This window comes from Scatophagus argus, chromosome 1 (assembly GCF_020382885.2).
Source record: "Scatophagus argus isolate fScaArg1 chromosome 1, fScaArg1.pri, whole genome shotgun sequence".
In the NCBI taxonomy this organism is placed as follows: domain Eukaryota; kingdom Metazoa; phylum Chordata; class Actinopteri; family Scatophagidae; genus Scatophagus; species Scatophagus argus.
The window spans coordinates 4,505,381-4,649,221 of NC_058493.1; the positions used below are offsets into that span (position 1 = coordinate 4,505,381).

The window sequence follows — 143,841 nt, forward strand, 5'->3', positions numbered from 1 at the left end:
ATTGTGAAGCACAGATGTCTGCGTCTTGGCCCAGATACATCATACTGTCTGAATACAGCATAGCAACAAGGCGACTGATCAAAGAGTATAGAAAAGAGGAATGGAAAAAAGAGAAAGAGATCAAGGACTGTAGAGACACAGACAGAGGAAAAAAGTAGAAAACAATAAAAGAAGGGGAATCACAGAGGGGGGATAGGAAAGAGATAAATAGACATAGCAGAGTGTCGTAAACCAACAACAGAAAAAGAGAAAGACGAAGGTCAGTTGATGATGCAGGATGAAAAAAAGTACGACTTCCTTTTACTTAATTCAGCTAAAGAATTTGGCGATATCCTCTTAACATTAGTGTAAGGACATTACATTATACATTACATTAACATGTACTCTACAGTCTGTTAAAGCATTACAATAACGCTCACTCCTGGTCTTCCAGTTTTTTATAAAAAAAAAAAAAAAAATTCCAGCCATCTCACTGTATGTACTTTCCTGACTGTAAATATTGTAATTCCCTTTCTAATTCTATACTTGTATTTTGTGTTCGTACCTTCTGCCAACACAATTTCCTTGAATGTGTAAACATACGTAGCAATAAAACTAATTCTGATTCCGAATCTGAATCTGATTCTTAAATACACTTCAAACCTTTTTGATACTGTCCAGTGAGTCACAGTTTTTACCCAGCAGGGTTGGGGTCTTTAAGAGTGTGTTTGGTGCCGACTACATGAAGGGGATAATATGATGGGGGAATTTCTAACTTGGCACCAAAAAAACACAAGTAATGAGATAGGAATTCATCCGCACTTCCAATATTAGGGCAAGTAAAGAAGACAACATGTCCCTAATCAACTGTTCAAATTTCAGCACAGTCCAAAGGTGAATATTAATAAACAGTATTTTCTCTCCTTCTCTGTATCATTTTTTCTTACATATTGAAGTGATACTGAGATTTGGGCCAACAGTTTTAGATAGTGTTCAGTTCTGTTAAGAAAGTCATTTAACTGTTTAATGATGGTAAACAACAGTTAACAGAATGCATTTTTTTCCCCCAAATACTGAGTATTCCTGTAAAATAACATGATTTCTTCATGCAAATATTTTTTTTTTCCTTTGAAGAAATAACATTTAAGAGTCAACCATTTCCTTTTGCTTGTGGTTTGGCCCAAGAATCCATCATTTGAAAATCCAGCCCAACTTGTTCCCACTGGTGTTTCATGGTTTATAGATCGGCTGAAGAGAGATCAGTTTCAAAAGATCCAGAAAGGTCGCACAAAGGGGCATATCTACAGCTCGGTCCTGCCATCAACTTCTATTCATAGCATCACAACAGTCAGGCCCTGCAGGTTGCAAAAGATCTTAACATACTGATATTTCCTGTAGGTGGAGGCTGCCAGAAAATGCTCTGTTTCATATTTCAGCATATTTTAGCAGCTTTGACAATTCAGCTGGGAGAACCAACTTCCTGCATAAGCTTTCCCAGGAGAATAAACCGAGTTCAGAGATTACTGTAATCATACATGAAGAGCAAGTTCTATGCTCTGTTTAAATTATCACAACATTTCAGAATGAAAAATAGACATAAAATGCACTTCTGCCATGCAGATGATGGTGGTGGTGGACTTGTCCAATATTTGATCAGTTTTTCCCACTCGACCCATACAACAACTGTAACTTATTTCATTTTAAACAAGTGATTGTTTATATCATATCCAAGTACTACCCTCTAGTGGTTAATTTATGTACATGTACTGGAAACTCCAAAATACCTTCCTAACATAGCCCTCACCTTTGACAACTATACACAATATGTCATGGAAAATAAAATATAACTTTCATTTCATTCAGACTACACAGTAGACAGTTCTTCAAGCAACAGTTTGCTTGCAGTAGCAAAGGTAAACTGTCACATCTTGTGCTAGAAATGTCTGCTTTGGTTCAAGGTACTTCACTCTTTTGAATAATTTGATATTGTATGTTGATTAGTATGTATACCGTAGATTAAGATGGTCTGATTTCCTCTAAACATTTCTGTACTAAATTGAAACACTTAGAATTATTTATATACACAAAAGTTTGGGATGGGGCTGTTTGCAGGGGTTGAGCTCAGCCTCTTTCTTCCAGTGAAGGGAAATCTTAATGCTTCAGCATACCAAGACATTTTGGACAATGCTATGCTTCAACTTTTCTATTCCAGAAAGCAACTTCCATAAAGACATGGTTGGATGAGTTTGGTGTGGAAGAACCTGACTGGCCCACACAGAGTCCTGACCTCAGCCCCATCATACACCATTAGGATGAACTGAATCGAATTTCCCCATAGGGATGAATAAAGTATGTATCTATCTAACTGGAACAGAAGGCTTTTCATTCAACATGTCTGACTTCACAAATGTTCTACTGCATGAATGGACAAAAATTCCCACAGAAACACAAAGTCTTGTGGAAAGCCTTCCAAAAAGAGTGGAAGCTGCTATAGCTGCAAAGCTGTCTGTGTATTTAGAATGCGATACCAGTAAAGTCCATGTTGGTGTAATGGTCACATGTCCAAATACTTTTGTCTGTTTTTGTATGACTTTGTAGATAAGATTTACCAAATTTTACCTGCTCTCCTAATGGCAAATCAGCTTTGTTAGTGCTTACAATACTCACTCATTACACAAAGTGCTACATGTCTCAAGAACTTCTGTTCAACATTCTGTGCAAAATTAAATTGTTCTTTTTATTGACCGGCTACCCAGAATTGAAGGGCAAAAAAGATGGAACAATATTGCCTTTTTCAGACATTCATTTCTGTAGGTTACAGACAAGACACAACCATCGGCTGATTTCAAGCGAGTGACTTTAAATTAAATTTTTGTTGTCTGTAAAATGCAGGAAACAACAGTGAAACAATACTGACGTCTGTAACTGTCTTTATGCATTTATGAATTATAATACCGTAACGTAGACATCTCCTACAAAAACTCTGGATGCACAGGCCAGTGTTTGGACATACAAATGAGATCATACCGACAGCTCTTTCGTAATGTTTCCAGTTTACTTTTTGCTCTGACTTAACCATTCAACCACAGCAGAACTCGTCAGATGCTGGTGGCTCCAGTTAGTATTGTCCAATCAAAGACGAGTTCATTTTCCCCGACCCGCCCCTGCCTGAATACCATTGGTTTAATTTTAATACGTAGTGGCGTTATGGGCGGAGCCTCAGACAGTAGGGTGACTTTTCTCCAGCTGTTACATGATTAGCGGCACCTGAAGCAGGAGGTAAAGCGACAGTTGCTGGCTGTGTCTCTGTCTGCCTGGCAGTGCAGTTACATACGGGTGAGTGAGCTTCAGTAGATTAGTGCATCTGTAGCACGATTATTATCCGGTATAAACCGTGTTTTACATTCACGGATGTCCAACGTGTCGACATGCTATTTAAGAGGCATCGCTCAGGATGCAAAGAATATTTACTCACGGTTGATGTTATTGAAGGTAATTCACGGTAATTTAGCATCAGTGTAAATCACGTGCTAGAGACATCACGTTGTGTAATTGAGTTTACTGAACATGCACTCAGAAAAGACTGAAATGTGTCGATTTTGTTATGCAACGGTGGGTTGGTCCCCTCCCTCCAGCTTAGTCCCTCCATCCGTGGGACTGAGCTGCTGAAGAAAACATGCTAAACATGCACAGAACATGAACATGCAAATTAGCACTTAGTAGCTCGTTAGTTCTGTTGTTCCCGTAGCTTTAGTGTGCTCACTTGTGTATGTGTGTCTTACAGAAAACTAAATTGTATACCACAGCTGAATAAATCCGGTTGCATCATGGGCCTGCTCCACTTGTTAGCTTTATCAAGCCGACCTCCGCTCTCGGCCCTGTTTGTTATCTCCAAGGACGCGCACTTTAAATCCCTCAATTAATCCATTATCTGTTCATAAAAGTTTCTCTTGTGGAGCTAAACTACAGCTAAGCTTTGACCTGTGGTAACACTTAAACTTTTTAGAATTTGTTAAAAGAGGGCACTCATAGAGACACACAATCTATGAGAAAATGTGCTATTCTTTATTCTTCTTTTTAATTATTATTATTCTGCATCTGTTACTTAGACATTTGGTGAATACCACTGTATGTTGCACTATCTGAAAAGAAATGTTGTAGTGTACAAAGTACAATGGGCCGCCACACCACTGATCTTGATAACCTGACCTTTCTCCAGAAATGAAAGGTGCAGTGGCCATGGAGGCCACCAGAAGACGAACCCAGCACAGTGCCAATGGGAAATCATCTGAACAGACGGCACAGCCGGCTCAGTGGGGAAGAGCATGGTGAGTTCATATTACCAGTGCAGTGTCCATTCAAAATGTGCTGTGCTCTGATATTGATAGTTGCAGCTTTCTCAGAAACCACTCATCAAAGCTAGTTCACGCTCACGGTTACTGTGTCAGGGTATCAAAACATTTAAAATTCAAATTAACTGGTGCCTTTTAGGGTGGGTTAACCCCAGCCCTATGTGGCTCTGGCTGTAACTAGGGCTTAACCAAATCAAAATGAGAACATATTGCATTGATGTCGTCTCTACTGAAGGTGCTTTCAGCATGTATGGCAGAAATCAGGAAAGATCATTTTATCGTGCTATCATTACATTATGTTTATCCCATTTCTCACTAGTTGCTTCTGTGTTGCAGTATTGCGCGTAAAATTATCTTTCACTTGAAGTTTGTATTTAGTCTTACACACAAGAGATTTAGTGTATACAGTATGTTCTTAGTAGGGGTCAACTTGTATCTAAATGTACAGAAGGTTAAAGTCCCAGGTTATGAAGGGAACATGTGAACTTGACAAGCACAGATGAACGTAATAAGCTTCATTAAAGGACTCTCATATTGAGCAAGCTGATTCACTGAGACAGCTGAAAGCGCTACGCCTGTGCTGAAATGTTCACTGTAACACTGTGTCTACATAGGAGGCTTAGCGAGTGTGAGCAAGTGTGTTAGCAGAGCGGCAGCAGCCTCTCCGCTTCATTTGTATCTAGGCATGATGCCCTCTGGCACAGTGCTGAGTGGAGGCCACCGGTGTTTTGACAACCCTCCACACCCTAACAAACGATCTCTGTTGTGACATGGAAGAGTGTGTGTAGATAAGCTGCATACACACTGTAAGGAAGTCCTCTACTGTGCAGCATGTAGTGACTAGTCTTAGCTATATGCAGGATGGAATCACTTTTGTATGAAATGCATGAATTAAAAAGGCTGAAAGACTGCAGGTCCCGGGAAGAAATCTGTTACACTGAGTTAATTTTCAATTAACAGTATGACCTCACACCGTATACATTTAGAGAAATACAAGGTGTGAGTTCAAGTGGATCATTTGTTCTCAACCACAGCTTGATTATCTGACTCATCCTCAGGGAGGTGGACTGGTTTTCCCTGATTTCCGTGCTTGGCCTCCTTTGCTTTGCCCCTTTCATTGTCTTCTACTTTGTGATGGCCTGTGACCAGTACCAGTGCTCCCTGAGCCAGCCTGTGTTTGAGCTGTTCAGTGGCAAGACCACGCTGCTCACCATCTGGAACCGGACAGCAACCTTCACCTGGTCAGCTGCCAAGATATATGCCATCTGGGTGACCTTCCAGGTAAAAATACTAAGTATAAAATACCTAATAATATCTTCAGCTCTTGGAAAATGTCAGCAAGTTACAAGCTGTGCTGTCCCTTAGGTGTTCCTGTATATGTGTGTTCCTGATGTCGTTCATAAGTTTATTCCTGGCTATCTCGGTGGAGTTCAGGGCGGAGCACGAACTCCTGCTGGTAATTAACACAAGCACACACATCAATCCACAACATTTGTTCAACTGAAGTATGACAACAGTCTGACTCGATGCTTTTGGAGAGATTGACAACAAAACGTTTGATTCCTGTTTAATTTTTTTAACATTCATCATCAAACCAGCATGTAGATGTTATCTCTTCAAATCCTGTGTTGTTTCCACATTCATTCTGTAGGCCTGATCAACAAGTATGAGATCAATGGGCTGCAGTGTTGGCTCATCACTCATGCTCTGTGGTTTGCCAATGCCTATTATTTCCACTGGTTTTCTCCCACCATCATCTTCGACAACTGGATCCCCCTGATGTGGTGTGCTAACATCCTGGGCTATGCTGTGTCCACCTTTGCTTTCATAAAGGCCTACCTATTCCCCACAAACTCTGAAGACTGGTGAGTGGTGATAAAATATGCGACGGGGTGACAAGTCAAGATTTCTACAACAGAAACATTTTCTGTGTCTACACAGTGCCACAGTGCACGTACACAGTGCGCTTTCAGGCCGACTAGTTATGTACTAGATATAAGTCCACAAACATCAACGTGTCTCCCTTGATCCGACAGCAAGTTCACTGGGAACGTCTTCTATGACTACATGATGGGCATTGAGTTCAACCCACGCATCGGCAAGTGGTTTGACTTCAAGCTTTTCTTCAATGGCCGACCCGGCATTATAGCCTGGACTCTCATCAATCTGTCTTACATGGCCAAGCAGCAGGAACTGTACGGCCATGTCACCAACTCCATGATCCTTGTAAACGTATTGCAGGTATGGTCTAATAAGGATGGATTTTAATGGATGGATGGATATCTGTTGATTGGTGTGTGCTGATTGTGTGGAAGCAGTAGTGCTGCAAAATGGAAACATACCAAGAGATATTAGAAATTGTCAGTTATGTGAAACTCAGTTGCCTCATTTTGGCATTGATTCTTCAACCTTCATCATGTATAACCTCATAATTCTCATCTGTAGGCTGTATGTTGCATGCTGTTTAGCATTTTTCACCTAAATAAGTTTTCTTATAATCCCAAGATCAATATTTGCGCCTTTTCTCAGTCAACAGGTTCATCTGTGTTAAATATTATTTGTGTGCAGCACATAGTTACTGTAAAGTGGTTCAGTCGGGGCTGCACGATGTGTAAAATGGGTGTGTGGATTGGACTTTGTTCAGTCTGTCCCTGCCAGCTAATGCTAGCTAGCCAGTTGTCTGCAGTTACTGGGCTGCTGACCTTTCAACACAAATAGTGGAGATTAATTAGTAAGCAGACTTTCGGTTTCTGTCATGTCTGTGTTCAAAATAATCACTGAAGTGGATCTGCTCCATGGGATGGCACAGTTTTGTTTTATTTTTTTTAAATATTTATAAGTGGTGAAGCTTTTTTAATATTATTGGAGATCAGTGCTGATATCCAACCTTATTAAAGATTACTGTTTATGTTCAGTCTTTGACTTTATTAAATGTTTTCTGAAGCTTCTGAAGTCTTTTTTTAAACAGTGCTCCATGAGTCCATGATAATAACTGTAACATTGTGTTTTATTGTAGGCCATTTATGTGTTGGATTTCTTCTGGAATGAGGCGTGGTACCTGAAGACCATTGATATCTGCCATGACCACTTTGGATGGTATCTGGGCTGGGGTGACTGTGTGTGGCTGCCCTACCTCTACACACTGCAGGTTGTACATATACGAGAATCATAATTTTATTATTCCATGCACATTATAATTGAATATACATGGTTATCTTTGCAAGTAACACATTATTAGAATTAGTGAAACAGCAAAAATACACTGGATTATGCTGTAGATTTCAGAACATTGGTATGTAAGGAGGATTGGGTACAAATGTCAGAAGCGTCATTATTCAACTCCGTTATTCTACACGTTACAACATATAATATTTAACGCCAGCCAGTAACGGCCTTAACGCAGGTTTGCTGTCGTTTGGGATGGCAAAGATGTGTCAATATTTAGAAAAGACAATTGTGAATAGAAATTTAAGCAAAGAATAAATGGGAGTTACAGTGCAGGGCTCACAACTAACTTTTTTCACCACCTTCCCGAAACTCATAAAGGTGAGCGCGTGTGATGTGTGTGATGCTAATTGTCTCAAAATGCTACAAAACTACACTTTTTCATCAGTCTTCAACAGTCTGTCAACACACACACACACACACACACACACACACACAGTATTAACTATACTGTTGATATGAAATGGTCTCACAAGTGGTCTCTGTTATCAGAACAAAGCATAGAGGAATGTCACAATGCAAAACTGTCTATTGAAGTCAAATCTTGTGTACACATTTTCTTTCTAGTTAAGCTTTAAAACTGAAGCACCTTAATGAAGCTAAATTTAAAAAAAAAAAAAAAAAAAATAGGAAGTGTGAGTGTATGCTACAGTCCAGCATGGACATGTAAATAATAGATTCATTTAACCAACACTAAGTGTAAATGTGCTTTGGCTCTTCAGGGTCTGTACCTGGTGTACCATCCAGTCCAGCTCTTGAACTCCCATGCCCTGGCTGTCCTGTTGCTTGGCCTTGTTGGGTATTACATCTTTCGCTCCACCAACCACCAGAAGGACTTGTTCCGAAGCACTGAGGGCTCCTGCTCCATCTGGGGCCGGAAGCCAACGTACATCGAGTGCTCGTACCGCTCCACTGATGGCGGCGTCCACCGCAGCAAGCTCCTGACATCAGGTTTCTGGGGTGTGGCGCGGCACTTCAACTACACCGGTGACCTGATGGGGTCCCTGGCCTACTGTGCTGCCTGTGGCTTCGGCCACATGCTCCCATACTTCTACATCGTTTACATGACCATTCTGCTGGTCCATCGCTGTGTGCGCGATGAGCACCGCTGCAGCAGCAAGTATGGCAAGGACTGGAAACGCTACACAGATGCTGTGCCTTACCGCCTAATTCCTTGGGTGTTTTAGAGAGGAGGATAGATACAGGAATTATGAAATTGGGATAAGGTAGCAAGATAAATATGAGGTAGGTGTAGGGGTATGTGTGTGTGTGCGTGCATGTGTTTTATACATCTCAAGAATACAACACACCAATTTGTATGTGTTTCTAGAGCACGTATAGACTGCTGCGCACGTGTATATGCAGGCAGCTTTCAGTTTATTGCTTTAAGTCTGTGCTGCGGTGAAGGCAGTTTGATGCACAAGTCTGCTGCTTTCCCTATGCTGGAACCTTTTAACATAGCCGACACATTTTTAAGCACAGTACATTATGTCTTTGACTAAACAACTTGGAACACCTCAGTTCTATAGTGGAGTGCCGTCTATGACTGCACAATGCAATGACATTCCCATAATGCAGCAGTGAATGGGTTATCTGGTAACTTAATTAATTTAGCAGCTTGATAGTCATTTATCAAGAAAAATACTACTTGGTTTCTCAATTATGAGAATATGACATTTTTCTGTTTCATTGTAAATTTGACACATTGGGGTGTTTTGTCTATTACTCTGAAAAATAAGCAATTTAATGGCACTTAACCATTTTGTGGTAGGGTCTATTCATTATCTTTGGCATATTTGGCATTAAATCAGAATTACAGAGTAAATGTGAATGGAAAAACTGATACATGTATTAATCGATATTGACTTTCATCTGTTGTTGCTGCTGTATTGGCTTATTGGACCAAATGTAATTATTTGCTCCAGTGAGGAGACCCACTTCCCTAAAAAGTTTTGTCCTCGTTTTATAAAGGTTGTCCGAGAGCTCAGATTTATTCAGTGTCATTTTCAAGTTTTGAAGGACTTGAGGTTGTCTAATTTGTAATAGCAAGGAACAGCGCTTTCTGATGTTCATTTAGTTTGTACAACATTTTTAAACTTAACCAGTACATGTTAGCATCATTGTATTTGCTTTGTGTTAAAGCAACTTGTTGCCTCAGAGTTTAGCCATGTGTAAACTCTGTGCTGATAGAATTATTTTTCTATGTATAACCATCACATTTTTTGTTTGTTTTTATTTCCTTATACCAGGACTGCCTTTCATAAATTAGCAAAATAAACATACAATTTTGCTCTGACTTTTTTTTTTTATTTTGATCTGCCTACAGCACTTCTTCTGAATTTAACACAAGTTGCATTTTCTGTTCTTGTGATAGTCTCTCATTTTAATGATAAGCCAGGATAATAATAATAACAACTGTTATTATGCGTATCATATTGCTAAGTAAGTAAGCTACAGCACCATTCAAAAACAAAGTAGCAGATCCAGAACTTTATCTGTCTGAGATCCCCAGGCAGGAGATTCCACAGCTATATTGCCCAAAGAGCAAAACTAGAAGGATCCTAAGTGAATCAGTGATTTTTGAAAATCCAAATATGTTTGTGAAAGTGACGGTAAAAGTTATTAACACAAGAGTATCAATAGGATATAACATATTTTCAGCTCACACCACTGTGCCCTTGCTGTCATTTTTTACGTTCAACACTTGGGGGCAGCAGAAGACAGCCAATCCCAATGGTCAGATAAAGAGCTGTGTTTGTATTGTAGTGGGTTTATCTGAAAGCATGGATTCTGTATAATTATTCAGGCAGGAGTGAGTGTGTAGAATCTAGGCACACCAAACAAAAGTAATATTATTTACATTAGTTGCAACTACAGGTAACCTTCTTAGGCAAAGCAAATGACTACCTCTCACTCAGCAGTAGTTTATATAACAAAGGAAAATAAAACCATTCAGATGAGTAAGTGGTGACTGAAGAAAAGTTTCAACACCTAAAAAAGATGCACTGAACAACATCACAGTGAAAATATACATTTCAGCCAATGAACATCATGCAGTATGATCAAAAGCTGCATAGCTTCTAAATTGACCGTGTGGTGAGATTTTTTTTCTCAGTTTCTGTTTCTAAGGCCAAAAATGTTTGATTCTCAAAAATTTCAATCTCAGTTTTTAAGCTAACATGGATGAGAAGTTCTTGAAGTGATCAGGAATAAAAAGGAAATGACTGACTTTACTGATGAAGATCAAGTGATATGATTGAAAGCTATAGCACAATTGTTATGGACTTACGTAGTAAGACTGTCAGGGATTAATGGATGATTTTTTTTTTTTTTTTTTTTTTTTCAAATTAACAATGTTGCCATCTTGTTATCACATCCCAAATACATTTTAAGGTTGATCATAGACAAGACATTGCCATTGCCATATGCCATGTAAGCACCGGCCTACTCCCTGAACCTAACCATCAATAGGTCTCCTGTCAGTGTAATGATACAAGTTACAGATGTAAATCAGTTATGATAATGGAAGACTTATTGATTCCCCTTGCCTTTGTTCAAAGCTAATGCAATATGCACCAGATTCATTGCATTGCATTACATCGAACCAAATTACCGTTCATTCTTTTTTTAAGGTTAATTGATTCTCAAATTATCCCTGAATTCAAGGACATGTTGCGGGAGACTGAAGGGGCTCCACTGTATGCTTCACTCATAACCCACTTCACAAATAGCTCTCTGTGAAAGAGATGGAAATCTGAAGAAAGGGATGATCTTTTGTGACGACACTAAAAGCTAGACTATTGAATTTGTGAGCAGGGATCATGCAACCATCCATATAAATATTCAATGTGCACAATAAAGATATTGTGGAAGCCCTCTTTCGCAGCCACACATTCATCTGCAATGAGGGGCAGGTGGGGGTCACAGAGAAATTCATAGCCGTAGGAGAGTGGGGAGTTTGAATGAGTGGCAGAGAAAATGAGAGGCAAAGACAGAGGGAGTAATAGAAAGTAATGTATAGAAAGCACAATGGGATTTTTGGAGTGTCATTCTTAAGCCAAAGTTGGCTTGATTTCCCTGTGGGCCAAATTATTTTTTATTGGAACTTTGGGGGGTAAGAGCCTTGTGGGTGAGAGCCGCAAGCCAGGAGGAAAGGGGCACCTCTGAGGGAGGAAAGCACATGATTTGTCAGCAAATTGCGGGCACCGACAATTCACATGTACCATAAAGTACAGCAGACCTCTAAAGAGCATTCCAGGCTGCGGTGGACTTAATAATCACGTTGTGGTGGGTGAGGTTAGGTAGACAGGCTGCTTGTGATTGGTGGCAGAGGAGCTATTCCAGCCATTATAATGTTGACTTCTTGTGTTTGGGTTTGGCGGTTACATTTATTGCAGGTGTCTTTGTCTCATTTTTTCATTTCAACACCCTAGCAGCAAAATAAAGTTACTCAAGCCTTTTTTTTCCTTAGTCACACAAGGCTCTAGGGATGGCAATGTCTATCTGTCAGTTGGTCCACTACTTTGTTTGATACTGAAATATCTTAACAACTGTTAGGTGGATGGCCTTGAAGTTTTCACCATCTTCATATATCCTATTTAATTTGGCAATCTTTGTCTTTTCATTGAGCTTAACCTTGGAGTTGACTTCTGATGTTTCTGATGTTTCCACAAATTAAGAATGGATTGGGCTGAAAGTTGGGAACCTTAACCTTTGCAATGACGAAATACCTGCAGAACTGATGACATTACCATCAGCTTTAGCTTTACTTTGTGTTGAATGATAACTGGGAAATGTTAGCATGCTAAACATGAGCATGTTAACACTGTCATTGTGAGCATGTTAGCATGCTGACATCTTTTTGTTTTAATTTACTTCAGCAGTCTATATTTCTCTCATGGCACATCTGTCTGACAACAAAAGGACATTACTCATGTCTTCAATTTGCTTTTTTTGTTCTCCCATGTTCCTTCCTTCCTTCCTTTTCACTCCACTGACCTTTGACCTCAAGCCTGATCTATCGCATTAGCTAATGGACTGATGAGACAGCCAGACTGATCATCAGATAAAAAAAAAAAAAAAAGAACCTTACTTGTTTGAAGATAAAAGTCAGGTCATGTGTTTAACACTTAATGACTTTAATAGTTCAAAGTCAGCTCCAACGATACTGTGACTGCTGAAATAGTTTTGCAAGTCAGCACTTTGGACAGATATCTGTTCCCTGTCAACTTAGAAGTAACGTATACTTTATTGCTCCAGACCAAAAAGCATCTGTCTTTAGCCTGAAGCCAGACAACACGTCCCACCTGAACTCTAAAAACGTTGTCTATTGTGTTGTTCCAGACATATTGAAACAGGCTTTAAATTGAGAGAAGGGGTCTACTAAAATAAGCTGACAGAATCCTGTGCCCACATTTTTGATTTGACTCCATGTAAGTCACACAGAGAGTTGAATTAAAAAAGGATTAGGAGCAGAGAAAGAATTAAAAAGGATTAAAAAGGATTCCCAGGCCATGCCACAAATCCATAGCTGATGTGGTAAAAATGATTAGTTGTAGATGCTACATCTCATATAAGCAAGACTTGTGAGACGTGGAGGCATTTCTCTTTACACATCAGCAGCCACAGCACGAGCTCAGGCACCAAACTGCCCAGTCAAGGCTCTGACTTCCTTCCACTACTCTTGTGTTGATAGTCAGACTCCACTTGAGAACATCTTGAATCACACCACTAACACTGAGTCAAATTGAGCTTGACAAAGCTGCAGGGGAGTCGCTGTGTCTCTGGTTATACTTACTCTGTTTACTGGATTATAAATGATGCTAAGGGATCAGTGACATTGAAGTTTACTCCTGGAAGCACAACTGGAGGATGAGTAATTTACTTCCACTGAGCTCACAGATATACAAACCATGAACTGCATAAGTACAAGCATGATACTTGTGAATATGATCTTGAGCAATTTATAGGCTACATATAGCACATACACAAGAAACAGGTGGGTAGTTTCCAGAGGGAGGGGATTTGTTTGATGTGTTTGGTTGTGTTGGAGACAGGCAGCCATGCACTTGCGTGTGAGGGTGTTTGTGGCAGAATTGCCCCGGTGACAGCCAGTTGTCCACAGGGTAGGAAGTAGGGTAGAGGATATTAGTTGGCACTGAAGTCCAGAGACAAAGGTGCCAAACTGGGCAGAGTTTCTCCTCCAAAGGACTCTCTCTGACTGGATTTCCCCAGCCTCACCAGGCCTATCCCTACTGCAGAATTTGGGATATTAGCTTACATGGCATTCAATGACAATGACACCTGTCAACAGAGGAAGTGCTACCGTCCCTACCACTGTCTACACACCCTTTGCATTTAGACAAGCACTTCTTTTATAATATCAGTGCAACAAGGAGTTAAGCAGTACCTACATAGAGGCTACAGTTACATGGATTTGTTGTTAACATCTCTGCATTATAGAAATGAAAACACAAAAGGGCATATAACTTAAGATGTAAAAATATGAAAAAAGAAAGAAAGAAAGAAAAAGAGATAATCCGTTTGACCAACTTGATATACTTTCATAGACCTTTAGCCTCTCTGGTAGGTGCTCCATCCTTCTCATGTTCATCCATTCCTGAATCCCTGTGCCAACAATCTAAAAAACAACTAAAAACACAGGAAATTTATAGAAAAACAAATGTGGCCGACAGTAACTTGAGGTACAAGCTGATGCAGGTCCAAATTATTAAAGACTCTGAAATGTTTTCATTATTTTAAGCATGATCAGAGAAATAGATCAATTGTTGAATCTTGTGAATGTTGCAAAACAAAATAAAATGAGTGCTTTGTCTTTTTCACACAACATCTATGCAGTTTTATAAATAAAACTGCATATAAATAAAAACTGCATAGATGTTGTGTGAATAAAAATGGTGGTATGGTAATTTTTTGGGTAGGTCCATTTCAGACAGAGGTAAACAAACGCAGCTTCTCATTTCTACTGACGACCATCGATTTAAGAGTAACTAGCAGATGTTATCATATGTGGCTAGTTAGCTAATTAAACTAACATGCGCTGACCTACTAATGTCAGACAGCGCAGAATGACTGACAGTAGCCTATGACCAAAAAACATCCTGCTTTGTGATGATGCAGTGGTATTACAAGTGTTTTGTAGCAGAAACATAATTCCAGCTTAACTCAGAAAGGCTTCACATCAGCAAAGAGGGAACTCTAACATCTCGATTATTTATGTGATGCTTTTTTTGTAGTCTTCATGTACTTCAGTCTCTTAACTTGCTCATCAGTTAAGAGTGTGGCGTATCAAGTGGATTAACGGAGAAGTCCCACCAAAACTAACAAAACTTTTCTATGGAAATCAAGGTCAAAATGACAAGAATTTCTTAGGCAACTTGAGACACACTTCCCTTCTGAGAAATCCTTACAAGCACTAAGGTTTCACTTCAGCTGTCCCCGCACCTCTCATCTGAACTGTTTTCCAATGTGAGTAAATAAGATGAGTAAAAATGTCCGAATGCTATGGCATCCTTCTGGCTCTTGACTTCTCTCAGCAGATTCACAGTTACTCTGTGTGAAACCTTAAAGAGATACTGAATGAGCCATGCACTTTTCCCTTACCAATTAGCTGACTGGTCTGAATTGGACCTAATGATTATTGAAGTGGCAGCAGTGCCTCACAAAGCCCCTAATAGCTTTCTCTTTAATAAATCACAAGGGGTAATCACTCTTCCATTACCTTCAATCATACTCACCACAATCACACACCATTAAAATGCTGCACTGTATAGCTTATACATGATGACAGCGATCCAATCCTTCAGCTTTACTGTTATCTGAAGTAGAACCAGAGGTTGGATATTACACAGCGTCTTGTGTGAAGTCAGCATTTTAGTCACACATGTGCCTCATAAGCGTTCAATCCCGCCTGTTGTTGGCAGTCAAGCTGTGTTTTCTTGCTTTGTTTCACACGTTAACCACGCCGCTCTCCATACTCGGTCTCTTCAACTAGCCATCTTATTGCTGAGCCCAGCTCCTCCTCACCACATTATTAGTTTTGACCTTTGCGTGTCGGTTCCAGTGCTGATACCGAGCCAGAGAAACTGAGCCAGAAATAAAGGGCTAACACATGTTGCGTTTTATGAACAGTATAGCCATGGAGCATAGAGTATAGAGTGATGGACACAGCTCTGTAGTGACTGTGAATCCATAGGTTTCCACACACAAAGGGTCTATTCCCATACACGCCCTTCAGTTCGCCCAAACTCTGTAGGTCTATAAACCACCTTATCCCTGCACAGCTCATTCTCATTCATTCGCATCTTCACTTTGATTTTAGCGTGACAGTATTAATACATGCAGCCCACCACACCCTTAATTTGACCTTGATCTCCCACCCAGCCACCATCGTACTGCAACTGTTGTATTCTCATGCTCCATGATTCCTCCTGCGTTACTGTATCATCCTCCTCTGATGCTGTCACCCCCACTCATTTGTGACCAGGTCATCTACCTCCCCTTCCTCTCAATGATAGCCTGCAGTCTAAGGAGTGGTGTCCTTTTCAGCCAGTCAGCTCATATCTGCCTTCTCAGCAGCCTGTAATATCATTACCAGTCAGTGGTTGTTAATACTCCTCATATTAGTGGATTTGTCTGTTGTGGTACTGCCAGACTCACAGACACAAGACTCATTCTGAAACCCACAAAACAAATAAAAAATAATGAATAAATACTGGACTTTACTTTTCTTTACTTGACCCTTGAACATGTCTTATATGCCTGACTGCATGTCTTCTCCACATGTTTTAGTGTCAAGATGCATTATATTGACAAAAGTATGTGGTATGGGACTGTTTTTCATGGGTCAGGCTCAGTCCCTCACTTCCACTGAAGGGAAATTTTAAGGTTTCAGTATACCAAGACATTTTGGACAATTCAATGCTTCCAACCCAACTGCCAGGGGAAGGCTGAATCCAGTGAAGAAGAACCCAACTGATTCACACAGAGCCCCAACCTCAACCCCATTGAACAACAGTGAGCCAGGCCTTTTCATCCAGCATCAGTATCCGACCCCACAAACCCTTCACTGCATGTACGGGGGGGACCCACAGAAACACTCCAAACTCCTGCGGAAAGCCTTCCAAGAGAAGCTACCACAGTCATTAAGGGGAGGATCAACTCTACACCAGTGTCCATGCACTTAGAATGCAATGTCGCCAAAGTCCCTGTTAGCATAATGGTCAGGTGTCCCAATGCACCTATATAGTGTTAATCATGTGTCCACATATCCACATATGATGTATACATAGATATTAAACAACACTTTCTGTGCAGGCTTCTGTTGAAGGCTAATTCCCCAAGAGCTATGTTTTACTAGCAATGCTAAGGGCCAACATTTAAAAACTTTTTCACTCTGCACCCTTGGGAATTTGAGCCAATGGAGTTAATTACTTTGCAATTTACCTTTGAGATTATGAAATTTGTTTGACAGTGCAATTTATGGCCTGATAGTGGCACAAGAGGAGTGCTCAGGGTAACACATTTGACTTTATCCTCTGGGAACCCTGAATACTGATAGCTAAAGTGATGAACAACCCCAATAAAGTCATTCCTCTTCTTCAATCTCATAGTCATCAAAAATAACGGATACAATCAAAACCTGTCTCACTGTACTATGAACATCCTCTACAGTGTTTTAGTATCTAACCTTCAGACTCAGGGACATTTTACTCATAATAACCTTGAAAAATGGTTTAGATTCTCAAACAAAAAAATAAATAAATAAAAAAAATGGTAATTTGGCTGTGGGTGACAACATACTGTAACTCTACCAACAGAGCCTCCATCCACAATAATCCTTTTCCCACTGATCACTATCTAAGATGTCTGATGTCTGACAAATGTACTTCTTCTTCTGATGTTGTTAGACACTTTGTTTAACGTGGCCAAATCCTACTTCCAGAAGCTGTGCAGGTGATCAAGTATTCAGGCATTTCGAACCGAATTTAAGATATTTTTAACCTCTGTCTAATTAAAATATGCTGCTGCTGCTGTCTGCATATTAATAATGATGGAAGGAGACGCTGTGTATAAATCATTTCCTCAGACTGGACTGGAATAAGTTGAATGTGGTTGAAGGCAGACACTACACTGAAAATCAGACTACTTTGTGAATGGTTTATTCCTTGGAGTATTATACTAGTGATCTTTACATGTCATAACATTAGTTTCAAAATCTTTCAAAGCACTAGCTGTGAATGAATTAATTTCCTCTTAGTGTGACCTAACTGTGCTGTGCATAGCTGTAGGATGTAGAAGCTACTGTCATCAGCCACTCTGTGCTTCCTTTCTCCACTTCCTACTTCCTTTCTGGCCAGTGGCACTGCAATGCTATTGTATTCCTCTGTCAAATCCTGAGAATAAAAACTGTGCATGTGTGTTTATTTAATTTTGATCTCTATAAAAAAAAAAAACTCCCACTGACTCCCTTCCCCTCTTCTTCTTTGTTTCAATCTGACCCACTTTGCTGCATGTGCTTATTTGTATATGCAGTTGTGCTTGAGTGTATTTGTGGTGTTGTTGTAAATAGATTAATATTTGTTGATATAATACATGAATATATGTGTGAGAACAGGTATGTCTGTATGTGCAGAGGATGATCACAGATGGAGAGGCAGAAAGAAGGGAAGACAGTTAGTTTTCATGCTTTTTTGTTATGCAACATTTAAGAAAAATTTCACCCTCTCAAAGTATATCGTAGATGTGACTTACACACGTGCCTCTATCAGTTCTGCTGCAATTTCCTGCCATTCTTTTTTGCAAAATTGTTAAGCCTTCATTAAGCTGCACGCCTATCATGAACAGCGTTTTTCAAATCCAACCAAAATTTATTGTTTGGATATTCACGCAGGCAAATCCAGGACATTATTATGTTGTTGACACCATTCCTAGGTAGCTTAGGCTAGTTTCTTGCAGAAAAAGTTCAATTTTAGTCTAATAAAATCAGAAAGACATTTTCAAGCTGACTTCTGCCAAAGCTGAGATGACGTGAGGGTTTTTTTTTTTTTGTTAGTTTGTTTTGTTTGTTTTTTTGGGAGCTGTCAAAGCATCCAGCTAGCTGCTGCACAGTGTCATGTCCTGTATGTACAGTCTCTTCAGTTATTCTTTTTCAAAGTTGTCATAAGTTTCTTGCTGTCCTCGTTCACCTTATTCCATACTCGCCTAGTTTTTGGGGACAATCAGCTCGAGTCTGATTTACAACTACTTGTTACAACTACTAAGTGTATTAGTAGACCACTGCAGTCCACTGACATGCCCTGAGACACAAATATTTGGAATTTTATATATGTTAATTAATTTATATCACTTTGGAGATCTAGTTTTCACTTTGCCACAAGAGGGTCTTTTTCTATTGGTCAGTGTCAAAACATTGAATCTACTTTGATTCAGTGCTGTAAAATAATGAACATGAAAACTGCCAAGGGGGAAATATGTGTATATATGTTTGTATATGCTGCCCAGTCATGCTAGACTGGCCTCAATGCTGTTTCCATTCAGCGGCTGCCTCGGTGATCTGGTGGCTGGGCTTTGTGGGCAAGCTGTTTTTAGATGGAGGGAATGTCACTGGATTTATGTGCCTAATGTCAAAACAGCTGCTGCCATGAATAGGCCCCATTATTAATATCCACATCCAAACAGGGTCATTCAGGAAATGTTGTAGATGAAAGTAAAGACAATGGAAAGTAAACTTATAGTATAGACTGTGTCTACACTCTCGACACTCTTAAACCTCTCTCTCTCTCGCTCTCAGTCTTTATATCTTATTCACACACATATACTGTACACACTTAAAACACACACACACCAGTTTCCTCTGTCAGCCAGCTGGCACAGTGCCCATCTGTGTCCATTCTGAGTCTTGTCTGCCCAGCTCATCCACAGACCTTCCTGTGTGTGTGTGTGTGTGTGTGTATATTCCTGTTGTTGTGGGGACAAAAATTTCTTCGGGGGGGTTAGGGTTACAGTCACATTGTGAGGACTCACCTTATTTATGGGGACAAAATGCAAGTCTCCACAACATAAATCATTAAATATTAGGGTGAAGACTTGCTTTAAGGTTAGGCTGAGGTTAGGGTTTGGTTAAGATCAGGGTTAGGATTAGGCAAGTAATGTTTATTGTTATGGTTAGGTGGTGGTTAAGACTCCAGGAAGTGAATGCAACGCTATGTAATGTCCCCAGAAGTGATGGAATCATAGATACATGACTGTCTGTGTGTGTGTGTGTGTGTGTGTGTGTGTGTGTGTGTGTGTGTGTGTGTGCATGTTCCGGTGGTCAAGTCTCTTGGCACACACAATCACATTTCCACACCCAGTTCTTTTACAGCTTCATCCACACACCTCATTCACACTATCACAGTACATCACACACGTACACACTGACAGGTTAGTCGGTTACTGAGAATGCTGTTACTGGAAGTGAGCTGTGGGTGGAGTCTGTGTGTGTGAGATCAGTGGGAGGGTGTGTAAGTGCATGTACTTGCATTGGTGAGTGTGTGACAGAGGACAATTAAAGAAGATTAATGAAGTCAAGAAATTAAGCTCACTGCTCGCATGCAATTGAATAGTTTTAATGCTGTGGGTTAGGGAATGGCCTTGTCATGCTTAAAACACACCAACATGAATTGTTAGTGGGAAACAGGAAGCACACAGCAGTCACAAACAAACCCCCCACGATATGTAAAACTGCTTTCAGTCCAGCTTGCTTTTTCCTGGGTTACATGTAGTTCAGGGTTGGCTCTACTCCAGAGGGCAGTGGTGATCCACCTGTAGCTGCTAGGTAAAACACCTGCAGAATAACTTGTAAACCTGAGCAGCTTAGCTACTGTTATCTGCCTAAACAAAGTATTATTTAAGTGACACAAACATACACTTGGATGAACTGTGTTTGTGAGTGTATGAGTGTCAATTGTAACTATGGATGAGATAAAATTCCATCTTTATGCGCTCTTTCTCACTCATACACATCATTCAGTGGTTGAACTGATTAAGGATCAGATTAACACAACAAACAGCTCAGAGTGTCTTCTGTATGACTGTATGCACTGAGATTTTTAATGACAATGATGATTTCTAATATTAGTGAAACTACTGAAACAAGAGGAACTGGTCCTTTGGTGAGGGACCATTTAAAGCTGTGGATTAATAAACATTTGAAGCTTTAGTGAGTATATACAGCAGCAGGACAGGGTAAGTGGGACTGACTCAAAATTACAGTGCCCATGTTCATAACATGAACATGTCATACAGTAGTGAGGCTTACTGATGTGTTTTTCAGTAGCTTTTGGATTATAGTGAATCTCCTAGATCTGCAACAGATAAGATACATCTGTCACAGTCTTCTTCTCTTTCCATCGGCTAGTCACTTCTTCCTGACCATCATCTGTCCTTCAGTTCCTCAGACCTGCCATCCTTTAGATGTCACCTCTATGTCCCCGGACTTTCCCGGCTTTACCTGACCCTCCCACCCAGGTAGACACCGGTGTTATGTTTCATTAGTAGCTCCGCTTCTGCACATTCAGTTTCCCTAAGCCCTGGGTATCAACAACAGCAAAATCTGCACAATTGACATGCTCTTCAGATGGTCCCATTTGTTGAGTTAGGATGTCATAGGATTTTAAGTCTTGATGAGGGACCAACATGGAAGCCACAAAGGAGATATGATGAAATGTATCGCTCAGACTCTTTAATAGCTGTTTGAAAGCTTTTGATAGCTGTTTAAAGTTTGAAACTTTATATTATGAAGTGATTTCACAAAGTTGTTGCACGAGTTCCTTAAAACAACTAAAGTATTGCTTTGCCTGTCTTCATGATAAGAATTAACACTGATATATATATTTTCTATCTAATCTCGATCAAGCTATGTGGACTGCAACGAAGAGCTGCAACCAAATACTATGTTACAAATTACATCTGATCAAAAATTGATATTTGATATGTGAATCAATCAACATTGTCCACCATCTTTCGACATATATGATGTGACACTGTGACAGCACTGAGCAGCTCCTTTGGTGTCAGACTGCTTCACCCCAAGTGTGTGACAGAACGTTTTTGTACCAAAAACACCACAGAAATGCAGGAGGAGGCCAATTGGAGAGCAGAGGGAAAGTAGGCGTTGCAGATTCACAATAACCTTCAGTGCTTTTCAATGAGGCACTCCATCTCTTCTTCTGACCCTTAAAGTCCATAATAACATAAACAACCACTATTGCGCGAGCTACTAACATTACTTAAATGGTGTCCAAAACAGGATAATTAAGTAACATGGATAGCTCTAAATACAAATCATGGTGCACAGTCATGAGTGTATTTTATTGCATGACAAATATTAAATTTCAGTATGATTACTCTGATTACCTGGATATTATTACATACACAGATTTTTTCCTCAGACATTTCTTCTGTTTGTTTCAATCACAAGCATCTGTTTTTAAGGTTTCAAATTTTGATTACAAAAATCCTTGAAGTAACATAAAACATCTGTTGATATACTGGAAATCAGCAGCTCCTGACCAGAAACTACAACAAACTGCAAACCAGGATGTTGACCTGCAGTACTGAGTGACCACTGTTGATGACCCTCTGCCTCAGACCTCAAAGAGTTGATGTCATGCAGCCCACTTGAGTTTTCCAGAGAAATGGAATAATGCTTTTCATGGCAACAGGAAGTAAACTAGGGCAATGGACTTAACCAACAAACTACCTTTGCTCCTTGTTAGATTGATAAGTCATGTTCAAGATTCAAGATTCAAGAGTCTTTATTGTCATTATGCAAGCATAACGAAATTTTGTGCAGATTGTCGGCTTAAGAGCACACTTATTATTATTATTAATTATTTGCTCTCTAGCTTCTCTGTCCTGCTCTTCTGCAGCACATCAGACCTGTTTCCTGCCTCTTTTGGATCTCGACTCTTCAGTGGACTTTTGATTCTTACCTGTTCCTTGTCAGATTTGTTTGCTTGTTAGGACTGCTTATGGTTTTAAACTTTGTGTACCTTCTTGTGCGAATCATATTACTGAACTGCATTAGCTCTGCCTTAGGGGTCTGCACTTGGGTCCTATCCCTTGTGTTCCTGTTAGCCTGTTAGCACCAGTCATGACAATATCAGTCACTGGATACACTGACAACAACTATTGTTAGTAGGACACATTCACCGTTAGCCATTATCATGAGACGAGACACAAACCCTCACAGACTTATGGGAGAGCAGCCTTAGCATTTCTAAGCAAGCAAGGAAAGTTTTGTTTACGACATTAACAATATTTCTTACTTGCCTTCTGCTGTCCAATGCTGTACACCCACTGATGCTGAAATGCTGCATATTATTCTGTGTCAGAAATGTGAGATCTAGTAGCAGAGAGACAAGGGAAATCTGTTGAGAATAAGAGCAGTAAAATTTGATCCCCAAGTCTCAGTGACATATTAGTGTTACTATGAGTGGTCGTCAGTGGGAGTTGGTGTGTGTGGGTGTGTGTGTATGTTTGTGAAACCCTTTATTTTATACATCTTGACTGTTGAGACAGAAGATTCCATCGCCAAGATTATAATGCATATTGCATCTTGTAATCAGTTAGACACATAATACAGACTTTTTACAGTGCACTATGCAGTAAACTCATTACAAACAATGTTAACAGCAATAAATCTGGTAATCAAAGCTTATCTCTCCTTCCTATGAGCGCGGCAGCTACGTCATCAGACCAAAAACGACAGTGGCTGAGAGAAAAAGAGATGAGGAGGGAGACAGCAGACACAGTCCTTCCTTGCTTACTTTAGCTTAATTGCATTACTCAGCAGGAGAGAGGATATCTGAGTCTACATTATCTACCCACATGATGTACTGTACCTGCCTTGTATTTTTGTCTGTACATCTTATGCCATTCCTTTCTAATTATTTGTATTAGTTCTGCTTTGGCACTATACACTGCATGTTTTCATACTTTGTTTTCGTCCCAGCACTTGTTTAAGCACAGGCTCTACTGTTTAAAGCACACCAATACTAAAGGCATATCACAGTTTCATCAAAATCACAATCATGTTTGAATATTTGACCTTTTAAGGCCAATCAAGTGCTGAACTACAGATAGAAAATAAAAATTTGATCAAATTTTGACCTTTAATTATCATCTTATTTAGCTTAATGAGTGATTTTTAAAATGCCAGATAGCTGGTCTGTCAGGGCCGATTATTGCCAGAATTATCTGTCAAGCTAATAATGATATATGAGTTTAAGTGACATTTTAGACCTTTATTTTTTTTATTATATCAAGAAATCAAGTTTTCTTACTCTAGTTTTAACATAAACTAAAATTTTTGTCACTTTTTAAATGTTGCTTTGTCACATTTGTAACTTTAACATCTTCTAATCATCTTAGATATGTACTTATATTGTTGTACAAGTGTTGCCCTCTTTTATTGCAAGGTTAGAGGCAACATTAATGTTGTGTTAATATATAGTTCACACACACAGTGCTTTAGCCACTCTGTGCTGAGTGAATCGATTTAAACTGTCTCACACTAATTCCAGCCAATCAGCATGAAGGACAGCTGACTGTTACCAAAGCACAACATAGATGCTCTGCTGAACTTCTTGCTTTTCATGTAACATCTCTATTGACTCAAGACTTCCAATAGTTCTTGGGCAAGACATTTTTTAAAAAAAAAAAACAATGACGACATGGATTTCCAACAGATCCATCTTTTTGGAGCTTGCACCAGTTTTAGACTGATATTAAGCAAAATGTGCTGTCTTATTTACTTCTATTGGTTTTTTTTCAGTTTTGACTGTGAGAAAGCAAAAATAAAGATGAAAACTATTTGTTTGAGTAAACTGATTCCATTTTATTTTCTGCTTAGGCTGATTTCCTTTATATAAATGGTATGTAGAAAGCTAAGAAAGCTACACTAAGATGTGATAACAGAGAAGCATGTGCAGAACAAAATAGATTTGTAAAAGAGGGACAATGAGAAAGAAAGAGGAGAGCAAGAGCAGTACAGCTCAAGGACACGTCCTCTTTGTACTTTTTGTCACTTGTCCAAATTTCCGCACTTTGAGGAGGTAAGTGGAAATAAATCTGGCTGACAAGGCTGTACGTGAATGAGAATCAGTAGTGTTTGTGTGTATGAGATAGAAGAAGTGCACTCTCATTTATTTCCGTTGTGCCAGACAGACGGTGAGTGAAAAACCATCCGTCACCACACCCCCCTGCCCAGAACTGACTCCACCTCTTCAGTCTTCATTCACATTGTCTCAGCCTAAACCAGCACAGCCATAATTGGTGAACTGTCTACACTGGGTGACCATCACATCAGTTGTCTGTCCACCCTGCTTTGTGCTTCATTACATCTAATCTGGGGGCTGTTTTGTTTTTCTTTGAACAAACATTTAAAGTATAATTTTATTTTATTTTATTTCCTCCACCAGTCCATCTATCACAGTCATTGGTTTATCCTCCTCTTTCAACCTCCCATGTCCCCTCTCTCTGCGTATTCATTTAACTCTGTGGCACAACGTATTGTGATGAATGCTAATAGGTTCCCACGCTCACAAGGTACAATATACTGAAGAGCGTGTGTGTGTGTGTGTGTGTGTTGGAGGCTGGGTGGTCAGTTCATGGTTCCATTAGCCTGATGGAGTTTCTATTAAATTAGAAACTCTCTCTCTCTCTCCCTCTCTTACTCTGTCTCTCTCTCTCTTTCTCCCAATCACATTAGTGCTCTTATCTCATTTGTGGAAACTCTGCAGGCAGTGAAGGGTGGGGGAAGTGGAGGGGTGGAGTTATGATCTGGAAGCGGACAGGAAAAAGGACAAGCCCTCGTAAATAGAGAGAAGCAGGCCGTGCAGTAGATGTATATCTATAGTATGTGTGTGCATGGAACGACAGTCCGTGTGTGCGTTTCGTACATATGGAATCACGTGTGTGGTGATGTAATTTTTCACTTGTCAGGGATGTTTAAAATGAAACTGGTCCATTGACAGCTCTGACACACATGACAACCCTTAAACCTGCCTGATGACAAAATGCAGCACAGATTACTCACATGACTGCTGTGTGTGTGTGTGTGTGTGTGTGATCTTCATTCTCTAAAGAACAGTAGTGAAATAGCAAAATACACCAAGTGGACAATGTTTTGTTATTCGCTTCTGCAGTGGGATACTACAGGATTAGATTAAACTGGGTTTGACTAAGGGAGGACAATGCATGCTGAAGCTGTTCTGTGCACTGTCTGCTGGTAGTCTGGCGACCTCAGAGTGATGACAAGATCCAGGCAAGTTACTGTGCCAAATGATTTTGACTTGTGCGCAATTCAAACAAAGAGTATGTTACATGTTGATTATTGAGCTTTAGAGGTGCTAGTAGTGGATTTTTTTTTCTTTTACCTCAGAGTCAAGATAGCAAAATCAAAGCGCAATTTCAGTGTATGTTTGTGTGTGTTCACCAGTCATCCAGGCGGAGTCCAGGCCAGATGATATAACTCACAATGTTATGGAAACTTAACAAGAGATGTGGTGAGATGAGAGAGGGAAGATGGACACATGGAGACAGACTGGTATGGACACACTAGTGATACACTGGAATGTATAATTATCTGTGTGTGTGTGTGTGTGTGTGTGTGCGTGTGTGCATATACCGGTGTGTGTAGGCGACAGTGAGCCATTAGCCAGGTTTAAATGAAGGTCTGCATCAACAGCAACTATTCTAATAATGACTGCCTTGGTCACAGACAAACTAATGTACTGGTGGCGTCTGCTATGTCCTGTTGTATTTGTGTGTGTGTGTGTGTGTGTGTGTGTGTGTGTGTGTGTGTGAGTAAGGAGACATACCTCTTAAATTGTCCAGGGTGACACTTGGTCTCTATGTGCAGACATCCCTTACAATGCACTTCTGGCGGCGATAGGTTTTCTCTCTTCTGCTGAGCACTATGTTACACACACATAAAGCATCGGTCACAACATATTTGACTTAATATAGCCTACGTTAGACTTTTTACTGTGTAATTTTGTTGCATGTAATTATATGTTATACTGTTAGACTTTCAAAGAAGAATTTTTATATTTCTGACAAAAGGTTCCTCATTAAGGTAATGCCTTCTTACAAACATGTGACTCATATAAGCATGCACACACACACACACACACACACAGCTTCAGGGAACAGTCTTTCACCTGTAAATCACTCAACCACAGATTAAATCCCAAACTGAAATGGTTTCAGGTAGTGACCTCACTGCTTATCTTATTTATGTAATCTCTGTGATTGGTTAATGGCTAATGTGTGCCATTTTGTGCCATCTGTCGTAATAATTAACCTGCTCTTTGTTCTCCCCCTTTTCAAAGTCCTTTCTTTGATCTTTTTAAACTGTTTTTTTTCTTGTCAGCTGTTTTTCATTGTTTTCCTTGTTATTATATTCCAAGTGCCTTTCCCCATACAGCAGATAACCTGTCAAACCATTCAGCAGGATAATGTACTTCAGTAGCAAATTGAATTAAACACGGTAGGCTTTTAGTAGTTCTAGTTTTAAATTCCAGGCCTCACCAGCATTTACAACTGTGAAATATCACAGCAATGTCAATTCATTCCATTTGTGTTGCCACAACCAGTGAACAAGCAGTAAGCTTTCTTGACAGTTCTGAGCTTTAAGTAAAAAGTGAATATAAAATGCAAGAAGTTGTCTTTGCATTTGGGTTATCTGGACACCATGGTGATGCGGTGGTTAACACTGTCACCTCACAGCAAGAGGATTCTGGGTTCACATCCCGGTCTGGGCCCTTCTATGCAGAGTTTGCATGTTCTCCCTGTGTCTGCGTGGGTTTTCATGCATAAGTACAATAGGTTAACTGTTTCTCTACATTGCCCCTAAGTACGAGTGTGTGAGCACATGCGCCTTTGTGTCGGCCCTGTGATTGATTGATGACCAGTCCAGGGTGTACCCTGTCTAGTATTGGTACACCTGACCAGTACACCAACAGAGACTTTAAGGACATCACATTCTAAACACACAAACAGCTTTGCAGCTCTAACAGCTTCCACTCTTCTGGGCTTTCCACATTTTGGAGTGTATCTGTGGGAATTTTTGCCCATTCATACAGTAGAGCATTTGTGAGGTCAGACACTGATGTTGGACCAAAAGGCCTGACTCACAATCTCTGTTCCAGCTCATCCCAAAGGTGTTTGATGGGGTTGAGGTCAGGACTCTGTGTGGGCCAGTCAAGTTCTTCCACACCAAACTCTTCCAGCCATGTCTTTATGGACCTTCCTTTGTGCACTGGGGCACAGTCATGCTGGAATAGAAAAGGTCCTTTCCCAAACTGTTGCCACAAAGTTGAAGCATAGCATTGTCCAAAATGTCTTGGTATGCTGAAGCATTAAGATTTCCCTTCACTGGAAGTAAGGGGCTGAGCCCAGCCCCTGAAAAATAGTTCCATACAGGTGTATCTGGATACTTTTGTCTATATAATATATATTTTCCATTTTTTATTTAATCCACCCATCTGCCAAACTGTAAACTACTCCTGAAAAGAGGAATGTCTTGTAATGGGGACACAGAATTTAATGACACAAATTTGCCTTTTGAACAAACTGCAACTTCAGTTTCAACCCACAAAGCATTTTTCCTCTCAGTTACTGTATTGGACTGGTCAGGATTTAATATCAGTTAAGGTTCTGTGTTCTTCTACACATTCAAAAGGTCACACACACAGCCCAGGTTCATACAGTGAAAATCTTGGGAATAAGCAGCTATCCTTCTGGTAAATCCTGAAAATGTTTTCTTGCCTTATAGTGGACAAAAGTTATTTAGTCATTTATATGGTACAACAATGAAAAAACAAAGTCCTCCTGAATATCTTGTCACATTTCTGCCACACTCATCTAACTTTCAGATGAGGATTATTAATAACTAATCTTATCTAATCTACATTGTTTGTTGTGTGCATGATCAAGCAATTTGTGAAATTTATGCAGAGGGAAAAACAATAGGGTTCAGCTTTAGAAATATCTGCTTAACAGAGTAACATGAACAGAACAAATGTGTTCATTAAGATAAAACAATAGTTATCTCTCACAAGACCTTCACACTCTGTTTTCATTTGCACATATATACCGATTTTAAATTTGAAACTGCCTCAAAAATTTGTTTTTAATATATACTTTAGCTTTTCTTTCATTATGCTGATGGCCAAAGGGGGAACAAGCTGTTCCTCAAATGTTACTAAATAATCCATTGTACAGTTCCAGGAAGCACAAGGACTTTATTATCATTACTACTGTGCTGATCGATTGGCTCACTCTGTCATGGCCTCGAGACACCCATCCATCCAGGCTGTGGGGTGTGTGTGTGTGTGTGTGTGTGTGTGTGTGTGTGTGTGTGTGTTGTTTCTCCCAGGATCTCCTGTCTCTAGGTCCTGGGAATCAAACAGTCAGTAAACACAGCTGGGGTCATGTGGGAGGAGGGATATATAGATTTTATGTGGTGATGGTCAGTGTTGGAACAGAAAAAAAGTTGCACAGGGTGTTTCACTCACAGTCATCATCACTGGGGACTGTTGTTTGAAACAGGCAAAGCTATATTTGTGTGTCTTATGTGTGTTACCTGTGAAATGTTTTGGGTTTTTTTTAAATTACATATCAGATATTCCTCAGTTTCGTGCCTACCAGTGCACCTAACATTTAAATTAAAACATTAGGAAACATCTTAAGCTAGCAACACAACTGAAGCTTTTTTTTCCCACTCTAATATTTGTCCATTAAATGTAAGGTGATAAATAACAAACTGTCATTTTTTACACTGATTAAACAAACAAATTAGGGTGCTGGTAGGTGGCTTTTGTTAACATTTGGTTAGCCGTTTTCTGCCTTTGTACTATGCTGAACTAGCTGGCTGCTGGCTGTAGCATACAGACAGAGACATAGCACTGGTCCCTGGTTGTTAGAATGGATCTTATCATGCAGTGGTCCCACACATAGAAACAGGCTCAGGGTCAACAGGGTCATGTCTACATCCTAAAGTAATGGGGTTTGAGTGCTCTGCTGTTTGTTATGTGTTCTTCAAAGACGCATATTGTCTTCTGAGAGATTTGTATCAGTCTTATAAACACATGAGAATTGTGTCTGTATTTCGTACTCGAGTCTGTTTCCCGTTTGTTTGCTTTGAAGAGCAACTGTTAGGTAGCTTTGTTCACAAACTCAGATAAACAGCCTCATATTGAACTGCTATACCAACACATGAGTTTTTCCCGTAATGCTTTGAGAGGATGTTATCAGCAACTGAATCCTGAAGACTGATGTTTTTTTAGTTCTAACGTGACAATGATGTCTGTCTGCAACTCTGTCAACAGACTGTGCAAAGTGTCACCATCTACTCTCTGTTGGGTTAAAGGGCAAGGAGCTGAATATGATGAGTTTATCTCCACAGGGTCTCTGATGCTGATATGTTTGATGGAGCAAAAATGCCTCTTCATTACACTCTCCAGCACCGGTCATTGATATCTGCTTACATAAAGGTAGCTGCTCGCTTTCTGGCTTTCTTCATGTCTCAAAACACGTATCAAAACATGAACTGTCACTATACCACTATCTATCTATCTGGATCAGCTGAGGAGGGGAAAAAGCATCAGGATAACCATGTTAAGTGTCACTTTTCTGAAAGAAAGTTTATCTGGCTCACAAACGGCCAAAAGTAAATGCACACTTGGGGGACAGGCTGTTCACAGCTAAATAGTTATGATTCACTGTTTTTTGCTGTGTTAGGAGAGTGGCCTAATTGGTCACAGGCCATTCGGTTAATATTCTCAGTAAACTTGGTTTCATGGGAGCAGATATTTATTGGACAACATGGTAATGTTTCGTTATTTTCCAGTATTTGACATCATTAAGTGTGAGAAATGACGGGGCAGGGTGGTGACTCAGTATTGTTACATATTGTTCTGTCTCACCACTGCCCATCCTCAAGACAGACACACGCCAGCACTACTTCCCCCAGTAGCAGTACATAGTCAAACGTGGTTGTAACAGGAAGGAGGTGATGTCACCTGAATCTCTTCCTTCCTTTGCTCGCTCGCTCGCCCACCCCCCGCGTAAAGGAAAATAACTTATAAATACCTCTCCACCCAGAACTTCACTTAACAGTAATAAACCGGGTAAGACAAAAACTTCTCTTTGGAATATTTATGTCTTGCCAAAGGAAAAGGAAGGAAGGGAGGAAGGAAAGAACTAAGTCTCTGTAGACTCTGTTGAATGAGCAAATAAATAAGAAAAGAAGTTAAAAGTTAGTGTGATAACATGAAAAAAAGCTATGCAGCAAATATCTCAATGTGAACTCATGGGTCAGACATTATCATGTTAGAATTTCCTATTCAATGCCCTTACTGAGCGAGTAAGCTTGACATTAAAGAGCTGCCACTTTGTGCGTGTGCACATGCGTGTGTGTTTTGCATGTGTGTGTGTTGCCTCATCATTTACTCCACTCCACATGGCTATGATGAATTGGTATGACCCATGACCCTTCCCATCAGAGTAGCTGATGGTGAGTTATGCCCGTGGGTATCTCTGCCAGCTAAATCGTTTAGCTGGAGTGACTGCTGGGGGGATAAAAAAAAAAACGCGTTTATTACAGTGTCGTAAAAGAAATAAAATGACTTTTTGAGGATTTGACTTAGCATACAGTTGTGTGCTTTTAAAAACTACAACCACTTTTGTTGTGACAGAAATGTGTACAGAAATGTGTGTATCAGTACAGAAACGGGTTCGCTATCACTTGGTAAAATTTGACAAGAAAGCACACTATGCAAATATACAAATCTGTTCAGTCTCAGTGTGACCAGTAGTTCATGATATAACGTTAGCAAATAGAAGATATTTAAGTGACATTACCGAGTCAGACAGACATCTATTTCTGAACCTGTACCTCAAATATTTTCATGTCATAGACTTATTTAGAAACACATCCAGTTCAGTCCGGTCCAGATTTGACTGAAATGGGCACTACATACAGACAGACTGTGGTTATTTGCACTGAAAAACAGGTAAGGTGATGAAAATGAAGGCCAACACAGAATCAAGACTGGCTGGGATAAATGTCATCGTCAGACCATGCTGGGATCATTATGGTGAACTGGAACCATGATTCACTTAGCTCGAGGACCTCCACTTTGAGAGCTACTGGTCTGGAACTGTGGTGGTCCCATAATAAGTCACTGTTTTCTCTCTCTCTCTCTCTCTCTCTCTCACACACACACACACACACACACACACACACACACACACACACACACACACACACACACACACACACACCCTTTTTTTCTTGTGTGTCCCCTCTTTCCTCTCCTCTCTTTAACCTCCCTTTCTCCTTGAGGCTCTTCCCCTCTTTCTCACTCTACAATCTATCATGGTTTCTCCTCTTACACTTCTGGCTGTCAGAGGGAAAAGAATGGCCGTACTGATGAGTGGGGACTGTGTTTCTGTATTTCTTACTAAATTATCCATGAAAAACTATGCAAATATGTCAATTACAATATCCACTGACAATCACAGAAATAAATACACAGCAGAGGAAATAGTCAGACGAGGCTGGTTAGTATATCTACAGAAGCGTCAAGGGTGATGAGCATCTTAAGCAATCAATAAGTAGATCAATGAGGCTAGTGATTCATACATTCTGAGATCCCTGGGGTTCAATATGCAATGCACTTCCTGTATGATACTTGAATGCAACTGTTCTCCTGTAGGAGTGTTCATGGACACTGCCACAGCTTTGTATTTGAACAGATGAGTAATAAAGAAAAGCCAGATGACAAACTCATATTCTCATCTAGCATAAATGCTGCTGAGCATTTATTTTTCTCTCGATTTGAAAGAGAAAATTGTCTTCCTTTTTGCTGCTACCCCTGGACAGAGATCTAGACTTAAGTGTCACAAACATAACATAAGTGACTCTCAAGACACATTCTGAAATGCTTATGCTAAAAAAATGACATTGGCTGATTTATTAATTGTTCTGATGCTTTTTATAAACTGGTAACTCGGTGCATATAAACGGTTGTCACAGACAGAGTATGTAGATAGACAATTATTTGATTAACATGTCACATTACTTTAAAATGTGAAAATAGAAGAACAGAGCTTTTGGTAAAACAGCCTCGGTAAGGGTCCTTATAATGGTCGGTGACTAGAAGTCTCACTGTAGCTGATGACCACTATGAAAAGCTGCAGCTGATAAGCGATGGCAGATTTTCTTTGCAGGTTTATTATAAGTCTCCAGTATGCCCCCCTCATATGAATCTCCCTACCATCTGTACTTGCCTACAGTCCACTTTATGAGTAACAAATAGTCATAGGATCATGAGATCGATTCCTTCAGAGGAAATATTCATTTTAACTCTTTTCTCGACCTTTGGGTATTAATCAATCCCCTTTAATGTGTCTTTCTGTGGCCTATTATGAAGCTCAACTTTTCATGGCCGCACACCTACACAGAGTGCATTAACAGACATAGACATAAGCAGAGCGGACAGCAGGACCATATGAAACAAGATACGGCTGTTGATATTTGTTGACCTTTGAATGAACTGCATTCGGTCTACCACCCATGGCGCAGTGTCCCCATGTGTAGGCCAAATAGCTAGACGTAATTATCCGACTCATATGGAAATCCTCTGAAACACAAGAGAGCCGCCACAGTCAGGGTTAGACAGGGTAGGCAGACTCAATCTGATGAGGGCCCGTAATTTACATAAACGGAGATGGGAGACATGGAAAAAAAAAAACTTGCTTATTGTCCGACTTGTGCGTACAAACGAGAGAGAGAGAGGAAAAAAGAGAAGAGAAAAAGAGAGTAGGAGGCAGTAATTACAGGAACGTCAACCCATACTGCAGATAGAGACTGAGATGGATGGATGAATGAATGAGGGATCAAACAAAGAGGGAATGGTCTATGAACTAAGAGGAGCAGGTCACATTTCACACTTTATATGATCACGATGACTCCCTGACATCCTGTTTAAGTTGCTGGTGTTACTTTCAGGAGATATCAGAAAGAGCCAAATATCACAAATACTGAAGTTGTTCAGGAGGCTCGTGGAGGCCCGACGTAATGCAACACAAAACTCTCTGTGATGATTCTTCCTTCACTCATTTATAAGAACCTCATTCTGTATTCTGGTTGCTTTCCGATCACTTTTCTAGGCTGTAAGGTATAGAAGCAGTCATTCCAGGTTTACACTAATTTAATCAAATTTATTGCCAAATTCAGTCACAGATAATATAAAGAATTCAACTTTCTCTGAAGTTTTCACACTTATCTTCATTGTTCTCATTTGTGTGTGTGTGTGCCCGCGCGGATGTGCATGCACACATGTCAGAGTAGTCCTCTGTGACTGTGCATTTAGTGACCCTTGCAGCTGGTCTCCTTGGTAACGCTGACTCATTTCCTGATTAGTTTGATTGGATGATGTGGGCCCTCCAATGTTCCCTTTGAGATCTTTGTAATGAACTCTCTCTTGCACTCTCTGTCACAGTGGGACTAAACTGAACGAGAAAATGGAAGATATTAAATAAATAAACAAGGAAACATTGTGAAATAAATAATTCATTCACACAGAATAAAGCAAATTGACACAAATATTAGCCAATAAATTCTGTCATTATTTAGTAATGTTTTAAAACTCACTGACTATGTAGATGTTCTGTTATTGACTTGTCTTGCCCTGCAAACATTCTGACCTTTTTCACGTTTGTTAATTTTTAAAATGGTGCTTTCCAAGTTATTGTGACCAAAAGAAAATAATTTTTTTGTCATTCTGTGGTGACAATAAAACACAGCAGGTGTAGAATCACAGCTACTCCACTTCAACCCTGTATGGATCAGTTCAAGTAAAAAACAAAAAAAAAAACATTTGCTCCAGGCTATGTGGTTTGACTAAGTGGTCTCTAAATATTTCAGGATTTTCATTCCAAAATGACATATCCACACTTTGTACAGAAGTGACTTCTACTTCCTCAAAAAGATTAACAGCACCTTCTAAAACAAATTACGGCCCTTGACTGACAACATTACAAACTGGATTAGAGACAAAAAAAATTGACGAAAACAAATCAGTACATTGACTGGGGAAATGAAAAGAGACAAGATCAAGTTGCTTGATTCTCCCAAAATTATGTCCCACACTTAATTTTGTTGGTTTTTATTAAAAAGAGTGCAGCAAGGCTCAAGGCACAAAAATCTGTGCCATTGGGGATGATATTCTGGCTCCCCTCCCACAGCGCTCTGTGCCAGGGGAGAGGGACAGTGGATTGGCTGACCTCGTGACTTGGCTAACTTTCTCTCACACACAAATGTGAACAGGAAAATTCAGACAGTGGTGGTGCTGTAGTGATGCCAAATAACTTTTAGCCTTATAATGGAAAGGGCACTCTAATAGTCAGTCGTCCATAAAGCATTTTGAGCGAAACATGAAGACACATTTTCATATTTTGGATATAGGACTTATTCATAAACTGACAGGTCATTGATCTTTAGAATCTTTAGGAACTTCTTATAAACACCAACTGAGTGAATCAGAGTGGTGCATAGAGTACTCAAAAGCCAAAGTGAAAGTACTATTACTTTACAAAAACAACTATGCAAGGAGTAGTAAAAGTAAAAAGTTATAATAGTAATAGTAATAAAAGTTTGAACTGAGAAAAGTACCTGAGTAGTGACAAAATGAAGAACCCGATCTTCACCTTCTTTATTTGGGATGAAATGACAAATCATCTCCTGGTTAGATAACCAGCCATATACAGTACACACACACACACACACACACACACACACACACACACACACACACAGTCTTCCCAGTCTGCATTTCTCAAATGTAGTTCCAAAATATTACATTAAAATTGTACTCTTAAATACACCCATAAGTAAAAATTCTTCACTGTCGTCATGTCCAGACCGTCACAACTGTCACATCAGCGTTACTTAGTTACAGGGGTCACTGGACTCCAGGCTTCAGGTTTCAATTTTTATTGCAGCAAAAGAGCAGCTAAACCGGTTTGATTCCAGCCTGTAGCCCTTCTTCGCATGTCATCATCCTCTCTCCCCTTTAAATTTCCATCAACCTATCCGAATAAAATATATATACATATATGTTTAAAAAAAATAAATAAAAATAAGACCAAATCTGTTGCATAAGACGTGCGAGTGAACATGTTGCAGTTTAGACATGGGGTTAGTGTCAGCACAGCTCTCCTTTATACTGACTTCACAACTACAGCCAGCTACTGTGTGTACTGTCAGTCTGTCTGCAAATATTTGCCGCTAGCACTGTTTGAAAGTCATCTTCCTCTACCTTCAGCCACTGTGCTGCCTCGAACAGAGTCATGTCGAGGCACGGCTATGATACAATAACAATGTGCAAGAGTCACGAGTTAATATAACCTGCATGTCTTCAGACTGTGGGAGGAAGCTGAAGTACCTGAAGGGAACCTACGCCAAGCACGAACCAACACTATTTCATCACTTGGAAAAATTAGTATCAATGTTGACGTTAGCAAACTGTCTATACATCCAGGAGATGTGAAGCAACATTAGTATTTATTTGAGGTTGTTCTTCAGACAATATAACAATTTTAGTTCATCCAATTTCCATTCTTCTTTTAGTGGTTGCTGTGGCTACAGACAGGGATGACTGAACAGAAACACTGTCCCAAATGAAGATGATAAGCTGGAAGACAAAAAATAAAACAAAATATTTGTATGGCTGAGTGCAGAGCTGTGGGTCTGCTATCACAAGCAACTCCTGACAAATTACACAGAGACAACAGCTCTTAATATAAAATCATCTGTATGAAGAATTATATAGTCAATTTCCTTAGCTTATCCTCCAATAGACAACATTTGCATGACATCAGTCCTCAAACATGATTTGTAGTCTTAGAAAGTGCTCTATTACAATTTTAAGCAGCCAAAAGCATAAAACGTTACTCTTTTCCATTACACCATGTGTGTACTGACTGCAGTTAGCTTGGATGGTCTGTCATGGCCACGTGGGCCAGTTTGTGACAAGCCAATCTGGCCATCCTCAGCCTGTACACCCTGATCAGACAGAAACAAACAAACAAACAAAAAAAAACATATGGAGCACTCTCACTGGATCAAGGCAAGAGATGCAAATCAATATCAGCACATCACAATGGGAAAGATAAACTCTCTCCAAGCAAAAATATCCACAGCTTACCACATCTTAACCCCAGCCTAGCAGTCTGCAATGCTCTTAAGACAGAGCAGGCAAAGATAAGAGCACTCAATTGCCACTTGATTGTCAACATCCAGATTGCATTCTTCCATGCCTTTTCAACATTTGTTTCTCTTTTTCATGAGACGACCACAATAAAGGAGTTCCTTTTGCTGCTCAAAGGTTAAATCCTCTGATGGAACTTGAAGTGGCTGTGCTAATAATAACTGACTGTGCCCCTCCTGCTTAGCAACCAGCACCCCTCTCAACCAACTGCAGTCTAACCACAGCCTTTTCCTTATGCTGTCTATCACCAAGCCCACTCAGACTGTATAATCTCTGGCAATTTTCTGTGGTGCAACAATCCCAAAAGTTCTCACCTTGGGCAGCAACAAAAATCTTCTACCATGTTGTAACAGACCAAGCCTAAAGGCCACGCAGACTGAAAAAGAAAATGAATTGTGGCCAGTATTGCCCAAGTGAACTAGTGCACCAAAAGAAACCATAATGGTGTCCCCCTAATAGTGTGGAAGTCTCCCTTGACCTACAATGCCTGCCCAAATCTCTTAATGAACTCTGGTCTTGCTATGCTGCCACTCACCCTCTGACCTGCCCACTTCCAGCACCTGCAAAGTCAGTAGACACACAACACAAGTGATGAGCAGACAGAGCGCTTGATTCGTAATAATTCATCCTGCCTCAAAATAAATGTGTTACTACTGCTATCAGCATGTTTAGGCCTCAAAATTTCCTCATATAATATCACTGAAAAGGGGCAAAAATCCCCCAAAATGTTTCAGATATTTATCAAAACATTTAACAGTTGATTTTGCAGCTTTACATATGGGTGAAAAAACGAATTGCTTTAACACAGGTTGGATAAATAAAACGATCATCTGGGGTAGACGGAAAGCTGGGTAACAGAATTGTGTGTGTGTGTGTGTGGTCATGAGGTCTTCACAGAGGCAGTGTAATGGAGTTACAAGGTTTTTAAAAGGTGGCCAGATGGGTTTGAACCACAGAACAAACTGTCCAGCAGCTGGTTGTCTGCAACCACAGGACGTGTTCAGATCAAATGGTCCTCCCTGCTTATGTGGCTTCCCTTCCTGATGCAGCTTGTCGAGCATCTGGTTAAAGCAGCAGTGTAGACTAACCCATAAGCATCTGTCTAATTCTGAAAGCTTCAATTCAATTCAATTCAATTCAGTTTATTTATATAGCGCCAATTCACAACAAAAGTTATCTCATGACACTTTCCAATTTGAGCAGGTCTAGACCAAACTCTTTAATTAATTCATCCAGGGAAATCTGGACTCCTGGCCTTAGTATTGTTAAATCTTAAAACTAACAGAGAAAAACATTAGATTTTTGGTTTTAATATTAACAATGGATCAAATTGCTACGTATACCATGAAAGTTTTCCTTCTTAGAAATTAACTAGCAAAGAATTATTACCCGTTTAACTTCTTTTAGCTGACTGTTTTGGTTTTCTGGCCTGCAAACTATGCACTATGGAGAAGTTGTGACTGTGGAGGCTGAGTGAGTTGTCCACTGATTACAGGACTGGTGGTTTGATCCTAACCTTGTCCTGTCATCATGCTTCGCTCCTGATAGTCAGGCCAGGTCAAGGTGAATGAGTAAAATGCTTTGGATAAAAGTACTCTATAAATGTTGCCATTTTCTCTCATCAGCCTTCTTTGGTTTGCAGCTGTTTTCTCCAAGAAAACAAAGCTCAGATAAACCCTGTGCAGCACCAAACAGCCAACAGACCAAATTAGTAACTAGCTAGTGAACAAACTTTAGTATTCAACAACTAAAGAGCAAAATGCATGGGTGCAGACTTAAACAGACCTTAAAAGACAGTGAAAGTTTGACAGAATGTGATGCCAAATGAATGCTAATGTAGCTATGTGCCAGATAAGTAAATAGGCACCTTTTTCCTCGCACAATAACCTTAAGAGCTTCATAAGGTTCTAATATGTCAGTATATTTAGGTTTTCAGCTTTTTCCTTGGCCCCCTAAGTGACCAAAGTGATTTCAATGAAAGTACTGGAGAGATAAATCCACAGTCCTCACTCTGTGAGGTGAAGTTGTCAGCTTTTAGCAGCCTGGGTTAGCTAAACAACCTGGGTATCTTCCTAATTTGTCTTTTTAGTACAAATTCTTTTGCTGAGCCAAAGGGGTTAGATTGGTCCAGGTAGTCTTGTGTAAGTTTGTTTGTGGAAAAATAATGTTACACCAAATATGGCTAACCAAGGCTGCTGAAGTCTCATATTAAATTAAATTTTGGATTTATTTTCTCACAGAATAAGGACATGCTTCTTTTATAGAGATCTGAAATAGAGATGTATCACTCCACAAATAGTATGCAGAAGAGAAATAATGTAAATGTGCAATGTATTACAATGGAATCTTTGCAAAATCCAATGCATTTCTTTATTCATAGAGTTGTTCTTCCTAGACTGTTCCAACAAGCTTTATTAATTCAGCGCTGTACCTTGTTGATGGTTGTTTATTCAGATAATTCTGAGAAGTAGTGCTGGCAAAGAGCCTCTGCTCAGGGAACAAAAATCATTAGTGCCAAAATCCCTGAATGTCTCTTAAAAAAGAAAAAATACACTCTTTGTCAGTGTGTCTTCAAATCAGCCTTATTTTTCTTAACAGTGCCTGAACTGTGACAAATGAACAAATGAAGCTGAACAAGTATAACGAACATCAGAGGGGTCTCTGCGTCTTGAAAGAGTGAAAAGCTACAGAAGTTTATTTCTTTGTCTTGTATTTGTCAGTGCAAGTTACCTTACACTGAGACACAGGAAAAAAAAAAAAATCAGACAGAATTATTCATACAGGGGATTCTTCAAACGGGCAAGATTGAGACATCAGTCCCTTGTTTCACAGTGAAGTCAGAGACATGCTGTTGAACCACTACTTTCTGGTGCATGCGGTGCAGCTGTCATCGTCAGACTGCAACTTGTAGGGAAAACATCTCATGAGCTCAAGGTATTATAAACACAGACACTCGCATAAACCAGAGAGTCCTATGAACATAAGCCATTGTGTACAATGCACAATATCTCATGTCCTAAGGGACATAAGCTTTATTGCAATTCCCCTGATGAGGCAGGCGGCCTATAACTTAGCCTCACCGCTCTCGTCTTGTCTGCCTGTGGTTCAAGTTCATTACATCCTAAGGCTCATTTTCAACATTCTTAACTGGCTTTCCCATTTAATATCTAATGTTGTGTTGATGTTATTTATAATCACCAACCTCGCATGCTGGTTGTGCCTGTCACAGGGTTGGGGGCGTGGGGGGGATTTGTGAGAATGTAGCTCTGAAACTACATGATATTTTCTGGCATCCCTTTTGTTACTCCTATTGCAAATTGCTATACCTGCAGCACAAGCCTCAGTGCTTCAAAACACTATTTTTAGCTGATCATTGCTTCACTGCACTGCAGATTGTACACAGAGGGAGAAAACAAAGTGGGAGAAGATGACGCATACCAAAGGTCACAATGCAGACAGTGTGATATGCCTCTTATTGCCCTCTATGCCTCCAGGGAAGCCAAGAAAGACAATTTTCCGTGAATTGTCTCTGGTTGCTTCAGCGTGTGCTGTGGTTGCACCATGCAGAACACGACATTTGGTTTCTAATACCTCTGACCAGGTCTAGCCATGTCACATTTAAATAGCATCTAGCCTCATTAAATGAGATGTACTTGTGGTGCTCATCAAGAGGTTTAATCCACACCTACACAGCTGCATGACAAGAATAGATGAGGAGTAGACAGACGGCCTATTGGCACGATAAATAGCCCTATAAATCTTCAGAGCTTCCTACTGTCTGTGTGTATGTTTGTTTGTGCATGCGCATCACCCCAGGGATGTAAGTTAGTGGTCAAAACAAAGGTGGTTGCTGACTTACTATCTGTCTGCATTCCTGAGAGAGATGAAATAACAAGACAACACAATACAAATACCAACGCAAACACATTCCATGCAACAGAGAATAACTGGGGTGGCAGTAATGTTCTTATAGTGGCGTCTCGTTTAATTCGCACCAGCTTGTATTCATATGTCTCTACTTGTCTCTCTGCGACCCAAATCTATTTTGCAACTTTGAAATGGAATACAGTGATATCCATTGTTTTCTTTGTTATTCTGCCATTTAATATTTTAATTTATAAGCTTCAACATTTTTAAAAACCCTTTTTTAAACTTTAATTCTTAAGTAGCACATTGAATACTGCAGTATTTGGCAAGCTTAATTTGTTCACTTCTACACCAAATGTTTCTAATCAGCCCTACATCAGTCTTACACCTCTCTGTTGACTTAAGTGTCTTCAACTGTTAGTTTGGCTAATTACTAAAGTTCTAATTAGCCTTCATAATCAAATGTAGGCTTACATGAGGTGACAATTTGCACCACAACTGATATGAGTTAAACGGTTTGGTGGGTGTTGCTACAGATATCTATTAGTATATTCAAATTCGAATTGAAAGGAAATGCAGTTTGAAAGATGGCAAATACGAGTTTACAATAAAGAAACAAGAAAAACAATTTGGTAGAGTGAATTCAGAGCACACAATCCTTAGGAAAATATCTTCTAAGTGTCCTTGGACAAACCATAAAACCCCCAACTGGTAGATGCCTTTGAAATGAGTTTGTGTTTGAATGGGTGAACGGAAGGTTAAATATCTTGTACTTTGGATAGAAGCGGTATATAAATGTAGCCATTAATTTGCTTTCTCCCTGGAATGATAAAATATTTGCTTGGGGTTAAACCAGTTTAAGCTACATAATCGTTTGCATAATAAAATAACAAAACCAAAGAAGATGGTGCAGAGTCTGGACTTCATCCATAACTACAGTGATACTTGTTCATGTTTATGTACACAGCTGAACTTCCTCGGGCATTTAATATACTTACAATGTAGAATGGTATTTCTCTACAGCTGTTCTTCAGCTCTGCTGGCAACATGGCCTGACCATCTCAAGGATGGAAATTGGATAGGTCATAGTGTGAGGACAATGCTGCCATTCAGCCAGCCAGCGGGTCAAACAGCCAGACAGACAGCATGTCAGCAAGGGCCTCATACAGATTGTACCATGTCATGTATTCCCCTCTGAAATGTGAAATGTGCAAATCTGAGTGATTTAAAGAGTTTACATTTCACTGTGTTCTTGATTTTACATTCATTTATTCAGTTACTGCAGCACAGAAGAAAACGTCATCATTGAATGACTGTGCAAACTCAGTATTCTAACCACGTGTGCTAATATAAAAACATTTTTGCAATAAGATCAGCTACTGAAGTATATGAATATTGAGTCTTAAGGTACATTCTATAGCCTGAAATATGGTCCAGTTATTGTTTGTTATGTCAAACCTTTCTGCCAACAAAAGATGGAAGATCTCTCCATATTACAGCTATTAAAAAAGAGCATATCCTTACTACAGCATTGCTTTTTGGTGGTAATCTACTTGCTTAAAGCTGAGATATTTGAATACAACGAATACACTGGTATTTTCACTCACAAAGTCAATGTTATACTAATTTCACTTTCATTGTTTTCAGCAGTTCAAAAAAAATGTAGCTATAAACAACATTACACCCATATTTTAGGCATTACAATGTCCCATGTCCCAATGACCCTTAAAATCTTGCTGAAACAGTGGATGTAGACACTGGCCACCTATTTCAGGCAGCAATCTCCTCCATTGCTGTATCTGCGGGTCTGACTTTTTAAAATCCCCTTCTCTATGGGAAACAACAACAACCTCCAAGCAAGCAACATCCTGAGTTAGTTACCACCCTAACCATTACCTTAAGGCTAACAGTTCAAAGCTACCAGCTGTTACCTGGGTTGGATTGGAGTGGATCCATGTAAAATCTGAGAGACTGTAAAATTAAAATGAGTCTAGTGTCAGACACTCAAGCAAGCATATACCTGAACTCCATACAACACCCACACTTAGCTGGTTATCAACCCCTGTCATGCAGGCAGACTGAAGACAGACAAGCACCCACCTACTCAGCCAGTCAGGAGGGCATCGAGACTAAAGCCATTGCTCTGGGCTGAGATGAGGCGGAGGCTGGAATGCATGTAGAGGCGCGAGTCAGGCCAGGCTGCTCTTTCTCTACACAAGAATCCTTTATTCTGAGACAGACGTGAGAGAAGGCAAAGCAGTTATTAGGCCTATGGAACGAGGGGGTGAAAAGAGATTGATAACAGCACAAATAAAAAAAAAAGAGGCAAGTTGCAAACATCAAAACCAGGGACCTTTCTAAAACTCACTGCGTATTTCACTGGGGAATAAAAAAAAAAAAAAAAAAAAAATCGGGATGTGGATACTTTTCTCCCCATTCCAATCTATAAATGCATTTGTAAAAAGAGAGGAGTTTTCCATTATGTTGTAATTGCAGTTTTAAATTTAACAATTTAAAATTAAGCAAATCAATCTGAACTGCCAACAGGGACCCGACAGTTCAAGTCTCCCCGTCAGATGCTCACTCTCCCTCGCTGATATACAGCCTTTCCTTCTGTCCCTTTCATGAGTGCCAGTGTGCAGGCATATCTTAACTTTGAGGATGCTATCACAGGGATCCCTCTGGCCCCAGGCAGGATCTGACAGAGAAGCTGAAACTTCAGAACAGAACAGACTCGTCTCGACAGCGTGATGAATGAGCAGGAGTGATAGAGGGGAGATGAAGTGAGTCGAAAAGTGATTCTGCCACAAAAAAAAGATGAAAATGGGGGAGAACAGGAGCTGAACTAAGCCCAAACTGAAAAGTATTCTTTTCTATGTCAGCATGATGGTGAGCACCACCTAACTATTGCAAGTAGACAGTCAGTGATACTTCATTTGCTACATGTGGCACGCAACTTTGCAAATTCATTTGGATATCTTGGTTTAACCATAACAAATGAAAGTGTTTGATCTAATGTTTCTCAAAATAGAAGCATATTCTTTCAAAACCATTACTCCTTATAAACAGGAAGCCTGCCCTGCTCAGGAAGAACAACAGTGTTCACAGGCTCTACTTATGTTGAACGTGCAGTGCATCTTCCTGTTTCGTGCAATCAAGCAGTCTTGCCCGGTACGATGGAGATATATATATATATATATATATATATATATATATATATATATAAAATCCTCAGTGCTAAATGACTAGAATAGAATTAGATGACACTCCTCAAGGCTCCGTGTGTGTGTTATATTTCCATGTCTCTGTATTAATGGTGCATTGATGTCACACACCGTCGTCATGCTCATGATGCCACAGGCTCCACCACAGTTATTCTGCTACGCTTACTCCCCTTCAGCTCTGGTAAAACAACATCGCTACCATTGCACAGGTGCAAGAGAAGTACCACAGAATCCAAATTTAACACCACCACTGAACTGTGAAATAGAGAAAGATTTATCTGACTGAGTGAACGGAGCCAAAGAGGTATCACCCACTGGGTTTGTGGACTATGTTTTTGAAACCTTCAGTTTGGCATTACAGCTGTACAGCTTCCCGACATCTTGTTTTTTGTTTTTAATGTCAGATGTGGCCATGCTTGGACAAGGCAATGGAGCTGGGGAGGATACACACCATTATACCCGTCCTGAGGGCATGACATGATAGCAAATTGTCAATCACAAGGTAGCCACGTGATAAAGCATATACTAGTTTAATGTGTGTTTTCCTCCAAATGGGGCCAGATTTACAAAATGAACATTACATTGTATTTTTAAGACTTCAGACTATTTACTGAAAACATCAACTCATTATGAAACAGTTTACTGAGGTAGTAAATGAACTAAAAAGTGGGATCATTTTCTCATAAGCTTACATACAAAGACTTAAAGACCAGGGGAGTTACTGGCAATTAGAGAGAATACAGGTATAAGGCATTTCTGCATTAGCTTCACTTTTCAGACCTGGAAGATCTGTTCATTTATTATAGTGCCTATGGTTAACAGTGATAAGCTTCATCAACAGTGTGAACTCATTTAGAAAAGGTTTGAGTATAACAAAGTTCATTTAAATGTAAAAGGTGTAAAGTCACAATGGAAGGTAAGTTAGTGTCTTTAGCTTCTGTAATTTTGAAACAGCTTTGGTTATGAAAGGGATTTGCAATTAAATCATTAAATTTGACTGAATCATTGAAAGTGGGTATAACTTACTGAAGCCATTGCAATATGGAAATAGAATTTCGGAGTTGTGAATAAATACTGATGGCATCCATTCATACTGCTTTTGCACTTTTAGATCATTGTAGATAATGAGGGAGGAATCAATACATTTAAAGCATAGACCCATTTGGAAATGCAGTTTTTGCCAACTGACTGTTCACCTATTCCTCCAGCACAAGGAGTAGGTGAACCAAGAAACTTAAATAAAACAAAACTTACTCAAACAGATGCAAACAAAAGGCAGCTGGCAGTCCAAGTGACAACAGTCCAAAACAAGGAAAGTATCCATGACAGCAAACACAAGGAACACAGAGGGCTCAGAAGGGATTAAAGCAAACACTGGTGACACAAACAGACCACAAGTGGAGACAGCATGCATATATGGATAATGGGGACTAGACACAGGTATAAACAATCAGGGTGGGGCAAACAATCAAAAAAGGAGGGAAAAGAGACAAAGACAGGAAATGAACAGCTAGTCAGGACACAAGAGGAGAAAATCCACAAAATAAAACAGGAAACAATCTAAAGAAAATCCAAATCCTGACATTGACATCCAAACTACTGCTGGCTATCACAACCAACATTTTATTGAATTTAATGATTAGGTATCCATTTTCCAGACACCCTTTATACAAGCATGTGTTTCACGAAGTCTGTCTTGAACGACTGAGCCTTTCCAGGATGTCCCACCCAGTCAGTGAAGCTGTTTATCTGTGAATTCTTCCAAACAGGTGTTTTCTGAGCAGTACACAACTTTCTCAGTCTTTTGTTGCCATTCTACCAACTTTTATATAAAGTATATATTTACAAAAATCAGTGAAGTTGATCAGGTAAAGCATTAATTGTACTGTCATTTTACTGTTTAATTGAGTATATGTCAAAAGGAGTTAGCAAATGAACACATTCTGTTTTATTTATGCATTACAAAGCATCCCAACCTTGTTGGAATCAGGGTTGTGTGATAATGTTTTGAGAGGGATTTTTCTATAAAGATGTTCAAAATTCATCCATCCATCCATTTTCTATACCGCTTATCCGTCAGGGTCGCGGGGGAGCTGGAGCCTATCCCAGCTGACTACGGGCGAGAGGCGGGGTTCACCCCGGACTGGTCGCCAGTCAATCGCAACACACAAAGACAAACAACCACACACTCTCACACTCACACCTAGGGTCAATTTAGAGTAGCCCATTAACCTGTGCATGTTTTTGGTTGTTCAAAATTCATGATTGTTTTTACTTATTTTTGGCATATAAGTACAGGTAACTGAACAATCAACACATAATTAGTCCTTGAAAAATGTATTTCTTATTTCACTGTCTTTAAAGGGAAGGCACAGGCCTACTACTAAGTGTTATGTGAAACAACATCCAGATCCAGCTGTCCTGGTGTCCACAAATTATTGTTTGTGTACAGATGAAGAAAACTACATACAAGTATGATATATACTAGTTTACAGGTGCTACGAGGAGCATTTGACATTTTCCAAACTTTCTGATTTTTGGACACAGCTGGATTGGATGCTTCTGGTCCTTGTGTTAATGTTAACTCCCTCTTGGCTGAATATTTATACTTCCTTGTATGGATCTTTTAATCTAACAGCATAAATGTTTTATATCGATTATATCCAGTACTGGACAATATCCTGTTTTGTCTTTTTTTTTCTTTTTTTTTTTTTTTTGGTGTGTGTGTATGTGTGTGTTTTGTTTAATTTTGTTTTTTCCACTGTAAAATAGAATTAGGGCAGTGGAACTTGCAAATCCACCTGGTGCATAAAAGTCTCTCATTTCCTCACACACAGACACACACATGTGCTTGCGCTGTGTCTTTCATTCCATTCTGCATTTGGCATCTGTTTGTTTTCTGCTAGTTAGGTAGTTGCCCACCTCACCATTCCTGCTCCAGCTGCCTGGAAAACATGACGGCATCTCCAGAGCCTCTCCATGACCAGGGGCTCCCCTCCTGCTGTGTGGCCCACTAATGCTGCCTCTCTCTGGACTCCGTCAGCTCCAGATGTCGCAGGCCTGATGGAGTCTCTCCACCTGAAGGTATTTGTGTGTGTGTGTTTCTGTGAAACCATGATAGCTGTTAGACTGCCAGAATTCATGGGTAGACAGTGTTTGACTAATCTACTAATCTTATGTCCAGATGCTGAGTCTATCTATGTGTGTATGTAAATAAAGGAAAATAACTTTAGAAGAGGTCAGAACCAAACAGATCAAGACATGTGGGTCAGATCATTTTGTGCAGGTTTTCTAAATTGCAAAATGTTGTTCATATTTGTTGCATACCACACTTCATTTTCATACTGTATAAATGTCCATTTCACTCTCACTGGCATTGCTAAGTTACTTGGTAAATGTTATCAGTAACTCAACCCTTTTTATTTTAAGGAGCAATTGCATTCCCTTTAAAAAGCAAATTAATTTATGATGTGCTGCATGTGGTTTGTTCTTCTCAAAAGAGTGTTTAATAAATCTACCACACACTAACTGACTCAAACAACTTGGCCATGTAGTCCGTTGTGCGAATTGTGCTTAATGGGAACTGGAGGCGACAGGATACATAACACTGAGGGCAGCACATGGGCTGGGTGTTAATAGTCGCCAGTACTATGTTTTTAACTCAGGGAAACTTGCCAAGATGACCTGGCCTTGTGTCCCTTGTGACCACAGAACAGCAGCCCTGAGTCGCTGTCCTCACTCAACCTCCAACTGCAAGGGTAAATAACAGCCCATGGGTATATAAGAAAACTGTTGAACATGCTTCAACTACCATCTTCTAATAATAATAATAATAACTTTATATATATATATATATATATATATATATATATATATATAATAGATAAAAAGGAGATATATATAATATATATAATTTCAAACCAATAGGCGAAAAGGGAGAGTAACAGTAAAATGACAACATCACATAACAGCCAGCCTGTAAAAGTGTGTTTTTAGAAGTGATTTAAAAGAAGTCACTGACCTTGTAAGCCTTATCTCATCAGGAAGGTCATTACAGAACCTTTATGCATACGCTTTGCATAATGTATCTGAAGAGCTGCTGTGTATATAGGGTCTGGTCATTTGAATATGTTGTCAACAGGATGTAATCTATGTTATTCCTGCATATCAAGGACGTATTATTTAGAAATGCATACCAGAACCAAAATGGCTCCTATTCAGTCGACTGAAAACTGCTTCCCTTGATTATACGGCAAAAGAGTTTACTGCTTCCATGTTTACCTTCTGGGTACGCAGCCCTCTGAGTTCCTATCTGGCCCATAGGAATACAGTGATGATATCACAGATTTATAAAATCGCTTTTCTTGGCTCTAAGAAGATTTTACCAATATTAAACCTCCATGGACCAAAAATTCATAATACTAAGAGTCCCAATTCTTTTGTTTGCAGTTGAAGGTGTCCTATCAACAGTTTCACAGAGGTCTCTCTCCAAGACAGTAAACAATCCAAGCTACCAAAGTGTTGAATTAACAAAGCACTAAAGGGCTCAGTAACTCTTCACACTGTACACCAAGTGAACACTATCCTCTGACACAAAGGTATCCCATCCTCACAGCATTCTCTCACTGCAGTCTCTCTCACACTCACACACACACAGCTACAGATGCAAGCACCACATGTCCCTTGTGATGTTTTGCTCATTAACTTTAATACATCCCATAGTTTTATGAGCTTTCTCGCCGGTTGTTATGATAATAGGTTTAACATCAGACTCTGTGCAGGTTCTGCATAAACATACGAACGCGTGCACATAAGACTGTGAGCACTTACTCGCACAGATACAGGTTTTATCGTACAGATGGGGGAGCTACATATCATAATAAAACACACAGACACAGCAGGTTGATATTAAAGCTCACAGCATCATCTGGGTTCTCATTTGAGTGCACATAGTGCTACACATCAAGCACTGCATAGAGTTGATTCAGAGTGTAATAAAATTTTAAACAGAGTTATATAAAGACAAAAGAACACGATGGTTAGGTAAAACCTCCGATAACCGTTACACTATTTCTCTGTGGTCTTTGAAGTGTGAGCTGACTGTAGAGTGTGACAGCTAGTCTGTCCAGGCTGGAAAGGATCCCCTCCAAGTGAGGGATTTTCTGAATATTTTCATTCATTGAGGATACATTGATGTAAGGGTATAATAACAACAAAGACAGGCATCTGGTTCATCGTACACATACCCATGGGTTTTAGAGAGGGTGGAGGGTAGTCCTCAATATTTAAAACAGGCATTTGTTCTTCTCAAGAAAAACACAAAGATGAAAAAAGAGAGGACCTTTATTTTGACAAGCTGTTTGCCTGAGAACCTTTCTGTATTACATTATATTAAATTTTGAATTGTCACCTGTAGGATTGGATAGCAAGCTCAGTACTTTCAGGAGTACCTACTAAATTATGTCACCACAACCATACTGATATTAAATCAAAAGTTGCCAAGTTTCAGAACCTGAGAGCTCAATTTTGTTGTTGGAAAAAGCTGGCCAAGGAAATGCATTTAACCTGAGGAAACACCTGGTCAAACACCAGATTTGACCAGTCATTCACATAAATCTATGCTGACACACAAACACATTTTTTTATTATTTATAAATGTTTATGTTTTTTTCTCTTTTTTTTGCAGATGTTTTCATGCATTTTATGTCTCCACATGTCCACTGACTTTTTTGGGGATTTTTTTGTTTGTTTGTTTGCTGCTGCCAGATGACACTGACCACCATAACTGCACTTTTAATAATCAAAAATAAATACACAAACAGATGGTCCAGCAATTTGAGCTGCAATTTCTACTGTGTGGTCAGTCAAATCTTTGGACTTTTATAATTTGTGTATTTCTGAGGCCCTCATGCACCTGCATCTGTACGTTAATGTTAATTCATGCATTCTTTGTATGTCTGTGGGTACACATGTGTGACAACATCCAGGTGTTGTTAGTAGTTCCTTACTGGAGTCCAGATGGGCTTCCTTAGCAGCTGAGTGGCCTATTCGTCTACACAAGGTCAAGCACACAAGAACATAATCTGTAATTTTACACAGAAAAATACCCAGTAAAAGTCTCCAAAGTCTTACAGGTCATTTTGACCTATGAGATAATTTGACTAAATTACAGTAATAAAAGAAAAGAGTGGGTCTGCACATCAGAGAAGTTATATAGAAATGTGACTTTAAGGTAATGAACCGATTGCCCCAACACATTAGTGATGGTAACCAATATGGTTGCTGGTTTATCAGTGGTGCTGAGTGAATGTGACTTTTTCAGCCTAGAATTTTTGTTGATGATTTGGAATTGATTTCACAAACAGTTGGGCAAAGTGCTGCAGTTCTAACTTGCCATTTTGCTAACATGAATTTCTAGCAAATTACATAATAAAACAGGAAACTGATCAGTTTTCAAGATGTCAGGATGTCTATCCCTGTCTTGTTTTTCAGGTACCTCACTTGGTTTTGTTTAGTTTATCTTTTGTCCATGCCACATGTCATCTTAGGTTAGCGCCTGTAGTTTCAAAGTACCCAAAGCTCACGTTATCCTATCGTTATACTTACATTATTTACTTAGTTTTTAGCCTTCTTTGTTATGGCCTGAATGAGCCAAGTATCACTATGTCGTAGCTATGACCTACACATCTGGCTCACCAGAATTTTACAAGCTCCAAGAGTATTGTGACACTGACCCAAAAGCTGGCAGTCCTATTAGTAAACCTGCGCCGTTCCGCAGCAGCATATCCACACCCTCTGCTGTGGTGTTGTGTGCCAGAGCTAGCACCAAAACACACCGGAGTGAGCTCTATTACAGCTCCAGATGTTACCTCAACATTACCTCACTGTGAAACAATAAAAAAGAAGGAGGGAAGGAGGATGTGACAAAGAACAGAAAAGGAAAAATATAGACTGTGTTTTTATGGTGAAGAATTTATACTACTACACCAAACACACACACACACACATGCACAATGATTGTCTGAGACAGTACTTGTCCAAGGATCCCCAGTACAAGGCTTTTCTACAAGTTATCATCATCTCATCTTATCATCAATCTCTGCCTTTCCTGCCATCCTTCAGCTGTTTTCTCTGTCAGTAAAGTTTCATCTGATTTTCTATTCTTTGTCTTATGGTCACATGCTCTGTAGTATCCCATTATCTGCTGCCTCACATCACCCCAACACTCATTAAAGGTTCAGCTAAGCTAATGAGCAGATCTAAATGACTTATGTTACACCTACAGGAAAATAAAATGAAAGAACATTTGAATTTGAATTTATTTTGAATTTATAGCACATTTGCTTCTGTTTACATCTATTTTGCATTTCTCCAAACTGCTTCAAGATGTATGGTGGTCATGTAGTCCACTGCATATGCAGCGTAGTGTGTCTCACACATTTCTTGGCTTATGGAATGTTTTATAAAAACAAAAACCTCATGGATTGAAAATTCATAATCAAGACTCATAATTGACCTTTTTTGCAGTTCGAGGTTTCCTGTCCATTGTTATACAGACATCTCTTTTTTAAAAAATATTTGTCTATGGGGACACTTCTGCAATTTTCCTCTGCAATACAACAAGTGTCAACTGGACAAAATTGGAAGCAAGGCTGACCAGAGTTGTCTTAACCAGGTCTAAATAATGCATTGATGCTATTTAATCATTTACACTATACAGACAAAAGTACTGGGGCATCTGACCATTACACCAGTGGTGTAATGGATTTAGCGCTGCCCAACCCCTGAATAGCAGCCTCATCCCAATACTTCTGTCTATATAGTGTAGCAAAGTATTGGGAGAGTCAAGTCTGGACCAAATGGTGGGCCGACTGGCTGACAAACACTGCTAGCAGTGTAAAGTCTTATCTTATGGGAGACGATGTCCTGGTTTGTATGGATAAAGCTCAGACTTGGCTGCTTTCAGACAGACTGTTTCTTTGGTTGGAAGTTTCAGTGACAACAAACAAATTTAAAATCTATATCAGTCTTTTATTACATTTAAATCCCTGCTTGTTTGTAAACAGAACTCAGGATGCCCAACAGGTGTAGTACTGTAAGCACATTGTTAAACAGGTGGTTCAGTGTCACCACATTATTTTTACAGTTATCAGTAACTGTTAGTGATTAACTTTCTCTCTATATGTGTGTGCGTGTGTTTATGCACACACGTGTGTGCTGCGGGGATGAAAGTGAGTTAATTTTCTACCCAGAAGAAAGAGATGGCTGCTAATAATTAGGGTACTCCAGAGGGTGTACCTGGTGATAACTGTAGCAGAGAGATTTAACAAATAATGAGCTTGGCCAGTCTCAAACTGCGCACACACACACACTCATACACAGCAGGAAAGCATGTAAACACAGTGCAGCTTAGGCCAACGCTATGTACACACATGATGTACACTGTTTAAGCTGTTTACATAGTGCTCAGAGGTATGTCCAATTCTTGTAATTGTTGACAGTGCATCTAAAAGTAGGTCAATAGGGAGGAAAGTCTGTACACAGTGTGTCCATCTATCCAGTATTAGTAGTGGGGACTGACACCGAATATTTTTTAAGCATAAGACCAGTGAAAGACAGACATTCTAAATGCTGGTGGTTAACAATTATTCTAACACGTTACAGCATAATAATACAACTCTACAGGCCAGGTAATGCTGTTAAAGCTGTTCTAATCAATATTTGATGTTAACATTGGTTGAAAGGACAATACATAATGTGTAAAGCCTTGCAGTAACAACATCAGAGCAAGCTGGTTTGGTTAATTGTCACCACTTTTTGTTTCCATGTTGGCAGCTGATTAGAGAGAAGAACCTCTGAAAGGCCCACTGCACAGTGGAGCCAGTTAGACCAGTTAGTGAACCAGTCAGTGAAGAGCCGCAGTTCAAAGAGATCGAAACAGAACCAAAAGGAGATTAAAAATTAAACTCACACTGGTCAAGTCAAAACAGGATAAAAGATAAAACAAAATTAAAAAAAAAAAAAAAGATTATGTTGTTCTGTGTTATGTGTGCAAGGCAACTGTTTCCTGACATGTTTGTTGTGTATGCATTTCATGCTGCACCCAAGGGTCCAAAAAGACACTTAATGTACACTTAAACACCAGAATTACTGGATGAAAAACGGACAGAACTGCAGTAAGAACAAACAAAACCATGTAATACCTACTCAAAACAAGTTTTCTTTCACATTTCTCTAAGTGTGAACGTTTGACCAGCTGATGTTGTCACTTGTGCTTCCTCGTCTCACAGGTTCCCATGGATCGTGGTTGGACCTCCTGCTGCGGTCCTGCTTGAAACTTACTGAAATTACTACTGTCTAGTCATAATGTATTTTAATTCTCTTATTATACTGTACAGCTGCTACCATTATTATTGTTACTACTACTGTTATCATAGTCATCATAGTACCTTCTGTATACTTCATTCATATCATTATCTATAGGTCCAATACTTCTGGTATTATTGCTGTTGCTACGTTTGTGTGCTCCTGCTCCCCCCCCAAAAGGCAGTTTTTTCTTGCCACTGTCGCCAAATGTTTGCTTGTGGGGGAATTTAATTAAAGAGTTAGGTCTAGACCTGCTCTAATTGGAAAGTGTCATGAGATAACTTTTGTTGTGAATTGGCTTTATATAAATAAACTGAATGATTGCTTGATATAGCTTATTCCTTTGGGCCATACAACTCCATTGTCATCCAAACTGCAGCACTGGGTGTTCCTTCATCATCCTGAACATGGACATCTTTTTTTTCCACATCAGTTCCACATGCATGTGTGTGATGTGATTTCATTTAAATAGCTATCTCTTCAAAAGCAACAAGTTAGTATGTGTTTGAGACCCACAGACATGGAAAGTAGTGAGAAATGGATGTGTGACTGGATGTTTCAGATAGATGAGACACTGTCACCCGTCAAGACGTGTTTCTGTCATTTCTTTAATTTTTCGCATCCCAGTGTTTAAAACCTTTTCGTCGCCTACAGCTGGGCTGCTCCATTAATAGATCACGAGGATTCGGGTGAAGTCAAAATAACTATCATTTGGTGTCAATCTTCACCAATTACGCCTGCAACAGGATGTGAGTTAGTGTAACTTCATTTTCAGTCTTGAAAACATCTCATTAAAGTCTGCCATCAGTCCCTGTTCTGTAATTTTGGTGTTTGGATAAAATCCATCCCAAACAAAGCAATGTGGTTCTGTGAACAATGAATTTCCTCTCAGTGTGATGACACCATCGCCTGGTCGGTTTCTTATAGGCTCTACAAGCCACTTGTTAACTGCTCATGTGGCTTCCTGGCCATCAGCCAAATCTCTCCACTCCTCCCATGGCCCATAAAGCCTTTCTATTGCCTGTCCCGTGTGAGACAGGAAGCAAGGCCCTATGGACACTGACCTCACTGCAGGAAGAGAGTAGAGGGTGTGTGTGCTGTATGTGTACGTGGGTTTACAGAACTGTGATTCCGTATTCTCATTAGACAGTCCTGAAAGCATTGTGCTGCACCAGTCACTGCATGAAAAGCTTGAAAAAACACAATAAAAATTAAATATTTTTAGAGCAATTTTTAATGTGTACATGTCCAGCATGGCTTGTTAACACACTCAACTAGAGGTGAACACACAACACAAATGTATAAAATCTTACAGTTTTCTATGAAAAAAAACCCCACTAACAACCAATCAAAAAAAACTAATTGGAATGTTATTAACAAAAAAAAAAATATCATATCAAGTTCGAAGAGAAAAATGCACAAAATAAAATCAAAATGAGACAAATTATCAAAGACAAACAATAACCTCATCTGTTTTGATTGACTGCCACTTTTTTTTTTTTTTATACTTTTTTTTCTCCATACTCAAGTAGTAATGAAGAGAGAAGATCAAGTGTGAGATGCCACTACAGAACTGAATGAATCCAACAAAATCTACTCTCTACTTTAGCTGCAGTAAGTGGATTAAAACAGTTTTCTTAAGTGGGCTGCTCAACAGTCTGGATGCCTGTCTGAAGCACAACGAGAGCTGATCCACTGCACTCATCTGGGGGGAAATGCGACGACACAGAAGCTGAAAGTCATTTGTCAGCCATCTTTTCGGTTTCATCCCTGCGGTGAGTCTTTGAGTTAGCCAAGTGGTGATTTGAAATGAGTGGTTTCAGAGTGGATGGGTTCAGTGAGCAAGGTGAGATGCACTCTTTGGGCCATCATAAGCCGCAGAGTTGAGAGACGGAACACAGTCTTACTGTATGTCACAATGGACAGATTTTTTTTTTTCATTTTTTCTCTTTTGCTTTTATCTTTTCAGTCTGTTATTTATTGATCTATGTCTTCGTCAGAGCTCATACTTTGCACAGGACTGATGCAATGACTTTTGGAAGATTGTGGCTTGAAGGAGGTGTAGGGAGACGCTGATCGCAGGAAGCTGGAACACAAAAAGTGCAGAGACACAGCTAGAAGAATACCTGCCTTCTGAATGAAAGTGGAGATTTGAAACATTCATTCAAATGAAAGACAAAATAAGAAGTGTATTAAACCCAGAGTCAGAACAGCAGGGTTGTGTGAGGAAGGTTTAACATGCAGTGTTTACAGAAACACATCCTGAGAGAGATGAAAGCTCAGACAAGCTCAGCAATGTCCTAACTCAACCTAAACTTTGCATCAGGGCCCTGCACTTCAAAATGAACAAGGCGTTAACATAAAAGAATTTTAAATCTGAATGTGGCCGAGACCTGACAGGTACAGCATTTTAAAGTGTATCCTTCACTAGTGTTCAATGTTGCTGAACAAGGAGATGGATCTAAAAACAGGCTCTGCTGTGTGCCGCTGGACCTTGGCCTGGACTACTTTCCTAAAGGGGGGGGGTTGGGGAAGACAATAATCTGTTTGTGTGTGTGTGTGTGTGTGTTATGGAGAGAGAGAATAGGGGGAGGAGAAAGAGAGAGAGAGAGAAGGCCATTGTTGTTATTATGATCCCCTCGGGCTTCGAGGGCTGGGCTGAGTATGTGTAGGGGAGGGCAGGGGATAGAGGAGGAGTGTGGGAGATTTACAGTCAGAAAACGGGCCTCGCTTATGGAGAGTAGAGCTGATTAACTGAACACCTCGACACACACAAATACAGAAACACGCATCAATCAGCCTCGACAGATTTCTTTCCTGACCTTTCAGCTTTTCTCTTCTGCTTGTCGTCTCGAGACAATGAACTACATTACGTTCAATGTCTGTCACATTACAGAGAATCTCTCAAACTGCTGAATCTCCCAGTCTGTAATTTCAAGTGAATCAAACTTAGATACTCTTTTCAACTTTGAAGTGGTTGCTTCAGCTTTGAAGTGGTTAACTCCCTGTGGGTTCTCTGTGCGGAGGTTTCGGAAGAGAAAAGGAGGGTGGATAAAGGAGAGCTCCATACGTAACTTTGTGTCTAGTGCGATGAGTCTGCATATTCTGAACCTGTCCAGACGCTACACTGTCAAAGCACTCAGTGATGCGGCTGTAGGACCGATGGAAGAGCAGGACAGGGGAGGGGGTTGCGGGGTGCTTTTAACGCTGATTAGCTGTGTCCGCCAAGCCCCCGCCCCCCACCCCACTAAACAACCCTTGATGATGAGGAGATGAGCGATTGACACACAACACCGTTTCCTGGCAACTGCTATCGACTGGCCACCGATCAATCTCCAGACTTATGATGATGGCTGATAATGCTCTTCCTTTTCTTCCTTTCAGTACAGGTGTCCTGTTAACTTTCTGTCTGTCTGCATAGGTGTCCCACCTCAACCTGTCATCACCTAGCTGGCGGTCTAGCACAACAGCAGTGTCATGTATCGGCACTGCCTGTCAACATGCGGTCTGACTGACAAAAAAAGAAAGGCAGGTGAAGCAGACGTGCTGCTGATTAGAAACAATCGGAATCAATGTGCAGGCTTTAAAACAAGTCATGATACATACAAAACTACAAGCAAAACACTTAGAGAGAGCATTCCTAAAAAGGAACTGTCACCTACTGTAAGCTTAAGTTTCCTATTTGGCTAGCACTGTTGTTGAGCTAGTAGAAGAATTTGGGTCACATGAGCTGTTGCCAGTGGAATAGAGCTATCAAAGCCCCCCCACTCTCTCCCTCTTTCTTTCCCTCTTCCAACCCCTCCTTATTCCTGAGATCCAAACTTTGCAAGCTCGGAGACACGAGGTCAGCCTCGATGTTCCCTCCCCCCTTTTCCTTGTCCCAGCTGCAGGAAATCTCTCCTTGCCCTCCCTGTTCAGATCTGTGTAACCTGAGCCGGGCAAACTGAACCCCCTCTGGTCAGACTGGCAGCTTAATTCTTAATGCTACCTCAGATAAGCCTTCCTCCAACTCTAAAGTCGTCCACTCCTGTGCATTTTATCCCAACCAAATTAGCCATCAACTTCCATTAATTCTGTATAAAAATCAGTAGGTTGGCTCAATGTACTGACTTTTACAAAAATAATGACTTGAGTTTTGACTTAGAGTTTTGTTAATTTTTGCATTCACATGGTGTGCAAGGTGATTTTCATGCTTCATGAAAATAGATGGAAACCAGTGGCTGACAGGAACAGTTAGCGAAAATGTTCAAAAGCACCGGTATCCATCTTTAATAGAGATTTACTGAGTATTTAAGATGGACATTTGTCTGACATTTTCCCATCTCTGTTCTTGCGAGATGAAAAGGGAGTGTGGAGTGTTTTGGTTCTGAGAGTTTCAGGTTTACTTTAGGGGTCGCATGGGGTTAGCAGCATTTGCACACACCTGCTGTTTTTTAATGAAGAGGATTAGTCCGTGTTCACATGAGCCTGCACGGCCCGAGCCCACCCTGGCGCTCACAGCTATGCTATATTTACAACAGACAGACCACAGGTCATCAATGAGGTTTCTTACAACACTAGCAGTAAAAAGTCCATCTTAACCTGCATGGTACATTAGCTACACCCTACCACCGCTGTGTTACATTTGCAGTGTAACATCCTGTTCTGAATTTAAAGGCTAAGGCTTTGCTTTGTTTCTCCCCTGTTTTATGTCTCTCTCCCTCTCTCTCTCTGTCTCTCTCACACACACACACAGATGCAATGAATGCTTCCTCCCTTGTGTTATTTCACAGTGAGCTGATTTCGTTACTTAACCATTGGTCTGTCTCCTCTGCAGCACAAAGAAAAGGTCTTACTGTTGACAGAAAGGAGGCTCTCTGAGAATTAGCCACATAAATGAAAGCTAAGGGAAGAGGTCCCCTTTAAAGTCTGTTTACCCTTTCAGCCAAGGAGGTCTTTAAATAGTTTCCAAATAAGGAAAAGAAAGAAGGTAGACCCAACTATGTGAACACAAGACAACTTTGGAAAATAGGGCAGTAGTAGTCTGCATTTAATTGTAAATTAATAAGGGTAGTTGCTATTTATTACAACTTGGATCTTGGTTTTATAGCCAACATTTCTAACTGCTAACAATGTACTAATTAAAGGTAATTGCCAGATGAGGGAGGGATCATGATCAATCTGAATTATTCAATATTTTGAGATTTTGCTTATTTGCTTCTTTTTTTTTTTTTAAATTTTGCTGACAGTCATGTCCATACACTTAAAGTAAAGCTCGAGCCAGCAGCTTAAAGAGTGGCAGCATGCTGGACAAATGTCACATCCAGTTTGGATTTCTTAAAGTTAAGACACAAGCCAGTATGATGCACATTTTTTCAGTAATATCACTGTATTTCCAGACTCCAAAAAACGAGCATGAAACTAGCATTAAAAATAAGATCTAAATTGTAATAATACTGTAATTACCCCCTGAAACCTAAACAAACTGAACTCTGACCCAACCTTCAGAGTTACATGAACAGCCTAATCACAAGTCAAACGGAGCATATTATCTTGGCTCAAGCCAGGCTTCTAAATACCTCTTAATGTAGACTATACTGAAATGCTTGTTGTGACCCAACCATGTTCCTCTCTTATCTCACCTCCCACCCCATGACATATTGCACTGCAGAGAAAAGAGAAGAGATGTAAGATAATGATGAGAGGAGGAAGGAACACTCCCGAAGCCTACTTGAAGCACAGTGGTCTGTCCACAAATCACTCTTCCTTTTCTAAGCCTCTGCATTTCTTCCTTTTGTGGCAACAGTGATAGCATAAGCAGATGTCAAGCTATAAGTGAGGAAAAACCCCTACTGAGATTAGGGGAAGGAGGAGAATAGAAGGGCCTTCCTGCTTTAGAAACAATAATAATAACAATAAAAAAAAGTCACACAAAATAACTCAAAACAAAAACATCACCAAAACAAAAAAAAAAACAAAAAAAAAAACAATGTGCAAACTTCTCTCATATAAATAGACTACAGTCAACGCATTGTAGAGCACCATGGGAGACAGGAGGAGATTAGGCTGGTGTGTATGTGTCTGTGGGTGCGTGTGTATGTAAGACATAATTTATGCTTGTTTGTAGTTTGTGTGTATGTGTGTGTGTGCATATATCAGTACAGGATTGGATCTTCTACCACATGTACGTCGATTTGCAGGAGCCGCTGAGCACAGAGACGTGAGACAAAAGGATCACTTGGAAAGAGGGCTGGGTTAGAGAAGGATGATGTCCAAGGTCTGGTTTAAGTTCAAAGTTCAGTGTCCCCTGCTGGGGGTCAGACCCAGTCCTGCAGCGAGCGCTTGCAGTGCACCAGCAGCCGAGGCGCCCCCTTGCTCTGCAGGGTATTGATGATGGCGTAGATCAGTCCCAGGATGCACAGCACCAGGACCAGCGGGATGGTTACCATCAGGATATTCATGGTCCGTTCCTCGCTGTCATCCACCTTCAGCACCACATCTACCTCGTTCGTGTCTTCCTCACGACCCTCACGATATTCTTCCTCTTTGTCGTTGTTCGTGCCTTTGCCCGCATCTTTGTCTGTTCCACCTCGATCTGTTCCATCCCGATCTTTGTCTTTGTCGCCATCACTACCTGCATCTGGGTTGAATGGTGGCCTGTTCACATCTGGGTATTTTCCTCTGGTGTCTGTGTCTGTGTCTGTGTCTGTGTCTCTGTCCGGGTCCAGGTCCACACTGCAGCCCATAAAATCTCTCAGAATGGACTTAGGGTAACCAGGTTCGCTCTTCATGCGGTGGTTGTCAAACTTCCAGTACTTGGATCCTTTGTAGAAGAAGGTGTATGCTGGAGAAGGAAAGAAGAGCAGAAGACATCAGCCAACATAACAATATGGAGATATACAATTTATGGGAATGGTTTGACATTTTTGGAAATTTGCTTCTTTGCCTCCCTTGCCAAAGGTTAGATGAAAAAATTGACAACATTCTCACTATCTGTCTGGACAATATGAAGCTAGGACCAGCAGCTAGTTAGCTTAGCTTAGCACAAAGACAGAAAACAGGGAAAACAGCTAGCCTGGCTCTGGAAGGCACTGTTCCTGGCCGCATCACCTCATGTCAATAAATAAATAAAGACACTGATTGTATTTCTTTTAATTCATATAGAAACTACATTAGAATATCTTGAAACTACTAATTAACAAATTGTGCTAGGCTAAGTGAAATACAGGTACGAGGATGACATTAACACTGTGGAGAGAGAAAGTATTTATTTGTCAAAATGTTTAATTTAATCACTTTAAGATTTGGCTCAAATTTGTTTTAATGTGTTGTTTAAATGGAAAAATTCTAATGTCTGTCACTCCTGTCACGCCTCTCTATTTGTACTCAAACCAAGTACAGCAAAGCCAAATATACGTCACATGTAGCTCGAATTCATTTTCCAACAGACACACAAGCATGCCATCCCCTACATGACATGACCACACCCTGATTCATTGTTTCAGAGAAAGAATCAGGGTGTGACCCTCTCTTACCCTTTTTCACACACACACACACACACACACACACACACACACACACACACACACACACACACACATACACACAGAGTAAGCGAAACGACTTCTTGTGTCAGCTCACCCCCATCATCACTAAGGAAAGCCCCCTTGGGAGTGGAAGGCACAGATGATCCCCAGACGCTGATTGGTTTCGGGTAGCCTCTGTCAGCCGAGCGTGACTGCTCGCTGAAGCGCCAGTACCTGCAGACAACAGCAGCGGAGAAGATGCTTGTAACTGTTTATCAATTGTCTAAGACATGTATTCATGTATTTGAGGATTTGTGAGTCATTTTAAATTTATTTCAGGGACTGAGAGGGTTTAAAATCAAGCTCCACCTGTAAAAGGCTGTTTAATTAGATTAGTGTGTAAATTAGTGTTCGATGAAAGGCTGACAGGCTGTAGGCTGCATTACCAGTCTCCTTGAAAGAGGTAAGTGTAGCCGGATGGCTCCCACCAGATGGCTGTGTCTATTCGATCGTAGGGAATATCTCGACCATAATCCACCAGCTCCAGTGGATATCCCTGTTCCAGATTAGCCTCCCTGAAAAGCCAGAATCTGTTTCCTTGAGAGGCAAGAAGAGGAGAGGAGAGAAGAGGAGAGAGGAGGAGAGGGGGGGAGAAGAAAGAAGGGGAGAGGAGAATAGCTTAATGATCCTTTCTGGTGCATACCTCGATACACTCCTTATGCACCCACTCATAAACCTTATGGATTCTGGAAAATGTTAATAACACACAATCATACTGCATTCATGTACATTTGGTTACACGCATGTCTGCATACGTTGGTACAGACTCTATTCCTGCAGACATTTAATTTGCTGGCACAGACTACTGTATACTGAATAAGTGAAATTGAATGAGAACAATAAGAACAATCAGAGAAACCAAAGCAGCATTTGCACACACTTGTAAATGACATGAAGGCAATAATGATCTGTTGGCAAGCGACCAAAAAAAAGCACAATGTTGACTAAGGAGTTTGAGTTTTCTTGTAATTATCCACTGGAAGCAGCTTGTCTAACATCAGGCTAAAGCAGATCTCTTGCTGAAAAGAAAGTTTTATTGTTTTTACTGTGTCAGACGGGGGACTCCGTTCCTCCGGGCACCATTACATCTCTCCTCTTGGCTCCAATCCACTTTTCCCTCTCTCTTTCACCCACACCCACCCATCCATCCCTCCCACCCAACTCTGGCCCCTTGCTCCTCATTTAAAATGAAAGCTCTACACTCAGCATCTGGAGAGAACAAGTGGTTGACGCAATGCTTCCCAGGGTTCCTGTCTTGTACAGCCCTGATGCGAAATCCCATGACTTATTCCATGACTTTCCATCACCACGCCAGAGCGCTTCAGTGACCTAAAGATTTGACTCCTTCCTGCAGTGTAACTGGTGTTCTAAAGAGATAAATGATGTGGATCCTATTATTGTTGGGCTTGTTTGGGATAAGAACAGCTGTGAAACCTTTGGGTTCACGTCTCTGAGGTTCCTATGCTTTCCAAAAATTACAACATTCAAAATCCAAATATTGCTGGTTTTATCTTCTTTCTATTTTTTTTTCTCAGTACATGGTATGCCGACTTTGAACTTACTTTCTTGGTAGTTGTAAGTTGAATACAGGAGTCTAACCTTCCAAGAATGTAAGAGCACAGTTCGCTCACTTACAGCTGGTGTAACAGTTTCCTTGTTGACATCACCAGCTCAGTTAGACAACACAACAACCATGCAGGACGGTTACGTACTGTATATTTACAACAAAGTGATATCTGTTACATGCTACACTGCCTCTGTTTTCATTTATATGCAGTGCCTATAAAAAGTATTCACCCCTTTGGATGTTTTCCCTTTTTATTGCTTTTCTAAATGGAATCATATATATATAATATACATATAATTTGGCTTTTTTGACAAAAATGTACAATTAATTATAATGTAAAATAAGTGACTGCATAAATATTCACCCCCTTCAAGTCAGTATTTAAAACATGAACCTTTGGATCACAGCACTGAGTCTGTCTGGATAGGTCTCAATCAGGCTTGCATATCTGGAGACAGCAATTTTATTTCATTCTTCTGTCAGGTTGTACAGAGATCAGGCAGCATTTTTCAAATCCTGCCACAAATTCTCTATTGGATTGAGGCCTGGGCTTTGACTCAGCCACTCCATAACATTCACCTTGTTCTCTTTAAACCACTTCTGTGTAAATCCGTTCCCAACTCGTGGTTCTCTTGGAAACCAAATCGTTGTCCTCAAGGATTTTCCTGTATTTTGCTGCAGCATTTTATCCTCTACCTTTACAAGCCTTCCAAAGCCTGCTGCTGAGAAGTATCCCCACAGCATGATGCTGCCACCACCATGCTTCATGGTGGGGATGCTGTGTTTGCGGTGATGTGCAGATGTCTGCAAAACACGTTTAGTATGATTGCCTAAAAGCTCCATTTTGGTCTCATCAGACCATCAGACCAATGAACCTTCTCATCTTCTAATCAGACCAATGAACCTTCTTCCAGCTCCATTTTGGTCTTGTCAAACCAATGAACCTTCTTCCAGTTGACCTTGGAGTCTCCCACATGCCTTTGGGCAAACTCTAAGCAAGATTTAATATGAGTTTATTTTATCAGTGGATTTGACATTAAAGAGATGTTTTTCGTAAATTTTTGTCAAAAAAAAAAAATAATTATATTGACTATGATTCCATTTATAAAGGCAATAACATCCAAGGGGGAAAATACTTTCTATAAGCACTGTAATTATTCATTTTTATTGCAGCTTACTGGGATATTTCTGGTTTCACTGGAAATGGACGTAGAACAGATGGTCATCTGGGAAGAAAAAGATGCCCACTATCTCAAGCTAGATTGTCTTGTTAGCTGGACTGCAGACAAAAAACCCAAAACAAATAAACCAACAACAAACATCCATCCATTTTCTATACGCTTTATCCGTCAGGCTCGAGTAGCTAATTAACCTAATGTGTATGTTTTTTTAAGGACTGTGGGAGGAAGCCAGAGCACCCAGATAAAAACCCACACAGGGGGAACCAGTGTATCGCCTCCAACAAAAAAAAATAAAAAAAAAATAAAAAAAAAATCAGGTAGGCAATAATTAACAATTCTATCACACTTTTAACATTACTCACCTAGAAAATCCCTAAATTAAATCCAGGAATAAGAGTTCAGTCAGTCAATAACTATGTTGTCAATGTATAATATGTTCAGCTCAGCACAGCAAGGAGTGTGGAATGACAAAGACTGTAACCCTAGTGTGAAGCTGTTTTTGCTTTTGTGCTTCTACCTTGGGCACATGAGCAACAAAGTTAAAAGGTGTTCAGAAATGACGTCAATTTGATGTAATGGCGTAACATAAAATCTGTGATATAAAATCAGGAGCCTGCACAGGGTTTTTTTATTTTGAAATTTGACCTGACGCTCTATGCCATTCCTGTGCTTGACTTTTTGCCAGACAAGATCTGATCTGTGCAGCTTGAGGGAGTTTCTGTCAAAAATAGACTGGGTATGTATTTTAAGTGTAACAGAGTGAAGAGCCACTTCTGAGATGCTTCCAAACTGTACTGTGGTGTGAAATCACAAGCATTGTCCAGAGTCCAGAGAGAAGGATTCACTGCATTCCACAGCAATGTGACCCCCAGAGGAGTCAAGTTGTGACAGTTGTGGGTTTCGGTGCCCACTGCCAGTTCCATTGATTGGATGTGACATGAATGCTTGGATGCTCCACCTCAGAATCAAACAAGTCAACTCTCAAAGCATCCAACGTGAGAACACAAGTACAAGGAAAGGACTACTGTCTTCCATGCTGACAAGAAGTCAAGATGTGTGTGATCTGATTGGTCTCTCAGCCATTCAGACACTCAGGTCTGCCAGTGCTCCCGTCCTTTCCTTCTTTTCTTCTTTTTCTTCTCCCCCACTTCCTCTTCCCATGTCTTCTTTTTTCTTTGCTGACCTGCAGCAGAGTAACCCACTGAAGGGCTTGCTGATGACATCATCCTCATCATAAACAGCTGCCCCAGTCAAGCTGCATCAAAGACTGACTTCTTTCTGTTTCATTCAACAATTTTATCCATAAAAGACAAGCTGCTCTCAGTGACTCACAGTAAAAATAATGACCTGTGCTAAAAGAGATTTATACTCTTCATGTAGAACACATTAAGGACCACTGCTTTCGAAAGGAGGTGGAGGTACGTACAGTATATCCTCAACATTATTTGCAGAAGATGAAGAAAGATCAAGGATATGTTTTATTGGCAAAATATGAGAGCATTAAGACATAGAGCAGTTTCACTGTATTTATGCTGTAAAGAAGAAACCAGATGCTGGGTGGTTTTATATACAGGAGAGTATACTTATGTTCCATATGCTTGTGATAACAACTCTGCAGTACTTGAGAACTGCAATATCTTATCTACAAAGATAAAAACAAAAGATTTTTTTAATTTAAAGAGCTGCTCTGCTTATGATAAAACCTGGATCTTGCATTACACCACAAAATGCTACTGCTACTGGAATGTCTGTCATGCTCTAACACACAGCTAATAATACCAGAAGCTTATTTAGAACAGGGTCAGCCTTGATTTTAATGCAAAAATTGCCAAAAAATAAAGGTATGTTCAGTCCCTAAAGGAGATGAAGTGGAGTTAATGTTGTTCACTCAAGAGAAACTCAAGAGAAAAGCAGTATGGATGAAGAAGTGGATGTGTAAGAACATGTAAATTTAGTTTTTGTCTCCTAACTAACTGGCCTGAGAGAGGACCTAATCATATTCTGTGGTTTGTTGAGAAGCAGGCATTCATCAGTGTGTGCCGGTGAACTCGAATGTTTGTCGCTTACCTTTAAAGAAGACGAACCTGCCGTCGTGTCTCTCATAGGCAGCATCTATGTCTCCAGGCAGACCCCTCCAGAAGTGACTGATGGGCATGGGGTAGTTATCCAGAACCCTGTTCCTTCGAACCCGCCAAAACCAACGGCCCTGCGGAGACAAAATTAAGACGTGTTTGAGTAAACATCTTTTCTTATCCTCAGCTAAACAGAGCTTGAAAAAAAATCTTGTTTCTATTTTCCTCTGTCTTTGCAAATTCCTGGCTGAGACTCAAAGATTACACATAAATCCAAAGTAAACCTATGTCCAAATAAGTTCAAAATACATGTCTTCACATGTCATTCTAAATATATCGTTCAAAGCATTCTCATGTACAAGTGCAGGAGGGATAGGAGGGATGCACAGATAACTGCTGTAAGAAAGGTGTTTACATTCCATTAATCAATTGATTTCAACTATTTGTCCCTCAGAGGATCTAAATGGTGTATCGCTTCGTCAGTATGTCAAACAAATCGAGCTCTGCAGGGTAACTAGACCAGAAAGTAAAATAAACTAACAATAGCAAAACACCAGCAGTGTTTAATAATAGTAATAGTTAATTTCTGCTCTGGTGGCTTTATCATGTCCCCTTAATGCACTCTTCCTGTGATTATCGCAGCATAAAACAACTTTTATTAAGAGCTGTTTGATTTAATTGCTAAGTCAGCAGCACAAAACAAGGGAAATCACTATTTAAATCCAAGCAAACAGATACATGGCCTGTGAGCGTCCATATCTACTGTATATATGCTGTGCACACAAGCTAGCAGACAGATTTACACCAGGAGCCATCAGACTCATTCATAAGTGGTGAGTCAGTAGCCCTGCCTGTCCTGGATAATGTAACGGTAAAATGCTCAGTGCTGCTTCTTCTTTCTGGCAAGCGTGCCTGGTTTTGTCCTTCACACAGGACACGCTGGCAGACAGGACGGTGCGGCACTGTATGGAATGGAACGGATCAGAGATGGGTCAGCTGAGAGAAGCAGAACAGAGCTGAACTGAACAGACTGCATGGGCTTCGATTTGTGTGGTCTGACAGCAGATTAAGTCTGAATTGACCATATTAGTCTGCAGCAGTACAGACCAGATCTGTGTGGGATTTCAATATTGAAAAGAGCTCAGTGGGCTCTCGTGGCTGTCTTTATGCCCAGCCCTCAGTTATGAAATAATACTACCAGTGAATAAAAGAACGAAGAAATTTCCCCGCACAGTGACAGCCCCTTTCTTCTTTTAATGGACGAGACTCTGCAGGAAAGACAGAGTGGTGCTGATGTGTTACAGATTGCTCCCACTTATAAGGTATATTAAGTAAGCAGTTTTGCCTATGCAGAGAGGAGTCTTTCATTAACAAGTATCATTTCTGAACAGCGAAGGTGTCACTTCCAAATTGACAAGACGTCAGTTAGAATATGAAGAGCACAATCAGAAATCAATCCAAAACCATGTCCCAAATATATCATTTAAAGCACACAAATCGGTAACAGCCAGTGCTAGCTGATAACAGTGCACATGTCGCTTGCCAGTCTTTTCTGACACACACTCATCCATGAGCGTGTGTCAGAAAAGTATTTCCAGCCTATTATCCAGTATCTCCTCTGTGCATGCTGTTTAAAAAGCCTGAGATCAGGTCATGTTGGGTTACTGTACCTGTGTGGAGCTACAGCGATTAGTCGTTTAAACAATCAGTCGACTCAAAGAAAGGTAGTTGCCAACTCTTGACATTAGATTAATTTCTGTTGTTTTTTAAAGAAAAAATAACAAACATTTGGTGGTTTTAGCTTCTTAAATGTAAGGAATTGCTGCTTTTCTTTACCATGTATATTAACAAAGGAAGAATCTTAGGGATTTGCACTGTCATTTTAAGATGTCATTTAAAGACGTCACTTTGGACTCTGGAAAACGGTGATGAGCAGTTTTCACATTTTTTAAATCATTTTTAGACCATATGATAAATCGTGCAAATAATGCAGTGAACTGATCATTTCCATCCATAGTGTGGCTATAAATTAAGAAACGCTTAAGCATTGTGAACTTTCAATTATATGTTGGGCTCAGCTGCAAGGGGAAAATAATAAGTCCATAAATAAATGATAATTACATGTATAAACATATATATAAGTAATTTTGCTATTTCACACTTTGTAGATGGCTGTTTTAATTTTTCACAAAGTACAAGACAACAGAATTATAATCATAAAACTGAACCTGTCACTTAAAATATATTAACTGCTTTAGGTCATTCCTATTTGTTTAAGAAACACTGGTGGGAAAAGACAAAGTTAATTTTGGACACTGATTAATGCTATCCAGACTAGTGGATGAAACTCAAGAACACAGATATAACAGTTTGACCATGTGCAGCTCATGTCCAGGCGGCTGTACACCAAGTCCTATAACTAGTGGTCAGTGTCAGAGACACTTAGACTCAAAGATAAGAGATATTCCTAGACTTATCTTTGTGCGTTTGGAGGGACATGTCTCTGTCTACTCTACCACTATATTAAGGAAACAGAAAAGCACATCCAGTAATGTGTCAGCACTTGTCATAATCAGCTTTGCAGACACATATGTGTCAGTTATTTTTCAGCTTTATTTTTCAGTTTTATATTTCACCCTTGACGTAGACATATCAGAAGGTTTACTGTGTTCCAGTTAAAGATGTGGTTGATAGTTCGATACTGTTGGATATCTTCAGCTGTCTGAATCCCTACTGCAGTGCTTCACTGTTAAATGTCAACATTTTGGATATCACAACAATATTTCTGGACATGAAGCCAAGGTTCCTTTACGGTAAAGCCTGGGTGGCCTCTGCCCAGCTCTGCTCATATCTGCAAACCTCTTCAGGGCTACAACACTGCCAACACTGGATACCTCCTCTGACCTCTTCCACTGAAACACATCATTACTTATCATTGCAGAGCTGCACTACATACAGGCTAACAGGCAGAAATGAAGTCCTATTTTCTGCAGAAATTTCCAATTAATCCAACTTTGAGAAGTACCACATAAAACTCCTGCATCATAAACACTGAGAAGGAACCATTACCTCCACAATGGACAAAAACATTTAGCAGATGTACAATAAAAAATGAACACAGGTCTAAGTTGCATAATATCCAAAAACCTTAAATATTAACGAAATAATAAAACATGACTGACAGTAACTGTGGCCGACAGCAGAATGAGCAGCACGGGCAGACAATTTCCTACAACATATGCCTAAAATTCCAGCTAATTGCTCGCTGCTGCTTCAACCCTAATGAATGTTTTGTGTGGGTCCAGAGGCTCTTTAAGGCAAACACCTGACCACCCCACCCTTTTGACAGTGTTCCGTCTCGTAAAAAACACTGGCCCTGTTGGTTTACAATCCACAAGGACCTGATTGAAAACAGACCACTCGTTGGCCGTGCACACGCCATTTGTCTCAAACTGATTCTACAGAAAGGAATAACTAATTTACTGACACAGTTAACTTGTCAGGACAGCACCTCTGCCTGAACCCGACTGAATTTCCGAGCAAGAACATATAATAAACCATTGTGAAGGTTAACATATCTCTCTGATGTTTTATGCTCATAACTTAAATCAAGCTAACAGTGGCTGAAGTTAAAAATGGCCCTCTTTCCGTTTACCTTGAAAACAAACATCTCTCCTCGAAGCATAGCAACCGTGTCAAAGTTCCCTTCACAGATATTGGGTCCATAATGATCAGGTCTTTCGGTGGTCTTGGGGCGGTCAGGATGCCGAGGAGGTGTTTTTGGTGGCCTTGGCTCTGGGCGACGGGGAATCACGGTGGGCAGGGCCTGAGTTGGGCCGCTGTCTGGCTGACCTTCAGGGAGAAACAAACATGGTGGTTTAAACCTATTTTATCACATTATGAATGACGACAGGACAGGAAGTCTACGGGACTGACTTTTGGCACTTCCACGTTAGCTTCTTTTTTTTAGCCATAGAGGCTGCCACTTGGATTTAACTCACTGTAAGATTTATACACACTAGAAACCAGCAATCTTCCAAAAACTAGCCTACCATAAATCTGCTGTATGCCGCGCCGGTCATCATCAGGCAACTGGAAGTTCTCAGTTTCCATCCATTGGTAAAAGGGAGCCATGATGGCCAGTGGGTTGTTGGAGTGCTCTAAACCCAGGGCGTGTCCCAGCTCGTGGACTGCCACTAGGAAGAGGTCATTACCTGAATGGATATGTAGAAGCAAAAATAAAAGTTATGAGAGGGGGGAAAATTAGATGATGTACACTTTATTTTTTCACATTACCTCTGTGAAAGGATTGTTCCAGTTTGTATGGGAGTAGAAAAAGATGTGAGAAACACCTAAAGAATGTGAGGTGAAAGCCACAGAGAGCAGAAAGTCCCAAAGAATCCATATAGTCAATGAATGACTGTTCATTGATCTTCAGACATCAATAAAAACCCTCACAGATCTGACAGATTAATCACACAGAGACTTGCTAATGACTGCTGATAAGAATCAGCACACATTTCTGACATGTCTAACCAATCAATCAATGCTGTTGTCCACTGCCACCACAACAATTACCCACTGACAAGGCCACGACAGGGCTGTGACACACTGACCGCTGCACCAACTTCCTTTCTACACAAAAGACTTCTTACAGCTTTTAAAGCCAAAGACAACCTGGTTTAGAATTAACCAACATATGCCTTTAAGTTCGCCTCTGAACTGCAGCCAGCAGACATTTGGGTACTTCCCCCTCTGTCAATACCTCTTTGTTTCTCAGCCATGATCTCTGCGAACTCTGAACTTGCTAGCCTGTGCTGACTGATCAGATTTTTGTCAGTGACATCATGCTCTTGGGGGATTGGGACTTGGTGATGTCACTGCTATGCATGCAAGGGGAGGGGAGATGCTCTGGATGCCTGTCCTAGTGCATCTCCTCATTTCCTCTTTGGAAACACACACATACTCACAAGGATACACACATCTCATCTCCCCCACCATCTATAATTTCAGAGTCACATGAATGTCCTCATGGAGTATTAAGCTGCCGCAAACACTCAGGGAGAGAAAACAGGGAAGGATATGATTAGTGTGTTCGAGATAGCTGAGCCTGAAAAGGGAGGGAGAGCCCTGAGAGCAGATAAAGAGGCCTTTGTGAGGTAACCGTGACAACCATTCAGTTTGACAGAGAAAAGAAAGAGTAAACTTCAAAAGTCTTGGCGAAGTTCGAAGCTTAACCAGTGTACCTATTGCTAATTCTGACTATCATGCACATACGCATTTTGTCATTCAGGCCTTTTGTCGACTCTCTGAAGCTTTCTTCACTTGTTTACCACGTCTCACACATCTTTCAGGAGCAGCCATAGTGAAGAGAAGGCACATCAAAGCAGCTCCCTGACAACCAGAATGCTCTCTGCAAGTTTGCTCTGCCTTTTGCCAGTGACTTGCTCACATTAGTCTCATCTGACCACAAAGGACCACAAAAGCTTCTGACCTTTTCCCAGTACTGGCCCACAGCATTTTGTCTGTAAAAGGTGTGTTTGAGTTTGCATGTCAACAAGTGATTTGGACAAAACATAAAACAGTTTTTGTCTGTGCCAGAAAGGCTGATTAATCACACTGTGCATCACAAGGTTTACACCAAAGATGTGTAGCCCAGTAGAGCTGTGGAGGTCACAGAAAGGGAAAGAAAACATTGTAACTGCAAAGAATGGATGAAATGGCTTTGTGCTGTCAAATAAATTTTTAATTTGCAACTATTGATTCCTTAGCTAAAATCTGGTTTTGTTTGATCCCAGGAGGTCAGAGGTCACAGCTGATTCTGTTTCAGGACTTTCTCAGTGAGGCAGATACTAATGGAGGCTTCGACATGGCATTTAAAGTCTCACTTCTCACTTTGGATAATTCTGCAACCTCATTAAGGTAAAATCACAGTGGTGTCCAGAGGGGTGGCCCTGGGGTGGCAATGACCACCCTTGAAATCTGACTTACCTCCACAAGTATGATTTTTTTTTTTATCTGGCCAGTAACAGGCAGAACCTTAGATCAAGGTTTTTGGTTTTAAGAACTTATAGAATATATAGAATAAAATATGGCAGCTGTTATATTACGATTGTTAGGAATCACTCAGTTGTGTTGAGAATGGTAGGGCCATTTGCCTTTTAAATATTGTTAAGTCATTTTAGATAAAGGTGTAAGCTAATGTAATGTAAAAATAAAATAAGTAATAATGAACAAAAACGTAAATACAGGACTGTGAAAGACTGTAAGAAGTTGTAGTATTGGTAATGAAAGTATATGAGAAATGATAAATTAATGCTATTCAGACACGTGTGTGAGTATGTGTGCACATGCAACCACCTGTGAAAAACACCTCCTGGGTAAAATCTCATCACTTTTGTTTCCACCAGCATATCAGTGGTGGCAGTTCTGTGTGCCTATTCTTCATCACTACTGAAAAGATAGAGAATATTTCAATATGCTATTAGGGTGCCAACTAACAGTTTGATTAAAGTGGTTATTTTTCCAATTCTTAAATTGGTCATTTGGTCTATAAAATAGAAAACATGCCAATTACAGTTTGGCATGTTTTTTTTTTGGCGGGGTGCTATTTTCAAATATATTCTTTTATTCAGCTAAAACTTCAAATTCTTAAGATATTTACATTGCAGTGGTATAAATCATTGAAAAGGAGCAAATCTTTATTTTGAGAAGGGCTATAGAATGTTTGGCATTTTTCCTGATGATAACTGACTTAAATAACCAAATTAAGCAAACTTGTGGTTATGTCACCTTGAACAATAAATGAAAGAAAAAAGATTTTCTGCATGAGTTTTAGTGCCTAAAAAACTGATCATATTCAAGTCTGACAAATGGTAGTGGCTACGTTACGCACCAGTGCAACATGAAGGCAGAGTTAAATGAAGACTACATCTGTGAAGAGTTCACTTCTAATTGGACAGATTGTAATTTGTTTGTACTGTGCTTTTAAGCTGTGTAAGTAGCATGGTGCAACAAAGGGACCAGTCTACAGATCTCCCTGAGTGGAACACACTCCCACTTACTGTGGCATTCCACCATCCCTGTGATCTGCCCTGCAACACATCCCACACACGGCTGATCACACAGATACAGACACAGACACACGGTGGTACATGCACACACACAAAGTTCAGCTGTCTGTGTCTGCTGTGTGCATGTAGATAACAGGGCAGGGAAGCCCATTGTTGCTAAAATCCCTCTCTAGTCAGCAGAGTTAATGGGTTCACAGCAAGGAGATGAACTCTGAAGACTTCTTAAACATTCTTGAAAATAAAGATATTTTCTTAATCCTCACTCCTGCATATGATTAGTTTAGTGCTAGACATTTGTGTTGTAAATGGGTTTAGGGTTCATTTTAAGGACAGTGTAGGTTAGCTTTAGCAAACTGAAGTCCTAAAAGTGCTTTTAAATACAATTATCTTGCATGTGTGTGTGAGCCCAGTGCAGCTTGTACAGACCACGGTGAATGGATCACAGGCTTCATGGATTAGTGTATGTCAGTACTAGAGCTGCAACGATTACTCAATTAATCAATTAGTTGATCAAAAGAAATTTAATGGCCCATTTTGATAACTGATTCATATTTTCAGATGTTTATCAAGTAAAATTGTCAAACATTTGATCCTTCCAGCTTCATGTGTAAGGATGTAAGGATAGTAAATGGACTGTTGGTTGGATAAAAGTAGCAATTCAAAGACTTTGGGCTCTGAGAAATTGTGATGAGTATTTTCACATTTCTTTGACATTTTATAGAATATTATTGAAAATGAGTAGCAGGTTAATCATTGATGAACACAATTGTTAGTTGCTGCCCTATTCAACACAACTTCTCACTAACATAACTGGAGGTATCTCAAGGAAATTCAATTGAATGCAACTGGACTAGTCCCAGCCTAGTCAAGCGAGCATGAACTGATGAAGCCTCTTGGATGAGAGGTGAAACATCTTCAAAGACAAATAACTAAGTCCAGTTGCATTCGATTGAATTTCCTTGAGACAGGCATAACTGGAGGTACATTTGAGAACTACAAGGAGGTGCAGTTGAGGTGAATGGAGTAGTGGAACCGGACAATTGAGATATGCTGTAGCTAGCTAAGACATGCCAACTCCAGTTAGGTGTGGAGGAAAGTAATGGGAACTGCTGTTTGCAATCCGTTGTGCAGATCCATTAGAAAAAGATCTGCCTATGGTGCTACAAACTGCTAATCAGCTGATCACAGACAACCAATCAACAACCTAATAAAAGCTTCAGCTGAAAGCTTCAATACATGGCAAGCTGCAGTCTGCTGCACACAAGTTAACTCAAAACATACTGCAGCCCAACTCAACAGCCATCCACTTGAAGCCACATACCACTGTTTCTTTGTGTGAAGTGTGAAAAACCTCTATCAGAGAGGTTTCTCGACTAGAAAGCTTTCTTTTGCAGTTCTTAATTATGCAGTTGTTATCCATTTGTTATTAATTCTTCCTCATTACTGTATTCTACAAATACAAATATCTCTATAAATACAAATGTCTTGGATGTGTTTTTATCATCTCTAGCATCTGGGTGTCAATAGGGAATATTAGCACTGTTCCAAAAATCCATAACACAATAGGCATTAGAAATTATACCAACAGTAAACATTTACCTTGTACATTCTGGTTTCCTATGGTCCATGGTTCATCAGAGTCAAAGTGTGTGTCTCCACCCATTCCAGGTCCAGGGAAGTAGGCATGTGCTAGGAAGCCTCCCTCCCCATCAAACGGAGAGCTGTCTCCATGAAAACCCGAAGCAAAGAAGATCATGATGTCAGGTTCCTTACGGCGTCCATATTTGATCTCCTGGTAGGGGATTTCATCAAAGGTCAATGGGGTCACCGCCTCCCAGACCTTAAAAGCCCGCCGAATGGCTTCGTATGAGTTATACTCTCCAATCTTGGGAGTGTAGTTCTGGATACTACGGGAAGCCACAGAGGGAAAGAGAAATAAAAATCTTACAAAGATTTGTGTCTCATATGACTTAAAGATATCCTGCCATGTCTCAATCCCTTTGTTGATTCTTAAGCAACAAAAGAAATGAAGATCATACAAGCTGAGTTAAACCTACAGAGAAAAAAGATTGTTGGATGAAAAAAAATACTTCACTTGGTAACAGAGAAATGAATGTAGTGTGTCCAAATCAGTTTTAGAAAAAAATGTGTTGAGCAAGAAAATCGTTTTAATTCATTTGTGTGAGATGCTAGCAAAAGTAAAATACTGTGCATGTACTGTGCAGGTTAGATTTTCTTTATAAACAGAAGGTGCTTTCTGTTACCTGTAAGTGAGGTGGTTCTTGTTCCATTTGTGTCCAGTGAGTGCATAGCGTTTCCGCCGCACATTGGTTTTGATCTGGCCTCCAAACTTGTCAGGCACACCACAGCGGGGTCTCTTCATGGCACTGAAGGAGTTGAAAGAAGTCAGCAGCAGCAAGCGAGAGACATATGTGTGTGTGTTGAAAGGAAAGAGCACCCAGGAGGAGAGATGAAGGGGAGAGTGATGTTAAAAACCCCTACCTTTTCTTCTTGATGTCTTTGTACTTTTCTGTTGTTTAATGTAAAGTGTACCTGCAAGCTCCTGAGCTACTGAGCAACTCTCAAGTAACTGAGGAGAAGCTGCTAACTAACTAAGCTACACAGCACTGATGTTTACATCCTGCGCTGTCATGAGCGGAAGCCTCTCGTCCAGGAGCAGGTTAGGGTTAGGGTTAGTGTGTGTAAGTCTAAACTGACAAAATCATCCAAAACACCCTGCTGACCTGACGGTTTGAGCGTCCATCTGTCCTGTGACCTCCAGGCCGTAGAACCGCTGCATGTCGCTGACGGCGCTGGACAGGATCTGAGCTGATCGCATGGTTGACATCTGTTTGCTGGCCTGGGGTAGGTAACCGTACATCCTCAGCCATGACTGGAGACACACAGGAAGAAAAACATAAAGGAAACTGTTAAAAGTAAGTAAGTGTCATGTATTGCATTAAGCATTTAATCCTCACCATCTTACCTGACGCAGACATCATCAAATCAAAAACAAGAAACTTTTACATAATCAAGAGGTGAATTGTGACAAGGAAAAGAAAGTAGAAATTCTGGAAACACCATTTAAGTTATGGTATGCATAATGAGCTGTCACTTCAGCTTCTGTAACACCATGACATGACAAATGCATTGGTACCCAGGCTTTGTGCAAAAATGACTCATATTTGTTATTCTATCTTGAACATGTAGAACAAGTAAAAATTATATCACAACCGAGCACGTTTTTTGGTATATTCTACCTTGCACTGGATTGTATTTAATACTTTGTTTGTAAAATCAAGAAGGCATGGAGGATATGAGAGAAGACTGTGAGGAGTTCTGTTTTGGACTGTATCCTAGGAGAATGGAGCTGGGATGGCTGGGGGTGGGGTTAATGACAGACTTGAGGGAGAAAACGTGATACTTGACCCAATCACAGATGACGCTAAGTCTGTACCACCTGTTATGCAGAAACCTAATATCACACGCACACACGCTCTCATACTCAGGCGGTTGCATATTGCGTAGTCGGAGATACTAGATACGGTTCCCCATGGTGGTGCAGGGAATGCAAAAAGGGTGTGCGTCTGATTGTGCACGTGTGCTCACACAAGTCGCTGCGTGGGCGTCTGTGTGTGCAGGTCACAAGTTTAGACCCATAAAGTACTATGTGATAAGCTGCATTTACTTACCAACTCCTTTAAAGCCACAAAAACAATCTCAACTCTTTCACTCATTGTTCTCTCACACAAGCACACACACACACACACACACACACACACACACAGTGCACATAAATATGAAGTACTTCACATCATAAGGTCTGGTCACATGTATTGCCCATCAGATTCGTTAGAGGAGGTGCTAACCACCCCCTCAAAAAAGGGTTTATTTGCTGTATGTGTGTCCTACACAAAAAAGTCCCTACAGTCCAATGAAAACTAATTAAAATGTTCTCCCCCTTTCCTGCACTGTCCACATAATAATAATAAAAAGTAATAAAAAAAAGACCTGTGTTCCGCTTTGAAATCACCACTGACAAGAGGAACTGATACTATCAACGCATACCTACTGACATTAAAAATAGTACCCCAGCTGGTAGCCTCAGTGTACCTTCCCCCTCAGTAAAGAAACTGCTGGAAACTAATTTATAAGGAAATACAGCCTATGGGTACTTGTAGAGGCGGAGTGAAATATGAAATGTTCAGGTCTCTAAACCAGAGAAAATCATTTGCTGGGGTGGGGGTTGGGTGGATGGGATAGGAGTGCACTCAGATTCAAATGACATCAGAGCCAGACATGATCTACAAAGTGTGTCTTGGGGGGGGGGGGGGGGGGGGGGGGGGTGAACTGAAGCAGCTGTCGATCATGGAGTCAAAGGTGTTATAAAATAGAGCAGTCAACAAATGACTTTTTTTTTTTCAAAAACTGTGAATCACCACAACCACAAGAGATCCTTGAGCAAACATTCATAAATGTGCATAAAAATGTCCAGGCTGATGGGTCCAGTAGTATGTGGGATTAGCTGTGAACACACACACACACACACACACACACACACACACACACACACACCAAATGCATGAACCTCTACAGTTGTACGCCTGGCATATTAAATGTTAAAAGTAAAAGTGGACTATCTGTAGAACTTAAGTGGTTGTTTGTGAAAGATGCGATCAGTTTATTGGCCTTCAGCTCAGTCTCTGATCCCATTATCCCATCATCCCATATACATCTATCTATATCTTTATATCTTTATGTGTATCTAGATATAGATATATAAACCTGAATGAATTCAGTGCACAACATTTCCACACCCTCAGGCTTTGGAGAACTTGGCCTGAGGAGCTAAAACCTTCAAAAGCTGTTTCATCTTTTCATCGTTGCATCTCAAAACACACCTGCGGTCTGTTGTTTTTGCCCTTTTCATTCATTCCAGTGGGTTTCACCTGCTGCCTGTTGTTTATTTATGATCTACTTAATGCCATCACCACTTCTGAACTAATGGTGGGAGGACTGAGGCCATGCTATCTGCTATGTGAATTTAACATCATCTATAAAGCTATTTTGGCTCTTCACATAAACTATCCCAGCACCTTCATAATAATGAATGGTATCAGTTGTGTGTGTTTCTTTTAACTGCTGCTGGTCTTTAACTGCTACCAAACCAGTTTTGCTGTATAACTACGATGACAATAAAGTGTTATCTTATCTCACTCTTCACTATCCTGACAATCCTCAAGCAGTATGTCGACTGTGCAACAAGGGTGTACAAAATCCACACCCTTTCTCCTTCCCTGAGCACCTTCCCAATTACATCAGAACAAAACCTTCAACTGTTCACCAGGCAACCAGAGTCAAACCTCCTTTTCTTTTTTGTATCTGTATATACGGTATATTTAATTTAATTCTGATACACGTTCTTATTGTGATGTAGTAACGTAATATAATTCCTTCACAAGGATGAATAAAGAATATGTTAAAGACGTTAACTGCCACTTCTTTACACATTTTATATTTTCTTTTGTTGGTGTGGAGCTGTGAAAACCATTACTCCCTCTCTGTGTGTCATCTTTATGTTGTTGGCAGTGGATACACTCACTGAATCGGCCCTGTGAGTGTGTGGGAGCAGGAAGGGATGTAGAGAGGGCTGAACTGGACATGACCCTGACCCACCTCTGCCTTGAGATAAGAAAGCTTCAAACACACTGACACACAATTGCATGCACACACACTCTCAAACACAAACATGAACTTCCTGAAACACTATCTAAATACAGTCTCTCTCTCACACACACACACGCACACACACACACACACACACACAGTTGAGGTAAGGCAAACAGGTGACAGGGTTCACAGAAGACTCTCCACATCTCAAATAACTTCAGCATACACATTTTCACTGTTAAATAGTAACTAAGAGGGCACCAAAAACATCCACATCAGTGGATCACAGATGATCACTAAGCCCCTCCTCCCCCTTGATTACTCTTGCTACACCTGTGATGAACACATCCAAACCTCTTGTGGATTGTTTTCCCCCTAGCCGTGATTTGTCACATTTGGTTGAGGACCGGAACAACTGCACCGAGACCCTTGAGAGGAGGTGGTCTCAATCTGATCCCATATGAACTCGGGATCAGTTTGGTCGTGGAGGGAGCATTAGCATTAGCTCTCTTGTTCTGTTCTGTTCATTAATGACAGACATGAACGAAGGACATCTTCCTACACAAGGTCTACAAACTCATCAATTGATTTGGTCCAGAGCAAACAAACTACAGGTGTGAAAATGTCCTGTAATGCAGAGTATGGCTCTTCTTACAGGCCAATGCACATCGCTTTGGCATGCAAAGAAGCTTGACAGGCCTAGTGTGTCACGTGTCTGGTTGGACCAACGACTAACTGTGTCAAATAATGAGTTGGGTTATTCCAGTACAGTACTGGAAATGAGCATGTGAGTCCATGGATTGATTCCACACCGTGTAATTTATTTATCAAAAACAGGACCCTTACATCCAACTTCACAGATTTTTGACTGCACGGAAATAGCAAATATTCCGTTCAGGTATAGGAATCTGGAAGTAACAAATGTCAAACAAGGCTTCATCACAACAGGTGCATTCAACAGTCCAACAAAAACATTTTAAAGGTTTTCAGTTCCAGTTAATTAGATTTCACAAGATGGGCTGAACAAAATAAACAAATTTTCTTAAGGTCAAACAGGCATATCCACAAAAGAGCTTATCAGTAACGAACAGTATTGACTGTTGTGTCATGTCAGCTAACAGTGTTCGTATTTTATGCTGCCTGAAGATAAAAACAGGCACTTGTTGTAATGTACCCCCTATCAGTCATCCAATCACAACAGAGGGGGCGAAACGGTGGAGCACAACTGCAATTCCTCTCAGTAGTCCAATAAAAGTGATTTGGGAAAAAACAAAAAAACATCCATTGTGCTGTGTAATCTCCAACATTCATCTCTCCTTTTTCCAGCCATTTCCTCCCTGCTCCCCTCTGATCCGCATCTCCACATGGTTGTCACTGCTGCAGAGTTCGTACTTGAGGGAAAAAGGAAATGCCTTCAAGTCTGTTGATGTTTGTGTCTTTGTGTATATCCAGGCATCTGATTTTGTCTCTATGCACTCTTTCTGTCCCTTTCTAACAAGAATTTATAATGAGCCACAGTGAGGTACAAGGGCAGAGCCGCAGCACTGCTGGGAAGATGTATGGCGGCACATGGACCCCTGCCACCCCTCACTCCCATCGTCTAAAACAGGGAAGTATTTCAGTCTGGCCACTCACCTTCCCTCATCAGCTGAGCTGAATACAAAACAAGTCTTAGTCAACAGAAGGGAAAAGGGAGTGCTTTTGTGCGTTTGTGTGTGTGTGTGTGTGTGCGCGCGCATGTACGCAAAGCCTCGTCTATTAAATGGTCTTTCAAAGAGTCCTTGAGCTTACCTGCCAAAACCAGACCCAGCAATATACAAGAAGTTGTAAAACCTGCCAGAAGAATGTGCGCGCGTGTGTGTGTGTGTGTATGTGTGTGTCCACCACAATGTCAGCCAAGATACTAACAGAGCTTTTATTCCGAGGCTTGGTCTGCTGCCATCTCTTACTCCCCAAAGTCCTGCCAAGAGGATGGATAAGTAAATGGAATAGTGAGAAAGAAAGAGACACAGAAAGACAGGAGGGAGAGAGTTTAAAATGTTCAATTTGAAGCTGTTCACGTGAAGTTAGAATGGCAAAAAGACGCGCCTCTTGCAAGACCAGATGCACGCAACGACAACAAATCACACACAATTTCGCAGAACGCAGGAAGTACCCAAAACAGCCATTACTGTAGCGAGGTGACTCTTTGTGATGACAGCCAATCACAGGGCAGCTGGGGAGAACGCGAAAAGACGGCATGCTGCAGATTAAACGGATACAAGGAGGATACGGACTGAGGAAGTGGTGTAGTTATTTGCTGCAATAAGTCACTAATTACCCCTCTCCTCGCATTGCTCCGCCTTAGCTACAAGTTGTTGTTGCAAACCTTTCTTCATTCTCTGTATACAGCCTGTCTTATCACGTTCATGTTTCCTCCTGCGCTCTCTCATCCTCTTTCTCTCACAGCTCTCTCTTCAGACAAGAGGGCCCATTGTATTTCCTAAGATGCCTTACAGTCCCAGGCCCAGCATGCCTGTGCGCGCGTGTGTGTGTGTGTGTGTCCCATTTAGAAAACAGCTGTCACATTCAACAATCACATGCCGCACAGCTGAGACTGACCGCTACCGTCCCCGTCGATTTTCCCTCTGCATCTTTGCCTCCATCTTTCATGAATAACTCCACAACAGATTTCTCCCACAACGTTGCTCTGACGTCTCCCTTTTTCAATCAAACCTCCTCCGATTTTTCTCTCACACTCCTAATTCCTCTCTTTTCCTTCATTCTTCTACCCTCCCACTTCATCCTTTTAGTCCAGACAGAGTAGGAGTTGAGGTCTCAGACCAACTGCGGAACAGATTGATTGAACTACATCTGAGGAGTGAGGATCAGGTTGAACTTGTGAAAATGTACTTCGGCATGTGAATAAGCACTAGAGGTGTTTAACGTAGTTTCCTCATAACCCACCACCCTCTGGGTTTGTTTTACAGACACAGGCCAATGAGCAAGGTATCAGTTTTACATGCTGTGACTCATGTGTATGTTGATTATATCGAGCCGTCCTTACCTGTCCTTTATTCTAGAAAACGGACCGTAAAGCAGCAGTGCTTTAACTCGTCCTCACCACTGAAATTGCAGCCTATTTTCTGTTCACGCCAATAACTTTTTAGAATCCCTGTTATGGCTGTTGTTTCTGACAACAAATGCTCTTCTCATACACAACACACACACACACAGCATTTATTGGCCACAAAAACCTAGCAAGGCCATTTGGGGACTTCATGAAAGCGGGTTCTCGCCTACCATAAAGATCATGGGCGATTATGTATATAACAAATGAACGGCATGATTTCATCAAGTCCCCAAGTAACACTTGAATCTAACAGACAGAAGACTTCCTGTTACTCGTTATTGGTGGAAGAACGACTCTTCATATCACAGGTTTTGGTCACAGCTGCTCAAGATTTGCAAGACAAGCACCCTGACCGTATGGACCTTTAGCATATACCAGACAAATGATATGAAAATCGGATGAAAACACTTGACTCCAAAGTAAAGGCAGTTCTCATACTCTCACACTGTTTCATAATTGAGCTTGTAATGCAAACAGCAGCGTTCTCACTAGTAAAATACTAACACACTTGAAAATTACAGGTTTTCAAGAGAACAGTCAGAGATTTCCACTTGCATCCAGCATCACAAATGTTAAAGAAACAACATGAGTGACCACACACAAATATACACACACACACACAGATGTAGCAACAAGTGGTTAGGAATTTCGTATCCTTCCACACAAAGTGTAATGTGTGGAAGGATACGACTCATTTGCACTCACCTCTCTCTCTCTCTGTCACAAACACACACACACACACCACAGCTATGTTAATACCTCACTAGAATATGTTGTAACCAAAGAGACTGACAAGCAGACCCCCTGGTCACTGAGTTGAGTAATGTAAGCTCATCTCTAATGGCCAGGCGGTCTGACTGTGTGTCTGTGTGTCTGTCTGTCTTGTCAACAACACATGTTCCACCACTAACCACCTTATCATCCTCTGATTTGCTTTTGTGTACATTTGGCCATTCATCAGAGAAGGAAACAGAGACTGCCAAGTGTTTTTGAGAAAGTTGTCTTGTCATGGGGGAGACCTGAAGAACAAAATGTCTTAACTTACTGGAAGATATGTGAAACCTTTGTAATGCAAATGACTGTAGCATAGAAGTGTTCAATTTAGCACAAACTCGTGTTAAGATTTTATATTTGCATAGCTCCCACTCAAGGTAGTTTGCTAATCACAATAAAGACTAAGAATAAAGACATGGGAAATAAGGCTGTGTGAAGGATATTGTAATAACAACGTAAATATTCTAATCATTATCAGTGTAACATAAACCAGACGTGCACTAGTCCTGCGTCAATGCAGATTGGTTCTGAAGCATGATATCCACTAATTAAAATCAGGCACACAAAAATAACCACTCATGAGAACTATTACACTACTCATAAATAATTGCCATAGTGTATTGCTTTCAAGAGGAATAACTTTTGAAAAGCAGTATTACGTGATCATCTTAATTTATTTTTACCTGAGCAAAGACTAATTGTACTCTTCCTTATTGTGGACGCAAAACGATTGCAATGCTAAAATTGTTCTAAAGTCGTCTTTCACCTCTTTTGCTCCTGGTGTCATCATTGTTAGTAGTAAACGAGCTGTGTTTTTACCTCTGCGTTGAAGGTGCTGTCGTCCTCCGCTCCACGCGCCCCAAGCGCACACACGGATAGCGCGAGGAAGGTCCGTCTCCAGAGCAACCAGAAGCAGCTGTTCCGCGAGGAGGAGGAGGAGGCCATGGTCTGAGCGCGAGGGATATCACTCGGCGTTTGTCTTGGATCAGTCTCGACGGTGCAATAAACTACGGCGTCTCCGGCGAGCTTTTAGCCGCTCTGTTGCTGGTTTATGCGGTTTACGCTTTAATGATAAAGTGAAGTGAATTGTTTCCTTGCGAGAATGCTACAATAGCCTTCAAGAGTGCACTTGCATACTAGAAAAAAAGCTCAGTTGCAGATTTACAGTGAGAGCTGAATGACAAACTGACCCTTCATGAATGTCGTTAAGTTATCCTCACTCATATGAATGTTAGAAGCCCACGCCGTTTTCTCCTGTAAGTTTTTTTATTTCCTTTTTACACCGTTGACACACTGTCTCACCTTTCTTTGTGTACTGAGCTCTGTTATCTCTAGTGGGAGTAGCCCAAGAGAGCGCAAGTCTTATTTAATTGTCATCAAAGTCGCTGGCTGATTAGTAACCTTGAAAGTGCACTTTACGAAAGAGCCACAACGTCTCCAACAATACCTGTTATCAGCAACGTGGGCTCGCCGCAGAAATGCTTTAGTAAATCATTTACTGTTAACATGTTCGGAATCCGTAGGCTGGCGACATCCTCTCGTGATAATGCCCACTGAAGTGCAGTTAATTTCACCCTGAGAAAGTTGCTAACTATAAAACTACACACCAATGAAAAGCCCAAAGTTCATCGCACTTGACCGACTCCTTCAGTAGCAGCATCAAGTAAGGTTATTGTCTTTACTGTAAGCGAACCCGGCCGTTTTAGATCGCGACCGTTCTTGTAGAAAGACGGTTTCTTTGCCCTCTATATCCACTTTTCCCTTTTCTCAGAAAAAAAGAATCTTCTCGATAGCCGGTACTTAGCTAACTGCAATCAGTCATGTCCCGAGTCATGTCCCGAGCTAACCAGAGCAGCACGGACAGTGATCCACTCTCCGCGGTGTTTCGGTACTAACGTGGAGATGCCACAACAATCTAGACAACACGTGAACGTGGTGTCCCTGCCGTGCCTTTCAAAATAAAATGTAACTAGTCTGACTTGTTCTGACGGTACTAATTGTAACGTAAATGAAACAAGAAGATATAAGTAGGGATCTTTCCTAGACTAAGTACAGAAAGTTTCATCACAACCCTATGCAATGTTTACTTCTGAAATACTGTCTCATCAACAACAAATAGCTATTAGCAGTTAAAATCTTTGAAATGGATATGAGAGCTCATGGAACCAATACATCAGCTGAGATGATAAATGTGATATTATTTAATATTATATTAAAAGAAAGGGATAATTTAACTGCAAACTATATGTCTTTAATAAAAGTAACAATGGTTAAGAGTTGTGTTTTTGTTCTTTGGGGTTTTTTGTTATTAAAAAAAGAAGTTTCTTCTGATTGCTTTCTGACTTTTATTTTGAAGATCACTCTTTCCGGTATTGTCTTCTTTGTATTTGGCTGACTTGAGATGAAGGCTGCAATACTTTTATCAACCGGACGGATGGAGATGGAAGTGGGGAGGGAGCAAAAAGAGCCCAAGCCGGACTCCAGTAAACATGACCCTTCCCACCCCCCCGTTTTACAGCTCCACCAGAACAAGGTTATAGACATCACACACAAACATAATCTGAATACAGCGGGGAAATAGGCGAGGTCTACAGATAAGATATGAGATTTGAAAGCGTCATTATGTGTGATAAACTATAAAGTCACTACTCATTACCCACTATGAGGATGTTGCTTTTCCTTCAGGCATACGTAGCCTGCGCACATACGTGCACATGTGAACAAATATACAACAGCACACACAATGGTTATACTTCATGTTTGCAGCGGCAGTCCTATGTCTGATCAAGTTTTTGCCACGTTTGTAAGCGACTACACCATTAACTACGTGTTAATATCTAATTTCGCTTTGAAATTAGAAGGAGACCTGTTTATTCAGAAAAGGAAGAAATCAATCTTTGGTAGTCAGCAAGTGCCCAGGTGAGGGGGAAGCACCTGTCATCACTGCAGATGGGTTAATAGGACCAGAGAGGGTGATCCTGATTCCTCAGGCAGTGTCAGTCATTTGGTGTGATGGAGACTGTTGAGAGACATTTAGGTCCCTATCAATGGAGCCAATCTAAGGCAAAAGGAAGGGGTGACTTTTCAGAATGCGTATGTCAATGGTTACCGGTTCAAGTCCTAAATATACTTGTAACAGCTACTAAGTAATCAACATCTTTGTCTTTATGCCATATTTTGGCATTTCCTATGAACTGAAGAGTCCCAGAAAAGTATTAAAGAAGGTGAGAGAGACGATGATGGTATGATAAAGGTCTAATATATACTCTCCCAAAACATGACGGGTCCATGTGGTCTGAAGCCAATGATCAGGAGATGCATTTTGGAGAGAATTTTTGTTAGTTTACATTATGTACTTCCCGTTGCTCAGAATTGCGGGGCAGTATGTCCAAACCACTCACTGAATTTTGTGACCTGAGGTCATTACAGGGGAAGGAGGATCATAGTCAGCTGAACAAAGCAAGGCTTGAACATTTCAAGCAATTCAACATGGGTTGGAGGAAAGAGCAGTAGCTTCAGCACGCTACATTTATGTACCTACAAATAGAGGGTGTGTTTTATCACACAGACCTTTCAGAGTTAGTCATAATGATCATCACCTGCTGCGTGTGAGTCATTCTACTTCACAGTCTCTTTTCACTCAGGTGAGCCGTCCATGTTGGTTTGTCACAGGTATGATCAAACCCCAGAGGCTAACATCAGTCAGCCCCTGCCTGCATACCAGTGATCTCAACTGTGTTGGTATCAACCAGCCAAACAAAGGGAAAATCCTTCATTCACTGACCACCATCCTCTTAGATATATGTATATGTATTATTGTTTCGAAGTAGCTTCGTTTTATTATTTTCAGCAACTTTACCGCATGGATTAGGCTACACCTCTTAACATATGTTATAGATATGAATAAGAAATGCTGCAATAAGCTTCAAGAAGAAGTTTTATTCTCCTAAACAACTGTGAAGTAATACCATTAATTTGAAACAAAACAAGCTAATACTCAATACAAATACATTTACAAGTATAGATATACAGCAATGCTAGTCAAGCCTGTTCAGGAGGAGGCCCCAAGGAAGACCCAGGCCACGCTTGAGGCACTATGTCACTCAGCTGGCATGCGAACACCTTGTGGTCCACCCGGAAGAGCTGCAGGAAGTGTCTGGAGAGAGGGAAGTCTGGGCATCCATGCCCAAGCTGCTGCCCCTGCGTCCCGGTTCCAGATGAAGCGGAAAAAGATGGATGGATGGATGGCTGGATAGCCTTCTCACCTGACACTTTGAGAAAAATTATGTGTTCACTGTTAATTGGTTCAGTGTATTTTCATTTTTCTGTTTTTTAATATAAGTATATGTAGCAGATTGTAGTAATTTGTGTTGTTAGATTTTGATGTTTTGACACACAGCTGACATACTGTTTTGTTTTTAAGCATGTGCATGAGTGAGAAAACAGCTGTTGACATTTGAAATATATGGCTAGTGAATGTACTGTCAAAGAAATGAAAATTACTATTATGTTGACTGCATAAAAAGTTTTAAAAAATGAACACAGTATTGAGAAATGCTTATTTATTCTATGTGTGCTTGATGTGGCCACCTGGAAGAAAGGCCATCTGCATGCCCAGCCAGTAAACCTGCTGATGGATAAAACATGACGTGTAACACACACACACACACACACACACACACACACACACAACATAGAAGGCATGCACAGTGTCACAAACTGCAGGTGGGTCCATAAACACATGTAAGTCTGCACTAGAATTAAACAGGTGTCTTGACATCAGGTTCTTATGATGACTTGACCAGCTCCAGACACCTTTACCATGACTTCCTCTTCAAGTCAGTAGCCCTGACAGTGATTAAAAAAAAAACAAAACACCATATCAGCAAATAATCACAAGAATAAATTGTATAGAAATAAACGAAAATGAAACAAGTTCAACAATTGTGGCCAGAATTAACTAGTATCTGTTAGCTACTGCATTGGCACCAAAGTAAATTAGAATCAACTATCTACCTGCTGCAGTATATTCAAACAAACACAGAAACTAGCATATTTATTTAGCTTAACCAACCTTACCTACCAGACTGGTCAACTAGCGTGGTGGGTTTGTGAAATGAACTTAACAGACTTGTTCTATGGTTGCTCAAACAATATGAGCAAGCTAACAATGCTAAAACACAGACTCCTCACTTAGATGCTGAGCAGTAACTCAAAAGCTGTCCTAACCACCCAGGTAAAATGAGACAACTTGAGCCTGAGAAATCACTTTACAGCAGCAGATAATGATGATTCAGAATAACGCTGGCATTGCTAACTGGTTAAAGTTGGTAGCGCTTGAGCTTGTTAGGTTGAGAGAGAAAAGAAGCTACATCTTTGGCTGAAAATGGAGAGGGCATTGACACCATCGTCATGAAAAGTGACATTATGAAATAAAATGTGTCATTTTGAAAAATGATTTTATAAAATAACATTTGCCATCAAATGAGTTTTGGGGAAATATTCTATAATGAAATAAAAACACAAAAATGAGCACTGCAAAATAAATTGATAAAAATAAACATGATGTTCTGTAAAAAGAGAGAGACTATTCTCTATTCTCCGTAGCATGTAAAAATACAATGAGCCAGTGCACATGGTCATTAATTGTGTTTGCTTTGTTTACAGCATCAAATGTCATAATAGGGAAATAAATATTATGAGAGTAAGAACTGAATGACTTGCAATACAGACCCAGATTTTCATATGGAAATTTGTTAGCCAAGCTACCAGGAAAGACACAATTCAAATGTGTGCAGGACAGTAATACATTTGTGCAATTATTGGTTCCTCCTTGGTTTCAAGTTTAATAGGGAATAACTTGGGTAAAAACTACAAGCAAATAAAATATACAAGTTGAAGGATTATTCGCTTCCACTCAACTCTGAACTCAGAGTTTCATTGGACTTTTTTGATGCGTTGTTCCCCTCTGCTGGTGGGAGCAGTGAAATGCATCCTTAAGCCAAGTGGCTACAGTGGCAAGAGACACAGAGGATGTTTTTAGCTTCCTGTCTGTTGCTGCTTCCTCTGCCTTGTTATTTTTGTTCAACTTCTTATGAAGCTGTTTGATTTCAGCACTTCACATTTCCTCACTTGTTTTTTTTTTTTTCATGCTGTCACTCCTGCGGAACTCGCACCGTATTCTTGAAATAACTGTTACAGGAACTCAGCGAGTTAAAAAGGTAGGTTATATTTTGACTCTCTTAAGCTCACAGCTACCTAATTCAGCTATCTATATTGATAATTATCTATTATCTACATTAGATACTAAGTCTGAGGGATATTCTTTTTCTTTGCTCTTTTCATTTTATATAGGGATAAAGCACAATACATATATTGTATCAGAGGCCACCACTAATGCACAGGTTAAAGATGAAAAGAATCAGGGATAACTCTACACCTTGTAAAAAAAAACCAAAAATCAACAACAATGATAATAATAAAAAACAGGCAAACCAAAGATAGACAAACCAAAACCAAACATCATATAAAAAAAGGAAATGTGTGGTAGGGTGACTGTTTTGTAATTCCACCTGTGTCTATGTTTAGGGCTTAAATACTTTATTTCAATATAAAGGTCAGATTTACGTAATGTCTTTTTAAATTTAGGACACATGTCTCTTGATAAAGAACAGACATTTTATTCCAAGTAAATTCTTTTCACTTAACAGGATGAAGTGGTGGTTCCTCTGTTGGCTCGTCCTATCTGTGGACTCTTGTAAGACCAAAAATGAAATGGAGAACCAAGATGAAAAACAAAAATCAAAGCATCAATATCCACGTCAGCAGAAAACACCAGCTTCAGGTTAGTGTCACAAAAACTGTGAGCTTTAATATAATTTTTTGCAACTATATTGTATATCTTGAATATCCATAAATCATTCATTTATTCTACAGTGACCAAATGTATGGAAGATGTGAGCAGTATTTTGAAAAATGGGAACCGCCGCAAAGCCATTGAGTAAACGCTTTAATTCTATATGCAGTTTGACTACCATTGTGATTTTTACATTTGTGTGAGCATCTGTGTTTGTGTGTGTTTAAAAGTAATATTAAAAAAGACTTTAGACTTTAAAGTTAAGGCATTCTGTGGGCTAGAATTAATGACAGGCTTTAAAGGAAACAACAGTAAATCCGAATAATTTATTTTCATAACTTTCTTTTTCCACAAGAGCCATGCAGAGCCTAGAACAATTTTTAGAGGAAGCAGAGGTGACAGAGGCTGAATCCTTGTTTGTCAACAATATAGTGGCCTTCCTGCATAAACCCGAAGGGCCCTTCGAAGGCCTTGACATTTATGCAAATGATATTGAGGTGAGAATGTTTAGTCTAAACTGGATACTAATCAATATCAGTGATGTGTTTAACTAACTGGCTAGTTATAAATTACTAGCAACTATGTTAGCAATGTAAACCACTTTGGTCCAGACTGAAATAAATTGACATTCATACATCCCAGACTGTTGGCCTTTAGTGAAATGTTTTTGACAACAACTAAATGTATTGCTATGAAATTTGGTACAGTTGTTCATAACAAGCAGACCATGTATCCTAATGACTTCGGTCATCCTCTGACATGTTCTCTAGGGCCATCAATAGGTCAAAGTTATGTGATATATGTCCATCCATATCTACCTTTTCAAAGAAAGGACATGATAAAATGCTTTGTGGCTAAATGCAAATGCAGTTCGGAGAATTGTTCTGTTGCTCATATTTATACGGAATGTTCCTCTTTCTGTTTTTGGCTCTGTGCCTCTGATACAGGCAATGTCACACCACACTGCTCCCACTGACAGCAAAGTGAATGTTCGACTGCCGAGAGAGCTGGATGCTGAATCGGGCAACACGATTGTGTTCTGCATGCTTACCTTGCCTGAACCAAATGTGGTCAGAGACTACACTTCTTTTTTAAAATTCTGTAGAAGAAAATCTGAAGAGTTATTGTTCAAAAGACTGATTCATTTTCATTTAAATGGTATTACAAGGGAGAGGAAAAATATTTTTTAATATTTTTTTTTTATTATTTTGGGGTGAACTGTTCCTTTAAATTAAAGGGCCGTGTGTTGCATGTTTAAGCACCAAGTAAACTCTATTGTTTTGTTTGTTTTTTTGCTTGTTTTTTTTTGTTTGTTTTTTTTTTTTTTTTTAGTTTATTCAGTTTTTCCAATTCGCTCTGACTTCTATGTGTCTTTGAAACCATTTTATTCATTTGCTTACCCACAGAGATAAGTTCTTGCCATTTGGCATTTACTTGAAAAGTTGCCTGTGTTAGATAACACAGTATCTTAAACCAAGCTTATACATTAGATGTTATCAGAAGGAGTAGTAACTTAAAATTGTTTTCAAAATTTCTATTCATTTTAGTACACTCTTAATATCGTCATAACAGACTGCCAGTAATTCACAGTGAGCTTGACTTTGTCTCCTGTCGGTTGAAAACGAGGGCAGTTTTGAAATGAGTGGTTTCCTGTTTTCTGTAATTCTGTTAATTTTGTTTTGGTCTTTTGACCTAAATAGCCGTAGTTCTCCACAACTTTAAATTTACATTCTTTGTCTTAAAGCAATTAAAGGAAAAATCCACCCGGTGGTGCTTTTAGGGATAATTTTGTTGCATGAGCTTCTCTCCACCGTCTACATGATTTTGTAAATGGAGGGGGGGTATCATACAAGAGTGAGGTTTGGGCTGGACTGAAAAGAGGAAATCTGCCTTCATACTAACCACAGCTGCTAATTGTAACCACAGGGGAACAAATGGTGTGAGACAAGGCATAGGTTAATTCTTTTCAACATTTGAAAGTCACCATTTAACATTCTATTTATTTATCATTATATAACACATAATGATTATATATGTATACACACACATACACACACGGACAGAACAGAACAGAAAGAAATACAGAATTATGTAGTCAACAAAAACATGTTAAATAACCTAGAATATATGGAGAGAGAGAGAGAGAGAGAGAGAGAGAGAGAGAGATGACATACACAAACAACACCTAGAGATGTGTCCTATTTAGTTAGTATCTCACTATCAAAATGTAAAGTTCACACGTTCAGGCAGAAATAAGTCCCCAAAAGAGGCGGAGATATCATTGCAGATACAATATAGTAAGCAACTGTAATTGTTTTTGTGAATTAGAAGTAGTTGCTCTTTTGCTCCTCAACATTATTGACTGTAATAACATGCAAAATCTAGGAAACTTGTAAGGCAGTGGGCACACAAATAACAGTCGCAACATTTGAATAAAATGTGAATGACTGATAATATCAAGCAGTGTAAGAGGATCAATGGGTGGCTTTTTCCTTTACTAAATGTACCTCAAGATAAGGTAAACAAATTTTACACAATAACTGTGTTGGATTAACTGTCAAACTAATCAGTTTCTGTTGTACTGTAGACCGCATCGGAAGTCTCAGAAAACTTATACGAGAACAGACTGGTTGGCCTGAGTGTACAGGGCAAGAGAATTTCAGGACTACAGGAGCGTGTCAACATCACAATCAATCTCAATAAAGGCATAAATGTAACTACAACTTCAGTCCACATAATATTCAACATAACCTCAAATTTGCAGAATTATACCTTATTAGACAAAATCACAAATACATTAAAACAATATGAACCTAATTTAAACCTGATATACTGCTGTGTCATAGGATACCCAAGAACCCAGGTGTGTGTTCCTTAATTTTTCAACACAAGGTGAGTAACTGTCACATCCATCCATCCATTTTCTATACCACTTATCCGTCAGGGTTGCAGGGGAGCTGGAGCCTATCCCAGCTGACTACGGGCGAGAGGCGGGGTTCACCCTGGACTGGTCGCCAGTCAGTCGCAGGGCCAACACACAAAGACAAACAACCACACACTCTCACACTCACACCTAGGGGCAATTTAGATGATGACCAGTTGGATTAATTGTGTTTTCACACGCAACCAACAAAGTGAGCTGATGCAATTCAAATGTGACCGAATCAGTGGTTTATCTGTAATAATGCATAATGGTTGTCTGTTGGCCTTACCAGAGTACAGTACAAGCGGCTGCCAGACCCTGTGGACACGCGGTCAGAGTCACATCACCTGCTCCTGTGACCACCTCACATACTTTGGTGTGCTCATGGTAGGCTGGGCCTTTTTCATCATAAGAAGCAGAGCTATAGAGAAACAATCACGACAAATCAATCACTTTTCTTGAGACTGCATTTTCAGTAAAACAACACCTGACTGCTTTTAGATATTCTGTGATGGTCCATAAAAGCTTGCCTAGAAAGAAATAGATATTTATATCATACAAATACAGTACAAATATTCAGTTCAATTCAAATATTCAGTGCAGAGAAACCCTTTACTCGTTAATACGGCTTTATTGTGAAACAGTTGTAGAAATGTGTTAACTCACTGACTTGCAAAGATCGTAAGATATTGTTACCTTTTCTCGAGTTGCACTTGGCCAAAGCCTTACTGATTATTTTGACGTTAAACTTAAGAAGAAAAGAAGAAAAAAAACTTAAGTTGTATGGCTGTTATGAGACGTACAGTTGTTGTTCTCAAAGTTATTGTGCAGCTCCTGAGTCAAGTGAGACACCTAGTTTTGAAATTTGGTATACTGGTCTAAATATTTAACTGTTTTGAAAATTTTTACATCAGCTCAATCCTACAGTGAACCAGCATACACAAAACCAAAACCTTGAAACTGAAGTGACAAAATGGAATTCAGCCATCATTCTTTTCATCATTTACATCAGCTTTTCCTCCTGTGACATGACAAAATGTCTTCTGTGAAAAGTGCCTTTTGAATTAATATAAACTGCAAACTAAAAGTGTGAATAGATGAATTTACCACACTTCATAAAATACATCCAGCCAGTGTAGATATTACAAACAGTAGCTATCAGCCTCTTTACTTTGACTTCATAACATACTTTAGCATAAAGCCTATGACTGCTATGACTTCTCAAACATTTCCCCCATGGCATTGTTATGAAGTTCGATACTGTGCATCGCTGTGTGAAATCTTGCATCATTGTCTACTGTAGTTTCATTCTTGTTGCTGCCACTAAATGGTATAAAATGTAATAATAATAAAAAAAAATCAATAATCTACAGTGACTTGAAGTAAAATATGGCAATACCACAATGGAAATATGCATGTAAAGTTATCAGTAGTAGCATTCTCAGTTAAATGTTTAGGTATATTGAAGTATACCTATCAAAGATAGAAGTAGTTATCATGCACAAGACTATGCAGGCTTTATTTATTATTAGATTATTGTTATTAATGTATTAAAATACTGATTAATTTACATACAGGTATATAAGATATATACGCTGGTGAGAGGAGAGCTAATTTAAACCACACTGTACACGTTTGGCTTTAATTTGTAACAGTGCATCATCATTTTGAAAGTTTGTCATACTTGTATGTTTTGTAAGTCCTAATCTGCTTCACCTGTAACTCTGTGTATCAACTAAATGTAATGCAAAAAAAAAAAAAAAAGACAGGATTTATCCCTCTTCATCCACAGGTTACTGTCCCCCTCTCATCTATAGACCGGGAGACTCTTTCATACATCACGCTGACTGGGTGCAGTCTTTCTCTTTTTGCCCTAGTCCTGACTGTTCTGCTGTTCATCATGAATAAGTAATTTAGTCTTCCATGGTGGAGGACTTTCCTCTTAGCTTTAATTGTCCTTCTCTCCTAAACTTATCCTCCCCTCTCACATATTTTCAGGTGCTGCAGCATTTTTCTGTTCTTGCTCCTCCTGTTCGTGAGCTGCAGCTCTCTTATCCCTCTCTTGTTTGACTTGTACTTGCTGTGCTTTCGTAACGTCTTTGTCCATTTGTTGCCTGTTTTGTTTCTTTCCTTTGCATTACCTTGAAATTCAATGTGCACTCCTTTCATTCTTACCACATGCTCTCTGTCCTGCCTATAGTGAATGAACATCCCTCCTTCCTTCCTTATTGTCTTTCTCTCATCCATCCTTCCTTCCTTCCTCCTCCTCAAACGGCTTCATTTTATTGTTAGCATGATATGATCATGAAATCAACACATAATAACACTTACCACAGATTAATTCTCCCCTGTCTGACAGAAAAGTCAGGGCAGATGTCTCTATGAAGGTCCACATCAACCTCGCCGTTGCCCTGATCCTCCTCAATGTGCACTTCCTCTCAAGTCACGCAGTAGCAGCACTGTCCTCCACAGGACTTTGCATTTACGTGGCCCTTTCCCTTCACTATTCCCTGCTGGCCACTTTCAGCTGGATGGCCCTTGAGGGGTTCCACCTCTATCTTCTGTTAGTCAGAGTCTTCAACATTTATGTCAGGAGATACTTGCTCAAACTCAGCGTTGTGGGATGGGGTGAGTAGAGTTACCAAAGCCAACCAAACCAAGTTGCTTCAGACAACAGCCTTTGGAGTGTTTGAATCCTGACGTGAACTGATCAGTCCCTTGCTTCATCTTTGTGTTTCAGGTTTTCCTGCAGTCATTGTGTCCCTAGTTGCAATCATAGACAGAAACACATATGGACCTGTCCCTCTGGACTCATCTAACCCCAACAGCACTGTAATGTAAGGGAGAAGCAGGAGCAAATTTGCAAGCATGTACAATTTAGACTGTGTATCTGTGTATCTGAATGCTTTTTTTTCTTTCTTGTGGTGAACAAACCCCATTCACAGTTGGGATATATTGCTATTTTGCTAATGGACAGAAAACCGAGACTATTTAGTCACGTGAATTAACATTTTCATGACAGGATTCACACTTCACTTTGCAGCCTGAGATTAAATTCTTATGTTTGCTCCTTCTCTTTCTAGATGCTATATAGGCAACTACACAGTGAAGATCGTGGCCACAGTGGGAGTGTTCAGCTTGGTGTTCGTTTTTAACGTGATCATGCTAGGGGTGACAACCAGACGTGTTATGAGTCTCCGCCAGAGCAAAAAGGTAGGAGCGAATACTTTAAAATTTCACTATGTATTTGTGGCACATTTGTCAATATTCACAGCTTCTGCAGGGGCCAGTGGCCTAAGGGCTGAGTGCCACGGACATGGTAGACAAGTTGGAGCAGTAGTAGATTATATTGTTGATCTTTTTGTCAAAGTCATTGCTAATAAGGAAAACATAGATTATCGCTGATTTTATGTGTTGCTTTTACCATCTGATATTCAAAGGATTGATATCTAGTCCCTTAGTTTAATATGTACTCATTCAATTCATAGTGTTTTATATACATAAAGTCTGCTGAATTGAAACATGGTCTCTCACTGAAGGGATTCAAATGTTAATGCCAAAACTGATAAAATCTAATTCCACTCTAATTCAAGGCTATTGCAGTTCTCAAAAGAAGTTTTGGTGAAATTTCGGAGTCTGGTTTCTTACTGTCCTTGCCCATTGTAGGACTTGCTAATGTCCTATGTTATATGTTATGTCGCATGTTATACTGTGTTTTGCAGTTTGGGCAAAGGGACTATAACAGAGCAAAGCAAGACATCTGTACCCTACTGGGAGTCAACACTCTGCTTGGCATAATGTGGGGCCTAATCTTCTTCTCATTTGGCTACCTGACCACTGTGGGCCTCTATCCCTTCTGCATCCTCAACTCACTGCAAGGTCTGCACAACCTGCTTCATTTCTATCCTGTGGTTATATTAGCATAAATGTGAAAGGAATGGTTCTATGAGGCATATAAAATACATATGATGGGGTAATTTATGGGCATTGGTTGTATATTTCAGTCCCAGCTATTATCATTGTAGATGCAAAGTTCAACACTTGTAATGGTGATGAATTTATCAGGATATAGTTAAGATGGGGCACAATAAAGTGTAACTTCCATAATTACTGAAAGCTGAAAGGTCTTCACATGGCTACATGTTTATGTCCAGTCTAACTTGATTAAGTAACTGTAACCAGTAACTGTAACTGTAATCCTTTGTCAGTGTCTGACCAGGCCAACTTGGGAATCTCACACTATGAAAGTGGAATGAACACACCCATCTGTAAAGCGAATAGCTTCCCATATCACCATAAATAGTCAAAATCTATAGATTTAACAAAGACACAGACTAAGGAATTTATTCTACTCGCAAATAAGATTAATCAAATGTCAAATGTCAGAACAGAATATTAGACAATAAGAGACTTGCTTATCAAAAAATAATTGGTGCATAATATTAAAATACATACCTTTATGTGCAGTTGATATTGACATGTATATTGATAAATAGTGATGTGACACAGATTGTTTGTCAGTTTTGTTTGCATGGTTAGCATGGTTCTCTCTTCTTGTACTATTTTTAACATTTATTTTTTCTCTTTCTGTTTTACTATTCAGGTTTTTTCATCTTCCTGTGGTTTCTTATGTCTTCAATAAAAATTTCAAACTCAGCTCCAAAGACAAGTAGTGAAACGCGTAGCACCAACAGCTGAACTACAAGCCACAAAGGGATTTTTCTCTTTTGTGTGTGTGCATGTTGAGATGATTTACACAGGACTACTGTAAAGTTTGCCAATATTATTTCTGCCTAACAATGTAGTACAACTCATTGTTTTTGTGCTATTTTAAGTAAGTTTTGTCCTTAATCTGGTGTGCTTACAAAAACTTTGTGATGAGGGGTTTATCTATCCTCTTTACCGAGCAATTCCTCTTGCTCATCCATTCTGTGCACAGCTGCACAAACATGTTAGATCATGCAAAGGTGAGGTGGCTCCAAGTCTTGACCTGGCCTCTGAGTCGAGAGATCAGACAAGGCCAGGAAAAGACAGAGGAAAGAGACAGTGACTGCTTTACTTCAAAAACTGAAACGCCATTGAGAAAATGTTATTTATGTGTGTTAACCATCAGAAACACCAACCCGACGTGAAAGAACTTTCGACAATGAAGACTGACTGGTTTCTAAAAGACCTCTTCGGACAGTTTTTGAAGGATTTATTTTTTCAACTTTTAATTTATGCCTTTTTTATGCCATTTTTGTTTCTCATGCGAAATAAAACTAAATAGATCATTTAGATCTATTGAAAGACAGCAGAATTTTTCTTTTCTTTTTCTATGAGTCCAATTCCAAACATTTCAAGAAAAAACTCATACATTTACATTTAGTAAATCATGTGAGAGAAGTATTTAGGGATGGGTAATATGAGAAATTAAAGTCACAAATAAGTTTGCAAAATAGTGTCTTTTGAGAATCTAGAAGTCAGTCTATAAAGTCATCTACATTCATGGTTTTTGCATTAATTTGGCCAAGATCATTTAGTCTGTATGGGATAGTTAGAAAGAACATTTTGCACTAATCTTACAGTCTTTACCACTACAACAGGTGTTAGGAACCTGCAAAAAGTGACAAATGAACAGTGTAGAAACATGTACAAATACTAAATAAATAAACAGCAGTTTAATGTCAAATCATGATTTGTGTTAAGATCTTACAGCTATAAGAAAAAAAGAACTCTAAACTATAGATACCTAGTTTGTCAAAGTAAAACTTACATATGATTTAAATGTCCCCCAGAGAAAGATAGATATGTCAAAAAAAGAATCAGAAGTCAGAATAATCTCAAGAAATGAATTTTGACAGCATTTTGAATATTGCATGTAGTGGGAAATAGATCCTTCTTAAACATCAATTTTTAACATATGGAAAAATAATTTATTGCAAAAGAATTACAGACATCTCTACATTGTGTCAATGAAGTACACACGTCCTCAAAATTTTGTCTTGGCTTAGGGTTAGTAGTAGTTAATTATAGTGGGATGTCATCTGTTGGGAACCAGGTCCCAGCACCAGGACTGAGAAACACTGGATTAGAGATACATGATTTTACTGAAAAAATTGAATTTAGTAGGTTTTAAATCATTGTGGTCTGGGTTGTTCTGCTAATGGACCCTCATGTATCATGAGGGTGTCGCAGCTTACCAGTGAAGGTGGTGAGTGTACAAACATGTACAAATAACAGCAGTTTCGTGTCAAATCATAAAACTGCGTGATGCAGAGTGAACGTCTTATATCTGCTCATTGTGTTGGATCAGTTAAAGACATGACTTCACTCTGCTGATGAAACCTTCTGTATCTCTCATTTGTCTTCCTCCTCTTACTTTTTTCATGTTTCTACTCTTTCTCTTTCTTTGTAATTTTCAAAATGCCAACTCACTGTTGTGCAGTGACTCAGTTAGCAGTTAGCAGCTATAATTTCTTCTTGTCCTTGTCATTTTTCTGAAACATTCTCTGCAGTTCTGCTTTGTTCTTCCGTTGCACTTCAAGGTTTTGAGGAAGCACATCAGGATTGGCACATCCACATACATTGTTCTGCCTTCTGCTTTTGTGAGAAGTGTGTTTTCACTTCCCTACCTTTGTAGTGGCCGACACCTTGGTGCTGCCTTTGAGCTTTCAGGAGAACTTGGGACTGACCCTTCCTGAAAATCTCTGCTTGAAATCTCTGACAGGGCTGGAGACCAAGCAATGGATGGAAAAAATGTATGGATGCTTTAGTGTACCATCATGGCATCATTTAAATCTACTCACAGGAGCCCCTTTTAATAGAACGGAAAACATCTAGCACTGAGCACATATAATGCTAAGTCATTGTCAGGGAAAAATGTATTGCTAATTTTCTGAGTCAAAAAAGCAACTTTACTGGTCATGACTGAAGGCAGGAAGTCGCACCATCTGTATAACAGGAATTGGCACCTAGAGGTGCGATTTAAATGAAAATTTACTGCCATACTAGGTGCAGTGTGACACAGTGATCTTTGTTAATCAGATAATATAAAGGAATAAAGTCTTTGATTTTCACAATCAAGTCTTTAGACTTCTTAGCTGGCAGATATCTCAGGAATAGGATTCTGAGGTCTGTGGTGAGGAAGACGAGAGTAGTTGACCCAGAGAGGGAACCCACTACGAGAATGGAGAGAATGGTGTTGATCAGAGGTCGAAGTGCAGTGGAGAACAGGTGAAGGCTGTAAACCGAACCTGAGGCGTACATGGAAACAGTGAATTACCACAGAGCAAAAAACAGCAGAGATACAAAGAATGCTAAATACTGAGGTAGCGGGAAGCGGGCCAGGTAGCCATGTCCTGCTGCAGACACACAGACAGGGCCACAGGGAGAAGACAAAGGAGGACAGGTGAAAACAACAGGCAGGGGAAACAGAGGTGAACACTAGGAAAACAAGGGGAAACGTATCCTGACCTTAGTTTGGCTTACTGTAATAAAAACAGTAATGTGTGTGAAGTCAAAATGAATCCTGCGAAGACTGTTCAATAAAGAGGAAATCACAGAATGTAAATACATGCCATTTATGGCAAATTTGCCAAATATAAATAGTTTCAAAAACAGTGTTTGATTTCATAAAAATGTTTTAAATATATGTCTTACATGGTTTTATTGCATCGGTCAAATATGTGATATTTTGAAGACTCATATAAAAAACTATTCACTATGTAAAGATATTGTGGAGTCAAGGTGTCCTGAGTACAGAATGACATTGTATTCTGTGTGTGTTGAAATTGGAATTTCTCTGTTGTTTAAAAAAAATAGATATAAATGAAAAGACAACACGTCTCAAATTTCCAAGTCAAGGAGGATGAAACACCCTCATTTAATTTGTTTATGTGCACAGCTAGGGATTGGATCTAATTATTAAGCAACCAATCGCCTTCTTTGTCTCCTGATTCTAGATACAAGGACTCAATCACAAATCTAAAGTATAGTTCTGTCTGGACAAAGCAGTGTTTGGGTGTGAGCACCACTGGTTCACTAGTAAGATCATACACTAGATGGCAATAACGGCACTTAGATGACAAACAGTAGTAATGTAGAAAACATTATAAGCTGAAGTTCACTAGGTCCACTTGGTGTCACAGTGTTAAGTGTATATAAACCATAGCTTCAATTATTCAGATGAAATACGAAGAATTACATTTTCATTTCTCTATGGGTTCTCCTAACCTTGGAAAATAGTACTTAGTGCAGGTCTTGAGTTTCGCTCTAAGTTGTTTCAGTTGACTTGTTGATCATTATGACCTGACTTTTTTTGGGTTTTTTTTATTTTCCATTGCATCATTTGGAAAACAGTGGGTTTTGAAGACTTCCCCTTTTCTCTAAGCTCTTTTGTCTAATGTTGTCGATTTATATACAGTAAAATCCATGCGATTTCTGTCTATCAGGAAATTTGCCTTTTCTTTTTTCAGTCCACAGTGTGGCATTTTACTCTCTCATGAGTAAATCAAATATATCAGAGCAGCTTAAAAAAAATTAAATTAATATACCCTTTGATTCACTAATATGACTCACTTCCTGATCACAAGAGCTGTCTGCATGTACATGTGAAACTCCCTGCTGCCTTCACCAAGCAGAACCACTCTGTCTGTGAGACTGTGTGTATCTTACGGGAGTTGGTAGAATAAAGAAGCACAATGCGGATTCCTCTTTGTCTCGTCACTCTCATTTGGTTATCTAAGACCCAAGCCAAAGGTGAGTTGATTTCATGTGTTTATTGCGCTTATGTGGTTGTTTGCATATGAAGTGAATACCAGTTTCACAATTAATATACCAAAGGACTTTTGGCCCTCTGCTCTCTGGCTTTAGAGACCCTTTCACAGTCACTTGTGTAACACTAAAAACAACAGAGTGACAAAGACAATCATCTCATATTTCTCTGGTGTGAGAAGAGTCACTTATAGGCTTTATTCTAGTCAACTGTCACTCTTTTATCAGTGTGCCAGTCTTTATATTGCACTGTCTTAGATGCTTTCGTTTTCTTTATCCTACTAGATTACTGTGAACAGGTCATCTCTGAGTGTAAACAAAGTGGCGTCCCCTGGACCAGGTAAGTCATGCAGCGGACACTAAGCTGATGCTGTAGATTTTACAGTCCTCTTCTTGAATTGTTTAACATCTTTCTCCTACACTAGTGTGGTTGTTCCTTGGTGTCAAATGAATAGTTTTGACATTTCCTGTGAGATCCTAACACTACAAACAGTGACTGAGCAAAACATGTTGTTGGAGGAAATGTTCTCAGTTCCACTTTGTCAGTCTTTAAGGGACTAAATGTGTGTGAATGTCTGTTTTTCTGTTCATACCGGAGTGTTTGGAGTTGTTTCAAAGTAGCTTCACCAGCTGAAGGGAAGTGTTTCATCAGCAATAATCAGTAAAATCTCAAAGAAGCTTTACACAGTGGTGCAGTGGTAGGCTCATAAAATTGAACACAGCTGCATGATGTGGAGCACCACAAACAGCTGGTGCCCAATTGCACGTGCTGTGGCACCATTGCATTTATTAAGTTTACGTAATATGCAACAAGTTATGTTGCATTTGTTGTGAAACAGTCAAAAATCTGGTTAAGATTACAATTGTTTTATTAAGTCACATATCTGAAATAAACACATGGGAACTATTTCACCATTTAGAGGCACATGGGGGCCAACAAATTTTCTGGTGTGCAGCATGTATGGCACATACACCACATTTCCTCACCTGGAACGGAAATCTATCCCCCCCTTGAGTCCATCAATGCAGTAGTGCCATTATAACTATAGAACTATTAAACATGTAGTTATATGTAGTTTAAGTACATGTTTATATTGCTGAAATGATGAAATGTGTGAAATATGTTTTGGCAGTTGTTATGAGGACAGAATTGTAACCTGTCAACCAAGAAGCCGTTTTTCAACAAACTTTATTCGTATGATGGTGAACTCATCGCAAGAGGTGAGGTCATATTTTGGGTGACTGGCTCCTACTTCTTTTCTCATCTGGTTTTCTTAAGTTTTGTATGAAATTCATTAACAATGAGCAAAACCAGAGAAAAATAGTTACAAAATGGATCAATTAAAATAATCCTCAACAAGTTAATTTTCTATAAAATGTGTTTTGTTTGCCATATCGAATACATGTTTTCCTTGCTGCATGATCTAACATATCTTTTTCATGTGTTTGTGTACATGTTTCGTTTTTTGTTTTTTTTTTAGGCTGAAGTGAGGCTCGGTTTAAATCATAGTGTCCGCATCCCGTCGTCAGCTCTCCAAAGAAGCAGAGGAGGAGCTGGATCTGAGGAGGAGGTACTGCTGGTGGCCACTGTGATCAGCAGCTCTCTGTTCGAGGTCAGTAATTCTGGTGGTACAAAATTTGAGATATGATACTTTTATGGGTGAGAGTAGTTAATCCCTCCTGGACTACCCTTATAAATTCAGAGAGAAAAATCTCACTGGACATGTAGATAAAGGGAAGCAGTTGAATTTTTAGCCTTTGGGAATCTGTGCATAAGTGACTGCAATTCATGGGGATGTATAAGGACGAGGACCGCAATATTTTTGTACATTATAAATGGCTTCTAATATAAATCAGCTCCTGATGTATAATAATACAAGGAAGAGCTTTCTCTTCATGCTGATTTGCATTGATTTCCATATGCTCACAGTCACCGACTGTGTATTATGAAAATCAAGGACATGTTGCACATTTCAAGTGGTGGATGAAGTACTAAGGTTGTTTATTTCAATATAAGTAGAAATACTACAGAGGAATTCTCTGTTACAGGCAAAAGTCTTGCTTTCAAAATCACACACGCACAAAAGTATTAAAAATACACTCAAAGTACAAAAAGTAAAAGCATTCATCATACAGAATGGACAATTTCAGAATGTTATTTATGATATTTCTTGATCATAAAAATTTGTGCAGTGTTCATCGCTTTAACGTTTCAGCTGATCAAGCTCATTTTAACTGCTTCATTGATGGTTATCTTAATATATAATAATACATTTATTACTTGATTTTGATTTTGTGTTACTAATCTTTATCTGCCGAGTGGCTAATATAGTGACTACAAAATTCTCAAATGTAAATTTATGTGAACGTAAACAGTATACAGTATATTTGCCACAAAAAATTTCCCTCCAAAATGTATGGGGTTAGAAGAAACATAGTATTTAATGAAAATACTCAAGTACAGGTACCTCTCAACTGTACATAAGTACTGTACTTGAGTAAACGTACATACTTACTTTCCACCACTGCATGTTATGTTAATTAACCTCACCCCAACATTAAAGTCAGATGTTCCTGCTGACGCTTCTGTTGGTCATTGCAGCTGAGTCCTCATGTGGGAAGAGGAAGAGGAATAGCACACATGCCAGTCTGGCAAAACGCTGTCATGGGAGAGTCTGTCCTGGTAGTGAGGGCAGGGCACTATCCTGTCAGAGATCTCGCACAACCAATAAAGTTAACCTTCAAACCTAGCAAACAGGTAAAATGATCAACCAACCACTCGCATTATACTTGGAAAATGTAACAGCTGCATCTGCTCTAATTTTGAGTATGCTTTTGTTCAGGTGAAACATGGAACTTGCGTGTTTTGGCAGGAATCAAATCTGGATGATGGGACAGGTGGGTCACATCCAACACGCCAGCCTACAGTACTTTTACTCTAAAATAAAAAGAAGAACTCTGATTCATTAATTATGTGTATATGTATGTGAATTTTTAGGTCATTGGAGCTCGTATGGCTGTAATACAAGCTGCACTGACACTGAAGTTAGCTGTAGCTGCAACCACCTGAGCTTCTTTGCTGTGCTTGTGGTAAAATGACAACATCTATCTCTAAAAAGTTTTCTCTGTCTTGTATCACCCACATGCTAAGCAATGCTACGATAACAAATTTTCCACAATCTTACTTAAAACAGTGGGGTTTTGAGTCTGTTTGAAAGTTTTTCTGAATTCACAATTAGAAATCATTGGGTGTTTGTAATTGCATCGCCCTTCCCTAAGTATCAGGATAGAGTACTGACATTTTGAATTGAATGGTAAATGTATCACGCATACACCACAGCAGATACATAATACATGGCTGTAGGTCTGTTTTTCCTAGCCTTTCCAAATCAAAACACAAGAGCTAAAGTAAAATGAGTGGCTTAAGCAGAGTGTTTATCCATTCTTCTGAAGGTCAAAATGTTAGCATACCCAGCTAAATGGGTTAGCCTACAATCTAATATAGTAACAACGCATTGCTTCCAAAGCAAGCAGCATATCACACAAGATTAGTTTCTGGGATTACTACGTACATTGAATAAAAAGCCAGACTAGCACGTTTACTGTGTGTCGTTTCTGTGAGGAAGCTCATGTGTCCTGCCTGGACAGGTGCCTGTCTTATTATGTGTAGAGTACTAGAGTCTACTGAACCTAAAATATATTTTAAGTAGAACTTTTATTGTGTATTTTTCTGTTACAGAACCCTGTATTAACAGTGGAAAAACGCACTGCTGTGACCTTAAGCTATATCACCTACACTGGATCAGCTCTCTCTGTCCTCTTCACAGGCATCAGCTTAATCATCAACATATGTCTACAGTAAGTTTTCTGTTTGACTTGATACAAGAATGATATTAAAACATCATGAAATATCTGTAATGCTTTGTTTGACAAGCAGCACATAGCCTGGCGTGGCCAGATGATCATGCAAATGTATGTCAGGAATCTTTGACTTCCAAAGGGTGTTATTAAGAGGCACAGACCAAAATGCAATTCAGGCTAGTGTATGGACGGGAACTTAATCCTGCAGCTCCACTGTCAGATCAATGCTGCACAGACTCTGGCTCTAAATAATGTCATCAGTGCAAGATGGCAGCGCTCATACAAGGGATATTTAGCTTAACTTTTGTACAGTGGGAGGAGACATGTCGCCCATGCATGTCATTGATCTAGATATCAACCCCTTATTAAATTCACGGGATTCACGGGAGATCTGTCTGAATGAGATTGAGGAAGGAAGTCAGACGTATCTACCAGTCATCTGTTTAGCAGGCTAAGCAATATGACAACACTGTCTGTGTATTACTTTTGGATTTATTACATAGAATAACACTATTTATTTTCTGCAGATGTCAAACCACATATATAGGTTATGAGATTCAGTCATCTTGCTAAAAATATATTTTTTTTGTCATACTGATAAACCATAGCCAATTTAGACAAGATGGATAGGATAGGTGTTTCACTATATTACTATTCAAAGATTTTGTTCTGGACATAGGAGGAGATCGAAATACTGTGTAAATGGGTGTATTACAGTCCAGGGGCAGGGGGGGCAGAAGAGGGAGATACTGGACAGAGTTTAGCATCCTGACAGCCTGGTGGATAAAGCTGTTCAACAGACTTGTGGAACGGGCCCGGAGGCTGTGATACCTTTTTCCTGGGGGCACGAGGCTAGAGGGACTGTGAGGGGTGGGAGATGTCACCAGCGATGCTGATGGCTCTGTGGGCGAAGCTAGTGTGGAAAATGTCAGCAGAGGACACCGATGATCTTGCTTGCTATATTCACAATTCAGTGCAGCTTCAATTGATGCAGTCAGTAAGGACACTCTCAATGGTGCCCAGGTAGAATGAGCACACTATGGGTGGGGGTGCTCAGAGATCAGCGCCCCCAGGAACTTGGTGCTGCTCACCCTCTCCACAGCAGCACCATCAATGGTCATTGGGGAATGCTGTGAATGTCTTCTCCTGAGGTCGTTGTTGTCTTTACTCCACTGGACCAGTTGGCTCACTTCATTCCTGTAGTTGGCCTCTTTGTTGTTAGTGATGAGACAGTTGTGTCGCCTGCAAACTTGACGATGTGGTTGGCACTGTGGGTCGATACGCAGTCATAGCTTGTGTGAACAACTTGTGACAAAACCCACTGTTGCCAACTCAGCTCTGACTCATGAAATACCCACAGTCCATGCATGATTACGTGTACATGTTTATTATTAATACAAGACAAGTTAGTAATGGGGCATAGAAGAAAGCATTAAGGGTTATTTTGTATTTTTGTGAGGCTAGAATGGCATGGTCTATGTCTCAGAAAAGAAGGTTGTTAGTTCCCATATGTGTGTCAGGAGAATTTGTGGTTCAAAAATGCTCAGTTGTTGTACAGACTTCCTATCAGGTCAGAGGTTTAAAAAGGGGAACAAATACCATAATTTCCTTACAAGTACAAATAAATGTATCTGAATGTCATACTAAGATTGTCATACAAACTTGTTTGTCTTGAGCATACCCTTACCTTTAAGCTAAGCCTAAAATCTCCAGTCATTGTGGTACAATAACTGTTCAGCCTGTGCAATGTGAAAAAGAAAGTGTTCATCAGTTGATAAGGTAACATCAGAAGTGTTTGGTTGACATAGAGTCCAAAAAAGGCCATTGGGCTCACATGATTGTGTTGTGGTGGAAATAACTGTACAATCTGGACCACAAAACATGAACATATTCTGTTTCTCTTTCAGACGACGGCGCCCAGAGAAGTCCATCAGTGTGCATACGCAACTAACAGGAGCGCTGCTCTGCCTCCACCTCAGCTTCCTGTTGTGCAGCCTCTTGGTGGGGCTGCTGAGTGAGAACGAGGAGGGCTGGGTTTGCCGGGTTCTTGGTCTCTTTTTACACTGGTCCCTGCTGGCCACCTTCAGTTGGACGGCTCTGGAAGGATTCCATCTTTACCTTCTTTTAGTCAAAGTCTTCAACATCTACGTCAGGAGATACCTGCTAAAACTCAGCTTGGTGGGATGGGGTAAGTGAATTCTCGCTGATATGGTGTTTCTGTCAAATATTTAAGGGTATGATTTTGCTCTCTGATCCTCTGTTAAGTAAAAAAAATTGCCCTGACAAAATTCCCTGCATGAACAGTCAAAAATCCCTTTTCAATTTTGAAACAATGTTCAATGATTTTTTTTTCTTTTTAATGTGAGGACATTAGTGGCTAACAGCCATGTAAATGCTTACATGAAATTATTTGGTCAGTATGCATGGTATGCATCCCATATTCATGTTTTCACACTGTATTGTTCTTTCCCCCCTCGTTTTGATGTTCTGATATCAGTATCTCATGTTGTAGCATGTTTAGAACTACAGGGGTGTCATGATGAAGGATTACCAACTGGGCAAATCAGGCACCAGAGCTGCAGACCCTGAAGGTCCAACATTAGCTGTGTGTCACTTTGTGTGTGGTCATTTTATTTGCTGTAAATTTGTTTGCGACTATTCATTTCAAAGGATCTTTATCAGCACGGAAGACAAACATTTAAATCAAATGTGAAATAAAACCAGTGTGCTTCAGTGACATGGTTGTAATTGTTTTTGGGCAATAATGAGGCTCTGTCACACACAGGAGTACACTACTTATCAGGCTTTTGCTACACACTCAAGGATCATTGGTTTGGATCAGTTCAGTGTTGGTTTTAGTCTGAATGGGATTATGAAAACCATAGAATATTATCAAACTGCAACACATTACTGCAAAGCAGAAGCTTATTTTCACACAGACCGACTGAACCGTCAGGGCTTGTTGAAGTAAATTCTTTCTCTTTCTTGTCTTTCTACAGGTATTCCTACACTGACTGTCATGGTCTGTGGGATTTCAGGTGTTTATGGCAAATACAGTTTGGAACTTAGGGATGACAGCAATCACAATTCAACAGCACAGATGTAAGAGCATTCATTGTTAGGATTTTAAATGTTCAAGCACACAGCAGGTTTGACTTCTTAGCAAAAACATACTGTGATTCTGACTGTGGAATCTAATTTTCTCTCTCTCTTTCTTTCTTTTTTGATAACCTTCAGGTGCTGGATGAGCAGCCAGTTCCCACAGAGGCTTTTAGTCAGCTATATCACCACTGTGGCCTTCCCATGCTTGGTGATACTGTTTAATTTCTGCATGTTGGGACTGGTGGTGTTTAAGCTCTGGGGACTGAGAAGCGATGAACATAGTGAGCACGGCAGTGGCTGGAAGCATATGAAGAAAGAGAATGGGACCAGGGTATGGAAGGACTCTGTCACAGTGCTGGGCCTCAGCTGTGTGCTGGGCTTACCTTGGGGATTAATAAGCACCACCTACATGTCCCTCGCTGGGATCTATGTATTCACTATACTAAACTCTCTGCAGGGTCAGTATGTGTATAATCCTCATGTAAAGTATGCACTGTGATTGTATGATTTGCTGGAAGAACTCACCACCTTTTTTTTTTCTTCTCAGGGTTATTTGTGTTCCTGTGGTCTATGGCTCTGACCTGCAAGTCTCGATCTAACAATAACTCTTCAGTCAGAGACCCTTCCTCTCAGAAAATGATGACTACCAGTTTCAATAACTGATATTCACAGCTAAAACACATGCCTTATCCATTGCCTATATTAGGTCATATGCAGTTAAATAATAATTAAGTAACAAAAACTTGATTTCTCGAAATTTCTTTGAAGATTGCAACCGAAATCGTGCATCATGAACAATAACCTTGTGATCATTTATTGTTGACTTGATTCTGTTTTTTTATGGTTAAAAGGAACAGGGACAATTATCAACAATTTGCTGGTGTGATTATAAAATACAAGCATTTTAGAGCAGCAACTGTTTTACTGTTGTATTACATGTTGAAACCGAAGACAGTGTTTTGATGGCCAAAAGGCACAATTTCACAAAATGGACACAGCATCACATTTGTCTAGTATGACAGCATATAGCATCTGAATTAACATAGTAATACTGTCTTTGTTGCTATGTTAAATAAATCTATCCTACACATTGCAATTTATACACTGACAGAATCTAACATTCTAACATTTTCTGAGCATTCTCACAAAATATATGTTTTGCTAACATGTCAGCTAGGATATGCTAAATTTGACAGTCACAATAGCTCTTCAAACTATTTTTCTTTCTCTCTATAATGTGCTGTGTAGTCCTCAAGATATTTGGTCAAAGTGCTGTGCATCATTTCATTCAATTGAGAGTTACTGGATGGAGGAAAAAAGTTACCTTGCTATTGTTCAGTGATACAAATTAACTTATAAGAGATCACAAAAGAAGAACATGGCAATTCTATGATTACACTGGAATTAATAGATTTTTCACTATTGTAAATGCTGGTAGCACTCTCATGTGGACACAGCTGCTATTACCAGTAATATTTCCATATTTACAGGTTTACATGAGAAACTGACAGCGTGGCTCCTTTCAGTTTGAACCGTTGCCTGTTCGACCTGTTTTGTGGGACATTGCTGCAGATCTTACCATGTTTATCTGTTTCTATCATTGTGTTCTCTGTTCTGTTGATTGTTCATCATTTGTTTTTTCAGTATTTATCTATGTGAGTTTTTGCTTTTGTCTTTTTGTTTAGTGACATGTTGATATTTTAAATCTATTGTCATCATTGTGTGGAAGTGTTCCTGCTTCTGCTGGTGCACATACAACGTTAATGTAACAGTGGCAGATCAGCGCCATCTCTTGGCTATACAAGTTACCACTTTATTCTTGAATAAAAAGATGAAATTACACTGTACCCATCCCGATTATCAAAACATATGAAATAAATGCCGTTAAAGTAAAACCACAAGATAACAACACAAAACTACATTCCATAATAACACTGAAAATTTAAAAAACAACATAAAAACAAGACAACAAAAAAATGTAATGTTGTATTTTTATGTAAATTTCATTACATAGATTAGTAAACACAAATAAAATTAGATATGAGGTACAGTCTATAGCCTGAACATAAACACGATACATTTATAAACAGGTGGATGGATTTAAATACATTTCATCAAATGATTAGAAATCCCCAAACAGGGCAGAAACACAATGGAATATAATGCAGTAGCAAAACAAAAAGAAATACAACCCAAACCCAACTGAAACAGAAAATAAAAATAAAAACTAGGGGAAGGTAGTCTAAACAGTTAGCTAAACGTAAAGCTTTAAACAGTTAAAACTGCAATAGGTCAAAACAAAACAAAACAATAAACAGTTCAAAAGGTTTAAATCAGGGACTGATGGGTAAAATTTTTTAGTGAAGGAGCAGGCAGTGAAGGAGTAGATAATATCTGCAGCATCGACGTCATAAAAGGAGACCAGACCCTCATCATAATCCACTGTGCAATCCACACTGTGCAATGTGGCTTCAGGTGAGTCTCACAGTATGAGGCCAGGCAGATCAGACAGGATTTAAGGGAATTCAGTTTGATCCCAATGCAAGTCACAGGGAACCTCTCCTGGTTTGACTTCCTCTGAGGTTTACTTTACAGTTGACTTCCTGAACTGAGCAGCCAGTTCAGATATGAAAATATTGGCATGCAGCTTGCAAGCTTTTTGCAAACAAGATACTGGCATCTTCTATTGATTCTCCAGCTTTCAGTGATGCAAGTTGTGTCCACACAGTAGCATGAGTGGAACAGAAGAGTAGTGAACACACCCAGGAAGTCAGGGCACAGAAAGTCCTCTGGAGACAGCAGACAGGAGGCAGCTGACATGCTGACAAGACCAAAAGTGAAGATGTAAAATAATGATTTAAATATCAGATTCTTATATTAATGTTGGCTTATAAGAATATTAGCTTAAGTTATTTGGGATGTTTTTCAGAAGTGCTCACCTATCAAGGGAAATGTTGGATCTAAATATGTTAAAGTTGGTTTATTAGAAAGAGTAAAATTTGTACTCACCTGTGTATGTATTATCCAGTGTTCTTAAAAAAAATCCCAAAAGAACTGAGTTTCAGCTTTTCTTTATAGAAACAGAGACGTGTTGATACTGCAGATACTTAAAAGAAGGCACTGATTACAGCGGAAGGGTGTGACTCCTCTTTTCAGTGTGGCTCTACCTCTTCAAACAAGTAAACTGGTAATGTAATTATACCCTGAGGACATGATCTGGTCTTTCTTCTGTCTTTATAATTACCAGTCCTAAATGAACTGCAGGCCTCCTGGCATGCAAGGGATGGGTACAAAGCACTGTTAAAATTGCATGAGGTTTTCATGGAAACCAACCACATGTATGCAGATGTACACTGTTGTACTGACAGAACAATATGAAGAAAAGAAGACTAAGCCAAAAGGACTATGTAAAGATTACTAAATTCTCTCCCACAAACTAACATTGTAAGTTGAGGCTGTCAACTGGACTCGAGATTAAACCTCAGTATTACCAAAAGCTACATTGCGGTGTAGCATGTTTAGTTTTAAGAATGTGCCATCAATTTTGAAAAATGAATATGCATTAAATTTAGAATACTAGTTTAAATTATTACATTTTGCGAAATAATCATTTTACCAGATTACACTTTCTTTAACTGTTAACTAAGTTTATTAATTTACCCTATAAAATTATAAACTGATTTGTAAAATACGTCTTTAAGAGCCGATTTCGTTCTGTTTTCTTTCTATGTTAATATTATTGTCATACAATAACGTTATTAGTTAGATGGATTAAAAAGTGTAGAAGCAGGGAGGCACACTCCAAACTCCAAAGAATGACCTTTGAATATATATTAAATTAATAGTACAGATAAAGTAGTTTGAGAGAATGAAATAATAATTTGACAAAAGTTAAATCAAACTAGTAATTCGTTAGAGGAAACTGCAGTATTCACTGACACTTTCTCCTGTACTTCCGATCCTTAGCCATGCTCACGTGGTCGTGCTGTGACGTTTATGGTACACGGAAATATAGGCGGAGTGAGCGCTCCCCAATTTCCCTCCTCTCTATCTGCCAGACACAAACCAGACAAACTCAGACAGAGGGACAACATGGATCCAAACACGACGATTTTGCGGGTCAAGCGAAAAAGGGGAACCGACCCAGCAGATACATTGTTACTGGCGTGCAAACGTATACGTCCAGAGACGTCCCAGAGCTCAAACGAAACTGTCCCGGAGCCTAATGAAGCCGAGGTTGAAAACTCCGTCTTCAAACTCGTGGCAACCGTAGCAACACAGGTGAGAGGCCCGTTGGTACAAGCGCTCTGTTAGCTAACCAAGCGCTAATGGCTAACGTCAACGCAGCTGGCTGTTCATTGGGCAAACACACGCTGGCCAGCGTCTTTATTCAAACGTAACAATTAAGTAAAGACGAGTGGCTGGTGGCAACCTGAAATTGGTTAACTACTTGAAAAGGATGATAGTTGTTGGAGAACAACGTGCCATCTGTGCTAGTTGTTGTTAGCATAGCATCAGGCTAGTCAATGGCGCTATTAGCCAACATTAGCTGTGCCAGCTACATTTGCCCCAAATCGCATTTGGATGTGAAATCTTTCTGTGCTTTTGTTGATGGTGAACGTAATCGTGGTGTGTTTGCATGCCTCGAAAATGATCCTGCTTCAGTCAAAAACGCACTCGTAGCTATAATATTCGTATTTTAGTAAGCTACGTAGTAGCAAACATGTATTTATCGTTTAGTCCCATCCATCACGGAAGCTAATTACACTATTTTTAAAGGTCTTCACTTTGGTTCCTTGTCTTTGCTATCGAATTTTACTAGTTATTAATTGTGTTTATGTTAATCTTCTCCAGCTTTTTACGTGTTTCTGCTCACTGAGGCATTTGGAACAAACGTCTGTTTTTCACTGATGCAGCAACTGAATGTGAAAGTAAATTTTGGGTTGTAATATATTTTGAAGTATTGTTTCCACGCTTCCTTAAACTTGTATGTGTCCGGACTTAAATATCTTCTGTTACCCCTCTAAGAGCCACATTGATGAACATCTCTCATCTCATCTCCAGGATGCTCCCGTTCAGGCGCAGGTTCGGCAGGCTTTGGCTCGGCCTCGCATGGCCCACGCACTGCGCCCCTCGGCCGCCAGTTCACACCGGATAATTGGGGACCTGCGGAGCACAAAGTGGAGCACCCGGAGGGAGGAACGCTACAGGATACTCTCTACCCACCGTACAGGGCTATCCAGTTCAGCCCAGCAGCCAAACTCCCAGACAGATGCTTCTGACGGTATAGAGGAAACTGGGAAAGAGCAGGACAAATGTTGGGGTCTCGGTGAAATCCAGGTGGTTGATCTACTACATGAGAATGTAGACGACCAGGACAAGTCTTCTGGCAAGGTGAGGTTAACATTATTGTAGCTTCAAGATGAGTATCGTTAAGATTTTGTCTCTGATGTTGTCAGTTACTAGGCTTATTGAAACGGATTGGGTGAAAAGTCTCATTGATTGTTATGCATAACTGAGGGGATCTACAATCAGATATTTAGCCCAAGTCTGCACAGATATTATTTTTAATTCTGAATGTGTTGGTACAATTTTAATGACTTTTCTGTACAAACAGCACGTGCAGGTTTTAATTAATGGAAAAATTCTATTGTGTGCTTCACTTTTTTTTTTCTTTTAGCTGTGGTATAGAAAGAGATTCAATGGTCTGAAGTGTGCTTGCTTTAACTTGAAAATAAAAGTATCTGAGACAGCACAAGAAAGTTATCCAACACCTGCTGAGCAAGTGTAACATAAATTGTCCACAGAACTGCTTATCGGGTGTGTACTGCAAATTTCTGACACATTGTCTGTTTTAGGCTGCTGGGGTTACTCTGATTGAAAATGTAGTGAGTGCTATCTGTATTTCCACTGACTTTTCAAAAGGCAGCATCACACTCTGAGAGTTGAGGGGGGGTCATACAGTGTGGCATTTCAGTCTTGGTCCAGTTCACGTTCACACTGACACACATCATCAGGACTCATGTACGGAAATGGAATTCTGGCAACTGACATGTGACTGATTGCAGGCCTTGTTAGTATTATTAGACTGCAAGTCAATCGCATGTTATAAATAATAACAAACAGGTAGAAACGGGATGAAAAGGCGGTGTATTGTACAGTAATGATTTGTGGCTTATTACTGTGGGATCGCGGCCACACAGTTTAATGGACTTAATGAACTAACAAAGTACACAAAGTAAGATACAGGCACAGCACTTTCAACAGCTTTTGACATATTAATCAGGTGCTAATGAAATCATGCTAACATTACATGTCTGATATCATGAAATCCTCTTTTTGGTTCCTTTGCTTTCACTCCACACAACAAACGGCACCAGAGTTGGCCCGAAAGCCGACTGAGTACCACCTTTTGAAGCAATCTTTGCTTGGTTGTTTGTTCTGTTGACAGCTTTCACGTAATCCAAAACAAATCCCACTAAGAGGGCAAATGGACTTGAGTTCATTTCAACCAAACAGGGTAGGTGTGATTGCACCCTCCTGTCATAATGCCACGTGCAGCACCATCATCCAACAGTTCAAAATCCTGGGGAGAGCCCTGTATATGGTGAAAGATTAGAGCTATTATTAATTACAGAAAGCAGAATGCCATTACGATAATCACAGTATGCTGTGCTTGTGTCACAAAGACTTTCACAGAATCAGCAGTAAATGTCTAATATTTTGTTAGCTGTTGAAATGCTGTTTGACTACAAAGAACAGATGTGTGCAGTTGTGACATAAGGCCCACAAATGCTTTTGTTGTTGAGCTCCTTTACTGTACAGCATATTAACCGGATTTATAACCCTAACAGATTAACAAAGGATTAATAATCTGTTAGAGGTGCTAAATTCAGGCATTAATCACTAAAATGAATAGCCTCAGTAGTGGTTAACTAATTCTCTTGTTCTTGTAAAGACGCTGTCCTCAGACCCAGAAGTGATCCTGTGTAACAGCACCAAGATGCTGCGGGAGCATCTGAGCATATCCGGAGAGGGACTTGGCGAAGAGCACCGGGAGCAGGACTCTGACTACGTCTACGATCTTTACTCCCAGGAAACGGCCACACCAGGGTGGATCCAGGACATCCTGTGTGTCAGGGCCTACCCCGATGAGGGAGAACTGGTGTGTGTGGATGGATGGACGGACAGATGAATGAGTGCTGAAATCGGAGTGAGTGAATGAAGAAATGGGTGAAGTAGAGAGGAGACGTGGGGGAAACAAAGGGGTCTGAGCTCACACCCGTTATGTGCTTAACTGTCTGTGTAAAGTGTGTTTGGTTAAATGGGCAGTCAGCTTTTGCCTACCTGTAAATGTTGTATTTATTAACTCAAAGCACAGTGACCTTGCATTAAACACTGTTCTAAGCCAATCAGTAGCATTCAAAACTTGTTGGGTTCTCATAATTTTGGCCCTAAACATTCACAACAAGGTGATTTTCTAAAAGTGTTAATTTGAGCTTATGACTTAAATCATAAGGCTGATTTATTTTCTTTAATTTTATAAACCGTTTCTCTGAGGACTCTAAAACCAGTAATGAGTCAGCAAAAATGAGACCTGCTGCTTCATAAACGGGTTGTTGTTGTTATTGTTTGTTCCAGGTGCCTGACCTTGTGGTTCATGAAGAGGAGGTGTATGAAGATGAGGATGATGAAAATGATGAAGCAAACTGGAGGAATGACTACCCTGACGAGGAAAGCGACCCAGACAGTGACAGAGAGGAGCGCTATGGTGGTATGTTTTAATTCGGGTGTTGGGTATTCCAGTCTATGTAGGTTTGGACTTTGAGTAAACCTTGCTCATTTTCCTTCGTAGAAAGAGTGCATACAGAACGTTTGTTATTTAGCCAGAACAGTTGGAAAAATTGGGTCTTTCCTGTCTCTCACTGGCTGGTCTCTGTCCCGTGCATGCAGATTACTGGGAGGAGGAGCACTCGTACAGCAGGAGGAGCTGGCAGCGCTACCAGAGGGAAGTGCTGCATGAGCTGGGCTGCCGTGGTGACGAGGAGGATGAGGAAGACGACGATGGAGACAAATATGATTCTGATTGATCTGTCAGTGGATCACAGTGGAAAAAACACCACGCTCCATTGATTTCTATGTAGCTGAGAGTGGAGGAAAACCAGTGCTAGAATGCCACAAGCCTTGGAAAATGTACTTCAAGAAATCACAGCGTAGCAGTTCATGTGTAGCACTCGGCAGATTTTTTCCGACATTTCAAGTGACATTGACTAAAGCACTTGTCGTTCTCTGCCCTGCGTGTGCAGAATTTTGCTCATGTGCCAGTGCATTAAGTGTCTGGATGACAGCTTGTCGACCACTAACTGGTTCAGAAAAGGTTTAGGGTGAAATCTGTCCTCTCTCTACTACACAGGTGATGGAGTTGGTGTCATTTCCAGAAGGATCCAGAGTGTCTGTGTGTTTTTGTTTGTTTGTTTTTTTTAAACTGGTGGAGTGAACTTGTGTGTGAGTGTTTGTTCAAAGTGGATGTGTGTGTTAGAAGTGTTGCGTATTAGTGTCATATGCCTGGTATGCTTCGTGCTGTTAAACTTTCTGTTCAGTGAGATGTCTTGGGCTGTGTGTTTGCAATTTAGGGTGTCTGTGCATGGTAATGTGTGTAGGTATAACTATGCGTGTTAAGATTTATGCATAATGTGAAAGCGCGATGAATTGTTTGTTGTGGGTGTGCGAGTTTGGTTGAGAAATTCCCCCAATTTTTGAAGTTCGGATTGTTTCTCTCGGATGCTTGTTGAGTTAATCTTTCTTTGTAAATATGTAGATGTGTATAAAAAGAAGGCTTTCAAAATAAACTTCAAACATCTCAGTGTCAATTTGTTCTGCATCGTGAATACATAAAACTACATGGAAAAAATCTACTCAGAAGTTTACTCTGAAAAAATGTCAAGCTCCAAAAGAACGTATGCAGTCCAGTGATCCACAGCTGAAGAAGAGTAGTTGATCAGTAAACTGTGAAGCCAGAAATCATACTGATAGGCCTGTCTCTTAAAATCAGGTCTTTAATGAGCACAGAGAAAATTTCCTCTTTCAGAAATTGATGTGTACACATCGTTACTTCATTCTACAGAATGAAATTTTCAACTATAGGTACAAGTAAATTTTTTTTGAATGGAGAGGGACTTAAATGTTCGATAGCTTCCTCATGATGTAAAGAAAAAAAAAACACGAAAAGGTTCAGCACATTTTAACTGAGCGTGCACCGCGGGGCCATACAGCACTTGTGTGTAAGACACAGCACTGGACCTTGAGCTGACTGCTGTCCCAGTATGGCATAATTAATGGCATAAGATGAAGTCCTAGATTGAAACCAATAGGTGCCATTTAGGATTAGCTGAAATGTCCATAATTTTTTACCAGTTAGTAAAATATGATTTGTGCATGTCTGTCTTCTCATACATGTGAGTGCATTTAGTTTTTCAACATCAGATTGGATTTAAATCAGCCGGTCTGTTTTAACATGGATTCACTGATTTAGTCAGTTACTGTAGGCAAAAATTCAGCATGTTTGTAATGAAATTTTTCAAGGTGTTGGGGAAAAATAGTGCTTTCCTGAAGAGAATATGCAAATCTTGTATAACCAGGCATAAAGATGGATCACTACAATGGAAATGGAAATTGCTAATTTGACCTGAGTCTGAACATTTGTTGGTGTCTTGGATGTAGCACACTGAACACTGAAAAGTAAACTCATTAAGTTCTACACAGTTTAAAGCAAACATGAAGAACAGGAAGGCCCCAGCTTCCATCAAAGAGTCATTCACAGAAGTCATTAAATAAACCACATGAAAAAGAAGAATTCTATTTAAACGTAAAACAACCAGTTAAAATTAAAATACAACGACACCAAAAGTGTCCATGAGGATGGTGACTTAAAGTCTTCAAGGAGCAGCAGACAAGAAAACATCTTCCCTTTTTTCCATTGTGAACAGACGAGAGTATGCACACTCACATTCTCTCATACAGCACAGGTTATCTTTCAGTTTTAATGCGTTAAACCCACAGAATAATGTACAGCACCTGTAAAATTCCACAGGCACAAACGGTGCAGAGGCAGTAAACACCTGGAAAACCTAGAAAATGACCTGTATAACTAAGAAGGCAAATCCTTTCAAATAGAGGTTGTTGAATACTGTGATGAAGAAATGTAACTAACGATATCCACAACATTCAGTACTTTAAATCCTGAGGCATTAAAGTCCTTGAACGTCCTTGAATTCCAGGATAATTCTGCAAGTGATCGTGTGCAACATGTCGCAGAATTTTCTTTGTTGTAAACAAGTCGGTGAAGAGCTGAGAGCTTCGGTATAGTGTGCAGTAGAACAAAAAGTGTCATGAAAGCTTTCGGTCACAGCAGAGTAACTCATCGGCTCCCCCGGTGACTCAGCTGTTAGGATGCTGCTGCTGGGTAAAGCTTTGAAGTGCGATGGATTCTATTTGCTTTTGTCCATCTCTGTCAGTACACAGTAGCAGGTGTACTGGGTGAAATGAGTGAGAGAACCTGCAGTAAGAAGACAACAGCCGTGTTGAGGGAGGGTAACCAACGATAAAATGACAAATGTGTGTCGGATGCGCGTTAAACTCACTCAGCAGTCTGGTGATCACAGGCGGCCGTTTGGACTCCGGTAGAGAGACACCCAGGAAGTAGACTGGAACTCCCGACAGGGCGATGGCAATGCCGATCAGAGAGTTGATGGTGTCGCTGTAGAGAGGGACTGCCACCAGGAAAACAGCACACAGGCAGAACACCACCGGGTACAATAAAGTCAGCTGGAGAGACAGAAAATCTTTGCATGTTATAGGGAATTTGAACATTACATTTAATGTCATTTAGCCTCTTACGCCTACTGCGATGGGTTTAGTGGTGGGACAATTTTGCCTCACTGCTAGGGGTGTAAAAAATATCAGTTCACCTCAGTGTCAAGGACAAGAAATGAAAGAAAAGAAAGAAAGAAAGAAACGCAGTCAAAAGACATATTAACTCATAATGAATGAATACAATTAAGTAAAACAAGCTGCTGTTGGTCCACACTGATGTCACATTCAGTCAGCGTGGGCACACTAGGTTTACCGCAAAGGAGATCACTTGGTAATGGTCATGACAGCGAGAAGCTCTGATATGCTGATGAATTCGAATTTGCTTAAAGGTCAGGCACATCCACCACATGGTCTGAGTCTGGTACAGGGCCTTCCACAGGTGTGTTTGACTGGACTCACCTTGAGAGGTCTGGGTCTGTCAGGCTCTTTCCAGCGGAGGTAAATCTGCCCGGCGATGGACAGACCCATGAAGAACCAGTAGCTAAAACTGTAGTAGTTGATGAGCTGGAAGATGTCCTCCACTGTCAGATAGATCAGTGACATGACACACTGGACGGCGAACACAGGGAGAAAGGGAGGATGAAGCCAGTGAGGGAAAAAAGAAACATGTAAAGATTCACTGTAGTATCAAGATTCCATTATTTTCATGTCTTAAATGATCAGCAAGATACTTTTAGTTTGCATTACACCCCATGCTCTCTTTTTATAATGGAAATGCAATTCAGCATATAATAAAAAAGATTTGAAATGGTCTGAAGTTTCCTACCTCAAATCAGCTAATACATCGATCACCATTTAGTGGAGGCAAGATTTAACCTTAATGCTAATTTTCAATTGCCCAGTCAGACAATTGGTTCAGAAATCTACATGTCTAAAGTCAGGTTTTATTGCCAATATACAAAGTGTTCTATTTATTAATCATGTTTAATCTTATCTCCCTTGCTCACCATTCGCCAACGCCATTCAAATAAACTCTTCTGTCCAGGATGACTGAAATGTTTGCTTACACTTCACCTCGTAAATGTCTTTACCAGTCAGTACTGTCAGAGATGAGAGCAATGACTCACTCCATAGGTACTTCCACCATCATTTCCAGAAAAAAAAAAACCTATTGTTATCCTTATCCTTATTTCTCAGCCCAGGGAAGTTTCCTGGACTTCCCCCAATATCATTTACAGAATTTTCAGGTGTTTGAACTATTTTCATACATTGAAGATCAGAGCAGGGATGGGAGTGAATCTCTGTATGTGGATCATGGACAGAGCGTCGGGAAGGTGACCTTCACGTGAGCCCACGAAGAACAACCTAGACCCAACAAACATGAATTAAGACAAATAATGTGACACCACGCAAATTGTGGTCTCTTATAAAACTGAACCTGTACAAATGAGGATTGGAACCCCCCCCCCAAAAAAACAACAAAAAAGCAGTTCGCATCGTATTTGCAGCGTCAGTGTGGTTCTACCTGGATGCAGCAATGATGGAGGCGTTGAGGCCTCCATAGCAGGACAGGGCCACAGCAATGGGGATGGTCCAACTCATCACACCCAGAGTGTGATCTGCAAATGTCTGAAGCAGAGGCACAAATCAGTTTACTGTAGCTCCGGTTTCAGCTCATACACATACATCTTGTTCTCTGTCTCATCATTTTTTTTCTTAACAGTTAGTTCACTCACCACGGCTACTGCATCACTGGCCATGATGGCACTAACATCCAGAACGGCATAGTAGGCCACGTTGGTGAGGATGTAGATGATGGTGACAATGGGCATAGAGATGGCGATGGCCAGAGGCAGGTTCCTGGAACAACAGGATGTTTGACCGGGCTATCGGGCTGATTCAAGGACTCTGAATTGCTTCTGCTCATACTTCTTACTGAAAAGAAAACATGAACAGAAAAACTACCTCTCAGGGTTTTTGATCTCCTCAGTAACAAAGTTGAGGGTGTCCCAGCCGGAATAGGAGAACAGGGCAGAGTAGAGCGCCAGTGCAATGTCGCCGGGATCCCTGGATGATCCCTGAAAGGATGATTCAAAGTTGGCTGTGTAACCTAAGACAAAACAATTAAAGGAAAGTGAAACTGAACAGCATCCACATACAAGTATCATAACATACAGTACGTTTAGGGGCAGTCATAGCTGTTGTTGCATCCGTGTTTGTCATTCTGCTGCGGATTGCTGATTTCAAAATTTCTATAAAATCAGGACCAAAAAGACTAAACAAAAAGGTGTGTGGAAAATTATCCAGGGCCAATACTGATCACAGAGAAGAAGACATGTTTCCTGGTGTTGTATTTTTCACTGTGCGAGCTGGCCAAAGGTTTGAGCTTCTAGCACTTTCATGGCAGAGAGGAACAATGAGCACTGCAGTGGCAGCACTCACCTTGACACAGCTTGACGATGCCAGTGATGATAATGACCACGAGGGCGGCCACCTTTGCATAGGTGAAAATGTCCTGCACGCGGGTGCCCCACTTTACATAGGCAGAGTTGATGAACGTCAGCAAGCCTGGAGAGAGAGGGAAGTTTCACAGTTATACTTTGTGTTGTGTAGGAACTGTTAGACAGATATGAGCAAATGACGGTGGCTGAGAGTAGATCAGAAGTGCTTACATATACAGGCTGCAGCAATAAGCCTGGCTGCTGCATATGGTGGTTCACAGGTCGGAAAGAGCGGCTGCACCAGGTAGTTTGCAAAAGTAATGGCAATGACTGCCTGGCTGGTGGGCTCGATAATCAATAAAGATGTCCACAGACGAATGAAAGCAATGAAGCCACCAAATGACTCCAGGATGTATGCATAAGATGCACCTGATTTGGTGATGGTGGTGCCCAGCTCGGCGTAGCAGAGGGCCCCCACTACAGAAAACAGGCCTCCAATGACCCAGATGATTAGCGACAGACCATAGGAGGCGCTGTAGATCAGCACACCCTTGGGGGAGACGAAGATGCCAGAGCCGATCATGTTTCCTACGATCAGACTGACTCCATTGAGCAGCGAGATCTCCTTCTTAAGCTGCATGCTCTCTTTGGGCGGCTCCAAAAGATTGGAAGAGGGGCCAGCACTGCCATTCGTCTTCTTGGACTCTTCGCGGTCGGCCATGGTGCCGTCGTCTCAGGGCTTGAACCAGCAGGACCTGAGGACCAGCTGTGGACGCTACAGGTCCTTGTTTCTTTTCTGGCAAGTTCTAGGACCACCTGTTCAACAGAGTCACATGCCATTATTGGTGAAGTAAAGAGGAGCTCAATCTCAAATAATGAACCAGAAGAGCGTAATGTGATTGATATTTAATATCTAACACATCAAACACTGGTAAAAGAAATGCCGCGCCTACAGCACAGAGTAGGGTGAGGTGTGACATAAATAGACAACCATATTGTACGGTCAGTGTCTCATGACTCACACAGAATGCCAAGGATGTCAAATGTTAACTTACCTTATAATGTTAACTTGCCTTAAAACTATGCCTGTTAATCACATGATGATTTAGATTAAAGGGGACAGATCCAGTGAAACTGGTCTGCACCACTTTAGAGAATGATGTGAACTATCTCTATGAGATAACAAGTTAGAACAACAGAGTCAATGCTGTGTTTAATAACATAACGAAATGTCAGACTGAAGGGCAGATAAGCTCGAGGCCTGTGTGTTGTGACTACATGCATGTGAGGTGCAAGCTTCAATTAATCACTAAGCATGTGTTCCACATGTGCAAACTCACCAGCGCAGTACCTGTTTTTCTGATGATAACAGACCAATCAATGACTCAAACAGCAACATTGCTGTTAACTTGAATGTCATTAGGCAACAACAGACACTTTCCCACATGCCACCGATCCAAAAACAGCACCTAAAGGTGTTGGTGTGTGGTGTGAGTCTTAATGTGTGTGTGCGAGTCTGCGAAATGCGTCAGGCATTATGCATTAGTTAGCGTTCCTGAAGAGGGCGTGAAGTATGTGTGATGTACACCCCGTGATACGTCACCCGATCTTATAGCTGAAATACACAGAAGGAAGCATCAACATTCAGCAGTTATTGTATCATGACTCTTGTTCACTGCTACTACACAGAGGCTGTAAAAGGTCAAAGGTAAAAGGTCTCTCTCTCTCTTTTCTACCTTTTCAAACAAAGGCTAACCGTGCCCCAGATAACCTTAAAAGACAAATGGGAAGCTGAGTGCAGTGCTAAACAGTGCGGTGTAAATCATTTTCTAATGTTGAGGAAAGGTCAACATTGTGCAGGAGAGTGGTGTCCATCTGTGGATGGAGGTGTAATCTCTTCTCTACACATAATTCAAGAAATCAAAACAAAATAATAATAATAACAACTAAATAATTTACATTTAGGGCTGGCATAATCAATGAAGCAAAAATGCCAAACATTATGTGGTAGCAGATTTTGTAATGTGACCACTTTTTTATTTTTATTTTTTATCATTGTAAATCATTTGTTTAGTTTTATTCTAGTCTGGTTGGAAGACAAGCTATTAGTTATATGATTTGATGATAGATACGTACTGAAAGACCTCTGACACCACATAGAAATAAACATGAAGATAATAAAAAAAGTCCCTTACTATTACAATGCATCCCGAGCCGACGCGGCATTACTAAATCTTACTTCCGCTAATGACTTCCAAAATAAACTCACAATTATCGCTGTCACGAATGGAACAAAATGTTTTTTTTCTCCTGAACACGCCTTTAACGGACTATGTCAAATAAAGTTTATGTACTGATGAAACCCACACATGCAAAATCTGGACTTTAAGGTCCACGAGGCAAATAGACATTAAAGGGGGGGATTCAAAGGAGGCTGTGTTACATAGTAGAACAATGACAAAAAATATTTGGTGTTATTAGAAAGCCTTAGACAAGTCTAATAGCGGACTCAATGGGCTCTTAATGATAACAGGACCATTTATAACAATGTTAGAACGCTACTGGCTGGCATACACTAACGTTATTTGAACTATTTAGGTTAACGTTAGCTTACCGGTATTCTTTGATCCACTTAACATCGTGTCTTTGACTCCCACTAAAGCAACACCAGCGAAAAATGTCTGCGTTTATCTCGCCTTCGTGAAATAAGACAGACAAAGCCACAAAATACACAATCGACAGCGATAACTCGCTAATGTTGGCTTTCATTTTGAATGTGAATCTCCTTACCTCCGGTATTGTGACGGCTATTTTCGGTTAGCTTGCTGCGATGCCACAGAGACCTTATAGTCCCGTTAATGTGTCTAAATTCGGGTTTAGTCAGATCTGTCTTCGGTGAATAAGCAGATTCTATCTCAGTTGATTAAAAGCTATTTCTCAGGGCGTTTTCAAGCCTTACCTGTGCTGGTCTGCCTGCTGCCTAGTGGTTTTGACAGGCAGGCAAGAAGGTGTCCGTTCAAATACGCATCAGTCCCGTAAACAACTGGCTGCTGCTGCTGCTGCTGCCGCACAGATGAGTGGTCATGTGACGCAGCTACATACACCCTGTATACCGACAGCTGACAAAGGAAAAGAATAAAAGTGAATAAATGAACGGCGAAACGTATTAAATGCGTATGCTTTCACGAAGGTGCTCTGCCAGTCATGTATCTGTGGCGTGTCTTAACATGTCGAGCGGACTCAGTTGATTCAGACTTTGCATCAAAAAGATCCTATTGAGCTTTGCTGGGACGGATGGCAAGAGCTTCAATCACAGAAACCGCTCAACTGGCTAACGTTTCAACACGAACAGTGAGTAAATTGGCTCAACACCTTTTTAAGATACTTCATGATGTGTTTTTTTTCTCCCTTTTTAATCAGTTCAGCCTGTCTGTATGGCTGCTACATTCAAGGACGCTCTGGGGGCATTGACTGCAGTATGCATAGCCTATTATTAGCCTGATTATTCTCTTCAGTTACTGAAAAAGTATTTTGTCATTCGGCCTGGCTATGCCTAATCTTTATTATTATTATTATTATTATTATTATTATTATTATTATTATTATTATTATTATTATTATAAAACAAGAGTCAGGAAAGTCATTATTATCTGAAACATATGATTTGTTTATGTAAAAGATTTCCATTACAACCTAATTAAGAAACAGATAAAATCGATTAAGTCATACAAATAAACAAAAATACTGCGTAAGTTCACTATAAGAACACTGAAAATTAACAATGAGTTATCTTCTTTTTTTTTAAATGTAGTTCTAGGCTAATTTGCCATTTTCCTCATCACTTTCTCTATATTGCCCCATGAGACTGCCACTGAGCCTGGTGCTGCCACTGTGTGAGGAACAGACATGTAATTAGAGCAGAGCTGTTAGGAGCAGGGAAGGACCCTTGAACAGTATGTGCAAATATCATGTTAGTGAGGTGCAAAGGACGAACTGGTTTTGCAGAACATACAGGCCGGGATGAGTTCTTTAATTATCTTACAAGACCCACAGTTATTTAGTTAATGCATGTGTTGGAAGGGTAGATCCACTTTCCCACCTTAAGTCAATATGTACTGCTGTAACAAAATGGTGGAAGATAATGACAGAGGGTATTTTAAATGGTAAAAAAAAAAAAAATCGAATGGAATAATGCAATAAATATATATGTCAATACAAAATGGCCGGTTTATTACTCTATACTCTATTTTCACTTTCATTACAAGCAATCACACACAGCATCATGTAAGGAATGACATAATAAAGACTTATCTTTTATGTCATCTTTGAATTGAAGAAAGCGAAGTTGCAGGATATAAGGTCATGTGACATACTTACCAACAATCAATAAACTAAATACCAAATAAACCACATTTGAAAGCCATTATGGCCGCATCTGCAGATACAGAAACACCTGAGAAATGAGTATCTGTTAGCACTAAACAAAGACTGAGTAAACAGTAAAGCAGAATGCCACGTAATCCTTTTATTAATTAATGTGCAATAGCCTTTGTGATCTGCCTTGCGTTCAACAGCACACCTTGGGTCTGGTCTGGGGCCATCTTTATCACACTTTGACATGTCAGGACTGCAGATAAAAATCATGCAAGGGACTACAAAAGATAGTTGTTTAAGGCTTTTCTGGTGATTCATCTCCTTTAAAGACAGCTCCGACTATTGTGATCTTGGGGGGGGGGGGGGGGGGGGGGGCTGTAGGAGGCACAGAGTTTTAATGGCAAACAAGCAGCATGTTTGTGAAGAGAGCAACAAATCTGAAATCTCCAGAGAGGAAATACGCAGGCAAAGATAAGAAGGAGGGACGACTGAGCAGGAAAACAACAAGCCTCGAATGTGCTTACTTTGCACTGCTTCACACTCACATTTAGACACACAGCCAATAGTTTATTAACGCACTTATACATCCACAAAAAGTCAAATATACAAAATAATTTGAGCAACATAAAATTTCACTTTAGAAAATAAAAAAGTGCAAATATCACAGCAAATAAGACCTCACTTGTGGACTCTGAAAGAAATGTTCAAATCAAGTTTAGTTCAGTTTAAAGAACTAATATATTTGGTTCATTTTGAAGATGAAGACCAGATAATTATTATATTTCATATTAATATATTTGACTGAAGGTTTGAATACAGTCATCCAAAAAAAATATGGAGTAATTCTGGAATTGATTATAAAACATTCAACTATTATTTTACAACACATACATACTTTATATGAAATATCTTCTATTACACACATTAGAACAATACAAAAAACAACGCACTGAGGTTCTGTCAATAATTTCCAAAAAAGAAAAACATCTAAAGTGCTACATTAAAAGATTTAAAATCAGCTATAAAACAAATGTTTACACAGTACAAAATTACAAATAAAAAGCTTATCGCAGGTTCAAGAAATGTTCAATAATAATTTTTTTACACAGAGAAGAGAGAGTGGAAATCACAGCTCAGTAACCTGCAATCATTCAAGTTCCCCATGTTTTCCTGCCTGGAAATAAAGCTTAAAGTTTACCCCCAGCTCATCATTTCAAATTACAATATATTCTTTCCCTTCTATAACTAGACCCAGTCTAGGTTGTCTGCAAATATAGGCTCCAGGCCTGTATTACGAGTTCCTGAGTGATGGTATAATTTCTTCTCAAATATCCCAGAGAAGAAAAACCAAATTGTGCTGACTGCAAAGTGGATGGGGCTGATTAAAGCACTTCCACCGTAATGTTAATTAGATTTTGTCAATGTACTCATATACTTGGGAGTGCCATCTGTAGCTCTAATTAAAGAAAAGTAGTTAACTGAGAAATGCATCTGACTCTGGGAACTCTTCCCCCGATGAAATGATTAATAAGCACTAATTTTCAGTCACATGAGTGCATGATCAGGCTCATGTAACCCAATAAGCTTGTGCTAATAAACTGTCTCATGGTAGACATGTTGACCCAACATTTCATTACCTCGACATTAATACTGAATTACTGTCTCAACAACACAGAGGTGTAACTCACTGAAGGTCAGCTTTTAAAAATCCAATACAGTGAATTGCACTCAGTGTGTTTGGGTTTACCAAGCCAGCAGGTCTGTGGTGTGTTGTATCAAAGGATACCCTGCGAATGACAGATTGGCAGAGAGCTTGCATTACTTTACGACCTAGCTCTTCAGTTGTGGGCTGTCACTTGGATTTACCAGCAATTACCAGGATTTCATGGCAGGATTTCAACAGGAAACAATGAATCTACAGTGTCAGAGTCAGTGGGGGAGCATTCTTCTCTATTTTGTCATTCCCTTTGATAAGAAGACCGTATTTTGTACATAAAAAGTTGACTGCTACAGCTTTGATTTTCTCGTCTAACTCTTCTCGTGGGCCTGCAGCATGTGTTGTCTGGTAGATCCGGTGCTGGTGCTACCCAAAGCGGAGCTATCACCTTGCTTTCGTATCCAGTCCAGCATGAAGAACCGCAGCATGAGCAGGAAGCCTGAGGGAACAGAGCAGAACCATGCTTCAATCATTCTTTTGTTCTCTCTATCCATATCCCTTTTCCTGACTCTTCAGAGCCCCTTAGCTACTTCATTTCTAAAAAGTGATTTATTCAGACCATTGTGGAAAGGCCAGAAATACCTTTAAATGTGATTAATTCCCATTCACTCGATTTCTGGAACTATTAGCTAACTAGCTACTTTCATTGGCAACACCGTATCTATCTATCGGCTAAATCTGTCAGCACCATAACCTCCCATAAAACCATTACACTTTACACTTTGGTGTTTGTAAAAAAATAAACAGCAACAAGTTAACGAGTGAGCTTTCTTTATATATTTGATGTAATGTTTATGTGTTTAAATGAAACAACTGTAAATATAGGGTCAAGTACGACATAGATAAACTATCACATTATTCAGTTTTATAGAACATTATCCTACTGAACTACAATTGTGCAGCAAAAATAGGGTTAATAAGTTTTTGGACCTGAATCAAAAACATGTGAGAGGAAACAGCTTTTACACTGATAGGCACCAGTAAGAGACGGCCTTGATTAACCATGGCCATTGTCTCATTCCCACACTGATACAATACACCACTGGCTCCAAATACACAGTCACCAGTCTCTAATGCAACAATGATATATACCGTAATAGCCTTGTCCAAAGACTGACTATACTGGCTATCCACCTTCTGTGTAGGTGGATATAATGCAGTAAAACTACACAAACATGTAGCTTGTTGTGACGCCTGTGATCAAAGAACAAGGCCTGAACAAAAATAGCCTTGAAATGTATGCATTTCACCTTCTAAGCATAAATTCACCCTGAGAGTTAGTGAATTGACTGCATAATGATGCCTCACACATCTGGTTTTACGTAACATATTTGAGTTAGCAGTATACATTATCCTAAACAATCAAACCGTCAATGTTGTCTTTGCTTGTAATGAGCTATAACTATTCTAGAACTACCTCTGAAATTGAAAGGACACACGCCAACTCAAAACTCACTGGTTTTAACAGACGACACCACATCACCCCTGTTCTAGGCTCCCTCCTCGGCTTTGGAACGACCTTCCCAAGGAGATAAGGCCTACAAGGTCAGCGACTTCTTTTAAATCACTTCTCAAAACACACTTTTACAGACTGGCTTTTATGGGATGTTGTCTTTTTACGGGCTCCTTTAACTTACTGGTTTTAAATTATATATATATATATATATATATATATTCAGATTTTTTAAAAAATATTCATCTTAATCCTTCACCATTTGTCTATTTATATTTTGTTTATTGCATTCCATTCAGTGTATAATTTGTTGATTTTATTTGTAATGATAGTGAAACACTTTGGAAACCTATTTTTTGAAAGGTGCTATATAAAGTTATCATTATTATTATTATTATTATTATTATTATTAAAGTCCGCTTCATATTTCACCAACATTGGCCATCACGTTCTCCACCCCTGTATGGTGACTAAATTGAGAAATTATGTTCAGCCATTGTTGATATCATCAAGTTAAAGAATTGCAGAACTGTCAGTAGTATTTAGTAATATCTTCTGATATGTAATACTGTACATACATCTGAGTAGTTTATGCAGTCTCACATTGTCCTCGCACTGCTAGAGGACTACATGAATGGAAGAATTAACAATATGTGCTTTCTAATTTCCGCCTCAGCACCTTAGTGTCCGTGTGAAAGAAACTCCTTTCCTTCAGCCTCCTCTCGGTTGTTGCCATGATTCACCATAAAGAACCACTGACAGGCTAATGAAATGCTTTGCACTGACCATTTATGGTTGAATTCATTTTTTTCATGTGATTTCATTTCCTAATTTGTACATACACAAACATTTAGTGTTGAGTTTCCACAAAGTTTTGTAAATGAGGCCCGTCCTATGTGGTCTGTTTTTAATGAGATAAAAATTCAAAATAGTCCACACAAGTCGATAGAATCCAGGACCCAAGTACCTTCTGCTTGCAAAGCTGACTATAACAACAAAATATAAACACCTAAGTGCAATGTGGGCTGACTGAAGTCTACAACTGTGTTTAAAGGGCTCAGTAAACTGCAAGCACAGACCTTGAAAAGAGTTGAGGAAGCAGGAGAGGAAGAGAATGAATTCAGAGAGCAGTCCATAGTCCAGGAAGGTCAGACCCCAAGTTGTCCCAAAGAGGCAGCTGAGGCCCCAGATGCTGAGAAAAGCCACCCGATTCTGCTTCCATTCATCCCTGGTGCGGATCTCCCTATAGACCAGGAAGAGCATCAAAATGCCCGAGAACACCAGGAGGACCAGGATTATCATATTGGTGAAGTAGTGGGCCAGCAACGCCTTGTGGGTGTCTTTCATCCAGCACCTGAGAACACCAAATACACTTAGAGAAGGAAAAGCCAATAATCTCTAAAAAAACAAGAGGCCATGTTTTGTGAAACTGACAGTACACCACTGCTCTGCTGAGCTAGTCTTAAAGCATCGTGTGTGTGACTGTTGTTTACTTCAAGTGTTTCTCAACAACAAAAACAACGTTGCTTACATCAGATAAGGATTGGTTGTGTCATCACATGGCTGCAGCTCTCTAACTCCATAAATGTCACCAACAGCAACCAGGAGGAAAACAGGAACAGCAGGGAGAACTGGAACACAATTTTAAAGGTCACATGGATATACCATCTTTAAATTTATCATGAGGTAACCATTTTTAAAGAAGCTACTTCACAAACTCACCAAAACCGAGCAGGCTCCATACATAGGGCCTTGGGGAGGGTCTGAAAATCATGTGGACCAACCAGAAGGTGTGGAAGACTTCTATGCCCATCCAGGTTAAAGAGCTGAGTGTGGCGTAGTGTAGGCACGGTGCCACCCAAGCGCACACACGCTCCCCTCCCACGTTGGCCAGGACCCCCGTAAAGAAGAAGAGCAGATTGAGGAAGGCAAAGGAGATAGCTAAACCCAGGTGGACAGGGATGGACTGCTCATTCGATCGCCTTCTAGAGAGAGAGAGTGGAATGGAAATCGGTTGGTTACATTTTAACACTTCACACTACGTTACAAAAAAGACATGATCAATTACTAATTAATGAGTGCGGAATGGTCGAATAATTAATGACTGGTTAATAAGCACTTCCTGAATACCTGATTCAAGGACTGTATGGAAGATAATAATGAGATTCTGGAGAACAGACTACCCTTGATTATGAAAAGTAGTGGTAAGGTAACCTTGACCTAATGATAAGGCACAAAGGGTAATTAATAATTAATAAGCCGTCATTAATTTGTGCCACTCAGTGACTGGTTCACAACCATTTCAGAACAACTCTTGACAGAAGTAGTCATAACTTTGACTCACAGATTCTCCTGGACAAGTAAATAATGTTAAGTTACTTGAGATTAGACTGGGAGATAGTATGTTAATAAATCAGGAGGTAATAGTTTCATTAAATGGTTACTTAGGTATTAAAAATTATTGATCTTTTTGGATAACCTGCAAAAACCCTTGAAAAGTAGTATTACCTCTTCTTGCAGAGAAAAATGATGAGAGCTACACAGCTGATCACAGACACAGCACAGCCCACAGATGTAATGGCGGTCAAAGCCAGGAGGTGGCACACTGGACGAGGCTCCAGTTGCTGTCACAGTACACAGAACAATGAGCAGAGTGTTCAGACGCATTGTTTTAACTCTTTGAGTGAAATAAATACAATCTAATAATAATATATTAAAATATTGATAACAGAATCTAATAATAAAATAAAAATAAATAAATTAGCAATAATTTAATTAATAAGATTGAGGACAAATGTTTCCCCACATCATAATTCTTTCTCTGTTTTGTTTTTTTGGGGGGTTTTTTGTGTGTGTGTGTGTGTATAAAAACTGCAGTGCATCTGCTGCATGTCTCACCACTAGTACAGAGAAATAAGTCAGATGGTTGCAGAGGCACTCAGTATGTTCTTCTCCTTGCTGTCTGGTCTCACATCCATCTGTCAACCAACTGACCTGTAACGGATCTGCACAAAACAAACACAGAATTAAAGATATTTAATTATCATCTATGGGAGTTAGAGCAAATAATCAGAAAAATACAAATATATGTTGAGTGAATATTGTTTATAAGTTCTAAAAGGTTCCAACCTTTCCTGGTGTCCCATGAAACACATTTCCTGGAGTGTGTTTTCTGAAATAAAGAGGAGGGAGAGATGTGTGCACTAATAATTTCCCATTAAGATTCTGCACAAGTTTATTGCTATGTTTCAGGCACTACTGTAAATGGTTGCATTCATCACTTAACATCTCACATGCAAAATCTGCCATGTGTCACCAAGTTCTCAAGTTATGATACTCAAGTTATGACACTAAACGAGACGTTTGTGGCCATGTGTGCATTACAGAGAGGAAACAACAGACTGTCCTATAGCACCATGTGTTTTCACAAAATGTGAGATTAAAAAAAACTTCAGGTGGTTTCAGTGTGTAGAGGTGAGAGCTTGCAGCAAATGTCACAGAACTGAAAAGGAGCTGGTTTTCTTTTTTTTCTTAGTTTTGTTTTTTTTTTCAACTTCACTTGCAGCAAACCCACAAGTTTGTGTGATGACTGACATGTACATCACACACTACAGTAAAAACAGAACATTTGCTCTAGTTGTGTTTCAGTTATAGCGCAACAATCTGGTTTCTACAACATTTCAGGTATTTCTGTGGCCACCATTACTCAGTGAGCAACATGTGGACTACCAAAGATGCACTCTTAAACAGTAAAACAATAATCCAATTAACTCTATGTGGCTAAAACTCGATTGACTGAATTTAACGATCAAAGAACAAAATAAAATGGACCTTGATCACACTGATACAAAAAGGGACACAAACTTACAGGTATGACATCATGGTGAAAGGCAATCTTGATTGGCTCAGACAAATTAGCGATGACCTTGTTCTCCACAGTGATTCCAACGACATCACTTAGAATCCTGACCTTTGTGAGACCCTCCTGGAAGTCAAACAAAAGAGCAAAAGGATTTAGGTCTAGAAATGGTGTATAAAAAAGCAGGGCAATGGGGAGTTGTAAAGCAGAGCCTTACCTGGAACAAGGAATTGTTTTTGAAGAAAGTGCAGACTACTTTGCTGGTGTTTTTTGCAGCGTCTTTTACAGCAGGGGGGATCTGGACAATGACACTGGACTCCGCAGATACATGCTCACTGGGCTGAAAAACAGAATACAAAGACAAACTAGAATTCTAACCCTGTGGTTCCATGCCTCCACACACCAGTTAGGGTTTCAGTTTGCCAGTTTCCATCCATGTCTGTTCAGGTTCATATCTGAAGACTTTGAAGGAATTTAATAAAAAAAAAAAAAAAATCTAAGTTTTGCCCAAATAGGGGCCCAGCGGTCCACCAGGAACTGCCTCCATCAGCTCTCCCCTGACTGAACATTCCCCATCTATCCCATATCTCATGTTGTTAACTGCTTTCCTGCCTGTACAACATCCATTGCACGTCTGCCCGTCCTGGGTGAGGGATCCCTCCTCTGTTGCTCACCCTGAGGTTTCTTCCATTTACTCCTTGTTAAAGAGTTTTTCCTTAGTCGATGTGAGGGTCGAAGGGCAGAGGATGTTGCTGATGTTATGTTAAGCCCTTTGAGACAAACTGCTTGTAAAAATGGGCTATACAAATAAAGTTGTCTTGTCTTGTCCATTGACACGTCTGATTCCAAAGAAAAATTTCTAGTGAGAAACACGCTTTTTTGACTGAGAGATTATTTTTACAAAAGAGTACATAGGATTGATGCAGAGCCTCATCACATGGTGCGCAGACAATCACCTGAAGCTCAACATAAGCAAAACCAATGAGTCAGATTCCTCGCATGTGTTCTCATGTATGGCCAATAAAGCTGATTCTGATTCTGAACAAAAAGAACCTAGAGATGCTAAAACGTGGTTGCATCACACACATGTTCAACCCTGCAGCACAGAGGTCTTTCTCAGGTATGGTGTGGAATAATGGCCAGAAACAATTATGATGTTGCAGCCAAACTGACCTTTGGCCTTTTAGATATAAAATGTGATCACCCTGACTCCTAGTGGATGTTAAACTTTGGATTAAAGTGACATGACTTGTACCACCCTACAGCTTTGCTTGGTGAGTGCGCATCACAACACTGTGCTGTTCACAGCTGTAATTAGTGCATGCGGATGTGGATTGTTGGGTGCTTTACACAAATAGCCCTATTTTTAGACAGTTTGGAGGAAAAATGTCAGCTTTCAAAATCCATCCTCTACTTGTCAGTAACATGCTGCCATCAGCGTCTCACATGTGGCTAACCTCTCACCTACTTTTAAATGTGAAATCACCACCGCCTTTGAATTCAATGTAAATGTTCAGGCAGTCACTCATTCACCAGGTTAAAACCTGCTATAAAGTAAGGCCCTGGTTAAAAATGGATGCAGGCACAGGAGTGAAGTACTCACTTAAGCTGTATAGTATTACAGAGTGGAGACAAGTCAGGGCAATGCAGTCCGTCCACTGCTATGTGGAAAACAGTTTTAATGAAAACTGAATATGTGATTTCATTTATGAACCTCTGCATTTAAAGTGGCAGACTTTCTACACATTGCCGCCACTTAAGAAATCTTAACTTCTTATTGCATATTTATAGCACCTCCTGCAAAAACTAGTTATATGAATAATATTAAGTCATCAAGTCACTATAAGAAAGAAATATGAATGACTGCCTAAAACTGCTGTGTTTCATTTGTGCTGTGCGAGCTTCCCTTTCATTCCATGATTCCAAAGGGCATAAGAGCTTTGTAAGTGCTGTACTTCTGTTTGTGTCACAGCAGAAACGTGTTTCATTTTGTTGAATATGCACCTAAAGTGCAAGTAAGAAGGAACTTGTGTGGTTACAGTCTTGCTGATGTGGTTGGTGTAGGTTGACATGTGATCTGAGACATTACTGTGCCAAGTGTGTTCATAAGTCAACTTTTAACTCTTTTATTCGTGTGTGTGTGTCTTACAGGTGCTGTCGCCTCGTAGCCCCTGAAATCCTGCTTCATCTCCACCTCATAGCTGTGAGCACAGTGATGCTCAGCAATCTCTGCAGCACCTCTTTGCCTGGACACACACACACACACACATACAGCGACGTGATGTTAAGTTAAAAACTGTAGCTTCAGCCTTTCAAACAAAACCAAAGTTATTTTTCTAACGCCCACATCAACATAGTTCAAAGCCTAGCTTCCTGCTTGGAGTCAAAGCTGATGCAGTTGATTACATACACACTGACATTAGCAATTAAGAAGCCGGTATGGCTGTATGTTGACACAAACACCCACTCATGCTACTTCTACTTCTCCTTCACTAGAACAACAAATATGATGGTGCATTTAAGAAAAAAGAAAGAGGAAATTACATGTTGACTTGGGTGGATCCCTGGCTCGCTTGATCACATAATAATCCTGAAAAAAACAGGTAAACATGATACATGCAAACTCTAAAAAAAGTCCATTTGTTTCATCGATGAAATTTGGTTTGAATTAAATACTTGAAAGATTTTGTTTCAAATATGTTAATACACCTGACTGCACATGAGTACATTTTAACAATCAATATGGAAAAACTGACCTAATTTTTAATTCAGGTTAAATCAGTAAAAATTTCCTTCTTGCTATATTTATTTTTTCTCCCTTACTGCAGCTGATGGGCGTTCCTCTGAACTTGTAGGCTGTCATTATTTTGTCGTTGATGATATCACGTTTGACCATTCCGTTCTTGATGCCGTAGGGTGCTTCAGGCGTGTTGGGGCCATTAGACAGATCGGTGCAGCAGGAGTCCTGCAGGCTGGCAGGCCAGCATAGAGTCAAGTTCTTTTCTCTGACCTGTGCAACAAAATAAGACAAACAAAACAAAAAACATGCCCTTAAGCACATCAACAGGAAATGCAATAAAGCTGCTGTTACACATGCAGTACATCTTGTTCATTTCATCCATCCATCCATTTTCTATACCGCATATCTATCAGGGTCGTAGGGGGCTGGAGCCTATCCCAGCTGACTAAGGGCAAGAGGCAGGGTACACCCTGAACTGGTTGCCACTCCATCACAGGGCTGACACACAATGACAGATAACCACACACACATCTAAGCGCAATGTAGAGTAGCCATTTAACCTAATGTGCATGTTTTTGGTATTGTGGGAGGGACAGGGAGAACATGCAAACTCCACATAGAAGGGCCCAGACCGGGATTCGAACCTGGAACACTCTTGCTGTGAGGCAAAAGTGCTAACCACTGCACCACACACATTTTAGTATAGCACTTATTGCACTTTCAGAGCTGAAACTGTGAGAAAAAAATAGAATGTTAGTTTTGTTTTCACTTCTTTTACTTCTTCTACTTTTTGTTTAATTGACCGACTGTCATCTCACACGTTTGAACACGTTTTGAAAGGACACATCGTTGAAGGTTGTACTTCTACGATGTGTGAAAAATCACATGCAAAGTTATATTTTATTGATATGTGAGAGACAACTAACCACTGCAAGGAAATTCCTCAATAAATCCTCCACACCCCGTCCCGCCTCTTCATTTTTTGCTCATTTACCTGCAGCTTCAGCTGGTCCAGTAATGGCTCCCAGTACAGACAGAAGTTAGTCTCCTCTGCTGAATCAAGTCCAAACAGCTTGGTGAGGTGAATAACATCAAGCCGCCTGCACTGGCTCGTGATCTGCCCGTTGATGGACAGAGTGCTCTTATTGGCTGAAATGGAGATCTCACTGCAGCCTGTGGAGATGTTGACATTGAGGTGCAGGGAGCCGTGGCCATGGTGCCAAATCCCACAAAAGTCCAAGTCCCGGTCATTTTCACTTAAACCTGAGGGAGACAGTATTCAGGCATTGATTAAAGACAGCTTTCTCTCAAGTGTTACAAAATAATTTAAAATACATATTCAGTATAAATAAGAGGCACAAACCCACAAACAAATAAATGAGCTCACGCTACACTAAAGTTCACCACAAGAAGTGGTTCTATCCAGTTCTGACTACGTGTCATTTTTCTGAAACTGTGCTTGTTTGAAGAGTGTTTCGGACTTGTGAAATGATGTTCTCACCTTGCTGAAATCTGTGAAAACATTTGCTATTGTAGAAACGGGATATTATAGCAATATAATTTCTACACAAATTACATTCTTCAAAGAACTGTACAAGCGTGGCTTAAATCGTAGTCAAACACAGAAACAGAGTTTTCTTCAGAGAAACTTCTGTCCTGAACTTCTGAAGTTAAAATACAGTAACTCAAATATACTGCCAAGAGGAGATGAGTAAAAGTCACATTGATATATTGAAGATCCAGTGGTTATAAAGATTCCGATGCGTAACAGTTCATAACTTTATTTGGCATCACAATAAGCATTTACAGTTACAAACCACAACTAAAATAAAAGTAACAAGGGTATTTCCTTATTTTATCTCTGATTTTTTTTTTATTAAATCAATTTAATTTACACTATGTATTTTTTTTTATTTTAACTTTCTTCTGCTCACATACCAGCTGGTTGAATAACAGACTGAACTGATTTGTAGAGGGTTATGTGGGTGTGCCTGCACCAGTTCACTACTGAGCTCCTCGCCACTGCTCCAAAATGTGTCCGTGTGTGACACTGACGGTCCGCATGCACACACACACGTTAAAATTCTGCAAGACACATGTATGTGCATGTCTGTGGGTGTGTGTACCACTGGTGGTATGGTCTCACAGTGTTTTTGCACAGGTTTGTAAAAGACAACGACCTGAAAGTCTTATTAATCCTTACTGGAGGTAAATCTATCCTGCCTTACTTACACTTATTGTTATACCATTTCTGACACAAGTGAAACTGCGTTGGTGTCAAGTGAAATTTTCCTTGTGTCAGCAAAATCTTTTCCTTGGCTGAAGATGCACCGCAAGTTGCAAATGTTGACGATGACACATTTAGATATAGTAGCACTTGAAAGTTACTGTGTATTCTTCGCAAAAATGTAAATCCACACAACAAAAGCTTCCAAAACCCAACCAACACATCTACCACACGGAGGATCCGTGTTTGAAGTTTCTAAAATATGTTTTCTTTGAATATCTCTTGAATATGCCAACACATGACAAGATATAGCACATATAGAAGCAGGCTTATGGAGCTACAGTGTGTAATAATGCACTTATGGGAATATGAGGTGTTTTTTTTGTTTGTGTTTTTTGTTTTTTTTCCCAGGATGGTTATCTTACCTGTGGAGAGGAGGACGAACAACAGGGTGAAGACAACCGTCAGATTATATGTCAGCCGGCACTCCATTGGTAACACCTGTCATAGGGAAACAAAGGGAGAGAAATGCAGTTGTAAAAACAAATCTTGAGCTTATTTCTGTATATGCAGGGAGAACAGTCACTCAGCAAATTAGACATACCACCCTGCAACCGGCATCCTTTAAAGTGAAGGATTAAATGAAAATTCATTGTGTGCATTTGCTACCAATTTATATCTGAAAAGGGCTTTCAATTTTAATGAACCACAAGCATGTTTCACATTCTTTCTAAGCGCATGCACACATCCTATATAAAACAAAAAGTCCCTGTCTAGAGTTTAATGATACTGCTTTGTTATCTGTACTCTCTTATCAATGAATACAAATGAGTTCAGGCTCAAAATACACATAGGGTTCATTCTGTGCTGTTATCAATGGAAACAGTCTTTCCCCCGAAACGGCGTATTGACTCAGACATACGTATGCGTGCACACACACACACACACACACACACACACACACACACACACAGTGTAGGTTTTCATGCCTAATGGGGACATTACATAGACTTACATTTATTTAGTGCAGACTCAAACCAAAACCATAACTTGCCTAACCCTAACCCTAACCTTAACCTAAACCTTAACTGAACACTCAAACTAAACCTAACCTTAAACCAAGTCTTCACCCTAAAAGTTATTCATTTCTCCATGGGGACTTGCATTTTGTCCCCATAAGGTAGGTGAGTCCCCACATATAGCTGTGTGACACACACTAAGTATTTCCATCACCCTTTACCGAGCTGCCGAGGACAAAATAACACACAGCAGAAACAATATTGACTGTTTCTATATTAACACACTGCAGAAAACACAGTTTTCATATTAGCCAAAAATATTGCATCATGTTAGACTTACTGAGAATTGTGGGTGTGTGTGTTGCAAGACGAAATGTGTCAATTAACCACAAATGAGCATCCAGACTTCTGCTCAATTCCTTCCGAACACACAAACCCATCCCAGACAGCACATGGTCTTTCAAGGTTTGCTTGTTTCCTTCATGATAAACTACTTGCCACCTTTGACACAGCACTGTCACATTGGCCCATGGTCACACCTCACAATTTAAAATACAACAAATAAATTGTAGGGAAAACTTGTGTAGAGATGCAGATGCACTTGTGAAAGGGAAACAGAGTAGTTGCGGTTGTCCTGAATATCACAAGACAGACAGGAAATACTTTTACCACAGATAAAACAGGGAGGCAGCAACAGAAACAAAAAGTCAGACACAAAGAAACAGAAAAATATCAAGCTGCAAAGCCCGGAGGGGTTGGCTGACTGAAACACATCTGCTGGAAAACACTGACGCACACAGACCAACAAACAAATGCACACAGAAAGGCATGAAGGCAATACAGAGCAACAAGCGGCACTGATATTTTTTGTCCTATGTGACACTTGGACACTTTAACATATGGAGGTAGCTTGCATATAATTCCAAAGTTTAATATTTCAACAGCATCGATCACTGGTACTGACTTTTTACTGTAATTAAATTAATTTAGGGAGCAATGTGGTTCAAGACATAAACACAAAGTCAGCAGCGCTGACATGAGCGTCTTGAGGAGACGTCTTGCTTGCTAACCTTTAGAGCTGCAGTGATTAATCGATTGATTGATTAGTCAAACAGAAGAAAATGAATAGTCAACTGTTTTCACTGTGTAAAAAGTAAATGTGAAGTGTAATAATGAATTATAATGAATAATGATTAATTTGATTTGATTCATTGGGCTTATTAAAGCCGAGCTTTCATAATAAGCTCAGTAATCAGTAAGTCAGATATCTAGTCCTCCACCCATCAGCTGACAGCACTGAGTCAGCTAATGCTGTCAGCTAATAATCTAACTTCCTGATTATCAACCGTTAACACACATTTATGGTCTGTAATTTTACCTATTTCCAATGTACACCACAGACCTGGAAACATAACTATTAATTAACCACTTGATTTGTGACACGCTAGTTTTCGACTGAGCCTCTTTCATCTGCTCTCCAAAAGAAGCACTGTGCGACACCAAAGGGAGAAGCAAGCAGGCGACTCCAGGAATGATATGAGCTGGTTTTTTCGTCACTGCAGGAAGTGTGATCTCTGTTTTAGGTTTTATTTATTTATTTATTTATTTTGTGCATGCCGGCAACATACAGTACTTGCATTCTAAAGTTTCACACGTTAGATTTTCTGTTTCATTTTGACTATGTTCTGGCTCACACTGACCATCTCCAGCTGAAATACTGTGCAACTATAGTTTTCCATGACCACATATTCATGACATATGTTGGACTAGTACCAGAACAATAGAGTGTGAAGTTGCAGATGGACAAACTAAACTCAAAAATATGACTATGTATTCTGGGGACAGTAAGTCTTAACTGAAAAACTAAAATGACGATGATATGTTAATTTTATATACTGTAACAAATGTGACACAGAAAATGCACAAACACAATGTGAAACTGCAACCTCTATATATTCCACAAAACAAGACCTCTTTGCGGTTTTGACACTTCCCTTTTTTCATAATTCACAAGTGACTTTAAGTGTATGTGACAATACAGAGTTCTAAGGCGTGACTTCACAGTGGTTTTATGAGATAGAATTATGATGTTACACACATCCTTTTGCTGTTAGAGATAGAGAAGTGTAGTGGGTTAACAAACTAAAACATATTTAACTTGTCACTTTTAAAGCTGTACATCACCAGAGTAAGTGAGGCCACACAGCAATCATATGTCCTCTGTTTCTGAAGAGGTGACAGTTTAGATGTACAAGCTGAGGTATGAGCAGATACAGAAGCCTTTCAATGTATAAAGCATGTAAAGCTACAGGACTTTTACAATTATAAACACAACTAGTTCAATTTGATGCCTCAGATGCTCAGAGAGATCAGTGAAAATCTACAGTCAAGCAGCCCTGTGATGGTAATGTACAAAAGTGGTCTTAGTCTACCATTCAATGGCAAGTGTGAAACTTGCTGTAGTGGTCCCATTGGCTACTTAGTAGACAGAAGCTGGGTAAATGAGGTAAAAGTGGTCAACAGGGATTTAGTCTACACTCACAGTACACATGGTGTTATTCTGTAGTATCAATAAACTGTATATACTGTATATCTGGTATTAGACATTTCCTGGAAAATCAACTGAGTAACCTGAGCGTTTTCAAACTTGGAAATGGCACTTTGCCAAAATAAAATAAATAAACAAATAAAAAAACTTGGTATTGACCACATGGTCTTTCTGGATGCAGTTTGCTTACTTCATTTACATATGACTCATTTTGTTGTCACATTAGCTAAGAACGAAACTTCTATGACAACTGAGTAAAATATAATATCATAATCTATTTAATCACAATCATGATGCATATCTAAATTGCAGTCTTTAGATTCAAAATAAACTATGAATCGGGCGGCACGGTGGTGCAGTGGTTAGCACTGTCGCCTCATAGCAAGAGGGTTCCAGGTTCGAATCCCGGTCTGGGCCCTTCTATGTGGAGTTTGCATGTTCTCCCTGTGCCTGCGTGGGTTTTCTCCGGGTACTCCGGCTTCCTCCCACAATACCAAAAACATGCACATTAGGTCACATTAGGTTAACTGGCTACTCTACATTGCTCCTAGGTGTGAGTGTGAGAGTGTGTGGTTGTCTGTCTTTGTGTGTTGGCCCTGCGATTGACTGGCGACCAGTCCAGGGTGAACCCCGCCTCTAGCCTGTAGTCAGCTGGGATAGGCTCCAGCTCCCCTGCGACCCTGGCGGATAAGCGGTATAGAAAATGGATGGATGGATAAACTATGAATCTCTCTGATTGCACCAAGATGCAAGTGCAGCATAAGAATGCATTGAAATTGAAGTAATTGAAGTAAGAGGCCCAGAAAAGTAGATTGTGGGCATCAACAACATCGATCAACGATCTAAAGTTGCCAGATTGCGCACCTTGACTTGATCTGTGTTTACATTTCAATAGCTGTTGAAGCTAATGGTGGATTGGTGTCTGTGGAAAGTTAAACAGAGCTTTCCAGAACTGTCCATCGTGTAAAAAGCTTTGACACAACTGAACTCCTGAACTCTTCAACTACTGAATTGCCACAAATTTCTAACACTGTGTACATCACGACACAACACATAAGTATACTGTAATGAAAGACACTAGGAATAATACAACATCATACTGTTACATAATGTTATAAAGCTGCATAGTGATTTCATGTTCACAAGTTGAATTTTGTCTCAGTCTGAAATACCTCCAATATAAAATCTAATAACAAAAGTAATACATGTAAAATGGGACATCTTCACAAAGCAATGAGAAATTATGTCAAACTGCCCAGGTTTGATGACAACCACACATCACAAGACCCAATTTGGCTACATTTACACCAAAAAGAGTATGCAGTCTTGTTTCCTGGTGAGATGATGACACACAACTCAATTAACATGATTCTACAACAGTCATTCAGCAACACAATGAAATTAAATTCACACACAGCATTAATGTGTGACTCACATCAGCCTCTTAACCAGATCCTACTCATTATGGTTCCCTGACTACAGACAGTTCATTGATGAAGAAGACATCTAGTTGCAATGAAGGAAACAGACTGTCACCCACCCACAGACAGCTAGCTACATGTGCAAACACACTTTGGAAGGCCAAGTTCTTTAGAAATGTGTGACAGCAGGCCAAAAATGTCCTCCGAATGCCTGATGTGAATATGAACGTCTATAATGTTACACTTTCAAACTTCCCAGGGTACAGGGACTGTATGTATGAATGTATTTGAAGTATTATTAGTATAGTATTTATTTCTTTAAAGGGGCTTCATAACAGAACAATAATCCACTTTCTCAGCTCAAAACACTCTCTCACAAGCTTCAACTTGCTGAATTGGCATGACGTGTAAACTAACTCTCTCTCGACCCCCACACCCTCTCTATTGTCCCACGAGGCGCCCAGGCATCAATTCAGCAAAGAATTTCCCCTTTTCTTTCACTTCCCAGTTTGAATGTGTGTGTGTGTGTATGTGTGAGACAGCGAGGGGGTGCCTGGCAATGCTCTGTGTGCATTTGAGTGGGTGAGATGCAGACTGCAACGCTGCTTGCATACCGTAAACATTTCTCATTTTAAACGCGAAGCCCACAGTCATCCTGAAACTTGTTGCTTCACTGCAGTCATCACTCATGCAAATACGTGGGACAATATACATTCCTGTGTGAATTCATGTCTGTTTTCAAGGAACCCATGCTTGTATGAACCCCAAAGTCCTTTGCTCTGTGTTTACCGGGAAAGTTTCATTCCCATCTCTGCATCATATAGGGGTCTGACTCACACTGTCACACTCAGGCAAACTCACCAGTATTAATCATCTTCACAGCCTTGTCTGACCTCATCCAGTGTGGGATGGTAGCCAAAACAATATGCGATACAGTCAGCAGATATTGGGTTCAGTCAATCATCTGCTTTAAGTTTCATCTATTTACAGATTTATGGAGGTGTATTTACATTTTTTAAACATGCAAGGAGCAAATGAATCCACCACTATCGGATGTATTGCTGTGAAATGTTGTACAGACATCCATGGTCCTCAGAGGATTAGGCCTATTGACCGTTTCCATTTTTTTGCTTTTTGGTGAAATGTCTCAACAACTATTGGATGGACTGCCATGACATTTACTTTTCATGGTGCCCAGGTGATATGCCATTAGCTTTGGTGATCAACTGACCTGATCACCTGAAACCCTAACCTGAGCAATGGGATTCTTAAGAGCAAAAACCTCAAAACTTCACCGTGTTTAACGCCAGTGTTAGTATGTTAGCACGTCCTAGCACACTAACACACAAAACTAAGACG

The 143,841-nt window shown here is 39.9% G+C and overlaps 7 protein-coding genes and 1 long non-coding RNA gene across 13 annotated transcripts in view; 4 read left to right on the forward strand and 4 right to left on the reverse strand.

Moving 5' to 3' along the window:
• Positions 1-3,172: 3,172 nt before the first annotated feature.
• Positions 3,173-9,852, forward strand: dhcr7 (7-dehydrocholesterol reductase). Of its 2 annotated transcripts, none has more exons than XM_046397820.1 (8): positions 3,173-3,315; positions 4,199-4,307; positions 5,390-5,612; positions 5,697-5,787; positions 5,983-6,196; positions 6,368-6,572; positions 7,348-7,479; positions 8,279-9,852. In XM_046397820.1, the coding sequence occupies exons 2-8, from the start codon at positions 4,201-4,203 to the stop codon at positions 8,741-8,743; spliced, it is 1,437 nt and encodes a 478-aa protein (XP_046253776.1). In that variant the 5' UTR covers positions 3,173-3,315; positions 4,199-4,200; the 3' UTR covers positions 8,744-9,852. The 2 variants fall into 2 exon arrangements, with proteins under 2 accessions (XP_046253776.1, XP_046253688.1); XM_046397732.1 differs by lacking the exon at positions 3,173-3,315 and adding an exon at positions 3,342-3,471.
• A 26,327-nt stretch (positions 9,853-36,179) lies between these two features.
• LOC124063840 lies at positions 36,180-37,015 on the reverse strand. The gene is made up of 3 exons (XR_006844163.1): positions 36,842-37,015; positions 36,619-36,699; positions 36,180-36,328 (listed from the first exon to the last, which is right to left on the reverse strand). It is a non-coding gene; the product is annotated as an uncharacterized LOC124063840 (long non-coding RNA).
• Positions 37,016-54,577: 17,562 nt separating this feature from the next.
• mmp15b (matrix metallopeptidase 15b) lies at positions 54,578-84,286 on the reverse strand. The gene is made up of 10 exons (XM_046398036.1): positions 83,195-84,286; positions 75,564-75,712; positions 75,084-75,206; positions 74,419-74,726; positions 69,799-69,960; positions 69,402-69,598; positions 65,742-65,880; positions 61,313-61,463; positions 60,982-61,100; positions 54,578-60,184 (listed from the first exon to the last, which is right to left on the reverse strand). Exons 1-10 carry the CDS (start codon positions 83,318-83,320, stop codon positions 59,658-59,660), a joined length of 2,001 nt encoding a protein of 666 aa, XP_046253992.1. The 5' UTR covers positions 83,321-84,286; the 3' UTR covers positions 54,578-59,657.
• Positions 84,287-88,464: 4,178 nt separating this feature from the next.
• On the forward strand, positions 88,465-97,447 carry LOC124063944 (adhesion G-protein coupled receptor G1-like). Of its 2 annotated transcripts, XM_046398148.1 has the most exons (14): positions 88,465-88,596; positions 89,086-89,219; positions 89,312-89,375; positions 89,587-89,728; positions 90,179-90,301; positions 91,819-91,944; positions 92,078-92,123; positions 92,447-92,541; positions 93,947-94,062; positions 94,514-94,782; positions 94,895-94,991; positions 95,238-95,367; positions 95,877-96,033; positions 96,758-97,447. In XM_046398148.1, the coding sequence occupies exons 2-14, from the start codon at positions 89,087-89,089 to the stop codon at positions 96,850-96,852; spliced, it is 1,593 nt and encodes a 530-aa protein (XP_046254104.1). In that variant the 5' UTR covers positions 88,465-88,596; position 89,086; the 3' UTR covers positions 96,853-97,447. The 2 variants fall into 2 exon arrangements, with proteins under 2 accessions (XP_046254104.1, XP_046254176.1); XM_046398220.1 differs by lacking the exon at positions 88,465-88,596 and having other exon boundaries at positions 88,619-89,219.
• A 3,305-nt stretch (positions 97,448-100,752) lies between these two features.
• LOC124064115 (adhesion G-protein coupled receptor G1-like) lies at positions 100,753-109,708 on the forward strand. The gene is made up of 12 exons (XM_046398293.1): positions 100,753-100,893; positions 101,194-101,248; positions 102,042-102,129; positions 102,390-102,521; positions 103,511-103,666; positions 103,752-103,806; positions 103,907-103,998; positions 104,648-104,766; positions 106,677-106,957; positions 107,769-107,871; positions 108,007-108,329; positions 108,419-109,708. The coding sequence occupies exons 1-12, from the start codon at positions 100,836-100,838 to the stop codon at positions 108,532-108,534; spliced, it is 1,578 nt and encodes a 525-aa protein (XP_046254249.1). The 5' UTR covers positions 100,753-100,835; the 3' UTR covers positions 108,535-109,708.
• A 2,189-nt stretch (positions 109,709-111,897) lies between these two features.
• On the forward strand, positions 111,898-116,741 carry slc7a6os (solute carrier family 7 member 6 opposite strand). The gene is made up of 5 exons (XM_046398921.1): positions 111,898-112,152; positions 112,936-113,265; positions 114,830-115,036; positions 115,513-115,645; positions 115,825-116,741. Exons 1-5 carry the CDS (start codon positions 111,964-111,966, stop codon positions 115,959-115,961), a joined length of 996 nt encoding a protein of 331 aa, XP_046254877.1. The 5' UTR covers positions 111,898-111,963; the 3' UTR covers positions 115,962-116,741.
• A 168-nt stretch (positions 116,742-116,909) lies between these two features.
• Positions 116,910-124,231, reverse strand: slc7a6 (solute carrier family 7 member 6). 3 transcript variants are annotated; one of them, XM_046398794.1, is made up of 11 exons: positions 123,915-124,075; positions 123,739-123,820; positions 121,356-121,940; positions 121,126-121,251; positions 120,649-120,793; positions 120,420-120,543; positions 120,209-120,312; positions 119,952-120,048; positions 119,143-119,292; positions 118,512-118,695; positions 116,910-118,426 (listed from the first exon to the last, which is right to left on the reverse strand). In XM_046398794.1, exons 3-11 carry the CDS (start codon positions 121,843-121,845, stop codon positions 118,359-118,361), a joined length of 1,488 nt encoding a protein of 495 aa, XP_046254750.1. In that variant the 5' UTR covers positions 121,846-121,940; positions 123,739-123,820; positions 123,915-124,075; the 3' UTR covers positions 116,910-118,358. The 3 variants fall into 3 exon arrangements, with proteins under 3 accessions (XP_046254750.1, XP_046254577.1, XP_046254665.1); XM_046398621.1 differs by lacking the exons at positions 123,739-123,820; positions 123,915-124,075 and adding an exon at positions 124,084-124,231; XM_046398709.1 differs by having other exon boundaries at positions 123,739-124,075.
• A 1,813-nt stretch (positions 124,232-126,044) lies between these two features.
• adgrg1 (adhesion G protein-coupled receptor G1) overlaps positions 126,045-143,841 on the reverse strand; it is a 20,587-nt gene continuing 2,790 nt past the window's right edge. For both annotated transcript variants that reach the window (XM_046398413.1, XM_046398493.1), the window contains exons 3-16: positions 137,920-137,995; positions 136,262-136,530; positions 135,351-135,537; positions 135,072-135,117; positions 134,677-134,773; positions 132,745-132,867; positions 132,537-132,653; positions 131,798-131,840; positions 131,567-131,673; positions 131,177-131,292; positions 130,391-130,653; positions 130,200-130,299; positions 129,748-130,022; positions 126,045-127,654 (exon numbers count right to left, since the gene is read on the reverse strand). In XM_046398413.1, the coding sequence (XP_046254369.1) occupies positions 127,527-127,654; positions 129,748-130,022; positions 130,200-130,299; positions 130,391-130,653; positions 131,177-131,292; positions 131,567-131,673; positions 131,798-131,840; positions 132,537-132,653; positions 132,745-132,867; positions 134,677-134,773; positions 135,072-135,117; positions 135,351-135,537; positions 136,262-136,530; positions 137,920-137,986 (1,938 nt within the window). In that variant the 5' untranslated portion in view covers positions 137,987-137,995 and the 3' untranslated portion in view covers positions 126,045-127,526. The remainder of the gene's footprint in view (positions 127,655-129,747; positions 130,023-130,199; positions 130,300-130,390; positions 130,654-131,176; positions 131,293-131,566; positions 131,674-131,797; positions 131,841-132,536; positions 132,654-132,744; positions 132,868-134,676; positions 134,774-135,071; positions 135,118-135,350; positions 135,538-136,261; positions 136,531-137,919; positions 137,996-143,841) is intronic.

What these genes read in the sequence shown, in the direction of transcription:
- dhcr7 (XM_046397732.1), top strand. Translation starts at nt 3,408, where the DNA reads ATGCTATTTAAGAGGCATCGCTCAGGATGCAAAGAATATTTACTCACG. An exon ending in CCATCTGGGTGACCTTCCAG is followed by an intron (nt 5,613 to 5,696) that starts GTAAAAATACTA and finishes GCTGTCCCTTAG; the next exon opens with GTGTTCCTGTATATGTGTGT. An exon ending in CCTACCTCTACACACTGCAG is followed by an intron (nt 7,480 to 8,278) that starts GTTGTACATATA and finishes TTGGCTCTTCAG; the next exon opens with GGTCTGTACCTGGTGTACCA.
- mmp15b (XM_046398036.1), bottom strand. Translation starts at nt 83,320, where the DNA reads ATGGCCTCCTCCTCCTCCTCGCGGAACAGCTGCTTCTGGTTGCTCTGG. An exon ending in ATGGACGCTCAAACCGTCAG is followed by an intron (nt 75,207 to 75,563) that starts GTCAGCAGGGTG and finishes CAACTCCTTCAG; the next exon opens with TGCCATGAAGAGACCCCGCT. An exon ending in CGGCATACAGCAGATTTATG is followed by an intron (nt 69,599 to 69,798) that starts GTAGGCTAGTTT and finishes TTCTCCCTGAAG; the next exon opens with GTCAGCCAGACAGCGGCCCA.
- LOC124063944 (XM_046398148.1), top strand. Translation starts at nt 89,087, where the DNA reads ATGAAGTGGTGGTTCCTCTGTTGGCTCGTCCTATCTGTGGACTCTTGT. An exon ending in CATACTTTGGTGTGCTCATG is followed by an intron (nt 92,542 to 93,946) that starts GTAGGCTGGGCC and finishes CTTCATCCACAG; the next exon opens with GTTACTGTCCCCCTCTCATC. An exon ending in CTGCTGTTCATCATGAATAA is followed by an intron (nt 94,063 to 94,513) that starts GTAATTTAGTCT and finishes CCTGTCTGACAG; the next exon opens with AAAAGTCAGGGCAGATGTCT.
- LOC124064115 (XM_046398293.1), top strand. Translation starts at nt 100,836, where the DNA reads ATGCGGATTCCTCTTTGTCTCGTCACTCTCATTTGGTTATCTAAGACC. An exon ending in CCTTCAAACCTAGCAAACAG is followed by an intron (nt 103,667 to 103,751) that starts GTAAAATGATCA and finishes GCTTTTGTTCAG; the next exon opens with GTGAAACATGGAACTTGCGT. An exon ending in CACAATTCAACAGCACAGAT is followed by an intron (nt 107,872 to 108,006) that starts GTAAGAGCATTC and finishes GATAACCTTCAG; the next exon opens with GTGCTGGATGAGCAGCCAGT.
- slc7a6os (XM_046398921.1), top strand. Translation starts at nt 111,964, where the DNA reads ATGGATCCAAACACGACGATTTTGCGGGTCAAGCGAAAAAGGGGAACC. An exon ending in TGGCAACCGTAGCAACACAG is followed by an intron (nt 112,153 to 112,935) that starts GTGAGAGGCCCG and finishes TCTCATCTCCAG; the next exon opens with GATGCTCCCGTTCAGGCGCA. An exon ending in CAGAGAGGAGCGCTATGGTG is followed by an intron (nt 115,646 to 115,824) that starts GTATGTTTTAAT and finishes CCGTGCATGCAG; the next exon opens with ATTACTGGGAGGAGGAGCAC.
- slc7a6 (XM_046398621.1), bottom strand. Translation starts at nt 121,845, where the DNA reads ATGGCCGACCGCGAAGAGTCCAAGAAGACGAATGGCAGTGCTGGCCCC. An exon ending in ACAGACCCAGACCTCTCAAG is followed by an intron (nt 118,696 to 119,142) that starts GTGAGTCCAGTC and finishes CTGTCTCTCCAG; the next exon opens with CTGACTTTATTGTACCCGGT. An exon ending in TGTGATCACCAGACTGCTGA is followed by an intron (nt 118,427 to 118,511) that starts GTGAGTTTAACG and finishes TTCTTACTGCAG; the next exon opens with GTTCTCTCACTCATTTCACC.